Raw genomic sequence first — 144,179 nt, 5'->3', positions numbered from 1 at the left:
TGTTGGCAGACGAAGCTCTGGTATGCCTCCGCATAGCTTATTGTTACCAATGATCGAAAATGCACTTAGATTTGCAAAGACCCCATTTACTGACACCTCGCCCTCCAAATCATTGAATGATAAATTTAAGTTTTGTAAAAACTTTAATGTTCCCAAAAATTTCGGGATAGGACCAGAGATATTGTTGTATGAAATATCTAAATCTTGAAGGCCTTTTAGAGAACTTAGAGAGAATGGTATTGATCCTTGAAGTAAGTTACCTTTCATATAAAGGTGTTCCAGGGTTATACAATCACCAAGGGTACTAGGGATTTCTCCAGATAAATTGTTTTCAGAAACATCTAAGACTTCAAGATTAATCTGTTGACCTACTTCTGAAGGTAGAGAACCAACAAAAGAATTTCTGCTCAAGCATAGCTCTATTAATGGGAAAATATTGAATATCTCTGTAGGGATGGTGCCATTGAAACTATTACCAAGAAAGCTCAACTTCAACAAATATTTGCAATTTCCAATACTATGAGGTATTTTTCCCTCCAAGTGATTGTCGTGTAATTCAAGATTAACCAATGCTGTCAAGTTTCCAATAGAATCAGAGATTGGCCCTGTGAATCTATTCCCAGATAAATAAAGTCCATTTAGTGCTGATAATCTTCCAATAGAAGTTGGAATACTGCCTCGGAGTAAGTTCCTAGAAAGTTCCAAGGATTGTAAGCTTACGAGGTTCCCAATCTCAACCAGAATATTTCCAGATATCTGATTGTCAGACAGATAGAGAAGTTGTAATTGGGTTGATAAATTTACAATGGACTTGGGGAGAATGCCACCAAACTGGTTTACATAAACCCCATACCTGTTAATCTACTGCAATTAGTTATTGTATCGACAAAAGTCAGGTCATCATCCCTTCCACTTCCCAAATGGTTGTAGTCAAATGAAACAAAACTGAGTTTTGATAGGCTTCCAAAATCAATGGCTACTGGCCCAGTAAGATTATTTTGGTCAAGAAAAAGCATTTCGAGATTTGACATATTGGAGATAGAAATTGGAATCGATCCATGAAATTGGTTTTGATCGATATAAAACTGTTGTAGATTAGGAAGACTGAAGCCTATACTTGATGGAAGACTACCTTGAAGTTGATTCAGTCCAACATCAAGAGAACGGAGTAAGGAGCGATTATATATATTGGGAGGGATCGTACCAAATAACTTAGTGGCACCAAGCCCAAGAAATGTTAATTTAGTTATTTGGCCAAGGGTATCAGGAATATTTCCACTCAATTCATTGTATGCGGCAGAAATGCCTTTGAGTGATGAAAGATTCCCCAAAGAAGCCGGGATCTGTCCTGTCAACATATTCAAATGGAATGAAAGGACTTTAAGCTTTGGCAAGGAACCAAGTTCTATTGGGATATTTCCTACAAGATTATTGTGACCCAACTTGAGCCTAATAAGGTTGGAGCATTTTGATATGTTGGATGGGATTTCCCCTTCAAATGAGTCGTTGAATAGCAATAAGTAACGGAGACCTGACAAAGAGCTTAGTTCATGAGGGATCTCACCTTGAAAGCTATTGTTGTAGAGTGAAATCTCTTGAAGAAAACTGAGGTTTCCTATTTCTGGAGCCATGGATCCCACCAACCCACTTGACTGTAAACGCAAGGCTCTAATCCTGTTTGGATGTCGGCGACCGCTGCATATAATGCCTGGCCATTCGCAATAGGGGATGGAGTCATTCCAAGAGCTAACGACATGAAAAGGATCACTGGTTATGCGAGCCTTGAAAGCCAACAAGGCTAGGTGATCTGTTTCATTTGATCCTTTTGGCTGTGAGAGCACCAAACTCATGCAGTTTGTACACCAGAGAAGGAGAACAAAGAAAACCACCAAGATAAAACCCATTGATCTATTTTACTGACTCAGCTATTTGATGAAATTGTTAAAATCCAGAGATGTAGATGATACAGGAGCTAGGAGAATGAAGTAGAACTTTAGACGAGTTGAGGTTTACGAATTGAGGAGCTAATATCCCAACTGGGTTGTTATTGATTATAATTTATAATAGTAATTGTCTAAGTTGCTATTTAGGCATGAAAAGATTGAGAAGAAGTCTTAAGAACAAGATAAGGGTAGGATCTCTATTCTTTGGTCTTGAGTCTCTTGACTACCATGATCACAACACTCCACTATTCCCATAAAAGACAAAATAACATGAAGCCATGAATATTAAAATACTAGAGAAGAAGGGCATCACCAAATAATCCCATTTCATACGGCCATGACCTTTAACAGCAGACAGTTGAAAAATCGAGGTCAAATAACAATCATCGGATCAGAATGTTTGTTGATATGATAGAATCACACCCCTAGAAAATGCACAAGAATCACAAAATGAAGAAGAAAAATAAATAATCAGGAAGTAGAGGGTTGGATCCACCATTCATCAGTAGAAGGAAAAAGATAAGTATATTTATATATAGTGGAATAAAGAATCAATGCAAAATTAAAGGCTGATTTATACATGGGTAGACTTTAGTGAATGCTCTTTGTCCATGAGACACTCGGTCTTTAATGTGTGTGAGACTGGCAGAGCTTTCAGTAGAAATTTGAAATGATGACTCATTTGACTTTTTTTTTTTTTTTCGTCATTCAAAACTATATTTTATCCACTAATATAATATTGTAATGATATGAAATATTTATACCATTTTGTATTAGATATGATAATGATAGGAGATGTATTAATTTATTCAATTGTGTCAAATTAAAATTTTATTACATCTTTTGATTAGAATTTCACTGGCAAATTCAATTGAGTTGAATTTGTATTGATTGATTCATATCAAAATCGGCTATGTCCAATCTTGATTTCCACTGATATGGCATCATCATGAGAACTATATGGACTAGACCAAAGAAAATTAAAACAACTCACCCCATCTTTGATGATGGGTTCAAAGTTAAAACTGCAGTGTGAGATGGAGTCAACATCATACGTGGACTTCTTTTTATTAGAATCCATTGAGAGTACTTCGTATATTATAGACGCCTTATGCTTCTTATTTTAGATTTACAAAATCTTGGTCTTTGTTGGCTGGTTTTTGAGTTTCATTTTGTGAATTCAGCTCTTATCCGAGTCATTGTTTGTAAATTTCAAAACTCTTTTTTTAGCTGGACTGATTTAATTACTAAATTACTGTTGAATACCAACAAAAGTTAGCTAATTAAAGAAGTGGTTCTTGATGGATAATAACCATGGTTTAACGTATCAATGTCGAGTATTGTATCAATGGAGTGATTTTAACTAATGTATCATACAATATCGAGAACTATATAACACTCACCCTTTATATACAATACAATACATGTCTTTTTAAAAGAAAAAGAGAAAAGCGTACATGTATACATCATATCAACTAGTCTCCTATGGTATAATAATAAGATGTTTTGAACCATGATTAAACCAATAGCACATAAACCATTTTTCAAATGGCAATCAAGAGTTGGAGGCAATTATACGAGTGGTAGAAAGAATCAATGCAGAATTAAAGGTTGATTGGTAGATGGGTAGACTTTAGTGAATGCTTTTTATCCGTGAGACTCAATCTTTAATGTGTGAGATTGGTAGTGCTTTATGGTATAAATTTGAAATGATGACTCATTTGACTTTGTTTTTTTCTATCTTTTTTTTTGTTTTTATGGGCTCGTTTGATGTCATTCAAAAATATATTTTACCCGCTGATGCGTCCAAAATCTGCTCAGCCTTTAACTCCTTAGGGAATGACCTGCAAAACAGTGTTAGACGTCTCGATCACGGGGTCGAGAGGCCACCTTCGAAGGATAAGTCAGTAATGGAACTGATCACAGAGCTCTGATGAATTGCAGAGCTTGAATTGAGTATAATATGTAGGGAAAAAATTCAAATCTCCTTACTGTGCCTAAGTTTCTCGTTTATATAGATTTTACCTTTGATTATCGACCGTTGGATTTGCTTGTGACTTCTTCTGACGGCCATTCGATCTTAAGGTTTTACCCCTCTTTTGTAGATAACGGTAGTTACCATGATTAGCGCGATCACCCACTTTGTATAATAGTAGTTACCATCTTACCGTTTATAACTCGATCACGTATCCCGAATTCCACGGGATTATGCTTATCTCCATAAGCGCAAGGCTCCTTCGTCCTTACGTAATTGTGTGGTTCAAACTTTGGACCGATCTCGATCATGGTTGACCCGTTCCCAACCGGACTCCATGGCTCAACCGTGGATAAACCCGGTTCGGTACTATTTTATCCTCATCACCCGCTAATTAAATATGATATTGTAAGGAAATGACATATCTATACCATTTGGTATTAGATACTATAATGACATGAGATGTATTAATTTATTCAATTATGTAGCAAATTGACACTTTTATATCTTTTAATTGGTAAATTCGATTGAACTGAATTTTTATTGATTGATTCATATCAAAATTGGCTAAATCCAATCTTGATTTCCAGTGTATGATATCATGAAAAGTGAAAACTAAATGCACTGAACCAAAGATGTGGTCTATGGATAATGGATTATCTATAAATGGTCGACAGATTCAATGCAAAGTTAATAATTAATCAGTGGATGGCTAGACTTGTAATGGTTGGTCAAACCATACGGACTGAACCAAAGATGTAGTCAATGGATAATGGATTATCTATAAATGGTCGACAATTTCAATGCAAAATTAATGATTTATCAGTGGATGTCTAGACTTGTAATGGTTGGTCTTTGCCCCTTAGACCCTCTTTCCTTTAGTCTTTACTGTGTGACATGGGTAATGCTTTATGCTAGAAAGTTGAACTTTCCAATACAGACATAGATGTTCGTTTACCCAAAAAAAAAAGACATAGATGGTCAATAGTAGGGTCAACAGCGGAGGACATCCCTGATTAGATCTTCTTTGGTGTTTTGGTCAGTTTGAATCGTTATTGGTTGATTCCGATTAATGATACAGAGAAAATTATACCGAACCCATCAAACATGGTTCATGCTTTATGTCCCCGTTGGACCATGATCAGGACCCATCTTAACCTAATTCCCATGTTCGTATAAGAGGGCGCCACATTATAGTTATAAGCCACGAACGACATCACGAATCTTGCGGGATACGCAGCTCGGTTATAGTAACTACCATTGAGGTGGAGAGGCAATCGTGCCAAAATTGGAAACTAATCACGCCCCCGAATATATAGGGAAGAACCCTATGATCGGACGGTCACCTGAGAAGATTATGAACCTGATGCGTCCAAAATCTGCTCAGCCCTTAGATCTCCTCGTGATGACCTGCAAAACGAAAGCGTCAGATGTGGCCCGACCGCTGGGGTCGGGAGTCCACCTCCGAAGGCTAAGTCAGTTGATTAACTTAATCACAAACGGCTCTGCTAGAAGCACAGAACTAAAGAACGAAGAACTGGGAAAGGTGATCTAGATAGCAGAATGCTGATAGTTTAAGTCTATCAGAATGTATCTGAACCTGAGTCTCAGATTGTCTGTTTTTTATCCCCCCACCTAGTATGGTAGTGAGGTTTATATAGAGTGTACCTTCAAATCTCCTTCGTTGGATGCATTTGAGCCTTCTTCGAGTAGTCGTTGGATCTTAATAGTTAGATCCGTTGAGCAATAGACTTCTACTAGTTTGGACTAGTAAAGGACTCCTGAGATAACCTTTAGGTTATGTGATGATTATCCCTTCGATAATGATTATCTGCAGCCGTCAATTCGAGTCTGCCATCATTAGGGTAATTACCCTAATCCATAAGTAGGATTAGGGGACGCTTGTAGCCGAATAAGCTTTCTTCTTCAGCAAGCCATCTTCCGGATCCGGTTCGCTTGGGAGCGAGTCATTTCCCTCCGTCTCGACCGGGGTAGAGGGTCGGACTAGGTATGAACCCGGTTTGATCATAATTTCTCCGTATCATGAGCCCCCCAGACGAAGTGTTCGGTCGATCCCGAGGGCTTGGTTTTTAACTGGGTTCTTCGTCAGGCGATAATCTCTGCGTGCTTCATCAAATGTCATATCACATTTAATGCGGTGGTCACTTTTCCTCGAGCGTTGTGAGTGTAAGGCCACGTGTCTCCTTGCAGTCGATCTGTCGTGGCTCACGTCATCCAAGCGACGGTTTCCGAACGCTTATTTCGGATTCGTGAGTTCAAACTTTCAAAACGTCTTTCAATCTCGATCGTTGATTTTGAATCAATCTCGATCGTTCAGATTCCCGAACACTCGTGCGGGGGTTTTAAAAGTGGTTCGTTGTCTTCGTAGGTTTCATTCTTCCTGTCTGGAATTTGAACCTTTGTTGTCTGTTTCGCGCCTTCTTGCTCTCAAGCTTCTGCCTCACTGAATCAGTAAGTTTACTGATCTTTTTCTTTTTGTAGTTTACTGAAACAAGTAATGGCGGACGACGGGGCTTCTCTGGTACTCAGTGTTGGTAATAGCAGTGAGGCTTTTGTTTCTCCTGCTCCCGAACAGTCGGATAGTGATAACAAAACCCTAACTGTCCTCTGGCGCGAGTTTGCTGAAGTTTCTCAAAAAGGTTTAGAGAGAAAAACCGAAACTCCTCCTGCCCTCCTCGAGTCTGGATCTTCCAAGATTGCCGAGTCTTCTAGGCAGCCTCAAACTTCCAGGTCCGATGGTGGACCTGGCTGTAAAACCCAGCCCTAACCTTGACCCGGAAACCTTGTTAATTGTAGGTCCAGTGACCCGAAGTAAAGTAAGAAGTCAGCTTTGGGCCATCCCAGTGGAGGACTTGGTGTCTGGCTTTGAATCCATGAGAGTTGATGATGAGGTTCTATTTATGGAAACTGAATCTTGATGAAGATCGGATTAGTTGATGGACTTGGAGTGCTCTCTATTATGGTTTGAAGGCATTTCTACCTATTAGGTAAGTCACTTGATATGTGTGCAAAACCCCTTTAGGATTGGATTTGATTTGGGTCTTCAATTCCCTGTTTAGGAGTTGCTGAACTGATTGGTCAATGGACCAGTCGACCAATCCACTCGACCAATGGGTTCTGTCTTTGGCAATTAGGTCTTGCTTGCTCTATTTAAGTCCAATCTCGAGTCTACTTCGTATTTTCTGCCTCCAAACTCTTTGGAACGAACCAAAGACCTCTGCAAGGCATCTCCCTTGCATCCTTGGTGTTTTTCTTGACGGATCTTCGTCAAAACTCTTCCTTTTGCATCAAAGGTATGTCTACACTCTCTTCTTCTCCTCCATCTCTGTTTTTCTTTCCTTTTTGAGTTGAGACAGTAGAGGAGATGCTGCATTTTCTGTTGCAAACATCTCTGGACTTGTCTCTCATGTTCTTCCTAAGGATTAATGGCTAATGCAATGATCTTAACCATGATCATTGCAAGCTTTTGAAGGAATCATGATCAAATCATGATCTTGTCTTTGTTTATCTTTTGATTTGAATTATGATCTTCTTAGATCTACTATATTGATCATGTTAGTAGTCAATTGCTGTGTTTTCTTTTCATGGTCCATGATCTATCAATCTCTAGTTGTTTCTCTTCTACCATACCATGTTTTCTTCATGAATCATGATAGTTACATATATGGTAGGTTTTGTTTCCTTATTTAGATTTATGCTCTTAGGTCTATTTTCTTGAAGATCTAAGTATGCCTTTCATGATACCTTTATCTGAATCAATGATTCATTCTCCTATTGTTCTTGTCTTTGATTTCTATCTTGAATTCTTCAAGAACCATGATTGATCTAATTATGGTAACTTTTTGTTTCCTAATTTGTATCTTGAAGACTTGATTTGATTAGTGTTTTGAGGTCCCCTATATGTTAGGATACTACTAATGTAGTTTACCCCTTGATTAGTACCCTTTTGAACCACCAAATTCGGATTTTATATCTTAAAACTCTGATTTTATAGGCTACTGTCTTCATTGGTCGACTGATTGGTTGATTGGGCGAAGAGACCAATCCAATCGACCAATGAGTACAAGACAACTCCGAATTGGTCTGTTTTGGATGTTTTGGTATCTTTTCTGTTAGGGATCTTTCCTAATATGTTGTATACACTTGTTTAGGACCTCCTTCTCAAGTTTGTCAAGATCTTACTTGATTTCTTAGGATTCCTTTGCAAGTTATAAAAGATAAGGATGGTTACTTCTTTAACAACATAAATTGCATATCTTAGTTTCTATATTTGAATCTTGTTAATTTATTTCTTTAATTAGATTCTTATAATGTTATACTACTGTGGTACTATCTTGATATCAGTAGCATTACTTATTTATATTGAAATGACTCATGTATGATTTACTTACCAGTTATATACAAGTTGATTGTAATTATTGATTTCTTTCCATATATGAAGTTACCATATATGTGATGTTATGAATTGATGCTTGTGTATGCTTAAGTATGGTTTGGAAAGGAGAGGTGTCCTTTTGACACTTCTGTCCTTGGACTACTACGGGAATATTATGGGATGTTTCCGGAGATGCCCTCTGGACACCTTCCTAAACTGTTGGATGACATATTTAGGACTGTCTAGTAGTGTTTGGCTAGGATGTCCCGTTATGTCAGACCCTAATCGGAGGGGTGTTGAGACCGAACGACCCGTGGTAGCAATGGGGATTCATGGGCGCTCAAGACCGGTAACCAACCCGTGAGAGGACAGGAATCACATTGTGGGGGCCATTTATTGGTAGGGTTGCATATGGATAGACTTGGGCTCACGGGCGCTCAAGACCGGTAACCAACCCGTGAGGGGACGTGAGAGCTTCCCGTTTACCATATGTGGATGACCAATAGGGTTGATGAGTCCGTAGTCAGGGACTATGAGGACTCTAGTGTGAAGGATACCGGAAAGGATCGTCGGGGACGAGGAATGGACGTATCTCGGATCTGACTTGATGTAACTAAGTAGAAGACTTGCATTTGGCTAGGCTTAACCCTGACATGCGCCGGTACTTAGACCAATGGTGATGTGAGAGAGTGGTGACCTATACCCCCAGCCATGGAATGTCCCGAGGGATGCCGGACCCATTACCAACTGATGATGAGTGATTGAGACCTTCCTAAAGAAGTACGGTGCTATGACTTAAAGCATGTCTGCCAATAGAGACCAGCATATGTAGAGTTAGATTCATACATTCATTGTTTGTCTCATACCATATTGCATTTATGTTTGTTCTAAAATCCTGCCATTTATGTTATTATGGATTTAACTGCCTTACTGAGTTTCTTTGAAACTCATTCCTTTATTGTACAATGTTTGTTAGACTATTCTACAGGTTCTGAATATCATGACGGCCCGTATGAAGAAGCGCAAGGAGAAGAGGCATATCTCCAGGAAGGTGATTGCGGTTACGACAATTACACTGAAGATTCCGCGAGTGGTTATGCTCCGTACGATGCTTAGTCCGACCATAGAGTGGAAGCGCCCTTGTGCCGTTTATGAGATTTATACTTATAGGGATATTGTCTACAAGATTGAGAACAATTTAGTTACCTATTATACCTGCTATTGGGATTAGATTCTATCCTGCTTATTCTCTTTTAGAACTACTTTTCCGCTGGTTGTAGAGTGGGATTTCGCCTCACTTTACTTATCTGATTTAGACACTCTGATTATATTTAGTACTCTAATTTATATATGATTCATTCTTTCCTTATTTGGATCTATGGTTTATCTTTCGCACTTTTATTATTATTGTTCATGATTATGTTATTGTTTATGTGGGAGGTTGATTACTCGATACCTGATCTTCGGGCTGTGGATCACACTCTCGGGTATGCCAGATAGGGTACCGGCTGGGAGGATGTGACACTGGCTCTGTTCCCTCCATTTATAATGAGCAAACCCTTCTTTCAGCCATCCAAGATTTTGATTTTCCTTCCTCTTATCAGGTTAGGGCTCCCCACCCTGATGAGAGAGTTGATTCAAACCTCTCGGGTGAATTTTCTCTGTATATAGATGCACTGGAAAGCGGGGTTCGCTTTCCCTTTTTTAATCCTTTGTTCTCCGCAGTTCTGAATCATTGGGACATTTGTCCCGGAATGTTCCTTCCCAATAGCTGGCGTCTCATCGTCGGCTTCTTGGGTTTGTGTTTTGAGCTTGGCATTACGCCATCTCTTTCTCTCTTTGTACATTTTCATGTTTTTTCTATCTTCCATCCTCCCGGATGGGTTTTTCTGTCCAAAAGCAATAAGGCTGAACTTGATTGGAGGGGCAGCATCCTTGTTAAAGGAACTTGCCCTTCTAACCACAAAAGATGGCGCGAACGATACTTTTTCTGTCGAGCGCCTCCATCAGATCTTAACTTCCCAACCGCCTAGAGGAGGTGTACTTCTTCTTCCGAGAATAACTGAGGTCTTCCCTTATCCAGAGAAGACGAGGCGGCCGTCAGGAAAATCAAATCCATTCCATGGTATCAAGAGATACATGGACTTGAAGTGGAGTATAACTCCATTCTTCAGTACTGGGGCTTGGCTCATTGTGAGCTTCTAACCACCATACTTTAATTTTATTGAAGTGATATGTCTTTAATTCTGACTCTTGTCATTCTTCTTTGCAGTGCCTCCAAGAATGAACCCCGAGAACCTGCGAGTGAAGGCCGCTAGGGCCGTTGTGTCAGCCGAGCAACGATCACCCAGAGCCTTGACCGTAGATCAAGAGGCTTCTATTCCCTCTCCCGACCCTCCTATAGGGGTATCAGGAATATCAGGCCCATGGCTGATGCTTCGGGTAAAGGGAAGAAACCGATGGTGGAGAGGTCTAATGTCTCTTCCTCCTCCCGAACCAAAAGGAGGCATGACACAATTGATACTTCCTTCCACAAAAAATCCAAAGCTTCAACGGATTGTGAGGAGGTCTTCACCCCCCAGTGGACCCTGAAGCTGACCGATAGGGTGACTCGGGATCCTGAGAAAGCTGCAGAGTGGAGCTCTCTCCGTCTTGCTCCTTCTGACCGCCAGGAATTTGAAGCCCTGGATGACATTTCCCTTGTTAGTCAATCCACAAGGTACCAGTCTTCTCGGTTACTTATTTTTTTATAATTTCTTATGACTTCTTCTGATATTTTCCGCCTTCCCAGGAATGCTGTGTTGAGCTTTTATCAACACATGGAAGAATTGAGCCGGGTTGGTCGCACCAGCTCCTTGCTGCAAACTTGTGAAGAGAATTTGGCCAAGGCCAATTCCGAAATAGACCGTCGATGACGCAGCATTGCCGAGGAGCTGCAGAAAAAGCATGAGGAAGAAGTGATCTCCCTCAAGGAAGCCCTCGATGCGTCGAAGATTCGTGCCACTGTTGCCGAGCGCGAGGCCAGGAAGCAGAAAGCAGCTGCCACGTTATTTGGTGACAGGCTTGAATTCCGATGTATGGAGAACGAAGAATATCTGAAGTTGGCCATCCCTAGCAAGCCCGAGCATATAAAGCCAGAGCTTCGGAAAGAGTGTGTTCGGAAATACCTGAACAGCGTACCTTTCTCCGAGCTGCTAAGTGCCTACAACATTCAAGCTTATCGCTTGGGGCAGAACGACGTTTGGGAGTGAATTCTCGTGTCAATCCCTTCCTTCGATACTGCTCCCTTTCGTGAGGTGTGCCATAAAGAGGTCTTCGGGAAAGTTGGCATGGATCTCCCAGACTGGGCTCGGGAAGAAGATGATCCTTTTCCAGCTGACCCTCAATATGAGGCATACCTGGCTGACGAGCCGGCGCTTCCAGAGGAGAAACCACAAGCCGAGGCTCAAGATGTTGCTGTAGAGGACTCAGCCGATGCCATTCTTGAGGAAGGCTCTTCTCAAGATCCTGAGAAAAGTCCTCCCAAACAGGGTCCCTCGGGCAACAATGAAGAAGAGGCTTAGGGAGTTATCTTTTATTGTAAAGATTTACCCTCTTATTAATGAATAGACATTTCTTTTTCATGTTGGCCTTTACATTTCCCCGTCTCCTGCCAAAATCTTGCCTTGAATATCAAAGTATAAATGATAAAACTTATCACTTAACTTTACATTCCTCGCTGAATAATAATCTTGTAGAAACATTGTGAAGATGCGTTTCGGAAAGATGCATTAATCTTCCTCACTACTTCATTTATTGCAAAGTCCGCACGTTTCCCTTCTGCGAAGTTCAAACGTTTTCTTGCTTTTGTATACCATTCACTGTTTCCAATGAATCGGAAATACATCTATTATTTTAATGGCGGTGCGACGATTGGAGGTATCTCTGCATCAGGTGCTCGTTTCCACATGTTTCCATGTGGCATTCCTCCGACCGTTGATCTTGCTTTCTGCGGATTTCGAAGCGTCATTTCGATCTGGGTCGTTGGTTGTCCAGCACCTTCAACCGTCGTCTTAATACCTGAGGCTATTTAAAGCCTTCGTGGGTACTCTCCATCTATCCTGCTATCTGCAAGTTAGATTTTCTAAAGTGCTCAAGCGACATTCCGTCCTTCTGCCTGCTCCGACATTCCTCGTACTCCAACAACAGCTCTATCAGCTTCTGAACAAGTGAGTTTTTTTTTTGATTACTCATATCTTTCCCCACTTCCCCCCTTGAGTAAACTGCACAGTAGTAGTACTTGGGGTTTAGTTAATCGGGTTTTTCTGAAGTGATAGAGAACTAGGGTTTTCCCTCTGTTTGTCGTCGTCGTTGGATTTCTGTACTGATACGGCTTTTCTTTTTGCATAGTGGCTCCCAAGATCAACCCGAACTTTATCAGAGCGAAATCTAGCAAGAAAATCGTTCCGTCGGCGGTGGTTGGGGCCAGTGAGGTGGTTTCAGCTAATGAATCCTCCAAGCGTAAGGCGACTGCTGTTGGTGAATCTTCAAGTCAGATTCCCCTAGTTTCTATTGATGCCGTCCCTGCACCTCTTTTGCCCGAAGTGATCGCTCGTCTTTCCCAGGAAGACTTGATCACTCTGTTGTTGATGGCGCTGCCGACACCCCTGCTGGTGAGACTGTTGGTGCACCCCCGAAGGAGACTCTTCGGGCATCTGAGGCAACTATGTTGGCGTCTGATGAAGGTGTGGTCCCAGCAGGCACCGCTCCTATTTCCAATTCTAGTGCTTGTTTGGCATCCTCCTCCTCTCCTTCCGAGTTGGAGGATTTTGCCACCAGGAAGCGCCGTCGGGTGACAAGTGATGCAGCTCATCTTTCTCTTGATGTAGCTCATCCTTCTCATCCTTCGCCTGAATTAGTGTCAAACGAGTTTGACAGAGTGCTGGAATGGTGTACTGCTACTCGAATGACTTCTGAGAGCGCAGTTCTTTCCAAACTTCCAGATGAAGTCTTTACGAAGTCACTGGTGATGTAAGTCTTTCTTCATTATCTTTTGATTCTGAAAAATTATTCTTCTGCTCCTTTTTAACTCGGAAGTTGTTTGCGGGAGTCTTACTGGTAACTTCCACAACCAAGTGGAAGCAGTTTCTTGGCTCAGTAGGTTGAGCAATGAAGTTTCTAGGCTTCGGGAAATCTCTGAAGCTAAAGATGCTGAGATTGCTCGCCTTCGGAAACTAGCTTGGGAGGTGGTAGGAGAAAAGAATTCGATGATCGGTCGTCTTCAGTCGGACTTGGATGATGCCAGGGAGAAGATCCGGCGACTGGAGCGAACAGTTGGAAACTCAGTAGCCAAAGGATTTGAGACATTACCTCCAAGGCAAGCTGTCATTCCTTTGCCCGAATCCCTTCCAACTGATGTTCGCAGAGCCTGCGTCTTCAAGTATTTACACAGTAAGCCCTTTGTTGATATGCTTGAATGCTTATAACTTGCAGGGCGTCGGGATGGTGAGAACGAAGTATGGGAATCAATATTAAGGAAGGATCCTCATTTTGATACAACTCCCTACAGTGCTGTTTGCCATCCTGAATTATTTACCGACCTGGGTATTCCTCCTCCTGACTGGACCAAATATAAGATTGATCCTCCACCTTCCGATCCAGATATTATGCATTATCTGGAAGATTCTCCTGTTTATTCTCCCCTGGAAGAAGTCAATTATGACAAGCTCGTCTTGAATGCAAGTTTGGTCGAGGACCATACTTCTCCTGGACAAGCTGGACAAAGAGTATGAATTGTGGAGGATTTTATGCATACCGAAATATTTTTTGTAATCCTCATTTCTCCTCTTCTTTTCCTTGAATCCACACCAATGGTTGACTCATATGTTTTTTCTAGCAAAGTCGCGTCGATCTTGTAGAACTTCTTAACAGTCACCTATGATGACTTTCTTTTTTGACCGAAGATTGTATCCAGCTTTTGTAATTGCTTTGATACTAGCCTCTTTTGATCTTTTGAAGAAATAAGAAATTAACTTCATCTTGAACTTTGCAAGCCCCTTGAATCGCTGTTGAATTAGGTCTTAGTTGTTTGAAACAATGCCTTTACTTAAAGATTTCCGGAGAAATACAATAAGTCTGAGAAGGAACTCACTCGGGTTTTAAACCGATGCCTTTACTTAAGGATTTTCGGAGAAATACAATAAGTCTGAGAAGGAACTCACTCGGGTTTTAAACTGATGCCTTTACTTAAGGATTTCCGGAGAAATACAATAAGTCTGAGAAGGAACTCACTCGGGTTTTAAACCGATGCCTTTACTTAAGGATTTCCGGAGAAATACAATAAGTGTTGAAGGACCCACACGAATTTTCATCCGATGCCTTATAGTTGGATCTTGTTCTTGAATGTGGTGTATGATGCCCCCCAATCAAAAGATAGTTTGTTGAAAGCCAAAAATTGCATTGATTGAGTTGAAAATGATTACATCGCGAACAAAATTGAAATCATCATCAAGGATAAAACTTTTTGAGATGCCTAGCATTCCACGAACGATCCAACTCTTTCTGGGTGTTGATGTTCTTCAGCCTGTAAGCTCCTGAACCGACCGGTTTCACAACCATATAAGGTCCTTCCTAGGAAGGGTCCAATTTTCTTTGGTGACGTGGGTTGGAAGCTAGGGTGTTTCTCAACACCAAATCTCCAGCTAAGTACCAACGATTTTCACTCGAGTATTATAATGAGACGCTATCCTTCTTTGATAATGTTGAGTTCGTGCTATTGCTTTTGCCCGAACTTCGTCCAACAGATCAAGAATATCAAGCAGTCCTTGTTCATTTGCTTTTTCCTCGAACTCACGATCCCGTAATGTCCCCGCCATTATCTCCAGTGGTGCCAATGCTTCGGATCCATATGCCAACCTGAATGGAGTTTCTCCTGTGGGCGTTCGAACCGTAGTTCTATAAGCCCACAGTACATTATGAAGTTCTTCGACCCAAGAAGCTTTGTCAGCTTCGAGTTTTCTCTTTATTCCTTCCAGTAGCATTCGGTTAGTAACCTCTACCTGTCCATTGCTCTGGGGGTATGCCACTGAGGAGATACGATGCTCGATCATATATGTTCCGCAGAATTGCTCAAATTGCGGACAGTCGAACTGAGTACCATGGTCAGTGACGATAATCTTTGTAGTGATATATGATTGATTCAAGCACGAATTTCTCCACTTTTTTCTCAGTAATTGCTGCCAGTGCGCTGGCTTCAACCCATTTTGTGAAGTAATCAATTGCTACTATCAGATATTCCTGTCCGCCTGACGCCTTGGTGAATTTGCCCATGATATCAATTCCCCACATCGCAAAGGGAATGGGATCTAGAATTGAAGTCATGGTTTCCGCCGGGCGCTTCGATACTGTTGTTGTAACTAATATATCCATTACCGGTTTATACCGGTCAAACCAACCTCAGCCGGGTTGAATTGAGAGATAAAGGCAAGATGATCAAAGACGTCCAAAAAGGAGCGATGATCTGATGGTCATGATTGAAAAAGTATTATAAGCGGGAAAGCCAGTATAAAAGCGAGGGAAGATCCGTAAGAAGGTAAGTCTCTAGAATCAACCAAAACTCTAAGCACACTCTGATTGAACTCCATTACTAGCATTTGAGAAGCTCCAGAGAGCTCTGTAAACACCATCGACACCATACTGACTAGATCGTCTGGGACGAGACGCCGATCAAGATGATCGGCTCCGTTTCTTACTGTGATTCTGTTTCTTTCAGGAGTGAGAGGTTGATTGATCGAAGAGCAAACCAGATCGAATCAGATTTGAGGAGTTCGGTGCGGGAAACTACGGTTCAAGGCGATCAGCAGAAATAGCACTAACATTTGGCGCCGTCTGTGGGAATTCAGTCCAGAGCAGAAGCTATGGCTCAATCACCTGAGTGAGAGGAGGAATTACCGATAGAAATGGCAGAAACAAGTCAGAGGGAGCCAAGGAGAGTAAATCCAAAAAGAAGAACGAGAGAAGTGGTTCCGATGCCCGCAAATTCCAGTGATGTAAACTCGACAGAGGCAGAGAATGCTGGAAGATCATTCTCCACCTCGTCCAACTGATCAGTTTGAAAGGCAAGAGAAACAATTAGCAGATACGTTGGCGACATCTCGTCCAGAGTTAGATCCAAATATGATCGCTGAGCGGTTTGAGAGCATGCAGCATCAAATACTGGAAACACAAAATCTGATGAGGACTTTCATCAAGCAGATCGGAGTACATCCTGAAGAAAGAGTTCCAGTCTTGTCAGCTGGAAGATCTTGAGCTCTTTCCCGAGAAAAAGCGACCTCTGTCCCAAATTCTCAGATTCAAAAGTCAGGAGGAAGCCGAAGGAGATCATTTCTGAAGGAAGGATCAGGAGAAAGTGCGGATCCAAACTATATTCCACTAGAGACTGAAGATCGAGAATCGTCCAGAGATGATCAATTGAGTCATATCTGGAGCAAAAAGAGTAGAAGCGTTGGGGATTGGAGAGATAAGAGAGAAACAGGAAAATCAAGAGATTGCAGATCTGAAGTCTATGGATCGGAAATCAGTAAAAGATTTCGCGTCCTCGATGATCAGATTCAGCGATTGGTGAACAAAGATGGCGGAGAAAAAGCTGAGGAAATAATGAACTAGAATCCATTTGCTAAAGACATTATGTTAGCACCATTGCCGCGCAATTTTAAACTTCCGACATTCACGATGTATGATGGAAGCACAGATCCAATGGAACACCGGCTCGGTTCAACTCTGTTATGATGCTAGCGAGGTAACTACGATATTTTAAAGTGTCGCTCATTTCCATCTTCCTTAAAGGATCTGCAACAACCTGGTTCTTGACTTATTACAGATTCCATTAAGGATTTTAAGGACTTGCGAAAGTATTCTTGTCAAGATTCCAAAGTAGCATGAAAAGCGACAAAACGTTGATAACTTAGCTGCAATCCGTCAAAAATCGGGAGAATCAGTTCGAAATTATATGAAGAGATTCAATCAGGAGTCAATTCAAATTAAAAATTTGAATGAGGCGGTGGCATATGACGCTATGTTCAAAGGCCTAACAGATTAGCATCTTCTGGAATTCCTGATCATGAACAAGCCAGCGAATATAGCAGAATTGACGACTCGCTGTAATCAGTATGCAAATATGAAGGACATTCTCCAAGCAAGAAAAGAAACTGACAGCAGTGGAGTTAAAAGGAAAGATGATGGAGCTGTGAAATCTGATCAGAGAGATTAGAGAGAGCGAGGGAATAGCATGAGCTTTTCAAGAAATATTCCTGATCGTCAATATAGAAGGGACATCCCAAAACCATTCCAAGAAAACTACACTCCTCTCAACGCAAGAAGATCGGAAATTCTGATGCAAATTCAGCATCAGGGATTTATGAAATGGCCATTACCTATGATAGCAAAGGCGGATGAGAGGAATCCGAATAGGTTCTGTAGATATCACAAAGATCATGGTCATGATACTGATGACTGCAGAATTCTGAAAAATGAAATTGAACGACTGATCAGTCAAGGAAGATTGGACCAATATGTTCAAAAGAGATATGGGGGCAACAGAAGAAATGCCGCTGATCAGCCGAGAAGGTGGAACAATCGAACACCAGCTAGAGAAGAACAAGCCAAGAGATATTTTCAGTACAACTCTCCAGAGGAAAATACTAAACAGCAGGAAAATCGGCAGATTCAACAGAAGCAGTCCCCCGTCATGACCATCCTAGGAAGTTTGGACTTAAATTCAATTTCAAGATCTAAGGCGCATGCCAGGTATGTGAATACTGTCGACTCTCATGTTATTCCTAGAAGAATCAAAATGATGAAGGAAATAGTCTTCATGGAGGAAGAAATGGAAGGAATTCAAGAACCACACGATGACGCCATTGTGGTGGTCATCGAGGTGGCAAACGAGAGATATTCATAGAGTTACGGTAGACACAGGATCATCTGTAGACATCATGTCTTACGAAGCTTTTCAGCGATTGAAGTTGGATACGGTCAAGATAAAACCTTGCAGCACAAGGCTATTTGGATTTTCTGGAGAGTCTAGTTCGGTAGAGGGGACTGTGGAGCTAACAATAACACTTGGAACACATCCACAAACGGTAACTACGGTTACTAAATTTTTGTTAATAAAAAGTCTATCGGCATACAATATAATTCTCGGGAGACCAACGTTGAATACTATTGGTGCAATAATTTCGACAAGACATTTGAAGGTCAAGTTCCCAACGAAGGAGGCATTGGAGAATGCAAATCAGATCGAGAAAACTTCAAGGCGAGCTATACAACTTTTTTGAAGGATTCAAAAGCACAAGGTAAGGCACTCGCCTTTCTGTTGAGGTTACGGATAACGGGGATGAGGAAAAAATTCAAAGAGGTGAACCGTTAGAAAAGCTGGAAAAAATTTGTTTTGGTTTGGAGAATCCGAGAAAAAGGGACCATGATAGGAGCTGATCGGAACAATCGGGACAAGGAGCAATTGAAAGAATTTCTTGACAAAACGCGAGATGTCTTTGCACAGTCGGCACAAGACATGCCAGGTTTAAGCGAGAGAAGTGGCGGAGCATTGTCTATGGATAGATAAATCTATCAAACCGGTGAAAGCAGAGACGAAGGAATTTCTCGTCGAGAAAAGCATGATGCAATTAAGGTTGAAGTGGACAAACTTAGGAGATCTGAGTTCATTGAGCAAATCGAGTGTCCAAGGTGGCTAGCAAATGTGGTAATGGTGAAAAAGCATAATGGAAAATGGCGAATGTGTGTAGATTACACTGATTTGAACAAGGCATGTCCCAAGGATTGCTATCCTTTGCCGCGAATTGATCAGCTAATCGATGCTACATCGGAGTCGACAAATGTTGAGTTTTATGGACGCCTATTCTGGTTATAATCAAATTCTTATGAAGAAGGAGGATCAGCCTCATACGGCATTCATGACCAATCGGGAAAGCTATTGTTATAAAGTTATGCCTTTTGGGTTAAAAAATGCTGGTGCAACATACCAAAGGGCAATGAACAAGTTGTTCACTGATCAGATTGGAAGAAATATGGAGGTTTATGTAGATGATCTTCTTGTAAAAAGTCAGTTTAAATCTGATCATCTCGCCGATTTAAGAGAGTGCTTTGATGTATTGAGGAGAAATGGAATGAGACTCAATCTGAGAAGTGTGCATTTGGAGTTTCATCTGGTAAATTCCTAGGTTTCATGGTCACCCGAGAGGGGTATTGAAGCAAATCCGAGAAAAAATCGGGGCTATCTTAAATATGACGGCTCCCAGTGATATGAAAGAAATTCAAAGCTTAACGGGAAGAGTTGCGGCATTAAGTAGATTTATATCCAAATCGGGAGATAAGTGTGCACCATTCTTCAAGGCTTTGAAGAATCTAAATGCACTCAGCGAATTCAAATGGTCGGAGGATCTGCTCGGGAATTCATTTGAAGAGTGAAGAGGAGGTTGACCAATCCACCGGTTTTATCTCGACCAAAGCCCGGAGAGAGCTTGCAGATATATCTATCTTCTTCAAAGGCGGCGGTAAGCGCGGTGTTAATCCGGGAGGAAGGTACTTGTTCAAAATCCTATCTACTTTGTAAGCCATACATTGTTAGATGCGAGAATCTAGATATCCGGAATTTGAGAAACAGGCTTTCGCCTTAATAGTAGCGACCCGGGAAGCTCCGACCCTATTTTCGAGGCTCATCCAATTATTGTTCTTACTAAGCGGCCTTTAAAGAAAATACTGCATAAACCTGATCTGGCGGGGAGAATGGTATCATGGGCGGTAGAGTTAACGAGAACATGATATAGATTATAAACCTAGAAGCTGCGATAAAGGCACAAGTTTTGGCCGATTTTATTCTTTGAAAGTATTTCATCACCGAGAGGAGGAAAAAAGATTCTAGTAAGGTGTCTTACGTGTGGACCTTACATGTAGATGGGTCAAGTCATTCGCGAGGGATCGGGAGCGGGAGTGATTTTACAAAGTCCATTTGGATTTGTAATTCAAAATGCACTACGGTTTAATTTTCATGCTTCGAACAATGAAGCGAGTATGAAGCTCTTATTGCGGGGTTACGACTAGCCGGATCTCTCTGTGTTCAAAGCATCGAAGTAAAAGGTGATTACGAGCTGGTGGTCGGTCAAGTCACGGGAGCGTATGGAGCAAAAGATGATCGAATGGTCAGCTATCTTAAAAAAGTATCACAATGTAAGGAGTGGTTCGCACAATTCTCGATCACAAGGATATCTCGAAATCAAAATAATGAAGCGATTCTCCGGCAAAATTGGCATCCGCAAAGTCTATTTCTATTCCACAAACTGTATATTATGAGGAGCTAGATATTTCGGCATATTCAAAGCCAGAGATAATGGAAATTGACGCAGAGATATCTTGGATGGATCCTATTATACAGTATCTGAAGGATGGTATTCTTCCTGAAGATAGGGAAAAAGGCTGAAGCTGTGAAAAGAAGAGCTGCCAGGTTTATTCTAAAAAATGAGTTATTATATAAAAGAACAGTTTCCGGACCACTTTTGAAATGTTTGGGACCCTCTGATGCTCTTTATGCCTTATCCGAGGTTCACGAAGGAATCTGTGGAAAGCACTTAGGTGGGAAAGCTTTGGCGTATAAAATTTTAAGACAAGGATTTTATTGGCCACGAATGCAATCTGAGGCGATTGAGTATGTAAGAAGGTGTCATCAATGCCAGATTCATGCACCAATTCAGAGCCAGCCAGCAGAGCAGCTAACATTAATTCTTAATCCTCTCCCATTTTCTATGTGGGGTATGGATTTGTTGGGACCTTTTCTGTTGCAAGCTGGAGGGAAAAAGTTTGTAGTGGCTGCAATCGATTATTTCTACGAAATGGGTAGAAGCAAAGCCTTGGCAACAACTACCACGAGTCAAATTGAAAAATTCTTCGAGGAATCATGTCATATTCAGATATGGCCTACCAAAGATTCTCTTGACCGATCACGGACCGCAATTTGACAATGAAAGATTCAAGGAATGTAATGTCGAGACTATCATATTGAGTGCAAACACTCATCGTGGCATATCCTCAATGCAATGGCCAAATTGAGGTAACAAACAGAACACTTTTGCGGGGGATAAAAAGAGGCTGGATGAAGCGCATAGTTTGTGGATTGATGAACTACCTCATGTACTATGGGCGTATAGGACTACGGTCGGGACCCCAACAGGTGAAACACCTTTCGGTGGCGTATGGGTCGGAAGCATTGGCTCCGGTGGAGGTTATGGTGGGATCAAACAGATATGAGGGATTTGATCCAATAACTAATGAAGAAGGAGGACTGGGCAAACCTCGAATTTTTAGATGAGGTCGGAGAAAAGGCCTTATACCGTAATATGGAATATCGAGAGGAGAACAACGGCGTATTATAATGCTCGAATCAAACATAAATCTTTCGAGTAGGAGATTTGGTTTTGAGGAAAAAATCGGCATCAGATCCAAGGAACTGTGGAAAGCTTTTACCAAGCTGGGAAGGGCCATATGTGGTAACAAAAGCGTGAGCAAAAACACATATTGGCTGAAGGATTCTCATGGAAGTTGTTTGAAACGACCGTGGAATGTAATTCACCTTAAGAAATATTATCAGTAGAAAGAATTTTCTAGTATTCTTGGAGAAAGCATTTTATTAAACGTGGTCATCCAAAGTTTCTTCTTCATTATTAATCCAAAGGACATTTATGCGAACCGGTTCTTCGATCAAGCCATTTCAACGCTGATCCGGGGTCATTCTTTACGAGGATGATCCCGACTTTCGAAGTCGGGCCCAAGTGGTCGGCCTTCGAGGCCTGGTCATGCTTTCTGAAGCTGATCACGGATCATTCCATACCGAGGGTGGTCCTGACTCTTCGTGAGTTAGGCTCAAGTAGCAAGCCTTCCGAGGCGTGATTATGCTAGCTGATCCGGATCATTCTTTCCGAGGGTGATCCCGACTCTTCGTGAGTTAGGCTCAAGTAGCCGGCCTTCGAGGCCTGGTCATGCTTTCCGAAGCCGATCACGGATCATTCCGTCCGAGGGTGGTCCCGACTCTTCGTGAGTTAGGCTCAAGTAGCCAGCCTTCCGAGGCCTGGTCATGCTTTCCGAAGCTGATCACGGATCATTCCGTACCGAGGATGATCCCGACTTTACGTAAGTCAGGCTCAGGTAGCCAGGTCATGCTAAGCTAATCACGGATCATTCCTTTCGCGAGGGTGATCCCGGATTGTTCCTTCCGAGGAATGATCCCGACTCTTTCCGAAGTCGGGCTCAAGTAGCCGACCTTCGAGGCCTGGTCATGCTTTCGAAGCTGATCACGGATCATTCCTTTCGCGAGGATGATCCTGGATTGTTCCTTCCGAGGAATGATCCCGACTTTCCAAAGTCAGGCTCCAGTAGCCATCTTTCTAAGGCGGCATTCGGATCGAGTACGACGGAATTAATCGATAAAATAACTCAAGGATCGAGGTTACACCGAGGACTATTAATTGAAGTTCAAAGATCGGATCAGGTATTAAATCAACATCTCAAGGTATCGATCAGGTATTAAAGTTCCTTTCAAATACTTTTTCATCGAAGTATTTCAGCGAGAAGTCAATTTACAAAGTTTGATCAAAGATATATACATCTAATCAATTATGAATTGGTTAGAAGATGATAGTTAACATTACGAAAGATACTATTATGTCGAAACCACTAAAAAAAATATAATATAAAAATAATAACAATAGAAGGAAGGAAGAAAATTTCATTCATATAAAAGTTGGACAAGTTAAAAAACCTCATATGCAAAAGAGGTAGGCAAGAAAGAAAAAGGTAAGTTCATAAAGCAAAAAGAGTGTTTTTCTTCATATTTGTGGTTTTGTAGATGGATCAACATCGTAGCATTACCGGATGGATCAACATCAACGACATCATTAGCGACAATATCTTCATCTCCTTGAGCGGGTAAATTATCATCATCATTGTCATCGAACCCTGGCGAGAATGATCGGGCGAGGCTGGAGGAATCACTCATATCATTGTCGGAATCATCTTCGATGAGCAATCGGAAGCTGGGATACTTCAAATTCCTAAGATCAAAAAAGGTTCTAGAAGGGAGAAATGCGGGGATAACAACTTGAAATCTAAACCAGGATGAGTCTTAAGGATTCTACGAAAAAATTTGGTCGAGCAATCCTTTACCATATTCTTGCAAAACCCTAGGAAAGTTGGATTATCTCCAACTTCCTTCATTGAGGAGGTACTTGAATTTAAAACTATCTGGTTTTCACTTTGTATTCTTCTCTTCTCAATTTCAAACTGTTTCCTCTCTGCCTCTAAGTCTTCATGCGGCAAAGTTTTGAATTTTAAAGTTTCATCCAGGAGAGCATGAAGGTTTTCTTTCTCTTTAGAAACCAAATTAAAGGAAGCATCGAGATTATCCTTTTTTCTTTGTTATCTCATCGAGTCTTAACTCCAAACCATTACTTTTATCCTCCAAAGCGAGACTTCTCAGTGAGAATTGAACTGAAAGCTTTCACATGATATTCTTGAGCCAACTCTAAAGTTGTATTTAGCTTTTCAATCTCATTAAACTTTTCTGGAGTTCATTCTTTTCCTTCTCAATACTTTGTGACCGGACCAAGGCTCCGGTTAGCTTTCCTTTAAAATCTTCTCTTTCACTGTGGCAATTTTGGCCTGTCAAGGGCATCATCCTTTAACATTTTAAGTTGAAAAAGCTCATTCCTATGATTCAAAACGGCTTCTCTCAACATAGAAACTTCTTCTGCAATTCAGCACAATGGTCGAGCAAATTTCATAATCGGTATGCAAATTATCAAGATCATTCATCAAATCTATCTCTCCGAACTCAGCTGCTTGTTAATTTTTTCTCTACGAAGATCCCAATTTTCTTCGAAGATCCTGTACCTCATTAACCAATTCGAAGTTCTTTTTGATCGGTTCATCATTTTCCTGAGACAAAGTTTTTCTCTCTCCAATACTTTAGAAAATGCATTGAAGGCAGCCCCAACCCAAAACATCTGTTGATCAATCTATATATATATATATATATATATATATATATATATATATATATATATATATATATATATATATATATATATATATATATATATATATATATATATATATATATATATATATATATATAATATATATATATATAAAAAACAATATAAATAATCAAATCAATAGTAAATTAATTCTAAATAAAAGAAAGGGAAAAAAGGTCTAATTCTTACCCCCACCCATGAGAATAAAGGTCAGAATCAGACATCCGTGCAATATTCCTCTTGTCACGAGGGATTTTGCCTTTTGTACCATATTCTCTAGCAGCCTCCCAATTACGGCTGGCCGTATGATTTTCTTTTAAAAACCACTCGGGGTGGAAAGGATTCCGGAATCAGCATTGCTCATAGTATCATCAACTTTGGTCGGGGCTGGTTGGAGATCGGCTATCTCAAGAATATTCTCAGGATTAACATTTACAGCAGCATCATTTGAACCAGTCTGCATGATGATATTTTCTTGGTTTTCATGACCATCATGAGAGTCAATTACCATGAGAGCTTCAGGTGGGACAAGATTATTCTCTGGTAGAGCTACTTCATGAATTTCATGGGAAACATTTTGGTTATTTTCCTCCAAAGGAGGAACATCTTGATCACTTTTCTCAGGAGGGGGAACATCAGTATCTGGGGCAGCAACAACATCGATGTCTGGGAAGCAACAACATCAGTATCTGGGACAGCAACATCTAACACAGGGATGGATAAAGTTAAAACAGAAATTTCATTCACACAATCCTCGGCAACAACATCCAAGGGAGAGACGGGAACATCAACATTTTCATCACATAATTGATCAGCTATTTCCTCAATAATATCACCTGCAACATGTTTTAATGTCTTCAACAATTTTCTTCAAATGGTCAGAAGAATAGTCAAATAAATCCTTACCTTGACCTTCGTCCTCAATCATTTTTTCTGGGAAGACGGAAGTATCACGAGGAATTTCTTCACGTGGACTATCTTCAACTGTGGGAACTTCTGTGGGGGCAGTATGGATTTCTTTTCTTCTTTTCTTCTTCTTCTTTGAGCCGAGACGGGCCCCGGTCGAAGCTGGACTGTAGACCTAAGTCTACATCTCAATGTATTGGAGGTTACGGAGGTCCTCATCTTGGGACTAGGGGTTTCACTTGCAACTGTTTTCACAATTTGCACATCAGCATCTTCTCTGATGGCACTTTCTGGAGCCGGGGTGGTTTTCTCTTGATCAGGGGAATCTCTCTTAGCAGTTTTTCTTTTTGAAGGATGACGGGCAATGTGTTTTCTTTTCTTGGAGGGTTTAATAACCCTAGAATCGGATTTCTTTTCCTCTGAAACACTTCTTCGTAGATCAGCAACATTAAGGATGGGACGAGCAATTACTTCTAATGGTAAAAATATATGATAATGAGTAAGGATTACAAAAGAAAGAAACGTATACAACAGTTATTATCTTTACCTGGAAAAAGGCCGTGACTAATGAGACTGCATCTGTCTTCAACTTGGCCGCATCTATGGGAGTTCCAATCGGAATCATACTCCAGGTTATTCGGTCATATTCGGTAAGCACGGGACGTACTTTTAGAGGAGATAAGGATTCCAAGGAATGAAGACACCATCGAGACCGGAAGTTTGGATTTGGAATGGCGCAGAAGAAGTATTTTTTCCACCATTGCTTGTTGTCATAGGTAATGGAAGAATCAATGAAAATTTTGGATTCTCTTCCCAGTTCACCCACAATGCAGGTTCTTCTAGCAAAGTGAAGGTATCCGCGTTTGCGGGATACTTTCAAGGTGTAATAATTTACGAAGAGGTCAACGAGATGGGACACGATTCATCTAGAGAATAAATGCAAAAAAACGATAAACCGGTCTCCAACTATTTGGAGTAAGTGAGAAGGACCAGACATGATAATAGTCCAATAAAGATTGAACTACGGGAATCGGGGGGATTCTAAAACCTGAATCAAGGTGATCAAGGTAGATGGTGATAACACCAGGATCAACTGAGTAAGGACGGTCGGAGGAGTCAGGAACCCATACTCTAGCATCAGAAGGAAAATGGTAACTTTCCAAATAAGAATCCAGGTGGGATTTCTTTATTTTGGTGGGATACCACTCGGGACCAGCATGCTTTGGGTCCATTTTTTCTCTGGACATGTTGACGGGAGTATAAAGAAGGATGGCTTCATCATGAGCATACGGGACGGGTTTCAGTCCCGAAGGATTATCTTTGAGAGGAGGAAGAAGCACCAGACACGTTTTTCATTTGCTCGTTGCTTGGAGGTATATCGGGTTGGGAAGAGTCTACTGGTCTTGAAGGATTGGAAGCAGGATCCATGGCGGAGACAAGAAAGGAAGAAGAAGAAAAGCTGGAAAGGTAAAATCTGAAAAAGAGTGATAAAGGAAATAGCGAGATAGGTATGTTTGATGTTCGCGAAGAAGAACGAGTACGGAAAGGAAAAGGCGACGGTTGATGAGATATATATAAAGAATGAGAGAGGATTTCTTGAAAGGAGGGGGAAATACACGATGGTCCAAAATCAATGATCATTACCTTTCGTAACCGACGCGTGGGAACAATCGGCTAACGTATGAAAACAGCAGTTGAAAAGAATGAAGATGATGTGTGAAAGGGCAAGGGAACAATATGATGGTAATGCATGGGAAAAAGACGAAATCAGTGATCAAGCGGCGGTAACGTTAAGGAAGTTAAAAAGTTATATTTGAAAATTCATAAAAGGTCTGACAAGACAGTGATTTCAGCCGGTTTTAAGATAACTTGGGGGCTGAGTACAGTAATATAATTTCAACCAATACAAAGGACATGATTTCATGAGGGACATGGTTATAAGCAAATTTTCAAGATAATGATGATATGATAATAACTCGTCATCAAGGTTTTGAAGAAATCAAGGATTACTGGGGAAAAGGCGTAATAAGTTGGACAAAGAATACTTGTGTGATTTTGATGAAAAGGATAAAACCTGCTGATCGTAGTCTCATTTAGATTCAACTTTGATCAGCGAGGCTTGGGGGCTTATGTTGTAACTAATATATCCATTACCGGTTTATACCGGTCAAACCAACCTCAGCCGGGTTCAATTGAGAGATAAAGGCAAGATGATCAAAGACGTCCAAAAAGGAGCGATGATCTGATGGTCATGATTGAAAAAGTATTATAAGAGGGAAAGCCAGTATAAAAGCGAGGGAAGATCCGTAAGAAGGTAAGTCTCTAGAATCAACCAAAACTCTAAGCTCACTCTGATTGAACTCCATTACTAGCATTTGAGAAGCTCCAGAGAGCTCTGTAAACACCATCGACACCATCTCGACTAGATCGTCGGAGGCGAGATGCCGATCAAGACGATCGGCTCCGTTTCTTCTTGTGATTCTGTTTCTTTCGGGAGTGAGAGGTTGATTGATCGAAGAGCAAACCGGATTGAATCGGATCCGAGGAGTTCGGTGCGGGAAACTACGGTTAGGGGGAGGGGGGAAAGGGGCCAGCAACAACGGGGGGGGGGGTGAGTGGCCACCCCCCCGCGCAACAAATCCCCAACAGCTCCTGGGCCTCTGGCCCTTTTATAACACAAGCCTGTTGTGTGTGTGGGGGGGGGGGGGGCCCCGCTGCGGGGCGCGCCCGGGCCCTCCTGCCGGGCGGGTCGCCCCCCCCCCGGGGCCGCCCCCCCGGGCCGGGGGGCGGGGGTCCTTGGTCTTTCTCCTCCCCTCCCCGTCCCCTGGGGTCTCTTTTTCTGCTCTCCTTCGTCTTTGGCATTGGCTAGTCGGGATAGCTCATCTCGCCACACTGAATTTTCATTCCTCGAAATCGAGATATCTTCAAATTCAGAAATTGGTTTTGAAATGCCTGCACTATCTCTTGATATTTCTGCAAGTGTGGTTCTTTAATACCATACTCCCCCTGGACTTGGTTGAGATAAGTTGAGAGTCACTATAAATAGTAACATCTGTAATAGACAATGCTTTTGACAACTGAAGTCCAGCTATCAGAGCCTCATATTCTGCTTCATTATTATTTGCTTCAAATGCAAATCTCAAAGCATATCGAATAATAAATCCTGCTGGGCTTTTTAATAGAATTCCAGCTCCTGCTCCATCTTTATTACTCGAACCATCCACATATACCTCCCAAGCGGTTGGTATAATGGGATCCTCAATGGTGGATTCCACCGGTGCAGTAGTTTCTCAATTGGATGAGCCTGAAAATACGACCTTAGCTTCCTGGCGGCCATCATGAGAGCCAGGGCCTGCTTCTCAATCTGTGAATATCTTGTCTCCGCATCTAGCAATACGTGGTTTACATAGTAAATCGGCCACTGTTTTTTATCTTTTTCACAAACATGTACTGCACTGACCGCTGAAAGGGACGTCGATAGATATAGCTGTAATATTTTCCCCTTCTCTGGTCTGGACAAAATCGGTGGTTGTCCAAGTGCTTATTTTAACTCCTCGAAAGCTTTCTGGCACTCTTCAGTCCATTTTGCTTCCTTGCTGCCTTTCATGTCTTTAAGTGCCTTGAAGAAAGGCAAACATTTTTCTCCAGACTTGGAGATGAATCGATTCAAAGCAGCAACTCTCCCTGTTAAACACTGCACATCACGAACAGTTTTGGGAGCCTCCATATCAACCAGAGCTTGTATTTTGGCAGGATTAGCCTCAATTCCCATCTGTGATACCATGAAGCCTAAAAATTTGCCCGAGGAGACTCCAAAGGCACACTTTTCTGGGTTTAGCTTCATTTGATATTTTCGCAGTACTGAGAATACCTCAGTCAAATCCGCAATATGATTTGCTTTTGTAAAGCTTTTCACTAGCATGTCGTCAACATAAGCTTCAACATTCTTTCCTATCAGCTCTTTGAAGATCTTGTTGACGGCCCTCTGATATGTTGCTCTTGCGTTCTTCAGGCCAAAAGGCATGACCTTATAATAATAGCTTTCACGATCAATCATGAAAGTCAGAACTTCTCATCCTCCTTATTCATAAGGATCCGATTATACCTCGAGTAGGCATCCATGAAACTTAAAGTTTCATATCCTGCAGTCGCATCTATCAAGAGGTCAATCCGAGGCAACGGATAGCAATCTTTGGGGCAAGCCTTGTTAAGATCTGTGTAGTCTGTACACATCCTCCACTTCCCATTCGCCTTTTTTACCATTACCACGTTGGCCAACCAAGTTGGGCATTCAATTGGTTCTATGAAACCAGAATTCTTGAGTTTTTCAACTTCGCTACGAACGGCTTCATATTTTTCAATGGAGAAATTTCTTCTTTTTTGTATCACTGGTTTCGCCTTAGGATCTATCCAGAGTTTGTGCTCCACGACGGCCCGATCGATTCCTGGCATGTCCTCAGCAGACCATGCAAATACATCTTTATTCTGTTGAAGAAATAACTTCAACTCATCTTTAAATTCCTCTAGCTGTTCAGACCCGATATAAGTAATCTTTTTCTCATCCTCGGTACACAGCTGGATTTGTTACAGCTTCTCCACTAGTTCGGGTCTTTGCATCTCTGTCTCTTCCCGATCGTCTCGAACTTCTATAGGTAGGGCAGTTACCTTCCTCGGGCCCTCCTTGTCTTTTAAATAGGCAACGTAACACTGCCGAGAAATCTTCTAGTCAGAAGAGACTTAACCAATTCCCATATCAATCGGGAATTTTATCTTCAGGTGCTTTGTCAAAACAATAGCACCTATCTTGGATAAAGATGGTTGCCCGAGGATCATATTATAAGCTGGCAGTTCCCGAACCACCAAAAAATTGATTCGGATGGTTGTTTCCTTAGGAAAACTTCCAATAGATAAGTCCAACTGGACCGACCCTTCCCCCACTGCAGATGACCCTACAAAACCATATAGATGTGTGGATGAAGGTTTCATCAAGTCCTGATCCACCTTCAATTTTTGATACACTTCGTAAGAAATTAGGTCAGCTGCAGCCCTTGTATCAATCAAAAGTCTATGCACTTCCCGACGTGCAATCTCTACCTTGATGACTATGGCATCATCATGAGGTAAACAAACATCTCTTTCGTCTTCCTCGCTAAAGGTGATAGAATCTTCACCATTCAGTTTCTTCCGCTTCAGCGTCTCTCCGGTTCCAACAAATTTGGATTTTGTTTTTAGACTCCGAAGTGATTCGGGCTCTGGTCCCCCGAAGATGGTAAGGATCAGTGACCGAGTAGCTTCAATCACCTCCTTGCCCTTCTTAGACTTCGGGGCCTCCCTTGATCGTTCCGAACTAACCGAACGATCCCTTTTAGGAGCAGCCATACGTGGCTCACGTGGCTCCTCCCTCCTTCTGCTAACAAAACTGGACAGATGTCCCTGAGATATTAATCTCTCAATATCAGCTTTCAAATGACGACAGTCATTAGTATAATGACCATAGTCCTTATGGAATCGGCAATATTTTTCTCGATCTTGCTGCTCTCCGGGTTTCAAAAGAATTTTAGGCGGCCACTTCAAAATATTTTTTCTTTTGAGGATATTTAAAATATCAGCCCGAGAAACATTCAATGGAGTGTACTCACTTTTACCGGGGGACCTTTGGCGCCAAGCCTGAGATATTCCAACCCGATCACGGACATTTTTCTTTGGCTTCTGCTTCTGCTCAGGAGCCTTCTTGTGAAATCCAGCCCAAACCTAGTCAAGTCACCCTATCTGTTTTGGGTAAAGAAGGGTTTGTTTAAATGTTGACTTTGAAATTGGACCGTGATTTCAGTTTTGTTTAATGTTGATTTTGAAGTTTGACCGTGATTTCAGTTTTACTATCTTCGAAAATCTTAGGAAGCCATGTCAGACCTTTCTCTTAGGGTTGATCCAATGTCTCAAAATGAGGGATGATGTCTTCGTGGGCCATCTCAGTAGAAGATATGGTGTTTGACCCAAAACCCATGGATATTGATGATGGTGTTTCCTTATGGAAACCTTAATTGATTTGGTATTGAATTACTCACTAGTGAAGAAGAACTCGGTTGATGGACCTAAAGCTTAGTTGGACCTGGTTTGAAGACATCCCTCCATACTAGGTAAGTAGTATGATGCGTTGAAAGAAGCCCATCCAAAAATATTGAAGTTAGGCCCATTAAATCCCTATTTTTGAACAAGCTGTCTAGGCAGTGGCATTTTGGTAATTTTCTGTTTTGAAGGTTTTTAAAAGCTTTATTTCTTTTAATTTCGTGGTAAAAAATTCCACTAGGTTTCTAACTCTCTATGGAACATGGAAAGGACCTTAGATCTTCCTCTTTGGCAACCAATCAATCAACAGGGTCAGTTTGGTCAGTTTGGTGAAATCCTAGTAATTCTTGGACTCTGTGTGCTATTTAAAGAGGGGGAACTCCATGTTTTTCAATCCCAATCTGTTCTAAACCTTTGGAGAACGTGGGAAGAGCCCTAGATCCTCTCCTTCAAAGCCAAGGAAGACCCTCAAACATCTGTTCAGATTTCTTCATCGGTTTCTCTTCTAAAAGGTTGGTATTCAATTCGTTTCTTCTTTAATTCATTCTTTCTTCTCTACTTCTGATATTCTGATTATGAGAAGGTTATTACACTGCTGTAATAACCTCTTCTCTAATTCTTTTAGCCCTAGAGTGAATTCCCCAATTCACTCTATGTTCTTGAAGCCATATGGCGATGATTCTTGAATTTGATTCCACCAACGATCTTGATGATACTTTCCCTTAATTTTCTACCTATCTTTATGATTGTGGGGAAGGTCTCATACTATTACCATGACCTTCCCTTGTGTCCTCATGATTGAGGAGTTAATCCTTGTTTTTCCTTGGACCAATTGGCAATCCTTCTAGTTTCTATTAATTCATTGGATCCTCCCCAAGACTTTCTTTATTATGATTTCTTTATCTTTATTCCCTAGGGTGAATCTTTATTCTCCCTAGTCTTCCCATGGGATATTAGGATTTCTTTCCTTTGAATTTATTTACATTCTTTTCTCTCATTGGTAGACCCTTCCTAATTCCATTCTTGATTTTGAAATACTAATGAGATGTTCCTTTATCTATCTTGGGTTGTTTTTGTGAGAGTTAATTATGGGTAACTCTCATGGGAGGTAACCAACTCTTTTGAGAGGTAACCATATCTGAGACCCTAATGTTCTTTTATCTGTTGGAAACTTCCCAACACCTTTTCATATTGTGCATTCTTTGTTTCTCTTTTCCTAGGGTGAATCTTGATTACCCCTAGCCTTTCCATGAGAGCCATCAGTTTTGTTCTGAATCTGCGCACCGGAGAGGGGTGAATTATTTGAAATACCTAATGAACTCTTGTGCTCAATCCGAATATATTTCCCGAAACTAGACTTCGTAATGGACTTCCAGGAGAAAACCCCACTCAATTTGACCCCATATAACCTTTAAAATCCCTGTCCGAAGTTGCTGAACTATGTCTGTCAAATCCTGCTTGCGCATCAAAGAGGATGAGCTTATTTGGTGGACCTAATGAACTCCAATTCTTGATCTGAAAGTATTTCTGGAAACTAAACTTCTTGATTGACTCGTAGAAGAAAACCTCAATCAATTTGACCCTGTATAGCCCTCCGAATCCCTGTTTGAACCTTGTTGTTCTGCCTTGGTCGACTGACTGGTCGAGTGGGCCACTCGACCAAGCACTCAACTAAAGGAAGGTGAAATCCGAGAAATTGTAATATTAGGGTTTTTCACTCTTATTTAAACCCTACTTCGAGTTTCTTAGTTACGGCTGCCTCCTAAACACTTTGTGAACGTGAGAAGACCTCTCCGAAACTCTCTCTGGTGATTTCGAAGATTCCTCTGCAGATCTGAAGCCTCTCTTCTCTATTCTTACAATTCAAGGTTAGTATCTCTTCTGAATTATTAATTCTCTTTTCTTGATCTTGTTCTTGATTGAGATCAGGAAGTTGATGCTGCATCCTTGCAACCATCCCTTCGTGATCTCCTTCGTTTCTTTGAGATCTATGATCATCATCATGATCTCAACCCTAGCCGAAGATTTTCTTGAAACCCTAACCCTTGCTTGAGTTCTGGAAACTCTTGTTAACCTCCCATGCGAGGGAAACCTCATGGGTAATATTTCTAGTAACCTAAATTAGTTTTCCTATGATTTTCTTATTGCCTTTGGCCAATTATTTAATTTTCTTTCATTCTGTGATCTCAACCTTTTTATGGGAACCATAAGGTTGAAACCCTAATTTCTTGGGTTAGATCAAGAACCCATATTTTGACCATGACTTGATGATTTTATCTTCCCATATGATTCTAATACATCCTAGGAAGTTCCCCTTCGAATTTCGGATCAATCCGACTTCAAACGAGGAAGTTATGGCCAAAGAAGTCTGTACAATTCCGTACTGACTTGCTTGGTCGACTGTTTGGTCGACTGGGCCAGTCTACCAAGCACTCGACCAAAGGAGTCAGTAGCTTCGTTTTTTGCCCTAATTGATTCGTTTGCTCTCTGATCTTTTAGGCATCTTTCCTAATGTTGTATCTATGATTGTTAGGAGTCTATTAGCTAAGTTTGGAGTTGCTCTCTTTGGTTTTGGATCATATTCTTCGATAATCAGGTAAGGACAGTTGATTCCTTAACTACATAGATTGCTTGTTCTCTGGTTTCTACTTTATGAAACTATGAGATTACCTACTGTTGTTGTATTTTAATTCTGATCTTCTACTGTGAGAACAGTAGCACTTATTTATATTATCTTTTTCATTATTCATGTTATATGAGTTACTTATTACTACTTAATCTGATTTTGCTTTTACATTCTCTTGCATATGATGAACTGTTGGTTGTGTATGTCATGACTGATCTGAGAATGTGTTTGCTTAAGTTTGGTTTGGGAATGGGGAGTGTCCTATTGATGCTTCTGTCCTTAGACATCGGAGGGAATAGTATGGGTTGTTTTCCGAAGATGCCATCGACACTTTCCCGAATCAATGGTTGTCATACCTAGGGGTGTCTAGCAGTGTTTGGCTAGGATATACCCCTGTTATATCAGACCCGAATCGGAAGGGTATTGAGACCGAACGACCCATGGTAGCAATGGAGATTCGTGGGCGCTCAAGACCGGTGAAAAGATCCGTGAGAGGACATGGATCACATTGTGGATACTCGAAAGAGGCCATTTATTGGAGGTTTGCATATGGCTAGACTTGGGCTCATGGGCGCTCAAGACCGGTGAAATGATCTGTGAGGGGACATGAGAGCTTCCCGTTTACCATATGTGGATAACCAATAGGGTTGATGAGTCCGTAGTCAGGGACTATTAGGACTCTAGTGGAAAGAATACCGGAAAGGATCGTCAGGGACGAGGAATGGAAGTATCTGGACCTGAGTTGATGTAATCGAGTAGATGACTTGCATTGGGCTAGGCTTTTCCCCGACATGCGCCAGTACTTATGCCAAATGGTTGTGAGAGAGTGTGTTGACTTAACCCCCTACCATGGTTTGTCCCGAGGGATGCAGGACCCATTACCAACCGACTGCTCAAGACCGGTGAAATGATCCGTGAGAGAATCCAAGATATCTTAAATGGTTGAGGATGTGAGTGGACCTTCCCAAAGAAGTACGGTGCTATGACTTAAAGCATGTCTACCATAGAGACCAGCATACATAGAGTTTAGATGCATACATACATTACTTGTCTCATATTGCATTGCATCTTGTTATGGTTTGCTTCCATGTTATTTATGTTGTTATGGATTAACTTGCCTTACTGAGTTTCTTTCGAAACTCATTCCTTTTTGTACAATCTTTTGTTAGACTTCTCTACAGGTTTGAATACTATGACGATAAGTATGAGAAAGCACAAGGTGAAGAAGATGAAGACTGAAGGAGAAGAAGAGCTGACTGAAGATGTGGATTAGATTCCTTTTGTTCCTTCTAGACTTATCTTTTACTTTACTTGTATTAGCTTAGAGCTTTACTTAGATTTCGATCTACCTTCCGCATGTGTTTGTAGGGTATATTTCCGCTATACTCTACAGTTGTCTTTTGAACTGGTATCTTGTTATTCCGCACTCTGATATTCTATAGTGATCCTTCTGAGATCCTTTCTTGACTTTTATTATAAATTACTTGAACATTATGATTTGTTCTTGCTTTTGATTATGTTATTGTGCGAAATGGATATGATCGTTCCTAAACTTGATCTTTTGGGCTGTGGATCACACTCTCGGGTATGCCAGATAGGGTACTGGCTGGGGGGATGTGACACTTCTGTTCCTTATTGGAGACTTTATCTCCTTGGCGCGCGTCTAGAATCTCCATGACTTCAGCCTGCTTCTGGCATCTCTGTACCAACTCAGCATAAGTCGCAGGCATATCCTGTAGTAATAACTCCAAGAGTTTCCAATTAGTGAGTCCTGTGAATAGAGCAATTTTGGCTACTTGCTCATCCAAATTTTCTATCTCCATCGTTACTTTGTTGAATCTTTTCAGAAACTCTCTGATTGATTCGTTCTTTTCTTGTTTGACAGTAAACAAGGTTTCTTCCGTTTTCTTGACCTATATTCCACTCTGGAATCGCCCTATGAATTGGCACGCCAATTCGTCAAAGTTTACGATCCTTCTAGAGGGGAGGTTTGAAAACCACTTTTGTGCTGCTCCAGTTAGAGATGAACCAAAAACCCTGCATAAAATTTCATCAGAATTACCTGAATTGCCATGGTCTGTTGGTAATAGCCGATGTGAGATGTTGGATCTCCAGAGCCATCGAATGTTGAAAAGGTAGGTAAACGAAAGTTACGAGGAAACTGATATCCCGCAGTTGGCTCGGCAAAGGGAGTTTTCCGAATGACTGAGTAAATATCCTTAGTTATTCTTCCCTTAGCCAACTGCCCTAATTTCTCATTGATGTTGGCCAATTCCTGACCAATCTGGGTCGGGTGATCTTCAGCAATATGATCACGACCTCGATTAACACTATCATGCCGTGCTACTCGATCATCACGAACAGCCCGTCCTTCCCGAGCATTCCGCTCGTCGCGAACTGCTCGATCATCACGAACGGTTCTTCTGACAGTGGGTGAGTTCTTACCCCTGTATCCAACCTTGTATTTGAATCAGTTGTACTCTCTTGCGGTCTGTCGAACCGATCGTCTCGCCTAGGTTGATCATCAATCCTCCTAAGTCCTCGGTCTCCTTCCCGAAAATTCTGACCGATATTCCGGTCTTCAGCCAATCTCTGATCACGTGCCAATGCACATCTCCCTGAATCGCGCTGATCAGGGTCTTGTGGTAAAACCACTCGTCTGGTGAGCAGGCGGAGTGCTTGACTCACCTCCAAGAGTTGAATCTTTACCTGATCCAATTGATCTTGGAGTGTATCAGGAGGAGGATTACGTCCTTCCTGGCCACCATCTACCTCAATAGGATTTTGGCTTCCCTGGGGAATATCTGGATTATTCGCTCCAAGGATCTGAACACCGGTATTTGCGCTGTGCAGCGGCTGCTGCGGCTGCTGATCTAGTCACTATGGCTTTTCAAGTCGTTTCCCACAGACGTCGCCAAATGATGCGTCCAAAATCTGCTCAGCCCTTAGATCTCCTCGTGATGACCTGCAAAACGAAAGCGTCAGATGTGGCCCGACCGCTGGGGTCGGGAGTCCACCTCCGAAGGCTACGTCAGTTGATGAACTTAATCACAAACGGCTCTGCTAGAAGCACAGAGCTAAAGAACGAAGAACTGGGAAAGGTGATCTAGATAGCAGAACGCTGATAGTTTAAGTCTATCAGAATGTATCTGAACCTGAGTCTTAGATTGTGTGTTTTTTATCCCCCCACCTCGTATGGTAGTGAGGTTTATATAGAGTGTACCTTCAAATCTCCTTCGTTGGATGCACTTGAGCCTTCTTCGGGTAGTCGTTGGATCTTAATAGTTAGATCCGTTGAGCAATAGACTTCTACTAGTTTGGACTAGTAGAGGACTCCTGAGATAACCTTTAGGTTATGTGATGATTATCCCTTCGATAATGATTATCCGCAGCCGTCAATTCGAGTCTGCCATCATTAGGGTAATTACCCTAATCCATAAGTAGGATTAGGGCATGCTTGTAGCCGAATAAGCTTTCTTCTTCAGCAAGCCATCTTCCGAATCCGGTTCGCTCGGGAGCGAGTCGATTCCCTCCGTCTCGACCGGGGTCGAGGGTCGGACCAAGTATGAACCCGGTTTGATCATAATTTCTCCGTATCAGAACCCATCTGACGATCGAAAATTGAAGGTAAAATCTATATAAACGAGTGATTTTGTGATCAGTTCCTTAACTGAATCGTATTCAGTTATTCCTAGTATTCATATTCAAATTTACGCTTTGCAACCTACCAGAGCTTTGTGATCAGTTCCTTAACTGACTTAGCATTCAGAGGTGGCCTCCTGACCTCCACGGTCGGGCCACATCTGACGTTTTGCAGGTCATCCATTAGTGATCTAAGGGCTGAGCAAATTTTGGACGCATCAGTCCACATTCAATCTTGATCTCTCACATGTATACTACCCACATGCTGTAACGTGTTATTTTATAATCTTAAACTTAGGATTAATTGATAGTATCAATTAATATATCGAAAACCAGCTCCTCGATTTTCGATGTGGGACTAAAGGAAAAGCACACGTTAAAAATAAAATAAAGGAAGAAAGAACTTTAATTAATCTTAATTAATTCCAAAAATTAGATCCATTATATTAAAGAAAAAAAATTACAACTAGTCACCCCATCTCCGATGAGTTCAAAGTTAAAACTGCCATATACAAAGTCAATGCAGGGTTGGTAGAGTGGTAAGATCCATACTTCTCAGTGGAGAGGTCATGGGTTTGACCCTTGCGGACGACAGCATCCCCCTTGAGGATGTAATCAAGGTGCGTGCAAGCTGGCCCAAATGAACTTCAGATAACAAAAAAATACTGCCATATAAGAAGATGGGGTCAACAGCAGAGGTGGACTTCTTTTTATTTGAACTTATTGATAGTGCATCTTGAGTTCCATTCAAACACCCTATTGCTTCTTATTTATGCTTCGGCCCTTAATGGCCCGCTAGACGACCTAGGAAATACATCGAGGGTGCTTGCAGAGGATTTCTTTACTAGAATTGTGCGATATGCGAATACATTTAGTTTAGGACTGACAGGCAAGCAACTCTTCAAACACAACCTTGCCTTCATTGAATGGAAGTTGGCTAAGGCAAAAAAAAGTCCTACTTAGGGAAGAGCGGAGAGGAAAGATGAGGATGAGTGGGAGTTATGCTTCCTTCGCTAGGAAAGAGAGCCAGCCCCTGTAAAAACCATGGGCTATAAGGTTTTCAAACTCACAAAATCTTTGGTTTTTGGCTGGATTTTTGGGTTTCATTTTGTGAATTCAGTTGCTTTCTGAGTTATATTTTGTAAACTTCATTTTTTTTTTTTTTTTTCAATTTGGACTGATAAAATTACTATATTACTCTTTTTTATTATTGTTGAATACCAACAAAAGTTAGCTAATTAAAGAAGGGGCTCTTGATGGTTTACAACAAGGTTTAAAGTATTGGAATGATTTTAATAGATGTATCATCGCATATGGAGTACTATATTGCATTGAACTATATACATTTTGTTACAATCCAATTCATACATTTTTTAATAAGAAAAAGAGAAAAATGTATCCGTACACATCATATCAATCAATCTCCTATTGTATCATATGATGTTTTATTCGATGACTGCACCAACAATACATTATCCATCAGTCAAAAGGCAATCAAGAGTTGGAGAGAAATAAAGTGAAGGAATTATATATACATGGACAAAATGTAAGATTTGTTCAATGTATAATGGATTTTCTTTGAGTGCTAGAAATAATCATGAAAAATTAAAGGTTGATTGGTAGATGGGTAGACTTCAGTGACAGGTCTTTGCATGTGTGGAACTCGATTTTTAGTGTGTGAGATTGGTAATGTTTTTTGATAGAACTTTGAAATGAGGACTCCTATAAACTTCTTTTTTCTTTTTTTTTTTTTTTTTTTTTTTTTTTTTTTGGGAGTGGGGGGGTAACATGTTACATGAACTCATTTGACGCATTAAAAACAATATTTTACCTAATAAATATGATATGGTAATAATATGACATATTTATACCATATGGTATTTGATATAATACTGATATAAGATGTATTAATTTATTTAGTTCTGCACGAAATTTACACCTTTATATCTTTTTATAAGAATTTGATTGGGATTCAACTGAGTTGAATTGGTACTAATTGATTCAATCGAAATAGGCAAAGCCCAATCTTGATTTCTGCCGATATAATATCATGAGAACTGAATGGACTAAAGATGTATTCTATTGATAATGGATTATTTATACGTGGGGGATAGATTCAATGCAAAATTAATGGTTGAATAGTAAAAGCAAATTGCACCAGTACCCCAAAATGGAGGCTGTAAAGCACTAACACCCCACTTTATATTTGAAAAATACAGACACCACAAAATTGGATTTTCATGGACATATTAGTCCAATTTATCACTAAAAACCATTAAATCACTGTTTATTTTCTTTCAATTTCAGAAATATCCCTATCAAAATATGAAGGGGAAAAAAGAAATAAAATAATTTAATGGTTTTCAGTGACAAATTGGACTAATGTGTCGAATGAAAATCTAATTTTGGAGGTCTGTGTTTTTCAAACATAAAGTGGGGGGTGTCAGTTGTAACAACCCCATATTTATAACCCGGAATCTGTATTACAAGTCTAATAACCAGAAAGTCAAGCCGGAATAAGTTGTGGAGTATCCAAATTTAAGTCCATGATCCATATCTTTAGTCCATGGATCTGGATTCTCTTGATGAAAAACTTGCTTTGTTGGGAAAGTAGATTTCCAGTCAGAGTCAAAAGGTGTTTAAAGATGTCCGGATTGAAGATAAGACCTCCCACACATGTTGTTTAGGGTTAGGTTTGAGTTGGGGATCAACCCCTTGAGCAAAGCACCCAAGTACTGAAAAGTATTAGGGGAAGGTTGCTTAAGGCGGTTGATTGAGCGACCGCCATGGTTTGCTTGCGGGATTTTTCCCTAATTTGCCCCATGTTCTCTATAAATAACAAACCCCGACCTTTTCACTCATTATTATATTCGAAATTGCTGCTGTGAACAGCTAGGAGGCAAAAAACACATGCTAGAAGATGAAAGAAGCATGGATTGTGAAGTGAAACCATTCCCCCGTCTATTTTGTGAATCTTGAAGAGTTAAGTGATCTCCATTCACTTCATTTTCTTCCCTCAGCTTTTGGAATGGTGTAGATCCATCTCCTTTTATGTTACTAGTAACCAAATTGTGTTGGTTCTATTCTTTATCTATGATTTTGAGGAGATCTTGTTCGAAAACGAATCCTTGCATTCGAATAAAGGATGGATCTAATTGAGGGTGATAAATTGAATTGTGAATTTTTATAATATTAAGTTGCTTGATTCGCACCTTTGTTATAGACTTAAGAATGAAATTCGGAATAAAATCATCCCGAAATTGGATTGAAATTGGAAGATTGAAAGTCATAATTTCGGACTTTACAAATTGTCTGTAACATGGGCGGTCGCTTATGGTGGTCGCTTGACCCAAGAGACCGGTTGGGTCACAAAAGTCATGTGAGGTTTTTCTTTGCTTTGATTTGACTCATGTCTTTAATGTATTCTTGTAACTCTATGTTTATGTGAAATCCAGCCCTAACCTAACCCTGACCTTGACCCGGTGACCAGGTTGTTTTTAGGTCCGAAGACCCAGAGTAAAGGAAGAAGCCAACTATGGGCCATCTCAGTAGAAGACATGATGTTTGACTCTGAACCCATGGATGTTGATGATGGAGTTCCATACTTGGAAGTCTGTGCAGATTTGGAAAGAAAGCTGCACCTGTCTAAAGATGAGATTAGTTGAAGGACTTGGGGTGTTATCTGACTTGGTTTGAAGGTATTTCTACACACTAGATATGTCACTTGATATGTGTGCAAAAGCTAAAGGTTTAGAGCCCATTTGATCATTCAATTCCCTAATTATTCCTTACTGTCTGCCTTGGTCGATTGATTGGTCGACTGGGCCAATTGACCAAGCACTCGACCAAAGGTTTGTCAAATCTGAGAAAATGCAATTTTAGGTTTTTTCACTTATATTTAAACCCTACTTCGGGTTTCTTAGTTATGGCAGCCTCCTAAACACTTTTTGAACCTGAGAAGACCTCTCCGTAACTCTCTCTAGTGATTTCAAAGATTCCTCTGCAGATTTGGAGCCTCTCATCTCTGATCTGACAATTCAAGGTTAGTATCTCTTCTGAATTTTTAATTTTTCTTTCTTCGATCTTGTTCTTGACTGAGATCAGGAAGAAGATGCTGCAATCTTGCAATCATCTATTCCATGATCTACTTCTATTCGTTGAGATCTATGATCATCGTCATGATCTTAACCCTAGCCTGATTAATTTCTTGAAACCCTGACCTTGTATGATCTTTCTGGAAACCTTTGGTAATCTCCCATGCGAGGGAAACCTCATGGGCAATGTTTCTATTAATTTAAACTTGATTTTCTATGATTGCAATCATTCCCTTTCATTCCGTGATCATAACCTTTTTATGGGAGCCATAAAGGTTGAAACCTAGTTTCTTGTGTCAAATCAAGAACCCATATTTTGATCATGACTTGATGATTTTACCTTCCCATATTGTTCTAATATATCCTAGGAAGTTCCCCTTCAAATTTCGGATCAATCCGACTTCAAACGAAGAAATATGACCAAATCAGTTTCAACAATTCCATACTGACTCGGTTGGTCGACTGCTTGGTCGACTGGGTCAGTAAACCAAGCACTCGACCAATGATGTCAGTAGCTTCGTTTTTCACCCGATTTGATTTGTTTGCTCTCTGATCTTTTAGGTATCTTTCCTAATGTTGTATCTATGATTGTTAGGAGTTTATTTGCTAAGTTTGGAGTTGCTCTCTTTGATCTTTGGATTATCTTTGGCGATAATCAAGGTAAGGACAGTTATTTCATAATAACATAGATCGCATACTCTCTGGTTTCTACTTTAAGAAACTATGAGTTTGTTTACTATTCTTGTATCTTATACTTCTGATATGCTACTGTAAGTACAGTAGTACTTGTTTATATATTCTTTTCCATTATTCAAGTATATGAAATGTTTATTACTGCTTGATCGGATTATGCTTTACATTCTCTTTTATATGATGAATTGTTGGTTGTGTATGTCATGACTGATCTGAGAATGTTTTTGATTAAGTATGGTTTGGGATTGGGAAGTGTCATTTTGATGCTTCTGTCCTTGACATCGGAGGGAATAGTATGGGATGTTCTCCGAAGATGCCCATTGACGCTTTCCCAATCATTGGTTGTCATACCTAGGGCTGTCTATCAGTGTTTGGCTAGGATGTTCCCGTTATATCAAACCCGAATCGGAAGGGTATTGAGACCGAACGACCCGTGGTAGCAATGTGATTCACGGGCGCTCAAGACTGGTAACCAACCCGTGAGAGGACATGAGAGCTTCCCATTTACCATATGTGGATAACCAATAGGGTTGATGAGTCCGTAGTTAGGGACTATTAGGACTCTAGGGCGAAGGATACTAGAAAGGATCATCAGGGACGAGGAATGGACGTATCTGGAACTGAGTTGATGTGACTGAGTAGATGACTTGCATTGGGCTAGGCTTAACCCTGACATACGCCAGTACTTAGACCAATGGTGATGTGAGAGAGTGGTGACCAAATCCCCTACCATGGTTTGAGAGGACTTTACCCAATTACCTCGGCAGACCCAAGATGCCAGGATGGCTGAGGGGGAGTGACTGAAGACCCAAAGAAGTACGGTGCTATGACTTAAAGCATGTCTACTAATAGAGACTAGCATATATAGAGTTTAGAGCATACATACATTATCTGTTTCATACTGCATTGCATCTTGTTATGATTTTCTGCATGTTATTTATGTTGTTATGAGTTAACTTGCCTTACTGAGTTTCTTTCGAAACTCATACCTTTTTGTACAATCTTTTGTTAAACTATTCTACAGGTACTGACTACTATGACAAACAGTACGATGAAGTGCAAACCGATGAAGCGTACTACACGCTTGGCGACAATCAAGATTACACTGATGATCCCTCGAGCGATCAAGTTGTGTACTACGATTAGAGACAATGTGGAGTTGGAGCATCTCTGTTGGACTGACGACGTCCACTATTTTGAAGATGTCATCTATAGGATAGAAAACTCTTGAGTTTAGTTTGTCCTTATTTTCATTTGTTTCAGTTTTAATTCCTTTTAGACTTACATACTACGTTCCGCTATAGTTGTGGAGTGAGTTTCCGCCTCTCTCTACTTCTTTTGATATCTTCGGATATCTGGTATCATTTTCCGCACTCTGATTATATTCTTTATTCATTTCTTGATTTGGATCTTTTGTTATAATATTTAAACCTTGATTATTTCCTGTTTATGATTATGTTATTGTATATATGGGAGGATGATTTCCTCGATACTTGATCTTCGGGGCTGTGGATCACACTCCCGGGCATGCCAGTTAGGGTACCGGCTAGGGGGATGTGATAGTTTAGGTGTTCTCTGAGTTTGCTGGAACTGTTGTGATTGAGGTTTAATAACATTTTAGTAAGCTTTTACGTATTTATAGATAAGGACATACTTTCTTATATATATGTAATGACATGCTACATGACAAATGGAATATTTCTTACATTCTCTATTGATCATATGACTTGCTGTAGATGTACAAGTCATTGAATTAATGTTGAATATATGTTGTATATGATGTTTCTATATACTTTATCACTTTATGATATTGAATGAATGGTTATGATATAATGTTGGATGATGTGATGTAGTTGTGATGAAAGGGAATCCAATTGGGTATCCATTGCTTGAGATATCAGAGGGCTGTGGTATGGGAGACATGCTCACTGATGCCTCTAGCACTATCATGATTGCTGGATGACATACCTAGAAAGTCTAGAATGCATGGCTAGAAACCCTTACATGCCACTACCCTTTCGGTAGGGGAATTGAAACTGAATGACCCATGATAATGGTGATGTGACTTTGTTTCATCCTACAGCGGTAATCAGTCCGCGCGGAGACTCAGTGGTCCACTGTTGATCATACAATGGTAGGGTTGCAAATGTTAGGCTTAGGGCTCATGGACATCAAAGGAGTTGCTAGGGAGTCGTGAGGGGTCATAAGAGCATCCGCCCCGACAATATGTGGATGATCATAGGGTTAGGGAATGGAATCGAACAGCAGTAGCCAGTCCATGAGGGTTCTCAATCCTATGTTGAGAAGGATACGAAACCGAGTTGGTTGGTGCCATAGGGGAAGTATCTGGACTTTATGTAGTATGTTACTGTATGACCTTGCATTTGATTAGAAACCCCGACATGCGCCAGTACTCATGCCAATGGTCGTGGTAAGGAGTGTTGACTTAAACCCCAGCCATGGATGATTGATGAGGACTTAACCCCTTTGCCTGGGATCCCAATAGAGGTAACCAGTTCATGACGAATCATAGTGACTAGACCTACCCAGAGGAGGGCTGGTGTTATTGTCACATCCCGCCCTAAATCCACCAAGGGGGTACCCTATCTGGATTACTCGGGAGTGATCCACAGCCCAACAGATCCAGTTTAGGAACGATCATATCCACTTAGCACAATAATATAATCAAAAGCAAGAACAAATTATGGTATTCAAGTAATCTAATAATGAAAGTTAAGAAATGATCACAGAAGGATCACAAAGAACATCAGAGTGCGGAATAACAAGTACCAAATCAAAAGACAACTAAAGAGTATAGCGAAAATATACTCTACAAACGTGTGCAAAATGTAGATCGAGATAAGGTAAAGATTACAATCAGATCTCCAAAGAAGGGAAATAAAAAGGTAAGCAACTAAGTTACAGTTTCTTCTAACTTATACAATGTCTCCTCAATAACATAATTATAAGAAACTAAGCTAGGCCGGATCTACTCCTGACAAATATGAGTCTTGAACTGATAGCCTTCACATATGTAGTCACCGTAGCCAAAGTGGTATGAGTCACCACCTTAGTCCTCAAGTATTGACCATCATAGTCAACAGTAGTAGTACCTGCAGAAAAGTCTAACAAAATATATTGCAAACAAGAGTGAGTTCAAAAGAACTCAGCAATGAAAGTCATTCCATAATAACATAAATCATATGATGCACAACATAGCATGATGCAATATGATATGAGACAATGATGATATATGATTCTAACCCTAAGTATGCTAGTCATTTATGGTAGACATGCTTTAAGTTGTAGCACCATACTTCTTTAGGTAGTCTCAATCACTCATCACCGGGGGAATTGGGTTCCTGCATCCCTCTCGGACAAATCCATGGTTGGGGGTTTCAGTCACCACTCTCTCACATCACCATTTGGTCTAAGTATTGGTGCATGTCAAGGTAAAGCCTAGCCCAATGCAAGTCATCTACTTAGTCATATCATGTCAGTTCCAGATACGTCCATTCCTCCCCTCTCGGGATCCTTTCCGGTATCCTTCACACTAGAGTCAAGAATATTACCCACCGGACTCATCAACCCTATTGGTCATCCACAAATAGTAGACGGGAAGCTCTCACGTCCCCTCACGGATCATTTCCCCAGTCTTGAGCGCCCGTGAGCCCAAGTCTAGCCATTTGCAACCCTACCAATAAATGGCCCCTTTCGGGTATCCGCAATGCGATTTATGTCCTCTCACGGGATGGTTACCGGTCTTGAGCGCCCACAAATCCACACTACTACCACGGGTCGTTCGGTCTCAATGCCCTTCCGATTCGGGTCTGATAGGACAGGGACATCCTAGCCATACATCTAGACAAGTCCTATGTATGTCATCCAATGATCCAGGAAAGCGTCGATGGGCATCTTCGGAGAACATCCCATACTATTCCCTCCGATGTCCAAGGACAGAAGTACCAGTAGGGCACTCCCCAATCCCAAATCATACTTAAGCAATCACATGCTTATTTCCATCCATTACATATCAACAATACATTATCATATTGAAAACATGTCATAACATCTCATAATATAGTGTATAAATAAATTACAAGAATAAGTAAACATGATAAACCAAGTAATTAAGTATGGTGTTATTGTCATAAGGTAACTACAGTAATCATATGATGTCTAAAATCAATTAATAAGTTAAGTCTACTAAGTTACCAACAACAGTGTAAAAGTCATACAGTCTATGTTATATGGCAATAACCGTCCTTACCTCAAATTGTTAAGAAGATGATCCAAAGTCACAAGAGAATGGTCCAATTATAGTCTTAAAGCCCTAAACAAACATACATGAAGGATTAGAGAAGAAATCAAAACAATCGAAGATCGAATGGATCAAAACTGGGCAAAAGTTGCTGACAGCAACCTTGTTGGTATATACCTTGGGTCAATGGTATCGACCCACTGTATCAACCCAAAGGGTCTCGGACAGCAAGTTGGATTTTTGGCTTAAAGTTGATCTTTCGGGTCTCGGATCGATACGAAACTTGGGGAACAGTTCAAACACAATATAGAGACACTAATTATCAAAGAATTAACATAATCCAATGGTCCATTTAGAAATCCCCAAATTGGCATATCAAGTTCAAGAGTTGGAAATCATGGCATTGGTTATTACTTAATGCAAATTAGGGGAAAACATAGTGAATTAGGTAGGGAATAGATTAGGAGCATTATTGTAATCATAGGCAAGGTAGAAATTAAGCTAATCATAGGCTACCTTTTAGTTTTGGTTAATAAAGCAAGTTGGTGAGCAACAAATCATGGAAATGCATAGTTAATGATCAAGGGGTAAGTAAATCATAGAAAGATTGCGGAAAACATTAATGTATTAGGTAAAGTAGACTCATGGCAAGGTGTTTGCAAGGTTGCAGCACCTTGGCGATGGTCCCAACAGTAAAAATGAGAATAAAGATGAGTGAGAAAGAGAATAGGAGAGAGAGTCAGACCTTGTAGAAGAGATTAGAGAAGAGAGACAAAGGATTCTTGAAGAAGATCAACACCCAAGCCAAAGAGGAGGCTTAGAGGAGCTTTCCCACGTTCTCAGATGTTGAAATGAGTGAAATAATGTTTTAGGTTCAAGGTTTCACTTTAAAGGAGGAAGGAATATCCAAAAAGCACCTTTTTATTCGAATCTGGGCTTGTTGGGTCGATACCTTGGGCTGATGGTATCGACCAACAGTAGTTTCAACCGAATTTTCAGTAATAGTTCAGCAACTTCGGATGTGGATTCGGAGGGCTATACAAGGTCAAATTGAGTGAGGTTTTCTTCTACAAGTCAATAAAGAAGTCTAGTTTCCAGAAATACCTTTGTATCAAGTATGGGAGTACATTAGGTCTACCAACGAATCTCACCTTCTTCGATGCGCAAGCAGGATTTGCCAGACATAGTTCAGCAACTTCGGACAAGGATTTGGAGAGCTATATGGGGTCAAATTGAGTGGGGTTTTCTCCTACAAGTCCATCAAGAAGTCTAGTTTCAGGAAATACTTTCAGATTGAGCATAGGAGTTCATTAAGTATTTCAACTAATTCACCCTTCTCGGTGCGTAGATTCAAAACTAACACTGACAATGCTCTAAAGTGAGGGGCATCATCGTCAATGTCCAAGGGCTTGGGTTATTGGATCTACAACCATAGTAGATTCCGGGCCGGGTCAAGGTTAGGATAAGGCTGGATATTACAGATCTATCCTCAGGGAAAGGTCTGGCATGACTTACTAAGGCTTTCAAAGATAATAACACTGAAATCAAGGTCCAACTTTACGGTCTAACATCAAATGAGTCTTTCTTTATTCAAAAACAAATAGGGTGTCTTGGTTAGGTTTGAGCTGGATTTTACATTCTCCCCCCCCCTTAAAATAATTTTGTCCTCGAAATTGGGAGAGTACTAGGCTTCTAAAGAGATGGAGGACAATGCTTTTATCTTGACTTTTCTTCTCCCAAAATCTTCGGAAAACAAATAACAATGAGTCTTTTGTAAGAAAACAAGGAATAAATCTAACATGCTTTGTAATCAAATCTAAAGTATGATCATGGCTTCATGAAGACTTCACAAGGATCATGACGAAGATCAATATGAAGATCATAAAACCTTAAGAATGACAGGAGATTGTAGAAGAGATGGTTGCAAGGATGCAGCATCTTCTTCTAAATCTCAATCACAAAGAATAAAACATAGTAAGAGTAGATCAATACAACACAAGAGAGATTACTAACCTTTGATTGAGGAATAGGAGATGAAAAGCTTGAAGTCTTGAAACAATTAGAAGGAATAACAAATCATGAAGATCACACTTGATTTCTCTTCGAAATCATCATGTGGAGAATTCACAAGGTTATGGAGTGTATGGAGATCCACTCTAGAACAGCAGGGATAGAAGGATCAGTCATGGGAATGACTTAAGATCACCCTCCTATCAAAGGGAATAGAAGGCACAAGAAGAAATAAAAGGGAGAAAAGATCAGCTTCGAGGTAACTTCTACCAAACAAAACTAGGCAACTCATACGACAGTTGACAGAGAATAAATCGAACAATGTATATGATAGGTATGCATTCGGCACAGCAGCAAGGTTAGGATTAGGTGGGATTTTACAGTTATATCTTAAAGCATGTCAACTATCTAGAGACTTGCATAGTTAGATTTTAGAAGCATTCATACTTCTGCATATCATTCATTTCATATATGCATTACTGGATATGTCAACATATGTATGAGAAATGTGTGATTCTTACTGAGTTCGTCAGAACTCATTCATTTCTTTGTATGTTATATTATATTGTATAGATGGTAGCACGTTGGAAACCGGAGATGTACTGTGTGAGTGTAACTGCATATATGAAGAGGATATGGCACAGTCAGTGGGAGACGGAGATGTGGTCCATGAAGCCTCCTGCGGATGCTTGGAGTGCGCTTACAACACCCATTGATGGCCGAAGAAGGTAGATCGTCAGACATTTTGAGAAATCCTTCGAGAAGAATTGGAGAACTCCCTATCTTATTGTTTTAGGAGAGAATACTATAGCTTTAGAAAAGTCTACCGAAAATAAACTAATTTAGTTTATTTTATTGCTTCCGCTGAACTAGTTAATTTTTGAACTTGACTACTTTGATTTGATTCTTTCTCTGATTCATTATTTGGAGTATTTGGACTCCTGTAATTATTTTGATTAATTATTTGAACTTGCTCTTGCTCTTGATTATCTATTACTTGCATTTATTATTATTGATGGGTAAGACCGTGGATCTTGTGACGGATCGTACCCACGGGTTGTCGGGTATAACCGAGACCGGTGGGTGGGGTGTGATAGAGGTGGTATTAGAGTACTGGTTTTACGAAGTCAATAATAGTTAATACAAATCATAGATGAAAATTTGAGTCATAGATCCAGAAGTGACTCAAAATTATTATAAGTGAATAATAGGTGAAATCTTTCACTAGAAAGTGAAACAACAAAGTAAATGAATTTTTGTTTTTGCATAACTTATCGTAAATCAAGCGAAACATACTCTCACATTACGATTATCAAGAAGTGCATAAAAGACAATAATTGAAAATGCAACAAGCATAACTATATTTTATTAATAAGATGAGCCTTTCATAATCTGAAGTGTGATTCACGCTTTACAAGTCAAAATGTGTAGGGAATGAACATGTGGTGAAATAAAAATGACAATAACTATATGAAATCCTAAAGTCAGCTTGTAATGAGTCAAAAAAAGAGCAAATCTAGACTAAGCTACTCCTGTGGTGGTGGTGCTGGCTTCACTGGCAAAGTATATCCAACCACTCTGCCGACTGATCCCTCACTGCTGCCTGATGATGCTCTAGATGCTCCACCTGAGTGATCAGATCTCTAGTCCAAGAAGGTGCTAAAGTCTGTGGCCCCTCTAATGTACCCTGAACCCCAGATGGACCCCCTACCTCCAATTGAGTTGGTGGTGGTGAGTCTCCCTAATCATCATCATCAGACTCTGCATCCATATCCTCTGGCTCTGGATTGGTTGGCATCTCCGGTGAGTTAGGCTTGCCTTATAAGTGCATCTGTGCGATTGGAGACCGATGGTGCCACCAAAGCCGACAGGTAAGACCTCCTCACCCTTGAAGTCGACTCCAAAGTGCTAGAAGATTCAAGTCAACAGTCTCCCATATGCAAGGTTCGCTCCCCCAGGATGTGTCACCCTATATATCACGGCATTCTGAATGATGTATGCCAAATATATCTGATAGTAGGTGTACACTACAAATGTCACCAATGCCTGCATGAGGGATATCTCACTCTGATGACCTGCCTTAGGCAACAGATTCCTAGCAATGATTCTAGAGATAATCCTACAGGAGGGAAGCAGCTCACTCACCAACTCAACCCCGCTGCAGTCATGGTAGCATATGGCAAAATAGATGAAAGCCCTCTCCTCCCAGTGAATGACATCATTAGACTCTGCCCTTGGCTCAAACCATCTCCTCATTGTGGGTATGTGTGGAATCTGAAGAATGTGAGCGAGATTCTAAGTAGAAAGATAGATGTCCCTGTCCTTCACCCTACTCTCTATGATGAGCCTAGTGCCTACCTCCCATGTTGGCTCCTAATAAAAGGTCAAGTTGCTATAGAACAACCTGACAAGCTTGGGATATGCAGTATCATTCAATGTCAACATGTTATCCCATCCCATAGCCATGAATCTCTCTACGATCTGGAACTCCTGTAACTCTTTAGTCACTATGGGGCAACCCAACTCGACCCAGAGATGACTAAAGTGACCAAAATAGAGCTCCTGAGCCTCTAGAGATCTTAAGTAATCTAGATGTACTGGATCATGGGCGCCACCTCGACCACGTCCAAGACCTCGGCCGTTAATAGGAACTCTCCTACCTCCGCGGTCAGCCATCTAGATCTAGATGAAAATCTGATTTTTGGATAAAGAAAGAGAGAATAAGAGAGTTAGAATATGTCTATGAGATACCCATGAGTGTAAAAATGCATAGTGAACAGTAGATCTATACCTAGACATGTTCTATAAAAGAAAAGAAGTGTTTCGCACCAAAGAAAACCTAGAAAAAGTTGTGCATTGGTGAAAGTCTCATTCAAACCATAGAAAAGAGGGTTTTAAGAGAAGATTACTTGTGTAGCGTGAAAGAAAGGCGTGGAAAGTAGTTTCGAAGTCAATGGAGTTTCCAAATAATCTTCCTTCACCTAAGAATGAAATCCCCAGAGCCCTTTTTGTGTTTTGGCAAGTGTGGAATGAAATGGGAAGCCAAAAACCGAATATAAAGATGTTTTTTATCGTGGTACTTGAGGCGGTCGCTTGTATCGGTCGATTGACCATGCGACCTGCCCAGTTGTTGTTGCCCAGTTTAGTGGATTTTGGCCCTGTTTTGGTGGTTTTTGAGTTTTGTGCTAAATATAACTTTTGAATACTATTGTTTGCAATGAATTGAAGTATGTAGGCATGATGAATCTTTTTCTAGACTTAACATTTTAGTGTTGTTAATTTTGGAATTTTGCATAATGGTTCAGTTAAGGAATCACAATGTGTTGAATGGTCAGCAAGAAGAAGCCAGTGGTGTTAATGGCTAGGCTAATGTTGAGACCCCAGCTGGGAATGTGAATGTTGAAGTTTCGAGAACTGAAGTGCCTCCTGCTGGTGGAAACCCTATTCCTCTGAACCCGTATGTGGTAGTCTCTATTCATGATTTGATGAACATTTTGGGAAACATGATGCATCAGCAACAAAATCAATTTATTACTATGATGTGAGGTTTTGCAACTACTCAACAGATCGATCAAGCAGCTCCTAATCCTCTTGGGACTGGTAATGCTGCGGCTAGTGACAATGTTGATGGTTTTGCTCCAGGACCTCATTCAAAGCTGATGGACCATTTCATGCAGCTTCAAGTCCCTGCTTTCACTGGAATCACCAGGGATGTCTTGTTTTCAAACAAGTGGATTAGAGAGTTGGAGAAAGCTTTCCATAAGCTCCACTATAATGATGCTCAGAAGATCTTGTGTGTTGAGCAGAAGCTACAGCATGAGGCTGATGCTTTGTGGAATGCTACTAGGCCGATTCTGGAAGCATTACATCAAAATCTTACTTGGGAAATTTTCAAAGAAGCCTTCTGCAAGAACTATTTTCCTGAGTCTGAATTCATGGCTCTCATTCAAGGATATAGTACAGTCCTTGAGTATCATCAAAAGTTTGAAGAAATTTAAGGGGTGATTGTGAGAAGGCGAAGAAATTCTTCAAGGGTTTGAGACCGTCGCTGAAGACTTATCTTGCTATTTAGCTGATTGAGGGTTATACCTCAGATGGTGCAGAATGCCAAGTAAGTGGAGGATAATGAGAGAGAGCATTATCAACTCCAGAGATCAGTAGCTGATCAGAACAATTTGGTGGACCATAACCGGAGATTCTCTAGGCCTGCTCCATATCCTACACCAACTTTTCAGCCTGGAGGTGCTAGTTCTAGTTTTAGCTCTGGCTCAAGCTCTGGATCTAGCAGTGGACCGATACGTTTTGCGGTGGGAAGTCAAGGTATTGAACTTGTGTATGCAAATCCTCGTCCAGTGGTGAGTAATCAGAGATCTGTAGTTCCTACCTCAGCAGCTCCTGTTGGCATTAGGAATGTGACTTGCTTTAACTGTGGAAAGGCGAGTCATTACTCCCGTAATTGCACTCAGAAACCTAATCCTCAAATGTCAACTATGATTAAGCCTGCTCAGAATGCTTTGTCAGGGAAATTTTTCAGTGTTACTGGTTCTGAATCTGAGACGGATCATGATGTGTTGGCAGGTATTATTCCAGTATCATCTACTTCTGCATTTGTATTATTTGGTACTGGTGCATCTCATTCATTCATTGCATCTTCATTTGTGAGTTGTATCCCTATCACACTTGTGAAATTGGAAAGAGGACTTGTTATTAGTACTCCTACCATATTTGTTGTAAGATTAGATGAAGTGGTTGAGTGTTGTCCTGTAACTATAGCTGGTAGAATTTTGGAAGCTCGGTTAGTAAAGCTTAATATGAAAGACTTTGATGTGATACTCAGAATGGATTGGTTGACAAAAGTATGGAGCAGTCATTCTTTGTTTTGATAGGAAAGAATTGTTTCATCCTAAAGATGCTTATCCGTTCGAATATCAAGGCAAACAAGGAAAGCTGAGTAAGAAGATTGTTGCTGCGACTGTGAAAGTCAGAGAGTGGACTAAGGATGTTGGACTACTTTCGTCTTCTGTAGATGTTTCAGAAGGTGCGAAGCAGTTGTCTGATATTGGAGTAGTCAAGGGATTTACCTGATATTTTCCCTGATGATTTGTCTGGTTTGCCTCCAGAGAGAGAATTAGTGTTTTCTATTGATTTAATTCCATGAGCAGCCGTAGTTTCGAAAGCTCCGTGGTGAATGGCTCCAATTGAGTTGAAAGAACTTCAAACCCAGTTGAATGAATTGTTAGAAAAAGGATGTATTCAACCCAGTGTTTCACCTTGGGGAGCCCCGGTTTTGTTCGTGAAGAAGAAGGACAGTAGTATGCGGATGTGCATAGATTACCGAGAATTGAACAAGTTGACGATCAAGAATAAGTATCATCTTCCTAGGATTGATGACTTGTTTGATCAGTTGAAAGATGCCGCTAATTTGTCGAAGAACGATCTGAGACCTGGATATCATTAGTTGAGAGTAAAGTCTAGCGATGTCTACAGGACAACATTTAGGACCAGATATGGGCACTACGATAGTGGTTCAAATTTACAAGTCTACATCCACTCCTCTCTTGGCCTCGAGAGAGTATTCCACGAATGATTATATTTCAATACATTAGGTAGAGAGTTAAGCCCTTACAATCTATATTCAATAGGGCAAGAGCACCACTTACAGTCTTTGTTCACGGGCAAGAGCACTCTAATCAATTCTAATCAAACCTAAACTAGAATTGCATAGCAAGATACAAGAAATGAAAGGATAATACCTAACAAGGGGTGTGACACTTTACCCCTTATGTGAGTGTGAAGCAATGAGAGTTTATGCTCAAATGGAAATGAATGCACCACCAAAGCCTTCAATCACCTCAAGTTTAGCTTCCACAAGCTTACTTAACACCTTGGAATGTTTTTCAAGGATGAGATAGGATGGAAGGAAATAACAAGTCAATATTGACAAACTTGAGAGCTTGAGAGTAATTGGGGAGAAATAACTCAAGTGGTAAGGTAGAAGCTCTCAAATGGCAGTGGTTGGGCTTATAAAGACGCCATTCAATTGCTTGGCCCAACCACCCAACGCCTAAAAAGTTGAGTGTAATTTTAGTACATATGGATCGTCGTCTGATTTAAAAATAACTGTTAAGTCACTTTTAATTAAACGGATGTCCATCTGGTTAGACAAAAAATTTGCTTGGGTTGTTGTGACCAGACAAAAAATCCGTCTGGGCTTTTGTGAATAGATGGATCGTTGTCTGAACGGATGTCCGTTTACAACATAGAGGCACATAATGGGACTTAAGGGGTATTTGAGGTCTTCTATCCAACCTTAAGTTCTCATACACACTTCTAACATGTCCTAGGTCAATCTAATGACATGATGCACATGGTTTTGATGAAAATGAGTGCAATTACATATAAATGTACACAAAAGTGTCATAGGTCCTAATTTGCTAAATCTTTTTGCTTAAGCTTGAGTTGATATTCTTGAGTCTTTTTGTATTCCATTATTCATGTTCATCTTGACTTAGATTTCATGTCCATCTTGCCGGTCTTGACTTGGACTTGAGCATCCAGTAATGAGTTGGATTAGGTCCCTTGTTTAGATATTAAATAGGACATACACAACTCAGTATAGCCATTAGTACTTTATGTTTGTTATCATCAAAACCAATGGAGGCTAATGTGGCAATGCTGATATGACATTTTTCAACACTTGTGATTGTAAATCATATCTCGAGTATTTGGGTGAGTTCAACACTAGGTGGGTGGGGTGTGACATGCATAGAGTCATGCCTCTCTCTAGTTAGAGTTCAATTTTATTTATTATTATGTTTTTATTGTTAATTTCTTTTTGTTCAGTTATTATTATTGCTTCTGCTTCTTCAATGGATCTTACCTAGAGATGCCTTATAGTCTTGCCTCTCTCTAGTTAGAAAACCCATTTTATTTACCGCTCTTTTTCTATTCCTTTATACTATTGTTCCCATTAACCCCCAGTGGATCCTAATTAGGGTTGTAGTTAGCTAGAGATTCAATTTATTTACTGTTCTTTTTCTATTAGTAATTTCTCTCCATTCAGTGATCCTTTTTGCCCAATGGACACTAACTGGAGATGCTTATAGTTGTGCCTTTCTATAAATTTATTGTATTTATTGACGCTTTTGTTTATTTGTTTTATCTCTTCTTAGATGATAAGTGGCTAGGTTTTTCTTATTCTTATTCCAAATTTCAATTTAGATAAATGTGTTAGGAGTGCCGTTAGTTTAGTTTAATTCATTCCAAAATAAAAATAAAAAAATCCATCTAACGTTTGCATTTCTTAAAGTGACTAAATAAAGTGAAATATCTCCCTAAAATTGGCCAGTTGGCTACACAATACTATAGGCTTTGATTAATTTTAAAATTCGAAAACAACTTACCTTGAAAGAAACTGTGGTGGCTGCAATACGTAGATTCCATTTGTATAATATAGTATTATTAGATATATACTTCCTTACGTAACCTGATTTACAAAAACTGAAAGAATTTTAAAGTAATTAATACTCCCAGAAACCTTCTTTAGAAGTGTTTGACGATTCATTCTTCCTTTACCTATAAAATGATAGATAAAAAGAGTATTAGGTTACAATAAATTTTACAAAACACCAACTAAATAAGGGTAATAGGAAATAGCTAAGACTGGGGAGCTCTGAGATAGACGCGAGTCAAGCTACCCCGGTTGAGTCACTAGGCTCAGAAAAAACGGGGAGCCGGCCGGGTTAGGCTGGCATGACGAAGCAGGCCCTAGTAGCAGTTTGACCAGGTCGTCTTCAGGAGATCGCTAAGGAAATAACCGCCTATTCGGGCATGATATTATTCCCGGTGGGTGATGGCTTGGATTGGAATGGACAACGTACTCATGCTTGAGGCATTCACCGTTGTGTTCTTGGCTGATTTGATAGTTAGAGGCGGCTCCTAGACCTACAATAGGTTGGTCCACCCTGACTCTCTCGTGAGAGCAAGTCAGGACACTTGATTGGGATTGTCATCAGTTTTGGACACAACAAGTACTAGTATACATTTACATGTAAATACCCCTACCCCCCCCCCCCCTACCCCCTTCTTAGTATGCTGATATTCATAAACCTTACTTATTGATGATTATCTCAACATACAATCAGTAGCAGCAGCATAACAAATTTTGTATAATATATTCATCATTAAACATATGCTGTTAACAACATGCACTTCATTCCGTAGGAACTCAGTACTAATTAAGCATTTGTGTGTACACGATCTTTGTTAGAGAGCTATCTTTAAATTTTTACATCTGGTTCCCCAAAATCCAAACTCTCACCTCTTCCTCTTATCTCATGTTTTTTTAACTCCTAAGTTACCCTCAATTTTTTTTTAACCCAACCGGTTGCTTTCTTTCAAGTTCATTCGGTTCATATTAATTGGTTCAAACTTATTACTTGAACCACTGAACTATTCTTGTATATTCTCAAAGACTGAAACACCGCCTACTTCCAACCTAAAAATCCCTACACTAGGAAGCTTCTCAAAAAATAAAAGGTCATACATTTGGTTTGACGGTGAAATTTTCTATCGTCTTTAATAAGATTGGAAGAGAGAAAAAGATGGTAAGGTTTGTTTTTCCTTTTCTTTTTTTATTTCTTTCGGTAGAAAGTAATTGGTATTTCATTGTTTGAAAGGATACAAGGTTAATTCGGTGGTTTAAGTAATTAACTTGAACCAGCCAATGTGAACATGCTCAACTCTAGAGAAAAAACCCAATTGGGTTAAACAAAGGGGTAACTTAGAAATTCAAAAACATTTGGGTAGAAGAAGAGGTGAGGAGTTGAATTTTTTGGGAATCAAATGTGAGTGTTTGAGTAGGGGATCTTTAATAAATAGAACCCAAGTATAGGGGAGTGATAAAATTTGCTCCTTTTTCAATTCTCTTGATTTGTACATCTCACATGGGCGGACCCAGGATTCAATAGTAGGGGGGGCGAAGAATGAAAGCCAGATAACCTTCTCGTTGGGGAAGCACTAATGTTTTTTTACCACACATATTTTGTGCGCCCTTATAAGACCCATTGAGGGTCCCACCTCTAAATTATTTTATTATATTAAGAAATAGGCTCACATATATTTTATAGGGACCACACATATTTGAAAAAATAGTTAAATTATGGAGATGATTTTTTTTCCCAACAAAATATAGGTAAATTAAAGTAACAATACAGAAAATTTATATACACATGACTTCAAGTTTCAATCCTAAAAAGTTAGATGCAAGCCAAAATTTTCTTTGGCAGGATAGTTAGTTACCTTACTAACTATAAACATTTTATTCACAATACAAAATTAAATAACAAAAATTGCATAAAGAAAAAGAGATAAATCAAATAAAAAGAATAACAAAAAAAGGAGAAAGAGAGAAATTGATAAATAAATTGAAAAAAGAGAAAGAGTACCTAATTGTGGAGTATTTTTTTTCTCCAAATTTTATTAACACACGCTTATTGAAAAGGAAGAGAATAAATAGGAAGAAAAGAAGGAGAGAGGAGAGAGGAGATGGGAGAGAATAAATAGGGATTGAGGAGTTAGCTTGTTTTTTTTTCTTTTGGTTGCCAACCCCGGTTCCAAGGCTTTTCCCTGACTAATCGCACACCTGGCTGTGGTGGGTGTCTCCCAGGGATTTTTTGCATCCACAAGGTTTCGATACCGGAACTTTGCTTAAGCGGACCAAGCTGCTTACCACTTGGACCAACCCCCGTTGGTTGAGTTAGCTTTAATTAGTAATGAAATTTTGAATACCTAATAAGATTTTTTTCCAAAAATTTCCTTAACATACGTTTATAGAAAGAGAAATGAATAAATAGAAAGAAAAGATGAGAGAGACTGAGAAGAGAGAATAAATGGGGATTGAGGAGGTAGTTTTTAATTAGGAATGGCATTTATAACCGTTAGTTTACCTTTGAAAAGTGTTCTCAATATTTGGGGGGGGGGGCAAATAGTGACATTTCACATGTGAGAAGAAGAAAAAATGGAAAAAAGAAAAAGAAAAAGAAAATAATATAATTTTTAAAAAATCTGGGGGGATGGCTCCCCGGCCCCTTCATGGGTCCGCCCCTGAACATATTCCTTAGTTGAAAAGACAGTGGATTGAGGTTAATGACACAATCCCCTTTTCCCCAAAAATTATTTCTTTTGGGTACATAAATGGGGTCAAAAAGACCCAAAAATAGGAAAGGAAATAAAGCTAATTCGGACCAACCCCTATATCAACCTATGTGATTATTAAATAATAATAATGTTGTGGGGAACTAAGGTCCCGAGTCCTCCCCCTCGGGAGAGATACACCTCCCTCGGGCTGGTGCATCTCTTCCCTCATAAAGGGTCCCGAGTGCCTCACTCAGGACAGATGCACCCCTTTGGGTTGTCTGATTTCTTCCTTGGAGAAGAGTCCCGAGTGCCTCACTTGGGACAGATGCACCCCTTTGGGTTGTCTGATTTCTTCCTTGAAGAAGGTCCTGAGGACCTCATTCGGGAGAGACACCTCCCATGTGGGATGGCTCACCTCATCCTTGAAGAAGGTCCCGAGGGCCTCATTCAGGAGAGATACCTCCCTCTTGGGCAGTGTCATTTCTTCGTTGGAGAAGTGCCACACTTGGGAAAAATATATATCTATATCCAACTCTAGCATTTCTCAGAGGACTCTCTTGACTAAGTCAATAAGAGTTAGTTACGCATAAACACTCAGTATATCTATTCCGAGAATTGGGGAGGTGAGTCAGCATAACGGCATTATCAGGTGCGACAAAGAAGGAGCCGTTATTCCACTACTCCACTCACTCCTCAACTATCGATCCGGAACTTAAGGAATTGCCGCCTCCAGGTAACCTCTATATAAACCCACCTCCTACATGGAGAAAGGTACGAGAACTTTCATCTGAGTACTTACTCATTACGTTCTTGAGAACTCTCTCAAGAACCATTATTGTTGCCTAGGCTGACTTGAGTGTCGGAGGCGGTTCCCCGGCCAAAACTAGGCCGGACCGTTCTTGCTTTCTTTGTGTGTGCAGGCATCCCAGTTATTCCAACTTGGTTGGAGAGCTCTTAAGGTGGTCATCTCAATATCCGGCTCTCCAAGAAGTTCTAGAAGCAACAAATTGGCGCCGTCTGTGGGAAACGTCACAGAAAGTCATGACAAGACGTACCACACCTCAGGTGATAAGTTCTCAAATTCTCACTCGAGCGAGAGAAAGGGCGACAGAAAAGGGACGTGTTGAAGAACAAACTCTCCCTTCTCTAGATCGACAAATTCCTATTCCAGAGGAAGGTCAAGAAGTAGTTCCGGAGAATCCCCTGTTAACTATTCCAACTCCATTTGGAGAAGGCGGTTCGAGTCAACCTCCAATTCCAGCGACAGTGGCCGATTTGCAAAATATGCAAAGAGAAGTCCAACAACAAATGTTGGAACTCCAAGGAGTTGTTCGAGGCTTAGTCCATCAAATCGGGGTACCATCCGGACCCCCCAGAAATTCCCAAGAGGGACGAAGGCGTGAAGCCGTCCGTCAGACTCGGGATAGGCAACGTCCGGTGAATGAAGAAAGGAGAAATCCCAGAATACCAAGACGACCAGCCAAACGAGTTGGAGAAAGATCTCAAGGAATTCGTATTGAAGAACCAATTCCCCGAGGAGATCGAACGAGGGGAAGTGTTTTCAATCGTTTGGCTGGGCTTAGACAGACTCGGGACTTACCCAGAAGGGAGCGCAGAAATGAAAGAGTTCGGGAACAAGAAGGCGAAAGCACCGGAAGAGGCCATTCCAGATCTAATGACCCGAGAGGATCGGTCAGTCACTATGTATCTTCTCATGGACCAACTTCCCAATATTCTGATCTCGGAAGTGTTCGGTCTCCGCAAGAGCGTCAAGGGGCGCATGGTCTCGGGCGAAGGTTAGATGCCATGGAGAGACGGCTTGATGATCGGGACCTGAATGACAACTATGACGTGGTTGACAGAGAACCCTTCTCAGAAGAAGTTATGAGAGCACCTCTTCCACCGAACTTTATCATGCCGACATTTACTCCCTATGAAGGTAAGTCCAATCCTCGAGAACATATTAGTTATTTTAAATCTGTCATGGCTGTTATTGGCCGAGAAGATGAGCTATTATGCCGAACCTTCCCGGCATCTCTCAAAGGCTTGGCGATAAAATGGTTTTCTAGCCTACCGCCAAGATCCATCCAAAACTTTCGAGAACTCGGGAGAAAATTTATTGCCCGATTCCGAAGTTGCATCGGGAGTAAGAAGACAGCAGATAGCCTTTTTGCCATTAGGCAGAAACCAAATGAGTCCGTTCGGGACTATCTTCTCAGATTCGATAAAGTAGCTATCGAGGTTGAAGAATTGGATGATACAGTGGCGTACAATGCGCTATGGAGTGGAATAACCCAAAGACGTTTGCTCGAGGTATTGCTCCAAGATAAGCCGAGGACTTATGGAGCACTTCTTAAGAAATGCCAAAAACAAGCATCGGTTGCAGAAGTTATCGAAGCCCGAGAAGAGTCTACGAGAGGCGTAAAGGAAAAGAAGAATTATGGAGAAAGAGGTCAGAATTCAAATGCTCGGGCAAGAGATGACAAAAAGGGAGTTTGGAAAGAAAGACTTGCCAATGGAGACTTTACACCTCTTAATACTAAGAGGTCAGAAATTCTATTACAGATTAGAGATAAAGAAAACTTGAAGTGGCCGGGCAAGATAAGAGCCCGACCCGAAGATAGGAATATGACGAAGTATTGCCGTTTCCACAAGGACTACGGCCACCATACGGATGAGTGCAGAAATCTTAAGGTCGAGATCGAGAAGCTCATCCAAGCAGGGCATCTTGAAAAATATCTTCAGAAGAGCCGACAAGACCGAGAGAAGTCCCCACCTAGATCAACGAAAAGACTCAGATCCAAAAGTCCCGAGAGGGCAAACAAGAATCCCTAGAAGAAACCCGACACTCGGGAGTTTTCCCCCATTTACATTGTTTTGGGAAATCCGACGGAAGAATCCATTAAGAAGGCGAAGCAAAAGGCACGGTTCGTTGGATCGATGCAGTTGCCAAGAAAACGAAGAAATGACTTATGCCCAGATCCAATAACCTTCACCGACGAAGATCTCAAGGGCATCACTTCTCCTCACGATGATGCTATTGTTATCAAAGTGAAATTGGCAAATCGAGAAGTTCACCGAGTTCTTGTGGACACGGGATCTTCCGCCGACTTACTATCTTATGAAACATTTAAGAAATTGAAGTTTGAGGACGAGATGATGACTCCATGCGGGACTCACTTATATGGGTTCGCCGGGTCGTCCGCCATATCGGAAGGGACCATCCAATTGGATCTAAGGATCGGGACCTCCCCTCGGGATGCAGTCGTCCAAGCAACATTCATGGTGGTTCGGGACCTTTCAGCTTACAACGTCTTACTCGGGAGGCCAACTCTTAATGCCTTAGGGGCGGTGGTTTCTCCAACACATATGAAGTTGAAGTTTCCAACCACAGCGGGAGTCGGGGAGTGCTCTTCTGATCAACGACTCTCCAGACAATGTTATGTGAATTATCTTAAGAAAGTCAAAAAAGCCGAGAGATCGGGCAATACAATGAGTATTGAAATTCAGGATGACCGGGATGAAGAAGCTATGCAAAGAGCCGAACCTGTTGAGAAACTTGAGCGAATTCAACTTCATCCGGATCTTCCCGAGAGAGGGACAATGATCGGTTTAGAACAACCTACAGAATTCAAGGAAGAACTCACCGAGTTTCTCCAAAACAACCTAGATGTATTCGCGTGGTCGGCCGAAGACATGCCCGGAATAGATCGAAGAGTTGCAGAACATAGCTTATGGATCAGGGACGATGCAATTCCAATGATCCAAAAAAGAAGGAATTTTTCGCTCGAGAAACATGCTGCCATCAGAACCGAAATGGAGAAGCTAGAGCAATAGGGTTTTATAAAACCCATAGAATGCCCAACTTGGTTGGTGAATGTAGTCATGGTGAAGAAAGCCAACGGCAAATGGAGAATGTGTACAGATTATACAGACTTGAATAAAGCATGCCCAAAGGATTGCTATCCACTTCCCCGGATCGACCTTTTGATCGACGCCACAACAGGACATGAAGTATTGAGCTTCATGGACGCTTACTCGGGATACAATCAGATTATGATGAATCCCAAGGACGAGAAGGATACGGCCTTCATGACGAATCGAGAAAGTTACTTTTATAAAGTAATGCCCTTTGGATTGAAGAACGCTGAGGCCACTTATCAGAGAATGGTAAACAAAGTCTTCAAAGACCAAATAGGAAGAAATATGAAAGTATATGTGGATGATATGCTTATAAAGAGTATCGTCCGAAGAAGTCATCTGGAAGATCTTGAAGAAGTCTTTGATACTTTGAGAACATACCAGATGAGGCTAAATCCGGAGAAATGTGCTTTTGGAGTTTCTTCCGAAAAATTCCTTGGGTTTATGGTATCCCAACGAGGAATTGAGGCAAACCCGGAGAAAATCAAAGCCTTGCTCGAGATGGAGTCACCAAGGACGGTTAGAGACATCCAATGCCTAACTGGAAGAGTAGCAGCCTTAAATAGATTTATCTCACGATTGGGTGAGAAATGTTTGCCTTTCTTCAAGGCTCATAAAGAGCTCGGGAAGGCAAAGGATACCTTATGGACCGATGAATGTCAGAAAGCGTTCGAGAAGTTGAAGGAGAAGCTCGGGACTCCACCTCTCTTAGCCCGACAACGGGAGAACAATTATTCACATACTTAGCCATTTCTCCAGCGGCAGTAAGCGCGGTCTTAGTAAAAGAAGAAGGTACTTCACAAAACCCTATCTATTTCATAAGTCATGTTTTAATAGATGCCGAGACACGATATCCGGATGTGGATAAACAAGCCTTAGCACTTGTAATCGCATCTCGGAAACTCAGACCATACTTCCAAGCTCATCCAATTGTAGTCTTGACCAACTTCCCGTTGAAGAAGATACTACAGAAACCAGACTTAGCCGGAAGAATGGTCACATGGGCTATTGAGTTAAGCGAATATCAAATTGAGTACAGAACTCGTCCAGCCATAAAGGGACAAGTTCTGGCCGACTTTATTCTTGAGAATAGCATGCCTAGTTCGGGAGTAGAAAATTCACCCGGTCCAGAGTTATGGACTTTACATGTTGACGGCTCGAGCAACTCTTCGGGGAGTGGAGTAGGGCTAATGCTTATCAGCCCGGAGGGATTCACTATTTATTATGCTTTAAGATTCAACTTCAAAGCCTCTAATAATGAGGCCGAGTATGAAGCCCTACTAGCAGGACTAAGATTTGCCCGAGCCCTAAGAGTCCGAGAATTGGAAGTCCGAAGTGACTCTCAGTTGATCGTGAATCAAGTTCGTGGCGTGTACGAGGCAAAGGAAACAAGAATGGCAAATTACTTAGCCAAAATTGATGATTGTCGCCATTATTTAGATCATCTTGAAATAAAGCAAATTCCAAGAAAGGAAAATGAAGTAGCAGATGAGTTATCCAAGTTGGCTTTATCCAAATATTCGACCTTAGGCTCAGCCATTTATATTGAACAGTTAGAAATTCCTAGCATTCGGGAGGCTGAGGCGATGAATATTGAAGAAGAGCTTAGTTGGATGAGCCCAATTATAGCATATTTGAAGAATGATATCCTCCCAGAAGACGTCAAGGAAACTAAGGCAGTTAAAAATCAAGCAGCGAAGTTCACCATTATTGAAGAACAGCTTTATAAAAGATCAGTCACACAGCCTCTTCTAAAGTGTGTTGGCCCTTCTCAAGCCCAATATGCCTTAGCCGAGGTACACGAAGGAATATGTGGAGCACATATGGGAGGTCGGGCTTTGGCCCATAAAATAATACGCCAAGGCCTTTATTGGCCGAATATTCAAAAAGATGCCGTGGACTATGTCAGAAAATGCAAGCAATGTCAACTTCATGCATCTATTCCGAAGACTCCGGCTGTCCCTCTTACATCTGTCTCCAGTCCGATTCCCTTTGCCATGTGGGGAATGGATCTGGTGGGAAAGCTCCCTAAGGCCACCAACAATAGAGAATTTTTGGTCGTGGCAATCGACTATTTCACTAAGTGGGTGGAAGCCGAACCTCTCTCATCCATTACTGAGAAACAAATGGAGAAGTTCTTTCAAGAAAGGATCATCTACAGATTTGGAATTCCAAAGATCCTTGTGACCGACAATGGAAAGCAATTTATCGGAGCCGGCTTCAAGAATTTTTGTGAAAGATATCACATCGAGCATAGAACTTCATCCGTGGCATATCCACAGAGCAATGGGCAAGTTGAAATAACCAATCGGACGCTTTTAGATGGAATAAAGAAGCGTTTGGAGACAAGTCGAACCAAACGGGTGGAAGAATTACCAAGTGTCCTTTGGTCATATCGCACCACGGCTAGAACTCCTACGGGAGAAACAACTTTTCGGCTAGCCTACGGCACAGAAGCACTTGTCCCGGTGGAGGTATTGGCAGAGTCAAAGAGATATACAGACTTAAATGAAGAAGCAAACGAAGAAGGCTTAAAGAGCAATCTTGATCTAATAGACGAAATGCGGAGCATGTCAGAATACCGAAATCACAGATATCAGAACCGAGTAGCTGGATACTTCAATGCTCGGGTAAAAAATAGAAGACACCGAGCGGGTGACTTAGTGCTCCGCAAAGTTGCGGCATCAGACCCAAGAAACCAAGGCAAGCTCTCACCCACATGGGAAGGGCCATATCTCGTCGAACAAGAGACGAAACCAGGGACCTACAAGCTAAAAAGCTTGGCCACGAGCGAGAAAATAGATCGAACATGGAATTCCATGAACCTTCGGAAATTCAATCAATAGAATTAGTCCAAATATGTAGCATTTGCAAGTAAGTCGAAAGACCATTTGATTTTCAATAAATCCACGTCTTCATTGTTGACATCCTTTTTCGCAAGAAGAAGTTATAGCGAAGAATATACAAATATACAGGCATTTCTTCAAAAGAACCCAAGAGAGTTCTTGACAAGTTCAAGAACCCGACAGCGTTCTTAAGAAGAGCCCAGGGGAGTTCTTAACAAGTCTAGAACCCAGGAGTGCTCTTCAAATCAACAAAAAACTCGAGAGAGTTCAAAGGCGTTACACTCGGAACCTCACTCGGGTAGCCATTCGGGAGTATTTCCCAACCTCTTATGAAACTCCAACGCAGACTTTCATAAGATGGAATTATTCAAAGGCGTTACACTCGGGACCTCACTCGGGTAGCCATTCGGGAGTATTCCCCCACCTCTTATGAAAGTCCAATACAGACTCTCATAAGATGGAATTATTCAAAGGCGTTACACTCGGGACCTCACTTGGGTAGCCATTCGGGAGTATTCCCCCACCTCTTATGAAAGTCCAATACAGACTCTCATAAGATGGAATTATTCAAAGGCGTTACACTCGGGACCTCACTTGGGTAGCCATTCGGGAGTATTTCCCAACCTCTTATGAAAGTCCAACGTAGACTTTCATAAGATGGAATTATTCAAAGGCGTTACACTCGGGACCTCACTCGGGTAGCCATTCGGGAGTATTTCCCCACCTCTTATGAAAGTCCAACGCAGACTTTCATAAGATGGAATTATTCAAAGGCGTGACACTTGGGACCTCACTCGGGTAGCCATTCGGGAGTATTCCCCACCTCTTATGAAAGTCCAATACAGACTCTCATAAGATGGAATTATTCAAAGGCGTTACACTCGGGACCTCACTCGGGTAGCCACTCGGGAGAATTTCCCCACCTCTTATGAAAGTCCAATACAGACTCTCATAAGATGGAATTAATCAAAGGCGTTACACTCGGGACCTCACTCGGGTAGCCATTCGGGAGTATTTCCCCACCTCTTATGAAAGTCAAACGCAGACTTTCATAAGATGGAATTATTCAAAGGCGTTACACTCGGGACCTCACCCGGGTAGCCATTCGGGAGTATTCCCCCTATTCCCCCACCCTTTATGAAAGTCCAATACAGACTCTCATAAGATGGAATTATTCAAAGGCATTACACTCGGGACCTCACTCGGGTAGCCACTCGGGAGATATTTCCCACCTCTTATGAAAGTCCAATACAGACTCTCATAAGATGAATTATTCAAAGGCGTTACACTTGGGACCTCACTCGGGTAGCCATTCGGGAGTATTCCCCCACCTCTTATGAAAGTCCAATACAGACTCTCATAAGATGGAATTATTCAAAGGCGTTACACTCGAGACCTCGCTCGGGTAGCCACTCGGGAGAATTTCTCCATCACTTATGAATTTTTCCGACACGAGATACATTTCTCTCCAAGACCTTTATTCGGGACCATATTTGGGACCATCTGGAATAAAGGCTCAGGAGAAATCAAAATATCACTAACCCTAAGGCATTACGCTAGGGGAGTGACTCGGGAAGACACTCGGGACCAGTCAACAAAGAAGCTTAATGCCTCAGTTTGAAGAAAACAACTACAAGTTACTATTCAAAACATTTGGCCACAAGGACCAATATTACAGAAAGCGCAAAGTTGCGCAAAATTCAACACTGTTTATAAAAATCCCGAAAAGCAAGAGCAAAAGTTCAAATATTCAAAGTCTTCAAAGTTTCTCAGAAACGGAAGCAAGAAAAGGTCGAAGTCTTTCAATTCCCAGAAGGATTCCCAAATTCGGGAAGATTGTCTTCACCAAGCCCGTCGCCACCAGGAGTTTCTTTCTCAAGACTCCCTCCATAGCCCACCGCTTGATCGTCATCAACATAGAGAAAAGGATCGGGAGGGCTGAAAGGTTCTTGGCATTCAACCCCTTCGGGTACGGCTCTTTCAAGAGTCTCATAAACTCTACCGTCTAGCATTCCGCCTAATTCCTTCGGGTTAGGAATATCTACCCGTCGGAGAACAGCAGTAAAAGCATCATTAATCCCGAGGCGGTAGGTAGAAGTAGAAAGAGCCACCTTGTCACATCCTCCCAGCCGGTACCCAATCTGGCATACCCGAGAGTGTGATCCACAACCCGAAGATCAGGTATCGAGTAATCAACCTCCCACATAAACAATAACATAATCATGAACAATAATAATCGATGTGCGAAAGATAAACCATAGATCCAAATAAGGAAAGAATGAATCATATATATAAATCAGAGTACTAAATATAATCAGAGTGTCTAAATTAGATAAGTAAAGTGAGGCGAAATCCCACTCTACAACCAGCGGAAGAGTAGTTCTAAAAGAGAAGAAACAAGATAGAATATAATCCCAATAGCAGGTACAAAAGGTAACTAAAATTTTCTCAATCTTATAGACAATATCCCTATAAGTATAAATCTCATAAATGGCACAAGGGCGCTTCCACTCTATGGTCGGACTAAGCATCGTACGGAGCATAACCACTCGCGGGATCTTCAGTGTAATTGTCGTAACCGCAATCACTTTCCTGGAGATATGCCTCTTCTCCTTGCGCTTCTTCATACGAGCAGTCATGATACTCAGAACCTGTAGAATAGTCTAACAAACATTGTACAAAAAGGAATGAGTTTCAAAGAAACTCGATAAGAAGGATTAAATCCATAATAACATAAATGGCAGGATTACAAAACAAACATAAATGCAATATGGTATGAGACAAACAATGAATGTATGAATCTAACTCTATGTATGCTGGTCTCTATTGGCAGACATGCTTTAAGTCATAGCACCGTACTTCTTTAGGAAAGTCTCATTCACTCATCATCAGTTGGTAATGCGTCCGGCATCCCTCGGGACATTCCATGGCTGGGGGTATAGGTCACCACTCTCTCACATCACCATTGGTCTAAGTACCGGCGCATGTCAGGGTTAAGCCTAGCCAAATGCAAGTCTTCTACTTAGTTACATCAAGTCAGATCTAGATACGTCCATTCCTCATCGCTGACGATCCTTTCCGGTATCCTTCACACTAGAGTCCTCATAGTCCCTGACTACGGACTCATCAACCCTATTGGTTATCCACATATGGTAAACGGGAAGCTCTCACGTCCCCTCACGGGTTGGTTACCGGTCTTGAGAGCCCGTGAGCCCAAGTCTATCCATATGCAACCCTACCAATAAATGGCCCCCACAATGTGATTCCTGTCCTCTCACGGGTTGGTTACCGGTCTTGAGCGCCCATGAATCCCCATTGCTACCACGGGTCGTTCGGTCTCAATACCCCTCCGATTAGGGTCTGACATAACGGGACATCCTAGCCAAACACTACTAGACAGTCCTAAATATGTCATCCAACAGTTTAGGAAGGTGTCCAGAGGGCATCTCCGGAAACATCCCATAATATTCCCGTAGTAGTCCAAGGACAGAAGTGTCAAAAGGACACCTCTCCTTTCCAAACCATACTTAAGCATACACAAGCATCAATTCATAACATCACATATATGGTAACTTCATATATGGAAAGAAATCAATAATTACAATCAACTTGTATATAACTGGTAAGTAAATCATACATGAGTCAATTTAATATAAACAAGTAATGCTACTGATATCAAGACAGTACCACAGTAGTATAACATTATAAGAATCTAGTTAAAGAAATAAATTAACAAGATTCAAATATAGAAACTAAGATATGCAATTTATGTTGTTATAGAAGTAACCATCCTTACCTTTTATAACTTGCAAAGGAATCCTAAGAAATCAAGTAAGATCTTGACAAACTTGAGAAGAAGGTCCTAAACAAGTGTATACAACATATTAGGAAAGATCCCTAATAGAAAAGATATCAAAACATCCAAAACAGACCAAATCTGGAGTTGCTGTACTCATTGGTCGATTTGATTGGTCTACTGTCCCAGTCGACCAATCAGTCGACCAATGGAGACAGTGGCCTACAAAATCAGAGTTTTAAGAATAAAGAACCGAATTTGGTGGTTCAAAAGGGTACTAAACAAGAGGTAAACTACATTGGTAGTATCCTAACATATAGAGGACCTCAAAACACTAATCGAATCAAGTCTTCAAGTTACAAATTAGGAAATAAAAAGTTACCATAATCAGATCAATCATGGTTCTTGAAGAATTCAAGATAGAAATCATAGACAAGAATAATAGGAGAATGAATCATTGATTCAGATAAAGATATCATGGAAGGCATACTTAGATCTTCAAGAAAATAGACCTAAGAGCATAAATCTAAATAAGGAAACAAAACCTACCATAGATGTAACTGTCATGATTCATGAATAAAGCATGGTATGGTAGAAGAGAAACAACTAGAGATTGATAGATCAAGGATCATGTAAAGAAAACACAGCAATTGACTACTAACATGATCAATATAGTAGATCTAAGAAGATCAGAATTTAAATCAACAGATGAACAAAGACAAGATCATGATTTGATCATGATTCCTTCAAAAGCTTGTAATGATCATGGTTAAGATCATTGCATTAGCCATTAATCCTTAGGAAGATCATGAGAGACAAGTCCAGAGATGTTTGCAACAGAGAATGCAGCATCTCCTCTACTGTCTCAACTCAAAAAGGAAAGAAAAACAGAGATGGAGAAGAAGAAGAGAGTGTAGACATACCTTTGATGCAAGAGGAAGAGTTTTGACGAAGATCCGTCAAGATAAACACCAAGGACGCAAGGGAGATGACATGCAGAGGTCTTTGGTTCGTTCCAAAGAGTTTGGAGGCAGAAAATACGAAGTAGACTCGAGATTGGACTTAAATAGAGCAAGCAAGACCTAATTACCAAAGACATAGCTCATTGATCGAGTGGATTGGTCGACTGGTCCAGTCGACCAATCAGTCGACCAATCAGTTCAGCAACTCCTAAACAGGGAATTGAAGGCCCAGATCAAATCCAATCCTAAATGGGTTTTGCACACATATCAAGTGACTTACCTAATAGGTAGAAATGCCTTCAAACCATGATAGAGAGCACTCCAAGTCCATCAACTAATCCGATCTTCATCAAGATTCAGTTTCCATAAATAGAACCTCATCATCAACACTCATGGATTCAAAGCCAGACACCCAGTCCTCCACTGGGATGGCCCAAAGCTGACTTCTTACTTTACTTCAGGTCACTGAACCTACAAATAACAAAGTTTCCGGGTCAAGGTTAGGGCTGGGTTTCAAATTCTCCCTCCCTTAAAGAAATTTCGTCTTCGAAATTGAAAGCGTACCTGTGCTTCCAAAGAGGTGAGGAAACTTCTCCTTCATATCTTCTTCCTTCTCCCAAGAAGCTTCTTCAGGGGTATGGTTCTTCCACCGAATCTTCACCAAAGGGATGGTGCGTTTCCGTAGCTGCTTGTCCTTCTTATCTAAGATTTCGGCCGTCTCTTCATCGTAGGTCAAATCAGCACTAAGTCCTTCAGGTGCTTGCTGCAAAATGTGTTCCAGATTCTCTATGTATTTCCGGAGCATCGAAATATGAAACACATTGTGAACACCAGCAAGAGGCGGAGGTAATGCTAATCGATACGCAACAGGTCCAACCTTTTCCAAAATCTTGAAAGGTCCAATGAAACGAGGCTAAGCTTTCCCTTAACATTGAATCTCATCACACCCTTCATTGGTGAAACCTTCAGGAAAACTTTCTCTCCAACTTGAAATTCCAAATCGGTCCTCCTCTTATCGGCATAAGATTGTCTTGCTTTGACCGGCAGACTTGATCCTTTCTCTTATCATAACTACCATAGCACTCGTAGCTTCAATCATCTCGAGGACCTAAGACTTTTCTTTCACACTGTCTCGATCCAAGACAAAGGTGTCCTACAAGTACTTCCATACAAAGTCTTGAATGGAGCCATGCCTATTGTTGCTTGATAACTGTTGTTATAGGCAAACTCAACCAAAGCTAGGTGTTCATCCCAATTACCACCCATATCCACCACACAAGATCCGAGCATGTCTTCCAATGTCCGAATTGTCCGCTCGGATTGTCCATCGACCTGTGGATGATGAGCTGTACTCAAGTTCAATTGGGTTCCCAAGGCCTTCTGCAAACTATTCCAAAACCTTGAGGTGAACCTAGGATCACGATCAGAAACAATACTCAATTGCACGCCATGCAGGCGAACCACATTATCCACGTAAAGTCTCGCTAGCTTATCCAGAGTATGAGTGATCTTCATAGGAATGAAGTGGGCTGATTTGGTCAACCTATCAACAATCACCCACACGGTGTCATTGCCTTTACTTGTCCGAGGCAAGTTAGTCACAAAGTCCATAGAGATATCCTCCCACTTCCAACTAGGAATAGGAAGGGGTTGAAGTAATCCAGATGGGGGTTGTCGAACGGCTTTCACATGTTGGCAAGTCTCACACTTGGCAACAAAATTATCGACATCAGCCTTCAAACCAATCCACCAAAAATGTTCCTTCAAGTCCTTGTACATCTTGGTGCTTCCTGGGTTTATAGTAAAGACTGACTGGTGTGCTTCCTTCAATATTTCCTTTTTAATTTCTTCGTTTTGCGGGCACGCGCACGTCTTCCTCTAAACAATAAAGCACCATCCATGGATATACCAAAGTCGGGGTCCGACTCGAGATTCGAAGAAATCTTCTCAACTTTGATCAAAAGTTCTTGATCAGAACTCTGCAGAGCAACAATCTTATCTCTAAGGCCAGATCTTGCCGTCATGGCAGAAAGAATAAAATCAGAATTCTCAGGGACAATTTCCAAATCAAATCTCCCAATAGAGGACCACAATGGTAGACTCAAAGCATTCAAATCCAAAGTCTTCTTCAGGTTCTTCCTACTAAGAGCATCAGACAACGTTTGCCTTCCCAGGGTGATACTGAATATCACAATCATAATCAGAGACTAGTTCCAACCATCTCCTTTGTCTCATGTTCAACTCCTTTTGGGTAAAGAAGTATTTCAAACTCTTATGATCCGTGAAAATGGCAATCTTCTCAGTGTAGAGGTAATGCTCCAAATCTTCAAAGCAAAGACAACAGCGGCAAGTTCTAGATCGTGAGTGGGGTAATTCCGCTCATAATCTTTCAATTGCCGAGAAACATAGGCTACGACCTTGCCATGTTGCATCAGTATGCAACCCAATCCAATCTTTGACGCATCGGTAAAAACTGTCATACCACCGGAACTATCAGGTATAGTCAAAACCGGGGCACTTGTCAATCTATCTTTCAACTCTTGGAAATTTTTCTCACAGGCGTCAGACCAAACAAACTTCTCTTCTTTCCTAGTCAACTTAGTCATAGGAGCAGCCAACCGAGAAAAGTTCTCAATAAACCTTCTGTAGTAACCCGCCAATCCAAGAAAACTTCTTATTTCCGTTACCGACTTCGGTCTTTCCCAATCAGCCACAGCTTGGACTTTTTCAGGATCGACATGAATACCTTCATCTGAAACCACATGGCCAAGGAATACTACTCTCTTAAGCCAGAAATCACACTTGCTAAATTTGGCGTACAACTTCTTTTCTCGCAATCTTTGCAAAGTGAAACTTAGATGGCTCGCATGCTCTTCTTCGCTCTTCGAATAGATCAAGATGTCGTCGATAAACACAATCACAAACTTATCAAGCACATCGTGAAATCCTCGGTTCATGAGGTCCATGAACACTGCAGGAGCATTGGTCAATCCGAAAGGCATGACCCTAAACTCGTAGTGGCCATACCGTGTTCGGAAAGCTGTCTTGAAGATATCACTAGACTTCACTTTTAATTGGTGATATCCGGATCTTAAGTCAATCTTTGAGAACACAACTGCACCTTTTAACTGATCGAAGAGATCATCAATTTTGGGCAGCGGGTATCTATTCTTGATAGCCAGCTTATTCAACTCACGGTAGTCGATGCACAGGCGCATACTACCGTCTTTCTTCTTGACAAACAAGACCGGAGCTCCCCAAGGTGATACACTAGGTTGTACGAAACCTCTATCAATGAGCTCATTCAACTGGTTTTGCAACTCTTTCAACTCAGTAGGAGCCATCCTATACGGAGCTTTAGATACCGGAGCGGCACCAGGGACGAGATCAATAGAAAACTCGACATTCCTGTCTGGAGGCACTCCCGATAGATCATCAGGGAAGACATCAACAAAGTCACAGACAACCCTGACTTCATCGACTCTTTTCTCCACTTTACCCTTGCCTTCAGATGAAGTATCATCCACTAGGGCATAGACTTGCATCAGTGCAGACAACACCTTCTTACAAACCCTTCTTTTCTCACCATGAAATTCTAAGACCGGACTTCCACAAATATGGAACTGAATCTTCTTTGAGGAACAAAGGAACACAGCTTTGTGGGCTGTTAACCAATCAATTCCCAAAATAACATCAAAGTCCTTCATATCAAGAAGTACAAAATTGGCTTCCAAGTTCTTCTCACCAATCAACACAGGACATTTAGATAACCCCTTATCTAGTTTCACAACAGGACCAGAGAGGTGTACTAATCAATAAACAACTAGACAACTTCTCGGGATTAGGTCAGTCTTCTTGATGAATGCGAGATGACATGAACGAATGAGATGCACCCGTATCAAATAAGACAAATGCGAAATAGAAGCAACTAACAATGTACCCGTAATCACTTCATGGCTTGGATCCCGCTCAAGACCGGAAATATCGAACACTCTACCGAGAGGGAGGAGTAGGAGCACTCTTCACCACCGGAGCAGGCTGCTGGACGGGCCGCTTCGGACAGCACGAGCGAAATGACCAGCTTGCTTGCAGTAAAAGCAAACAGGATTGCGTTGGGTCCAACTGGGGTAGCTGCAACGGGGGCTTCGAACAAAAGGCCTAGGATTCGCATTCACGGGCCTAGCACTTGCACTCACCGGTGGTCGGTTTCCGCCATACCGTCTAAAGCGGCCGAGCTGCTGAAAACCCGAGTTCGACCTACACTCCTAGGCTGAAAAGTAGGAGTGGGGTAGGGTGTAGGTCTCACAAAACGCCGATCATTACGATACACCAACCCTGGGGTTCCTTGGCTGCCGGGGCCTTTGCATACGCGCATTTTCCTTCTCTCTGTTTCTTCCAACTTCTTCGAGTTCGCACCACTTGAGCATAGCTCACTATAGGCTGGACCGTGAGGTAAGCTTTAATGGCAGGTGGCGCAGTCCTTTGAAGAACTTCTTCGCTTTGGCGAGATCGACCTTCGGAGAATCGGAGCAAAGAAATGAAGCTCCTCAAACTTCTGTTGGTACTCCAACACAGACAAAGATCCTTGTGTGAGAACCATAAACTCAGCTTCCTTCGCATCTTTCACCGCCTCGGGGAAATAATTCAAGCAAAAAGCTTCTTTGAATAACTCCCAAGTTACAACTCCCGCATGCAAACCTTCCAAAAAAGCCGAGTGGAGGTCCACCATGCATCGGCTTCTTGTTGCAACTTCGTTCAGCAAACAGAATCTTCGAGCTTCCGAGCACCGCAGATGTCGGAAAGCCTTCTCCAACTCACGAAGCCACTTGTTAGGAAACAAGGGATCCTTGGTAACTCAAGTGAAAGTGGGTACTTGCATCTTCAGAAAACTCTCCATCAGGCGAGTATGAGGAGTTCCAGCTAAACCTCCCGCATTAAGGACTGCGGCATGAGGATTCACATTAGCACCAGTTCGAGTCTCATTATGTAGAGTCATGAAACCCACCAACATCTGGTTGAACTGAGCTGCTTGCTGCTGCATCATATTGCCCATAATATTGGCAATATCACGAAAGCTTCCAACATTCGGGGCACCGGGTATCTCATGGGTACCCTGATCAACATTAGGTATCTCACCACCTCCATGAGGTATTTCACCACCTCCATGAGGCATTTCACCATCTCCCTGAGGTATTTCACCACCTCCCTGACCACTGGATTCACCACGCCCACTTCTCAGAGTAACCATTCTACAAAAACTGAGAACATCAAAATATTGAATTTCGAAGTTTCATAAACCACAAGTCCAAATGATTTGAAAACTTAAATCATGCTTAAATATATCCATATAGTCATCAAACAATAATCCATAAGGCAAAAATCACATTTTCCAAAAATTCAGCAGAAAATGAGGTCTCTGTGTCTATTGGTCGAGTGATTGGTCGACTGACCCAGTCGACCAATGAGTCGACCAATCAAGACAGAATGCGAAAATTCGCATTATAAGCCTCATTTCCACATTCCAACTTCATTTTATCCTCTTTCAAAGGTGAGAGAGCTCTAGGGAAAGTCTCCAAAGGTTCTTCCAAGTGCTCTTGAGGTGTTTTGGTGCTTCAACAACAACACTTCAACACACAACCATCACAAACAAGGTAAATCTTTCATTCTTTCTTCCATTTTCATCTTCTCATGCTTGCATTTCAACAAAACCATGTTTTGCCTGTATCCAATGCTAGAAATCATGCTTAGGAATACTTAGAAACATATTCCTTAGGTTTCAAACACAATGCCATGCATAGACAACAAGTTCTAACATAATGGTGTTCATCTCGCAAAGTTTTCGTACTGAAATTGTTAACTTTAGAAAATTTTTGATTTCTCACAAACCGCTTGAAATTTCCGCCCGAAATCAAATGCTACATGCTCAAGATGATATTGTAGATAGGTCCATAAAATTTGATTTAACCAATTTCAACTTTTCAAAAATCCAATTTTGACCTAAATTGCAAAATCCCCAAATTTTCCTTCTTGCTGAATTTTTCGCTTTAATTCAAGTTTTCGATCAATTTTCTTCAAACAAACTTCATAGACATGAAATTCCAAGTATTGCGCACATGCTAGTATGTTCAAATCAAATTTTCCCCAAATTTGAAATTTTTCGAAAAAATTACGAAAATACCTTTTTGGCTTAAATCTTAAAGTAGCACTAACTGGAAATGTCTCTTGTCTCTTTCACAGATACACACTATGCAGAGGGGAGGGCGAGGACGAGGTAGAGGTCGTGTTCGTATTGTAGGGGCACTTAGGGGCAGAGGTCGGGTTCCTTCGAGCCTAGACAGGGAGGTTCGGAGACCGGACATGTTCGACACACCTCAGGCCGAGTTTTTGTACGAGACCTACTTCAGTTACTGCAACATCGAGCTGGTACGTCTGCTTCACCTACGCCAGCTCAGAGTCTTTAGGATTCGGCAGAGATTCGACACGTTGCAGTGGACACATCTCTTCACTGAGGATCTGCTGGTATACCCGGAGCTAGTGAAATTGTTCTTCAGCAACCTTACTTACACAGAGGAGGCTCGAGGTCAAGGATATCCACTTAGACTTGTCCTCAGGAGCAGGGTCTTCCAGACTCAGATTCGCTTTTCCACCCGATCACTTGGGACCTCACTCGGGTAGCCATTCGGGAGTATTCCCCCACCTCTTATGAAAGTCCAATACAGACTCTCATAAGATGGAATTATTCAAAGGCGTTACACTCATGACCTCACTCGGGTAGCCACTCGGGAGAATTTCCCCACCTCTTATGAAAGTCCAATACAGACTCTCATAAGATGGAATTATTCAAAGGCGTTACACTCGGGACCTCACTCGGGTAGCCATTCGGGAGTATTTCCCCACCTCTTATGAAAGTCCAACGCAGACTTTCATAAGATGGAATTATTCAAAGGCGTTACACTCGGGACCTCACTCGGGTAGCCATTCGGGAGTATTCCCCCACCTCTTATGAAAGTCCAATACAGACTCTCATAAGATGGAATTATTCAAAGGCGTTACACTCGGGACCTCACTCGGGTAGCCACTCGGGAGAATTTCCCCACCTCTTATGAAAGTCCAATACAGACTCTCATAAGATGAATTATTCAAAGGCGTTACACTTGGGACCTCACTCGGGTAGCCATTCGGGAGCATTCCCCCACCTCTTATGAAAGTCCAATACAGACTCTCATAAGATGGAATTATTCAAAGGCGTTACACTCGGGACCTCGCTCGGGTAGCCACTCGGGAGAATTTCTCCATCACTTATGAACTTTTCCGACACGAGATACATTTCTCTCCAAGACCTTTATTCGGGACCATATTTGGGACCATCTGGAATAAAGGCTCGGGAGAAATCAAAATATCATTAACCCTAAGGCATTACGCTAGGGGAGTGACTCGGGAAGACACTAGGGACCAGTCAACAAAGAAGCTTAATGCCTCAGCTTGAAGAAAACAACTACAAGTTACTATTCAAAACATTTGGCCACAAGGACCAATATTACAGAAAGGGCAAAGTTGCGCAAAATTCAACACTGTTTATAAAAATTCCGAAAAGCAAGAGCAAAAGTTCAAATATTCAAAGTCTTCAAAGTTTCTCAGAAACGGAAGCAAGAAAAGGTCGAAGTCTTTCAATTCTCAGAAGGATTCCCAAATTCGGGAAGATTGTCTTCACCAAGCCCGTCGCCACCAGGAGTTTCTTTCTCAAGACTCCCTCCAGAGCCCACCGCTTGATCGTCATCAACATAGAGAAAAGGATCGGGAGGGCTGAAAGGTTCTTGGCATTCAACCCCTTCGGATACGGCTCTTTCAAGAGTCTCATAAACTCTACCGTCTAGCACTCCACCTAATTCCTTCGGGTTAGGAATATCTACCCGTCGGAGAACAACAGTAAAAGCATCATTAATCCCGAGGCGGTAGGTAGAAGCAGAAAGAGCCACCTTGTCACATCCTCCCAGCCGGTACCCAATCTGGCATACCCGAGAGTGTGATCCACAGCCCGAAGATCAGGTATCGAGTAATCAACCTCCCACATAAACAATAACATAATCATGAACAATAATAATCGATGTGCAAAAGATAAACCATAGATCCAAATAAGGAAAGAATGAATCATATATATAAATCAGAGTACTAAATATAATCAGAGTGTCTAAATCAGGTTAGTAAAGTGAGGCGAAATCCCACTCTACAACCAGCGGAAAAGTAGTTCTAAAAGAGAAGAAACAGGATAGAATCTAATCCCAATAGCAGGTACAAAAGGTAACTAAATTGTTCTCAATCTTATAGACAATATCCCTATAAGTATAAATCTCATAAATGGCACAAGGGCGCTTCCACTCTATGGTCGGACTAAGCATCGTACGGAGCATAACCACTCGCGTGATCTTCAGTGTAATTGTCGTAACCGCAATCACTTTCCTGGAGATATGCCTCTTCTCCTTGCGCTTCTTCATACGAGCAAGTCATGATACTCGGTAACCCGTAGAATAGTCTAACAAACATTGTACAAAAAGAAATGAGTTTCAAAGAAACTCAGTAAGGCAGTTAAATCCATAATAACATAAATGGCAGGATTACAAAACAAACATAAATGCAATATGGTATGAGACAAACAATGAATGTATGAATCTAACTCTATGTATGCTGGTCTCTATTGGCAGACATGCTTTAAGTCATAGCACCGTACTTCTTTAGGAAAGTCTCATTCACTCATCATCAGTTGGTAATGGGTCCGGCGTCCCTCGGTACATTCCATGGCTGGGGGTATAGGTCACCACTCTCTCACATCACCATTGGTCTAAGTACCAGCGCATGTCAGGGTTAAGCCTAGCCAAATGCAAGTCTTCTACTTAGTTACATCAAGTCAGATCCAGATACGTCCATTCCTTGTCCCTGACGATCCTTTCCGGTATCCTTCACACTAGAGTCCTCATAGTCCCTGACTACGGACTCATCAACCCTATTGGTTATCCACATATGGTAAACGGGAAGCTCTCACGTCCCCTCACGGGTTGGTTACCGGTCTTGAGCGCCCGTGAGCCCAAGTCTATCCATATGCACCCTACCAATAAATGGCCCCCACAATGTGATTCCTGTCCTCTCACGGGTTGGTTACCGGTCTTGAGCCCCCATGAATCCCCATTGCTACCACGGGTCGTTCGGTCTCAATACCCCTCCGATTAGGGTCTGACATAACGGGACATCCTAGCCAAACACTACTAGACAGTCCTAAATATGTCATCCAATAGTTTAGGAAGGTGTCCAGAGGGCATCTCCGGAAACATCCCATAATATTCCCGTAGTAGTCCAAGGACAGAAGTGTCAAAAGGACACCTCTCCTTTCCAAACCATACTTAAGCATACACAAGCATCAATTCATAACATCACATATATGGTAACTTCATATATGGAAAGAAATCAATAATTACAATCAACTTGTATATAACTGGTAAGTAAATCATACATGAGTCAATTTAATATAAACAAGTAATGCTACTGATATCAAGACAGTACCACAGTAGTACAACATTATAAGAATCTAATTAAAGAAATAAATTAACAAGATTCAAATATAGAAACTAAGATATGCAATTTATGTTGTTAAAGAAGTAACCATCCTTACCTTTTATAACTTGCAAAGGAATCCTAAGAAATCAAGTAAGATCTTGACAAACTTGAGAAGAAGGTCCTAAACAAGTGTATACAACATATTTGAAAAGATCCCTAACAGAAAAGATATCAAAACATCCAAAACAGACCAAATCTGGAGTTGCTGTACTCATTGGTCGATTGGATTGGTCTCATCGTCCCGAGTCGACCAATCAATCGACCAATGGAGACAATGGCCTACAAAATCAGAGTTTTAAGAATAAAGAACCGAATTTGGTGGTTCAAAAGGGTACTAAACAAGAGGTAAACTACATTGGTAGTATCCTAACATATAGAGGACCTCAAAACACTAATCGAATCAAGTCTTCAAGTTACAAATTAGGAAACAAAAAGTTACCATAATTAGATCAATCATGGTTCTTGAAGAATTCAAGATAGAAATCATAGACAAGAATAATAGGAGAATGAATCATTGATTCAGATAAAGATATCATGGAAGGCATACTTAGATCTTCAAGAAAATAGACCTAAGAGCATAAATCTAAATAAGGAAACAAAACCTACCATAGATGTAACTGTCATGATTCATGAATAAAGCATGGTATGGTAGAAGAGAAACAACTAGAGATTGATAGATCAAGGATCATGTAAAGAAAACACAGCAATTGACTACTAACATGATCAATATAGTAGATCTAAGAAGATCAGAATTTAAATCAACAGATGAACAAAGACAAGATCATGATTTGATCATGATTCCTTCAAAAGCTTGCAATGATCATGGTTAAGATCATTGCATTAGCCATTAATCCTTAGGAAGATCATGAGAGACAAGTCCAGAGATGTTTGCAACAGAGAATGCAGCATCTCCTCTACTGTCTCAACTCAAAAAGGAAAGAAAAACAAAGATGGAGAAGAAGAAGAGAGTGTAGACATACCTTTGATGCAAGAGGAAGAGTTTTGACGAAGATCCGTCAAGATAAACACCAAGGACGCAAGGGAGATGACATGCAGAGGTCTTTGGTTCGTTCCAAAGAGTTTGGAGGCAGAAAATACGAAGTAGACTCGAGATTGGACTTAAATAGAGCAAGCAAGACCTAATTACCAAAGACATAACCCATTGGTCGAGTGGATTGGTCGACTGGTCCAGTCGACCAATCAGTCGACCAATCAGTTCAGCAACTCCTAAACAGGGAATTGAAGGCCCAGATCAAATCCAATCCTAAAGTGGTTTTGCACACATATCAAGTGACTTACCTAATAGGTAGAAATGCCTTCAAACCATGATAGAGAGCACTCCAAGTCCATCAACTAATCCGATCTTCATCAAGATTCAGTTTCCATAAATAGAACCTCATCATCAACACTCATGGATTCATAGCTAGACACCAAGTCCTTCACTGGGATGGCCCAAAGCTGACTTCTTACTTTACTTTGGGTCACTGGACCTACAAATAACAAAGTTTCCGGGTCAAGGTTAGGGCTGGGTTTCACACACCTAGAGTTTCTTGAACTAAGAAGTGCCGAGGTAAGAAGTGATGATCTCTTTCTGGACAACCTCGGGCACCTCATCGGCACTGACGGGAAGTTTACCAGCTCGGACTTCTTCGCGAAGCTGCATGGCAATAGTCTCCATCTCAGCTTTCTCGCGCTTCAACTTCTCCATTTCTTGAAGGGCCTCTTCCAAATTTTCCTTGGCCTCAGAAAGTTCCTCCTTAAGAGGTGCCTTGCTTCTAGACATCTCCTTCAGTTTCAAGCTCCTCTCTTCGTCCCGTTTCTTCAGAGACCCAATAGTCTTGATAGACTCAGAGAGGTCGGCGATGCTTCGTTCCTGATCTGCCTTCAGCTCTCGAAGCTGATCCTTCAAATGCTCGGAACGAATCATGCACTCGCCCATGTAATGCGCCCCTCCAGAGAAGAACCTGGAGAAAATACGGAATACCATGTTACAGAAATCACTTGGAGAACTATAAAGGACTAAGGACGGAGAATTACCTGTAGGCGTTGGCATAGAATTTGTCATCTGGAAGATCCTTCAGATGCTTTCGGTCCGAAGGGATCATCCCCTCAAGAAGCCAAGACCTGTCAGCATTTGAGTCCCCCAACACTGTGTCGGATGAGGTCAGATCCCATCCGGGAACAAAAACAGGGGACTTTTGGGAGTCCTCCTCTGCAGCCATCTCACTCTCCTGAGGCCTCTTCAAAGGCCTGCCCGAGCGGCTGGATGGAGACGTCTGGGGAACACTTATCTCGGGAGGCCCTCCTCCCAGAGAGGAACTCTTCCTAGCAGTCTTCTTGCCTGAAGGCTTGGACGAGTCAGGAGTGCCGAGAGCCTGGACGGCAGGACCAGTTTCTGTAGCACTGCCTTTCTTCACTGGCTTTCAGGCGAAAACCTCTTTGATATTCCCAGTGGTAAGTGCCCGAAGAGCGTCGATGTCCAATTTGCTAGACACTACGACAACAAACGAAGAAAGTTAGAAAGTACGAAGATAAGAAAAATATACAAAATTGAAGAATATCAATGAAGAAGGGGCTCACCCGGAGAAAAGCCCCACAACTGAAGAGCAAACGGATACTAAGATAAATATCTGTGAACTGCGGCTGAATCTCTGCCAGCTTGGATGATCTTTTCTAAAGCTGCTTCTTCGGCGGCGGATAACTCAATGAGATTATTGAGTTCTTTAAGATCAGACTTAGATTTCTTCACAAAAGTAGTTGGGAATGGCGGCGGAACTGGGGGCTGGCAGAAGAAAAAGTGATGTCTCCACCCCTTGGTGGAGGTAGGCATAGACCCTGGCAAAATGATGTTGCCCGACCAATCCACAGCGTCGGTTGCCCGACGAAGAAGAGAGAGCCAACCCCCTTTTGATTGACTCTTAACTTCAAAGAAACGCTGAAGAAGGGGGAATGTTGGTTTGACTCCAACATTATGACAGAAACCAACAAAGCAGGAAACATTTCTCCAACTATTTGGAATAAGGTTGGAGGGAGAAATTCCGTAATGAACTAGAAGGTCTTCAATAATTTTTTGAACTGGAAGACGAAGACCTCCTAAGAAAGCATCATAATAAAGGGAGAAGGCCCCGTTCGGGGGCTCTCCAACCCGACTAGAGGAAGACGGGAGCTGGAAGAGATAATTCTTTGGAATTTCGCAGAAATCCCTTAGACGCTGGAGATGATTTGGGTTGAGATCTCCGGGATAGAATTCGGGACCCAAAAATTTGAGATCATAGTCAATGTGAGAGGGCGTCTTGGGTTTGTTCCTTTCTTCGAGAGCTGCCTCTTCGGAAAGCAACTCAGAAAGAATAAAAGGTGGCCAGCGATTGCGGCAATCCTGAGGACGAGAAAGGGGCGGGCGAGGCGAATAATGTCTCTGACTCACTCGGAATTTACCAGGAGATTGATTAATACTATCAACCTCCTGCTCATCCGAAGAATCCACAGAAAGACCAAGGTTGACTAAGTCCGTTCCTAAATCGGAGCATAGAGGTTCTTGGTCAAGAGGGTCGTCCCTGGCTAAGTCAGCAGTTGCTCTCACAATACGAGAGTCAGAAGAACCTGAGAAAGCATCTTCACTGGAATAATGCATGGATTGGGTTCGGGAAGACAACTCGGGATTGGAGATCTCGGCAGTCGGGACCTCCAGTCGGGAGGGGGCTCGGGCTATTTCCTTGCCTTTTCTTAAATTATCCATAATGCAAAAATGACAAAGGAAAGAAATGAAGAAAAGTTAGAGAAAACTTACTGGTTTGAAGATTGGAATAGCGAGTTGGAGAAAGCAGGCAACGCAGTCAGGGGACTTCAGAGGGAGTTTGCAAGCAAAAAACTGAAAATGAGGATTGAACCTCTATTTATAGTGAGGAGGAGGAAGATGAAGAGACACATCCAACGGCTGTGAATCAAGCAAAGCGACGGTTGAGATCTGGCACATGAAAGGTCGCGATCCAACGACCAACAATGAACAGACACAACGGTCAAGATTGAGGGACTCAAGATCTCAATCAAATGGCCCATGATTGAGTAAATCAACGGCTGAGAAAACATGACCATTTGCATATCAGAAGCAGCAATAAATGTGAATTAGTACAATGGCTGGGAGTTACGAAGGCCTTGGAGAAATAATGGCTATCATTCAAGATGACGTCTTAAAGTCTCTCCAAGAAGAAAGGAAATTTTCTAAGAAGCCTGGGAGTAACATTCCATACGTTCGAGAAGTCAATCGCACGGAATGGGGGGCTCTGTTGTGGGGAACTAAGGTCCCGAGTCCTCCCCCTCGGGAGAGATACACCTCCCTCGGGCTGGTGCATCTCTTCCCTCATAAAGGGTCCCGAGTGCCTCACTCGGGACAGATGCACCCCTTTGGGTTGTCTAATTTCTTCCTTGGAGAAGGGTCCCGAGTGCCTCACTCGGGACAGATGCACCCCTTTGGGTTGTCTGATTTCTTCCTTGAAGAAGGTCCCGAGGGCCTCATTCGGGAGAGACACCTCCCATGTGGGATGGCTCACCTCATCCTTGAAGAAGGTCCCGAGGGCCTCATTCGGGAGAGATACCTCCCCTCTTGGGCGTTTCATTTCTTCGTTGGAGAAGTGCCACACTTGGGAAAAATATATATCTATATCCAACTCTAGCATTTCTCAGAGGACTCTCTTGACTAAGTCAATAAGAATTAGTTACGCATAAACACTCAGCATATCTATTCCGAGAATTGGGGAGGTGAGTCAGCATAACGGCATTATCAGGTGCGACAAAGAAGGAGCCGTTATTCCACTACTCCACTCACTACTCAACTATCAATCCGGAACTTAAGGAATCGCCGCCTCCAGGTAACCTCTATATAAACCCACCTCCTACATGGAGAAAGGTACGAGAACTTTCATCTGAGTACTTACTCATTACGTTCTTGAGAACTCTCTCAAGAACCATTATTGTTGCCTAGGCTGACTTGAGCGTCAGAGGCGGTTCCCCGGCCAAAACTAGGCCGGACCGTTCTTGCTTTCTTTGTGTGTGCAGGCATCCCAGTTATTCCAACTTGGTTGGAGAGCTCTTAAGGTGGTCATCTCAATATCCGGCTCTCCAAGAAGTTCTAGACGCAACAAATAATAATAATAATAAATCCAATGTGAGTACTAAACTTTTGTTTACTATTGTAGTTGGTTACTTGAATCTGTTTTTTCAGATCCATTTAGTTGTATTTGGTTATTTGAATCTCAATACATCTTTCTTACCCGATCACTTGACCATAATAAATGGATCTATACCATATTATCCAAATATCTAAGATAATTATCATAATCAACTCAAGAAAATAAATAAATAAATAAAAGGAAAAGGTTGGTTTGTATCAATAATTATACCAAACTCAAATTTGAAGGAAATAATGGCTTACCAGTAGTATTCATAGCCTTTATTAGTGAGTGTGAACTCTAAGATAAGTGTCTTTGATCAAAAGTAGCTCTTTGAGTACATCTTTTATTTCCATTCAATCCCATGGTGATTCAGCTGAGCAAGTAAGTCCAATTCTGATAACAGAATTGAGGCACACTTGAACTCTATCCTTCACATAACCTTGATTTCCAGTGATATTTACTATGGCTACTGCTGTTTCTGTTTCATCTTCAATGGAAAGAAGTGATTGATGAACGATGGCCATCACCCCATCATGCAAAGCCATCTCAGCCCAAGAATGAAGATTAAAGTTATCTTTGAACATTTCATGAGTAGGCTGCTTTCCTGTGAACATCTCTAACAAGAGAATTCCATAGCTGTAGACATCACCATGCATTGAAACATCAACACCTGTGCCATACTCTGTAACTTCTGCGTCTTAAGTTAGTATTTTGATGCATGGTAGAAAAAATAAAGAGTAAAGTTCATTAAACTTATTTTATATTAATATAAGGCAAATATTAGATTAATTGTAATAAGTGAAGCTTAGTCAAATAACAAAAATATTTTATCTTAGTTCAACAAAAAATGAACATTACCTGGTGGAATGTATCCGACAGAGCCCTTTATTCCAATTGAGCTTGTGTAATTATGAGATCTACTTGAGGCTTTTGAAAGAATTCTTGAAATCCCAAAATCACCCAGATGTGCGACCAAATCACCATCAAGAAGAATATTGCTTGGCTTTATATCACAATGGATAATCTGTACAGGACAATGGTGATGGAGATAATCCAATGCTACTGCAATGTCGATGGCAATATTCAACCTTTGTACAAGGTTTAAGTGCCTTAGCTCATCTTGTATGACATTTGCATGTGGATGTAACCAGCTCTCCAAATTCCCACTTGGCATGAACTCATATACTAAAGCCTTAAAATCGTTTCCTTCATAATCTATGCTTGAGCAACAGGTTAAGATTTTTACAAGATTACGATGCTTGACCTGACTTAGCGATTCACATTCTACCATAAAACTCTTAGTGGCACCACTTTCTTGAATGTTGAATACCTTTACTGCGACTATGGTTTTCCCATCATTGAGAACTCCTTTGTACACTAAACCAAAACTCTCAACTCCAATCAAATTTGAAGAAGAAAATCCATCGGTAGCTTTAAGGAGTTGGGCATAAGAGACATTAAAATAACGACCCTCTACGCAGAATGAAGTGGATTTTTTCGTTTCTTTTCCTCTTCGGTAGATAAAGAAAAAAACGATCATAAAAATTAAACATAGAGAGCCCCCACAACCACCTATGATGGCGATCAACTTGAAAACATGAGCTTGATAATGTCCTTTAGATTTTTCATACTGACATGTTGGCAGATGAAGCTCTGGTATGCCTCCGCATAGCTTATTGTTTCCAGTGATCGAAAATGCACTCTGATTTGCAAAGACCCCATTTACTAACACCCCACCCTCCAAATCATTAAATGATAAATTTAAGTTTTGTAAAAACTTAAATGCTCCCAAATATTTCGGGATAGAACTAGAGATATTGTTGTATGAAAGATCTAAATCTTGAAGGCCTTTTAGAGATCTTAGAGAAAATGGTATTGATCCTTGAAGTAAGTTCCCCTTCATATAAAGGTGTTCTAGGCTTATACAATCACTAAGGGTACTCGGGATTTCTCCAGATAAATTGTTCCCAGAAACATCTAAGATTTCAAGATTAGTCAGTCGACCCACTTCCAAAGGTAGAGCACCAATGAAAGAATTTCTGCTCAAGCCTAGCTCTATTAATGGGAAAATATCGAATATCTCTGTAGGGATGGTGCCATTGAAACTATTTCCAGAAAAGGTACAGTGCAACAAATATTTGCAATTTCCAATTCTATAAGGTATTTTCCCCTCCAAGTGATTGTCATCTAATTTGAGCACCACCAATGCTGTCAAGTTTTCAATAGAATCAGGGATTGACCCTGTGAATCTATTTGCAAATAAATAAAGCCCATTTAGGGATCGTAATCTTCCAATAGAAGTTGGAATACTGCCTCGGAGTAAGTTCCCAGAAAGTGCCAAGGACTGTAAGCTTAGGACGTCCCAATCTCAACCGGAATATTTCCAGATATCTGATTGTCAGATAGATAGAGCCCTTCTAATTGGGTTGATAAATTTGCTATGGACTTGGGGAGAATGCCACCAAACTGGTTATCATTAAACTCCAAATCTGTTAATCTACTGCAATTAGTTATTGTATTGACAAAAGTCAGGTCATCAGCCCTTCCACTTCCCAAATGGTTTTGGTTAAATAAAACCGAACTGAATTTTGATAGGCTTCCAAAATCAATGGCTACTGGCCCAGTAAGATTACTTTGGCTTAGGTCAAGCATATTGAGATTTGACATATTGGAGATAGAAATTGGAATCGATCCATGGAATTGGTTGTCACCGATAAAGAGGATCCGTAGATTAGGAAGACTGAAGCCTATATTTGATGGAAGACTCCCTTGAAGTTGATTGGTTCCAACATCAAAACTATCAAGTAAGGAAAGATTATATATATTGGAGGGGATTGTACCGGAAACTTATTGAAAGCAAGCCCAAGAATTGTAAATCTTGTCATTTTGCCAAGGGTATCAGGAATATTTCCACTCAATCCATTGAATCCAGCAGAAATGATTTGAAGTGATGAAAGATTCACGAAAGAAGCTGGGATCTGTCCTGTCAACATATTCTTATGGAATGCAAGGCCTTGAAGCTTTAGCAAGGAACCAAGCTCTATTGGGATTTTTCCTACAAGATTATTGGAACCCAAACTGAGCTTAATAAGGTTGGAGCATCGTGATATGTTGGATGGGATTTCCCCATCAAATGAGTTGTTGAATAGGATTAAAGAACGGAGACCTGACAAAGAGCTTAGTTCATGAGGGATCTCACCTTGAAAGCTATTGTTGTAGAGTGAAATCTCTTGAAGAAAACTGAGGTTTCCTATTTCTGGAGCCATGGATCCCACCAACCCACTAGACTGTAAACGCAAGGCTCTAATCCTGTTTGGATGTCGGCGACCGCTGCATATAATGCCTGGCCATTCGCAATAGGGGATGGAGTCATTCCAGGAGCTAACAACATGAAAAGGATCACTGGTTATGCGAGCCTTGAAAGCCAACAAGGCTAGGTGATCTGTTTCATTTGATCCTTTTGGCTGTGAGAGCACCAAACTCATGCAGTTGCTACACCAGAGAAGGAGAACAAAGAAAACCACCAAGATAAAACCCATTGATCTACTTTACTGAGTCAGCTATTTGATGAACTTGTTAAAATCCAGAGAGATGTAGATGATGCAGGAGCTAGGAGAATGAAGCAGAACTTTAGACGAGTTGAGGTTCACGAATTGAGGAGCTAATATCCCAACTGGGTTGTTATTGATTGTAATTTATAATAGTAATTGTAGTCTAAGATGCTATTTAGGCATGAAAAGATTGAGAAGAAGTCTTAAGAACAAGATAAGGGTAGAATCTCTATTCTTTGGTCTTGACTCCCATGTCTTATACCATGATCGCGACACTCCACTATTCCCATGAAAGACAAAATAACTTGAAACCATAAACATTAAAATACTCAAGAAGGCCATTACCAAATAATCCCATTTCATACGGTCATGACCATTAATGAAGATTCATTTGTCCCGTCGGCGTTACATCATCTTCATCCTGAGCTTAGACTCTCTTGTTGATCTAATGATTGCAGCAGACTACCAGATGAAAAATCGAGGTCAACTAACAATCATCGGATCAGAATGTTTGTTGATTTGATAGAATCACACCCCTAGAAAATGCACAAGAACTACAAAATCAAGAAAAAAATAATTAGGAAGTAGAGTATTGTCATGGGCTAGTCATTCAAAACTATATTTTACCCACTAATATAATATTGTAATGATATGACATATTTATCCCATTTGGTATTAGATACATGTATTAATTTATTCAATTGTGTATCAAATTAAAATTTTGTTACATCTTTTGATTAAAATTTCGTTGGTAAATTCGATTGAGTTTGAATTTGTATTGATTGATTCATATCAAAATTGGCTATGTCCAATCTTGATTTCCACCAATATGGTATCATCATGAGAACTATATGGACTAAATCAAAGACGTTTTCTATGGATAATGGATTATCTATAAATTAGTTGTCGGTCTTTGCCCCTGAGAGTCTTGTTCCTTTAGTCCTTACAGTGTAAAATGGGTAATGCTTTATGTTATAAAGTTGAACTTTCCAATACCGTGGTCGTTACCCCCAAAAAAGGCATAGATGGTCGGCGTACGGTCAAGAGCGTATGACATCTTTGATTAGATCTCAATTGGAATATAGACTTGTAGTGGTCGGTCTTTGCCCATGAGACTCTTGTTCCTATAGTCTTTACAGTGTAATATGGGTAATGCTTTATGTTATAAAGTTACCCCAAAAAAAGGCATAGATGGTCGGCAGTAGGGTCAAGAGCATACGACATCTTTGATTAGATCTCAATTGGTGTCTCGATTGATTTGAATTGTTAATTGTTGACTTTGATCATTATTGTCAACATTCAATCTTGATCTCTCACATGTACACTGCTCACGTGCCTTAACATGTTATTTCATCTTCTTAGACTTATGATTAATAGATTGTACTTATTAATATACGAAAACTGACTTGGTTTCCAATGTGGAACAAAGTTAAAAACACATATCAAAATATAAAATAAGGAAGAAAACACTTTAGGGCCTGTTTGGTTACATGAGTTTGGAGATTTCAAATATTTAGAGATTTCAAATCTATGGAGTCATAATTTATAAAATTAAATGTTTGGTTGTGGAATGAAATCTGTGGATTCATCCTACAAAACTATTTGATGGACGTGATTTTTGTGAATGTGCAAATGTTTAACTTTTTTGAAATCTCTGGATTTCACCCCTTACCCATAAATCTACAGATTTACGTTTTTAGTGTAAAAAGGTGAATCTCTAGATTTCATGAATCTATAGATTTTTACAACCAAACAGGCATAATTCTCAGATTCATGAATCCAGAGATTTCAAATCTCTGGATTCATGTAACCAAATAGGCCCTAAATCAATCTCTATTATTCCAAAGATTTAGATGCATTATATAAAAAGAAAATTACAACAACTCACCCCATCTTTGATGAGTTCGAAGTTAAAAACTGCCCTGTGAGATGGGGTCAATATCATAGGTGGACTTACTTTTCATTAGAATCTATTGAGAGTGCTTAGTGGATTCTATTTAGACGCACTATTGCTTCTTATTTCTGCTTCCACCATTGCAAAAACCATGGGCTAGGGTTTTGAGATTCACAAAATCTTCGTCTTTTGGTTGGTTTTTGAGTTTCATTTTACCGGCTAAATATGATGTATCTATTCCATTCGGAATTAGATACTATAATGATGTGAAATGTATTAATTTAATCAATTATGTAGCAAATTGACACTTTTACATCTTTCGATTGGTAAATTCGGTTGAATTGAATTTTTATTGATTTGTTCATATCAAAATTGGCTAAATCCAATCTTGTTTTCCACCCTATGATATCATGAACCAAAGATGTAGTCTATGGATAATGGATTATCTATAAATTATCGACAAATTCATCAATACAAAATTAATGATTTATCTAATACAGACATAGATGGTCATGTACCCAAAAAAGACACATAGACGGTCAGCAGTAGGATCATCAGCGGAGGACATCTTTGAATAAATTTTCATTGGTAATTTGAATGGTTTTTGGTTGGTTTTTTGAGTTTGTGAATACGGTTGTTCTTCGAGTTATATTTTGTAAACTTGAAGTTTATTTTTTTAACTAGACAGATATAATTACTATATTACTCTTCTTTATTACGGTTGAATATCAACAAAAGTCAGCTAATTAAAGAAGGGATTCTTTTACGACAAGATTTAAAGTATCTAAATGATTATAACGAATGTATCATCTCATATGGAGTATTATATTGCATATTGTTATATACATTTTGCAAGAATTCAATACATTTTTAATAAAAAAAAAAAAGAAAAGAAAAACGTATTGGTATACATCATATCAATCAATCTCCTATGGTATCATAAATGCTGCTTTAAGAGTTGGAGACAAATAAAGTGGAGGTTTTATATATAAAGTGAATATAAGATTCTTTTATATGCATAATGGATTTTCTTTAAGTGCTAGACATAATCAATGCAAATTAAAGGTTGATCGGTTGATGGAAAGACTTTAGTGTGTGAGACTGGTAATGTTTTGAAAACTTCAACAAATGAGACAAGAAGAGAGATCTATCTAAATTGTTGAATTTGTTACATTCATAACATAAATGTTGGATATCTTTTTCTGGGGACGGGGTAGTTCTTTATATAAGGGAAGTGGGCAATCATTTACATATTACCAAGCTTTGCCTTGACCTCAAAGAATTCATATCATGAGGCTTTGGTTTTTGTCAATTTCTTTTAACGGTTTTAAACTTCAGATCTCCAATGTAACATTTGAACAATGATCAGTGTTGAATAGACTTGTAGTGGTTGTTCTTGCCCGTGAGACACAAGTCTGCTAGGTCTTTAGTCTTTACCGTGTGAAACGGGGTCAACAGTGATGTTAGAATCTACTGAGAGTGCTTCATGGCACCAAAACTAGCCCCATCACCATGCCTCATGGATTCCACTCAGACACCTATTGTTTCTCATCTTTGCTTCCACCCTTTCAAGAACCACGGACTAGGATTTTCATATTCATAAAATCTCTATTTTGGCTGGTTTTTTGGGTTTCACTTTGAGAATTTGGTTGTTATTAGGTTCATCTTTTGTAAATTTCAATATTTTCTTAACTGCGCCGATTTAATTACTATGTTATTCATATTCTTTACAATTGAATACTAACAAAAGTTAGCTAAAGAGCGGATTCTTGATGGATTACACCTAACGTTGAAAGTATCAATGTTGAGTGCCATATCGATTCTCTTTGCAATGTTGAAATTGTGATATTTTTAAAAATTTTGTGGATTTTTGTGCATGTATTTGCCTATTTGATGATAGGATGATGAACGAAATGTTATTTATATGCTTGAGATTTTGGAATTGGAATTTTGATAAGATATTTGAATGGTTGCCTTAGTACTGAATTATCAGGATGGTGAACACAAGGAATCGAAATGCAACGACTAGTTAGAATCTGAATGAGAGTAACCCCAATGGAGTTGTTCCTACTAGTGCTACTGGAACTCAGAATAATCAGAATGGCCAACACAATGGTGCACCTCCAGTTACCCCTCCTGTTGCTCCTCAATTAAGTTGCCCCTCGGTTGTGACTATGTAAGATATTCTTAATATTATGGGAAATATGATAGCACAACAATAGAATGCTCAAATCAACTAGATGATGCAAGGGTTTATGGCCATGCAAAATGAAAATTGTGCTGCCCCAGTAAACCCTAATGGAGTTAGCACCTTTGCTGCTGGAGCCAATGTGTGTGGTTATGCAGTTAGACCACATGTGAAGATGATGGAACACTTTCTGATACTTCAAGTGCCAAGTTTCACCTGTGTGACCAAGGATTTCCTTTTTCATAACAAATGGATCCAAGAGATGGAGAAAGTGTTCAAACATCTATAGTGTTTTGAGGCCTAGAAAAACATTTGTGCGAGCAGAAGCTTCAGTATGAGGTTGATGCTTGGTGGAACGCAACCCTACCAATCCTAGAGGCAGTGTATCATAATAATATCACCTGCATGAGAGACCTTTATGTAATCTTGGGAATGGATTGGCTAACTGCACACAAAGCAGTTATCCTCTACTCCTTGAGGAAAGTGCAGTTTCAGCCTGATGGAACTACATCTTTTGAGTTTCAAAGTGATCGAGGGAGACATAGTAATAAGACTTTGGCTGCTGCAAGAGAAGTAAGGACCTTGTTGGAAGGTGCAGTGCCTAATGTCACATTCACTCAGCCGGTACCCTATCTGGCATACCTGAGTTTGTGATCCACAACCCCAATGATCAGTATCGAGGAAGTCAACCTCCCACATTTACAATAATATAATCAAGAACAAGACTAAATCAAAGTTAAACTATATTAACTGAAAGATGAAGATAAGATTCAAAGAGAAAATACATTATAGTCAAAGTGCGGAAAATGATACCAAAAGAATAAATCAACTGTAGAGCGTAGCGGAAAATCACTCCACAGTAACAGCGGAAAAGTAGATGAAACTAAAAAGAAGATTACAACCGATTCCCAAAATGGTAAGAAAGACGTAAGAAAAATCTAAACTAATGTTTCTTCAAACTTAAAAATAATACTTCTAAACGTAAAAGGTCTCTATATCCAAGTATTGTTGAACTAGCACATGAGTACGACTAATTCGGATACACTCCTCTGTCACCTTGGTAGTCTTCACAGTTGTAGTCATAGTAGCCAACAACTTGGGTGTAGTATGAGTCATCGTGTTCAATCTCATATGCTTGTCCGTCATAGTCATCTGTATCTGCAGATAAGTCTAACAAAATTGTTGCAAAAAGAAGTGAGTTCAAAAGAACTCAGCAAGACAGTTCATTCCACAATAACACAATATAACATGATAGCAAAACATAAAGGATACAAGATGTAACAACCCCCATATTTCTAACCCCGAATCCGTATTGCAGGTCTGAGAACCCGAAGGTCTAGTCAGATTAATTTTGTGAAGTGTCCAGATAGAAGTCCATGATCCATATCCAGAACCCATGGATATGGATTCTCTTGTTGAAGAATCTACCTTACTAGGAAGTTGGATCTCTGGTAGAGGGCAAGTGGTGTTTGGAGATGTCCGGAATGAAGGTAAGACCTCCCCCTTAGGGGAAGTCCACACCAAGTTGGTTGGTGCCATAGGGGAAGTATATGGACTTCATATAGTATTTACCATTATGACTTGCATTGGATTAGAAACCCGACATGCACCAGTACTCATTGCCAATGGTGGTGGTGAGAGAGTGTTGACTTATCCCCAGCTATGGTTTGAGAGACAGGTGTGGACTTACCCGGATCAGAGTGACTAGACCTACCCAGAGGAGGGCTAGTGTATATCTTAAAGCATGTCAGCTATTAGAGACTTGCATAGTTAGATCTTAGTAGCATTCATATTTCTGCATATCATCCATATAATTTCATATATGCATTCGTGGATTGTATTGACATATATATGAGAATTGTTTGTTCCTTACTGAGTTCGTCAGAACTCATTCCTTTCATTGTATATATTATATGTGTTGTACAGATGATGGCACAACATCGGAAGTTGGAGATAATTTGTATGAAAGAACCTTCTCGTATGAAGCTGATGTGGCACAGACAGTGGTACATGAAATTGCAGAGCATGAAGTCTCCTGAAGATGCTTGGTGTGCGCTTTTAGCACCCATTGATGGGCGGAGGAGACAGGTTGCTAGGCAGTTTGCCCTTCATATGGAGAAAGATTGGAGGACCCCTTTACTTGCTAATTTAGAAAACCAATTTTTAGATTTAGAAAAGAAAACCAAAAAGAGGATTATTATTTTATTTATTTTGCTTCCGCTGAACTCGATATTACAATTGATTCTCGATTCTTTCTTGGATATTTATTGAAGTATCTGGACTCCTGTAACCTTTTTATTTAGGTATAATTATTGTTGCCCCCTTGTAGTTTGATTTTATTACTAATAAAACCCTGTTCTTTACGAAATTATTGTTGCCCCCCTTCCTTATAATGGTGTTAAGTAGCCGTTAAGTTTGAATATGTAATGTCTAATTTGCCCTTCATTAAAATTAAGAAATCAAAAGACGATGTTACCCATTTATAAAAAACCAGATTAAATATCAATTTCACCCTAAACTTCATTTATTTTGAATTGAAGAAATGGGCAAATCCAAATCCGATTTGGTTTCCCACCTTCACTGACCTTCATTATTTTGAATTAAAAAAATGACCAAAATCCAAATCCAATTTGGTTTCCCACATTCACTAAACTTCATTTATTTTGAAAATATTTTAGGTGATATTCAGTTTCCATTTTGAGTTGAATTCGATTTTCCTTCCCCTTCGGTTTCTATTTGAGTTTTATTCAATCATTTTTTTTATAAGAATAAAATGGATTATAGTTAATTTTTTCTCCACAATTAATTAAGGGTACTCCTGTAACTTGACAAAAGGGTAAATAAGTAAAGAGATAAGTATAAGGGTATTTTGGGATTTTTAAGAAAATATAAATATGTCACATTATCAATAAACTAACGAAACTTAACGGTAGGGCGACAATAGTAATTGTAAACAAAGTTAAAGGTTGGATTATTAATTTTGAAAAGTACAGGGGATACAGTAGTAATAAAATCAAAGTACAGGGGGCCAATAGTAATTATCCCTTTTATTTATTATTGCACTTTTTCTTGCTCTTGACTGTATGTACTTGTGTTTATTATTATTGATGGGTAAGACCGTGGATCCTGTGACGGTTCACTCCCACGGGTTGTCGGGCGGATAACCGAGACCGGCAGGTGGGGTGTGACACAAGATGATATGAAATAGACATGCATGCATGATTCTAACTCTATATATGCTGGTCTCTATTGGTAGATATGCTTTAAGTCATAGCACCATACTCCTCTGGGTAGGTCTCAAATCACTCTCCCTCAACCATCTCGATATCTTGGGTTCTCCGATGGTAATTAGGTCATGCATCCCTCTTGGACATTCCATGGCTGGGGTTTAGGTCACCGCTCTCACATCACCATTGGTATGAGTATTGGCGCATGTTAGGTTAAACTTAGCCCAATGCAAGTCTTCTACTTAGTTATATCAAGTCAGAGTTAGATACTTCCATTCCTCGCCTCTCGCATCCCTTTTCGGTATCTTTCTCCCTAGAATCAGCATATCCTATGGCTACAACCAACTCGGACTACGGACTAACCAACCCTATTGATCATCCACAAATAGTAAATGGGAAGCTCTCATGCCCTCTCACGGGTTGGTTACCGGTCTTGAGCGCCCATGAGCCCAAGTCTACTACTATGTAATTCATGTCCTCTCATACATTGGTTACCGGTCTTGGGCACCCATGAATCCCCATCGTTGCCATGGGTTATAACAAGGTAATCCTAGCGAAACATTGGTAAACAAGCCCTAGGTATGTCAACCAATAATCAGGAAAAGAGTCAAAGGGCACCATAGGAAAGCGTTCCATACCACTTCCACTGATGTCTAAAGACATAAATGTCAAAAGAACATTCCCCATTCTCCAATTATACTTAAGCAATCACGTTCCCAATCAGTCATTCACAAGCACAACTGATAAACCAATGCATAGGGAAATAACCATTCATACATTATTAAAATAATAATTGAATTACATGAACAAGTCTTACTGTAGTTACAATACTTACAGCAACATTATATTTATAAGAAAATATAAGAAACAGTTGTATGATCATTCAAACTGAATCAAATACAAGTAAACATGCTTATTAGGTTTTTAGGAAACAACCGTCCTTACCTTAATTAACTTTGAAGAATTCCAAAGAAAGAATTAGGATAGGTCCAAGGTGAGCAAATAAACCCTAAACAAGCAAAGTTCAAGCATTAGGAACAAACCCTTGAAGATCAGAAGTCAAATGGATCAAAACAGACCAAGAATTCAGCTACTAATACTATGGTCAGGTTGGCTGGGCAACTTGGCCAATCAACTCAGTGAACAGTACGAACAGAATTTCCAATTTTTTATCCGAAACTCAACTTCTGGGATTTGAAATACTTTGAAATTTGAAGGGAAACTCTAGAATAGTAGTCTAAGACTATCTAGCATAGATTAGACACCAACAATGACCAAAAGGATAGAATTCTAAATTAATCGAAAACTAGGTTTTCAAAGAAAACAATTCGTGAATTCTATGGAGAGGCTAGAGAGAATGAGAATTCACTCTAGAAGAATAATAATAGTAGATGATAGTTAGAAACTAACCTAGGAATGAATCTAACATGCTTTAGAAATCAAAAACATAGAATGATTACACATTCATGAAGATCTCACAAGAACTCATTCTAATATCAAGCTGTGTGGATCATAAAAGCATTGGAGTGAATGGAGATTCACTCAAACCTATAGAGATTGAGGAAGAGGTATTTGCAATGATACAGAACCTTCTTCATAATCACAGAGATGAGAAGAATCAATAATAGAATAGATCAATGAAAGATTAGGAGTGATCACCAACCTTAAAGAGGAAGATTCACCGAAAAACTTGAGGATTCGCAAAGGATCTTCCACAACTCCAAAGAGAAGGCTTGAGAGAGGATTCCCATGTTCTCCAGAGGCTTTAGAAACAAATGGGGCTGAAAACCATGTAGTTCTATTAAGTAGTGCATCAAAAACCTAAAAGTCAGAGATTTTACACTTAAGCCCTCGTCACCATGGGTCGCTTGGCCCAATCGACCCAAGCAGTCGACCCAGCTGACCAGCAAGCCCAAATCAGGGAATTGAAGCTCCAAACCTCAAGATTTTCAATGGGGCTTCTCCCAACTCAACAAGTGACTCACCTAGCATCGAGGGACCTTCCAAAACATATCCAACTAGGCCTCAAGTCCATCAACCAAACTCTTCAACATCAAGGTGCAGCTTCTTCTCCAAATTAGAATAGGTTTCCAAGTATGGAACTCCATCATCAATCTCCGTGGGTTCTAGGTCAAACACCATGTCTTCCATTGAGATGGCCCACGATTTCCTTCTTCCTTCACTTTGAGTCTTCGGACCTACAAACAAATGGGTTTCCAGGTTAGGGTTAGGGCTGGATTTCACACTAATGCCTCATCTGCAAATGAAGGTAAGAAGACTAAAAAAGTTGAAGATGTCATGATAGTGAGAGACTCCATGGATGTTTTCCCCAGAGAATTGTTAGGCTTATCTCGTGAAAGAGAGTTGGAATTTACCATAGAGGTAATTCTAGGAGTGGCTTAAATGTCGAAGGCTCTGTATAAAATGGCACGACTAAGTTGAAGGAACTGCAAAATCAACTGAATGAGCTTCTAGAGAAGGGATTTATCCAACCAAGTGTGTGACCTTGGGGAGCTCCAGTTCTATTTGTGAAGAAGAATAAGTTGACTATTAAGAAGAAGTACCCACTACCAAGAGTCAATGATCTCTTTGGTAAGTTAAAGGGAGCAATAGTATTTTCAAATATAGATTTGAGATCTGGATATCATTAGTTCAGAGTGAAGGCAAATGATATCTACAAGACAACATTAGGACTCGGTATGGACACTATGAATTTAGCGTGATGCCATTTGGCTTGAAGAATGCTCCTGCGGTGCTTATGGATCTAATGAATTGAGTATTCCATGATGTATTGGATAAGTTTGTGATTGTATTCATAAATGACATCCTTATCCACTCAAAGAATGAAGAAGAGCATGTTGAACATCTCTGATTTACTTTACAAAGGCTAAGAGAGAAGAAGCTTTTTGTAAGTTTAGCGGATGCGAATTTTGATTATCCAAGGTAGTTTTCCACGACCATGTGGTTTTAGCGGAAGGAATCTGAGTTGATCCTGATAAGGTTAAAGCAGTTGTAGAGTGGGATAGACCTAACACTGTAACGGAGATTAGAAGTATTCTAGGACTGACAGGATACTAGAGAAGGTTTATAGTGAACTTTCCTAGGTTAGCTGCCCTAATGACTAAGTTTACTAGAAAAGGAGAGAAGATTTTCTGAATAGATGTACTAAAAGCAGGGTCCATTTCTGAATTCGAGGCAATTTTATCAATCTTCTCTTTCAACTAATGATCAGAACTTTGCAAGGCAACAATTCTATCTCTAAGGGAGGATCTTGCAGTCATGGCATAGAGAATACAATCCGAACCCTTAGGGATCACTTCCAAACCAAATCTTTCCATCGAGGACAACAAAGGCCGACTCAAAGCATTTAAATCCAACTCTTTTCCTTGACTCTTTCTACTAAGAGCATCCGCCACTACATTTGCCTTACCCGGGTGGTACTGGATGTCACAATCATAGTCAGAGACCAACTCCAGCCATCTTCTCTGTCTCATATTTAACTCCTTCTGGGTGAAGAAGTATTTCAAACTTGTATGATCCGTGAAGATGGCGATCTTCTCACCGTATAGATAGTGTCTCCAAATTTTCAAAGCAAATACAACAGCTGCAAGCTCTAAGTCATGAGTGGGGTAGTTCCGCTCATAATCCTTTAGTTGTCGAGAGGCATAAGCCACTATCTTTCTGTGTTGCATCAACACGCAGCCCAAACCGATTTTAGAAGCATCAGTGTAGACCGTCAATCCACCGGAACTATCAGGTATAGTCAGAACCGGCGAGCTTGTCAATCTAACTTTCAGCTCTTCGAAGTTCTTCTCACAAGAATCGGTCCAGACAAACTTCTCCTCTTTTCTAGTTAGCTTAGTCATAGGGGCAGCCAACCTAGAAAAGTTTTCAATGAATCTCCGGTAGTATCCTGCTAATCCAAGAAAACTTCTTATCTCGGTCACGGTCTTCGGTCTTTCCCAATCAGTAACAGTTTGGACTTTCTCTGGGTCAACACAAATACCCTCGGCTGAAACAACATGGCCAAGAAACACTACACTTGAGAGCCGAAGTCACACTTGCTAAATTTAGCATAGAGTTTCTTTTCTCTCAACCTTTGCAACGTGCAGTTCAGGTGCTCCGCATGCTCTTCCTCATTCTTTGAGTAAATCAAGATGTCATCAATGAAAACGATTACAAATTTATCGAGTACATCGTGAAATACTCGGTTCATGAGATCCATGAACACGGCAGGGGCATTAGTCAAGCCGAAAGGCATCACTTTAAATTCATAATGTCCGTACCTTGTTCTGAATGCTGTCTTAAGGATGTCACTTGACTTCACCTTCAGCTGGTGATATCCCGATCTCAAATCAATCTTTGAAAAGACAACAGCACCCTTCAATTGATCAAAAAGGTCATCAATCCGAGGCAAAGGATATATGTTCTTGATTGTCAGCTTGTTCAGTTCCCGGTAGTCAATGCACAGACGCATACTACCATCTTTCTTCTTTACAAACAAGACCGGAGCTCCCCAAGGTGACACACTTGGCTGCACGAAACCTCTCTCTAAGAGTTCATTTAATTGAGTTTGCAACTCTTCGAGTTCGGTAGGTGCCATTCTGTAAGGGGCCTTGGATACAGGAGCCGCTCCAGGAATTAAGTCTATAGAAAACTCAACTTCCCTATCAGGAGGCAAACCTGACAAGTCATCCGGAAAAACATCAGGGAATTCACTAACAACTTTGACTTCTTCAAGTCTCTTCTTCTCTCTGACCTTGCTTCCAGACGAAGCATTTCCCAAAAAGGCATGGACTTGCATTAGAGTGGACAAGGTCTTTTTGCTAAATCTTCCCTTCTCTCCTTGAAATTCGAAAACTGAATTCTCTTCTACACGGAACTGAATCTTCTTTGAGGAACATAAGATCACGGCATTGTAGAAGGTCAACCGATCGATTCCCAAGATTACATCAAAATCTCTCATGTCAAATAATACAAGGTTTGCCTTCGATTTCTTCCACAAATCAAAATAGAACAATCTTCTAACACTTTATCTAGTTTAACAGCAGACCCAACAAGGGTACAAATAGATAAATGACTAGATAAACATCGAGGTGTCAAGTTAGTTCTCAAGGCAAAAGTAGATGATATGAATGAATGTGATGCACCCGTATCAAATAATACAAATGCGGGAAGAGAAGCTACTAACAGAGTACCTGTTACAACATCGTGGCAGGGGTCTTGCTCGGTACCAGATATGCTAAACACTCTGCCAGAGGGAGGGGCAGAAGTAGCAGCAGGAGTACTCTTCACTACATGAGCTTGAGATTGCACAGACTTGTTGGGGCAAGAACGAGCATAATGGTCTGCTTGCTTGCAGAGGAAGCAAGTAGTATCTTTCGGTCCAATAGGAGCTGCAGCAGGGGGAGGTCTCTGATAAGCTGGTCTAGGATTCACCATCCCAGGCCTAGGAGGATAAGTAGCTCCCTGAGGTCTGGCTCCATTGGACTGACCATAATATCTCACAGGAAGGGAATTAGGATTCTGACCAACATGTCTCAGCTGAAAGGCGGGTGCAGGATAAGGAGTAGGTCTAGCAAAACGCCGATCAGTGCGGTCCACAAATCCAGAACATCTAGGTTGCCAGGGTTTCTGAACTCGAGCATTTTCCTTTTCATTCTCTTCAAGCTTCTTCGAGTTTTGAACGACCTGAGCATATCCTTCAAGAGGCAAGACAGTGAGGTATGCCTTAATAGAAGGTCGCAAACCCTTGAAAAACTTTTTCGCCTTGGCTTCTTCAGACTTAATAGACTCGGGGGCGAAGAAGAAAAGTTCTTCAAATTTCTGCTGATACTCAAGCACAGACAAAGTACCTTGTACTAAGGCCATGAACTCGGCCTCCTTTGCGTCCTTTACAGCTTCCGGAAAGTAGTTCTTGCAAAAAGCTTCCTTAAACTTCTCCCAGGTAACGACACCACCATTCAAGGTCTCAAGGATAGGCCTAGTGGAAGCCCACCATGCATCAGCTTCTTGCTGAAGCTTCTGCTCAGCAAACAACACCTTCTGAGCATCAGAACATTGCAAATGTCTGAAGGCCTTCTCCAACTCACGAAGCAACTTGTTCGGAAAGAGGGTGTCCTTTGTTACACCAATAAAGGAAGGTACTTGTAACTTTAGGAAACTTTCCATCAAATGGGTGTGGGGTGTCCCGGTGAATCTTTCCATAAGAGGGGCTGCGGCTCCAGAAGTTCCAATTCCGGCACGGTTTTCATTGCGAAGGGTAGCAAAACCAGTCATCATTTGATTAAATTGGGCAGCCTGCTGTTGCATCATGTTGGTCATGACGCTGGCGATATCTCTAAAGCTTCCGATATCGGGGGCACCGGGAATGCCATTCGTGGTGTGGCTATAATCCGTCGTGTCTGCTGATCAGAGCCCCTAGCAGGGGTTTCTTCGTTTCCGTTGCTTCCGGATCCGACGAAACGATTTCTAAGTAAGACCATTCTGCAAGGATCAAGGATAAGGATACCAAAATTTCAAATTTGACAAAGACAACTTGGCCAACGAATAGGATAACCAAATCATGGTTAGAATTATCAATATAACAGTAAAATAAGTCAGCATTGATCAAAATCCAAAGGAAATGAGTCCAAGAATCAAAAACTCCCAAAATAACCCAATGCGAAAAATCAGATTTAAAGGGCCCACTTCTCATTTCATTTTCATTTCTCACTCAACCATTTCGAGTTTAGCTCTGGAGAAAGCGATTTAGGGTTTTCAAGAGTGCTAGGACTTGATTCAAGGCTTCAATCATTCTTGATAATCTCACTTGATCATCTACACAAGTAAGTTCTCTTTCTTTTTCTCTTTTCTTGTAAACTTCATTCACCATTGTTGTGTTCTTCAATAAAACTGAGTAATACTTGTAGCTAATGGTTAGAATCATACATATAAATGATTAGAAACATGTTTTCATAACTTTTCAAATAAGATTAAGTTCCAAACACAAGATTGCATCCATTTTGGTTACCAAAACACTATTCATTTCACAAAAACTCAACTTTACAAGCACTTGTCTCATTTTCAACCCAAAAGGAATTTTGACATGAAACAAATTTCTACAACAATGATCTACTAGGGGTAAAGTGTTCCCACTCTCCATTCGGTCAAATTCCATTTTTTTTTCAAAAATCACAAATGCAAGCCAAAAGAGGGATTTTTCTCTCTCTTACTTGCTGAATTTTCACTTTGAATATGCCAAAAAGATGGATTTTCACCAAATAAAGTATTCTAGCATGCTTGTATAGGTCTTATGCATATGTTAGAATGATCAAATCAAAATTTCACCAAAAATCGAATTTTCTGAAAATTTACGAAAATACCCTTCATCTAACAATCATACACTGAGACTAATCCAAATGAGTTTCTTTCCTTGTTTCAACAGATACACCATGCCTAGAGGAGGGAGACGAGTAGATAGGGGTAGAGGACTTGTTCCCCGGGCTGAGGTCATAGACGAGGAGCATTTCACTACTCCTATGGCGGAGTTTCTATACGAGCACTATTTCCATGATATACCGATCAAGCACGAACAATTGGTGGATGTGGTTGATTTAGAGGTATTTCGCATCCGAGAGAGATTAGAGGCTATGGATTGGCTTCACTTATACACTACGGCACAGCCCGATCTACCGGATCTTATCGGATACTTCTATAGTAATCGACTTACCGTATAGAGGATGATCCGAGGGATGGTTCTAGGATTGTCATAGATTCCATGGTCGGAGGTAGAGAGATCAGTTTCACTACGAGGACACTGGCTCGCATCTTAGATGTACCGATCGTACGAGATTCCCGTTGGTGGATTCCCGCTGGTACAGATATCACAGAGGTGCTTCTTCCTTATGAGGTATACGAGGTGTGCATGACTCTATGGGATGACATTGACTGTTATATGCCCCGGTGTGGTACCGCGATGCGTCCTTCAGCTAGAGTTATCGCTCGCATCGTCGAGCGAAATATCCTTCCGAAGGCAGGGCATCATAGCAAAGTGTCGGCGATGGAGGCAATGATCATTTATAGTATGTATACTGGAGTACAAATCGATTTAGCATACATCATGCAAAATGTCATGATTGATCGGATCGAGTTTCCTGGGGATAGGAACTTGGCTTTCGGTCGACTCTTGACTCGTATCTTTGAGTACTTTGGTGTGGACTTGGAGCATACACCTACGATTTAGGGTCGAGATTTAGGTGAGCCCATTTGTGCATGGTTGATCAGGAAGATGGGGCTCCGAGGATGCGGTCGGATCGGAGGATGAGGATGATATCGATGATGCATCAGGAGATGACGACTCAGAGGATGATAGTACTGATGATGATGATGGTGGTGACGATGATGAGCATAGTGAGGATGATGATCAGGGTCATGATGAGGTTCCGAGGCATGAGAAGGTTCCCGCTCCACGATTTACTAAGGTCAGAGGCCCATCACACACGACTTCTGAGGCTCCAGATGTGGCTTCCCATCAGTCGTCGATTTACTCTATTCTTGAGAGGATCGAGGCTCGGCAGGAGAGGATGTAGTTACACATGTGCACCCTCAGTGAGAGGTTTGCACGACTGGAAGAGGAGTTCAGATCTAGGAGGGATCAGACAGATCGCAGGAGTCGTTCACCTACATAGACATCATTAGGAATTTTCTTTTATGTCATTATGGATGTATGTCTCTTTTTCAGACTTGTAAAAATTTCCCTATGAAATCAATGAAGTTCAGTTGTTTTGTCTATATTATTGTGTCTTATTCATGAGTCAAATTATGTTTCCATATTTTGGTTTCTAGTCCAGGTTATCTATTATTCACTTCTAGGAGCACCTGAATCACTTTCGGATCTGTGACTCGGAATGTTCCATCACCGTTTCTGTGGTCGGGGTTCCACTTGATCTTGGGCTCTAATACCAATGTGTCACATCCACCCAGCCGGTACCCCATTTGGAATACCCAGGATGTGATCCACAGTCCAAGGATCAATGATCTGAGGTCCATGCCTCCCACATACACAGTAACACAATCATGAACAGTAATAATCAATGGTAAAAACAACTAATATCAAGTATCATGAATAAGACAAGATTAACTAAATCAGAGTGCGGAATATAGATAATAAATTAGGTATGATCAAAGTCATAAAGGGTGAGAAGGTATGGTAGTCACCCTCTCAGAGCAGCGGAAAAGTATTAAATCAAGTTAGTTACATATCCAAGTATCACCGGAATAATTCAAGACAAGTTAATTACAAAATCTAAGGTTCCACAAATACACCAGGGGAATGGGGCACTATGCTAGGGTTTCTTCTATACTAATGGTAGTCTCCTCAACAGTACGGATGAAGTAAACCCAGCGCTGCCGCCTCCCGCACAACCGTGGGGCTAACCCCGGTGCGAATAATAATCCTCCTCGGCTCCAATATACGAATCCTCACCGACGCCACTACCCGGAGGGTAGTATGTGGAATCATAGTCCGCATCATAGGAGGTGCCATCGTAATCTTCGGTACCTGGAATGTAATCTAAAACATTTGCACAAAAGGAATGAGTTCGAAGAACTCAGCAAGGAAGTTATTCCATAATTAGAAATCATACACATTCAGAATATATAATAATGCAATGTGATATGGAACATATGATGCGAGATATGAGCCTAACTCTATGAATGCTGGTCTCTAAGGTAGACATGCTTTAAGTCATAGCACCGTACTTCTCTGGGTCGTCAGTCACTCTCCCATTTCCATATCTTGCGAATGCCCGGGGAAGATCGGTAAAGTCATCAAAAACCATGGTAAGGGGAATCGGTCACCGCTCTCTCACATCACCATTTGGTCAAGTACTGGCGCATGTCACAGTAAAGCCTAGCCCAATGCAAGTCATCTACTCAGTCGGTCAAGTCAGATTCAGATACGTCCATTCCTCGCCCCCGGCGATCCTTTCCAGTATCCTTCACACTAGAGTCAGCGAAATCCCGGATTTCGGACTCATCAACCCTATTGGTCATCCACATATAGTAAACGGGAAGCTCTCACGTCCTCTCACGGATTGGTTACCGGTCTTGAGCGCCCGTGAGCCCAAGTCTATCCATATGCAACTCTACCAATAAATGGCCCCTTTCAGGTATCCGTAGCATGGTTTATGTCCCCTACCGGATTGGCTACCGGCCTAGAGCGCCCATCCAACCATACACTACCACGGGTTGTTCGGTCTCAATGCCCTTCCAATTCAGGTCTGACACGACAAGGATGAACCTAGCCACACAACTAGACACTCCTATGTATGTCATCCAATAACTCGGGAGAGTGTCGATAGGCACCATCGGAGAACATCCCATACTATTCCCTTCGATGCCCAAGGACAAAAGTGTCAGTAGGACACCCTCCAATCCCAAGTCATACGTAAGCAATCACACATCAGATTTCATCATTTCTCATGCATCCAATGCATATTCATAATAGTACTCAAATCATGATATTGAAACGAATCATTATAAACATAAGCAAATCAAAATGATAGAGTAACACAAAAAATGTATAAAGATTTAAATGTTACTGTTCTAACACATATGTATCAGTATCATAATGATTGAAAGAATTTAGGGATTTCATTCTTTGAACAAAGCATAGTTCAATATTTGATGAATTATATGTTTATGGATATAACCATCCTTACCTTGGATGAGTTGATGATGAATTGAGAATACCAAGAATAGTCCAATAGAAGTGTTAAGGCCCTAAACAAACATCAATAATAAGTTAGAAAAGAAGTCAGGAAGATCGGATGTCATTTGAGTCAAAACTGACCAAGGTTGCTGTCAGCAACAACTTTGGTCGATGGTTTTGGTCGATGGTATCGACCAAAATGATCGACCAAAATAATCCTCGGGCAGAATAGTGGATTTTGGGGATTTTGGTCCGAAATGAGTCTTTCGGTGTTCGGATCAATCTGAAACTTGGAGGCATACTTAACAACAGTAGTAGGACACTATAAATCAAGGAATTAACCCAATCCAATGGTCTAATTAAAAAGCCCCAATTTGAGCTATCAAGTTCAAGTGATAAACATCATGGCATGAGTTGGAATTGATTGCATTGATGAGGAATAGCATGCAATAGCTAGGGGGACTAATAGAAATTCGATTGGAATCATATGGCAATGTTAAACATGAACATAATATACTCTATAGCTCAGTTTGATATCAAATGGTATGATGTTAATAGGTAAATCATGGAATACATATGCTAGGTATGAGATATAAGCATTAGCATCAATGAATGGCTAAGGGAATCATGGATTGAGCATGAGTAGGCACTTGGAGTGGTGGTTGCAAGGTTGCAGAACCATTCCAAATGTCCCATCAGCAAGATGACAATAGGAAAGAGTAGGAAATGGTAGGATAGAGAGTGGAATGAAGAGTCATACCTTAGTGTAGAAGATGAAGGCAAGAATCAATGATAAACTAAGTGTCTTTGATGAGATACCCTTCACACTAACCAAGGAGCTGCTTTGGGAAGCTCTCCCCACGTTCCCAGGTGAGAAAAATGATTGCAAAAGGCTCAAGGCTCGAGGTCATATTAAATAGAAAAGGAATATTCCATGGAATCATTAACTTGGCAGACTGGGACATTTTGGTCGATGGTATCGACCAAAATGATCGACCAAAATGTTTTCAGCAGAAAACTCAGGTTTAGAACAGCAACTTCAAGTAGGGATTTGAAAGGCTATACAAGGTCAAATTGAGTGAGGTTTTCTTCCACAATTCAATCAAGAAGTCTAGTTTCGGGGATACCTTCGGATTGTGCGGAGGTCATTTGGTACATCAACCATATTAATCTTCTCCGATGCGCAGACTTTCCTTAAACACTGACAATGCATTTAAGCAAGGGGTATCATTGTCAATGTCCATGGGCTCGGTCTCCGAATCATGATTATCAATCAGAATGGTCCATAAATCTCTTCTTCCACCGCTTCGGGTCCTCGGACCTGAATACAATAGTGGATCCGGGTCAGGGTCAAGGTTAGAATAGGGCTGGATATTACAGAATGAGTTCAAAAGAACTCAGCAAGGCAATTATTCCATAATACATAAGTCGTATGATACAAAACGTAACATGATGCGAAATGATATGAGACAGATGATGCAAATATGATTCTAACTCTACATATGCTAGTCTCTATGGTAGACATGTTTTAAGTCATAGCACCATACTTCTTTGGGTAAGTCTCAATCACTCGAGCTGGTGGGAATTGGGTCCTGCATCCCTCAGAACAAATCCATGGTTGGGGTTTAAGTCACCGCTCTCTCACACCTCCATTTGGTCTAAGTATTAGCACATGTCACGATAAAGCCTAGCTCAATGCAAGTCATCTACTCAGTCATATCATGTCAGATCCAGATACGTCCATTCCTCGCCCCCGACAATCCTTTCCGGTATCCTTCACACTAGGGTCAACATAGCCTCGGACTATGGACTCATCAACTCTATTGTTCATCCACAAATAGTAGACGGGAAGCTCTCACGTCTTCTCACAGGTTGGTTACCGGTTTCGAGCCAATCAAGCATTTCGATGCATTAGTGAAGATGAAAAAAGAAAACATTAAACAACAAACTGTTGAACTTTATAGAAAATCCGTCAATGCGCTTGTTTAGAGAGAAGTGGATTGAGAAAATTTAAAGTTTAAATGTGAAAAATAAAGTATTACAGCAAAGAGAATCCTACAAATGGTTTTTAATCACCACGAAGAAGAAAGATAAAGTTGAAAAAAAATCAAATTGGAGACAAACGATGAAAAAAAGGGTTGGAATAGTTGCTTATCTGGGATCCAGTGATTAAGGTGGTTAAGTTACGGGGGTTATGGCTAAGACATGAGATCGTCAAGAAGAAGGATAAAGAATTTGAGATAAAATTGCATTCTTGGGAGTCTTTTGCTTACATTTTAGGTTAGACTTCTAATCTAGCTGAAGAGTATGATGAGTGAACACAATGTATTAGGTCAAAAGTCACATAGTAATAAGAATTATTCACTGTTATTTTGAGTATTCTGAATATTCAATTAGACATTATTAAATATCTCAAATAAAAAATGTTGAAGAAACTAATTTTTTTCGTTTTCTTTCCATTTAAGTGAGAAATTCCAATTGAGGATCAGCATCTATTTACTCCATTCTTTGCACCCATCTTTAATCTTTGGTAATCCTTTATTAGTTTTTTATACTGATACACATCGGCATATTTATTGTTGGATATATACTCAAAATTAAAAATAAAAGCTAACAAGTCACTGATTCAGGATGGAAATCTGCCAACCCCAGTTTCTAAAGATGAAAGAATACAATTTGTTTGATTCTTGAAGAACACTAGAATTTCTTCTTCAGAGTGAACAAGCTCACCTCCTTCAATGGTGCTGTTTTGACTCAGATAAGGAAACAACCCAGAAAGAAAATGGGGGAAAAAAAGAAAAGAGTCGAATCCTTACAAAGAAAATGAAGATGAAGATGAGACAAAGATGAAGACTTGCAGTTGAAGAGTGAAGTCTATTCAAAGAATCTAAATCTATATCATTAAGTATACACTCGGGCGATCCTCAAGGCGCCATGAAGTTGTTAGGTACCTCCATTCTTGATGCATAGTGTCACCAATGTTCCTTGAGAATCGAAATTCTTAATGTTGGTTTCCTCCAATACCCTAAGAATTCTATGACATCACTGTCCAGGTTTTCTTTCCGACTGTCTTTCTACCCCAATTTGAATTCCTTGATTAACTGATTAAGTGATCCTGTGAAACCCATAACCTAATAAAAACCAAAAGATTAAAATATAGATCATAGGTAACATAAGCCAATGCTCACCATCTCTATTTTAATTCGGTAAAATGTTAATTGAGGAGTTCAAAACATACGATCTATGCACTATTTCAAGCAAATTAATATACTATGAGAAAGCTTTTCTACTCACCTGTCTTTAGTTCTACAACCAAAATCCCAGAAACCTCAAAAAGAAAAAAATTGGAAAAAACCCCTTTTCAATAAAGAAAAATGAAACTAGCATTTTAGATGAAAACCCATTTCCACATGATTAATCAATGGACATGAAGGTTACCAAAAAAATCGATGGACATGAACAGTAGATGACATTATTGATGATTTCCTTTGAAACAAATTTATGGCTTCCCTTATCAAAAAAGAAAAGAGAAAGAAAAAGAAAAAGAAAAATATTAATGTCATGGTATGAACCAAACAGAAAATATTTATGGCATGTTTGTTGAGTATGGGTCATGCTTCACGTTGTGTTGTTGACGGACACTGGGTCCCTCTCTTGGGTGAGAAGGCAGGGAGTCCGGGGATGCCACCCCGATGGAGGTGTGGGGACAACACCCCCATAGCCTGTAGAGGGTTCATGTTTCTGTGGGCCTCGGAGTATGATATATATATATATATATATATATATATATATATATATATATATATATATATATATATATATATATATATATATATATACACAAATTGAGGGAGGATGGCTACATTTCACTTCCCAAAACACCCCTACCTTCTAAAACTACTAAACATTTAAGTCATCAAAAGAGAATATCCAAAAACGTAATTTGCCAAATAATTAAACGAGACTTAAATTTCCAAACAATTAACTAAAAGTGCGTTGGCAAAACCCCAAATCGTGATTTATCATTTTTTTATTTTAAAAAAATCAATGATCATGATTAGAAATAACAATATTAATGGCAGAAATTTAAACATATTTAAACATCCAACTAATAAAACTTAAAAATAAAATTACTATTAATAGGAATGGAAACTTTATGAGAAAGCTTAGGGATTCAAAAATAAAATAAAATGATTATGATTAGATATAAGAAAATTGATAGTTGAAATTCTAAACAAGATTTAAATTTCCATTGATAGTTGAAATTCTATAATCGTAAAATTAACATATATCTACGGTTACACTACTCCACTAAACATAGTTAAAACACTCCACTAAAAGCAGTATACATTTCACTTCCCAAAACACCCCTACCTTCTAAAACTACTAAACCTTTAAGTCATCAAAAAAGAATATCCAAAAATGTAATTTGCCAAATAATTAAACGATATTTAAATTTCCAAACAGTTAACTAAATTGTGTGCTGACAAAACCCCAAATTGTGATTTATCATAAATTAGGCATCCGACAATTTTCCTCTTCTTCCTCCTGCTGCCCCATTGGCCGCTCAAATTCTTCCTCTTGAGTTTTTCTGTGGTGCACAAGGATAAGGAGAAAATACATTGTCTGTTCAAATTCTTCCTCCTGAGTTTTTATGTGGAGCACAAGGATAAGGAGAAAATACAGTTGCAGCTCTTAGAGGATATTGCAAAACAACTTCAAGAGATTACACAGCAAACTGAGTCTGGAAAACTTGTTTGGCAGGCTTGTTTACCCCCATTATCTTTTATGTGGTTAAAATTTAAATTTACACATTTTCTAAAACTTAGATTTGTAGATAGATATTGAACCTTCCATTTTTCTATAACTCTTAAAACTGTTATGAACATTGTCAAGTTTAATTACTTCTCATTTGTATTTATTAATGCTATCTGAAAATTCAATATTTGGTCCAGTTCAAATTTTATAATACTACAAACCAACTCCCCTCAGCTATTCTTCTTCTATATTTTCTTCATTGCCCAACCGAATACTTTAGTTGCCCATTTAAAATTTAAAATAATACATACATGTTGATGTTGATGTTGATGTTGGGCCTTAAAATTCTTCAATTATCACGTAGTACTATAATATATGGATATTGAAACGGTCAAAAATAGAACCTTCTTGACAATTGAAGACTAAGTAGCCAAACTCGGCCTTCGGCTAGGGAGGTTCCTTTTTAAGCTTAGATTCCCTTTTTAAGCTTATTAAAAAAGTTGCAGGCCCCCGTTATTTAAGAGAAATAAACAGTATGTTGTGGCTTCAGTTCTATCTAATTCAGAGCTTTCTGCTGTGATGTTTTCATTTGGACTTATTTGCTATCCTGCTTTTGCTTTACCTGTTGAATTCCTGGTTATCCTGAGATTCCAGTTTACTCCAACATTAGGAATTACATATTTTAACATTTGATGTCATATTTTCATCCCTCTTATGTGTAGGCAAATCAATGATTATGATTAGATATAATAATATTAATGACAGAAATTTAAACATCCAACTAATAAAACTTAAAATTGTTCTATCAAAGGAGATTCATGAGAGAATAAATAGGAAAGAAAATATGAGAGAGAATACAGGGAGAAATTCATGGATCGTGAGTTAGTTTTTAATTAGAATTTAACCTTTTTGATATGGGAGAAATCATAATCAAACCGGGGTTCGCCTTTGGTTCGACCCTCGACCCCGGTCAAGAAAAAATGAACCGACTCGCATCCGTGTGGGCCGGGTTTACTTGATAACTTGTTGAGGAAGTAAACTGTCCAGTCAACAAGCACGCTCGAATCCATGATACTCGGAGCCAACGGATCATGAATAGACGGTTAAACGGAATTTATGGGAGCAAAAGATCGTGCTTACTTGGGTAATTGCCACGCTATGATCGTGTAGTTATCCATTATCCTACTGCGAACGGATCTAATCGTTAAGATTGGATGGCCACCCGAAGAAGGTTCGAGTAAATCCAACGAAGGAGATTCGAGGGTAAGCCCTATATAAACACAACCTACTTTCAAGAGAGGTATCTGAATCATATTCTCAATATTTGTATTCATACTTTTGCTTTGTGCTCAAGCAGAGTCTATTGTGATCAGTTCATCAGTTGACTTAGCCTTCGGAGGTGGACTCCCGACCCTAGCAGTCAGGCCACATCTGACAATTGTTTTTGCAGATCATCCATCAGAGATCTAAGGGCTGAGCACATTTTGGACGCATCATTTGGCGCCGTCTGTGAGAAATGCTTCAGAAAGCCATGGTTACCAGATCATTGGCGGCTTAGCGAGAAGCTAACGTACAACTTCCTAGAGGGAGTAATCCAGAGGATATCCCTGAAGGAAGTTGACCCCATGAAGTTCGAGAAGATGGTGGTCAGGGGGGTAATGATCCATTACACCCTCCTAATCCACTCCAATAGCAGTTGGATCAACTGAAGCTCCAACTTCTGGAGATGAACCAAACGCTTCGTACGTTTGCCAGGAAAGTGGTGGCACCGCAGGCTCCTGATCAACTCGAAGCGGTAAGGCGTATGGGAGAAAGGGAGGAAATAATTGCCTCTCTTCCACCAAGACATTCTCCACAAAGGGAAGGAAGGCTTCAAGAGGACAAAAATGTTGGTCAAAATTTTCGGGAAGATGCTTGGAGATAGGACGGAGAACTAAGAAGAATGGGAGAACTCCTTAGAAGAGATGAGTGATTTGAAAGACCGCAAGGAAGCACAACTCATTCAACGACAAGGTCAGGTGCAGGAGTGCGAACTCATTCACCAACTCCTAGGCATGCGGTTCATGACAATGCTCGCATCTCTATTGACAATTTGAGGCATTTTGGCCAAGAGTTGACTAATATTAATCAGAGACTCAGACAACTGTCCAGAGGAAGAATAATCGATGACATTTATTCAGTCATTAGAAAGACCCCATTCGCCGAAGCAATAGCCGGATATCAATTTTCTCATAATTTCCGGTTGCCAAACTTTTCTTCGTTCCGACGGTTCGGGAGATCCTATCGCTCACATTAGCTATTATCAACAAACCATGGTTGTTGCTGGTAATTCAGATGAAATCCTTTGTAGGGTATTTGGTTCATCTCTGACCGGCGCAGCACAAAAGTGGTTCTCAAATCTTCCCTCGGGAAGAATTGTAGACTTTGAGGAGCTGGCACGAAAATTCATTGGTCGATTCCAAAGTGGAATACAGATCAAGAAGACAGAGGAGATCTTGTTTACCATAAGACAAGGAAAAACTGAATCGATAATATCTGAAAAGCTTCAACAGGGTCACAATGGAGATTGAGAATCTAGACGAACAAGTAGCCAAAACTGCTTTGTTCATTGGACTCACCAATCGAAGACTCTTGGAACTATTGCTTTAGGACATGCCTACCACCTATGCTAAACTAGTACAAAGGTGTCAAAAACAGGTGGAGGTAACAGAGATCCTGGAAAAATGCTCCTTTGGGGTATCATCAGGGAAATTCTTAGGTTTCATGGTGTCTCAAAGAGGTATCAAGGCCAATCCGGCCAAAATACAAGCTTTGATTAACATGGAATCTCCCAAAACCGTTCGGGATGTGGAGTGCTTAACGGGACGAGTAGTTGCGTTGAACCGGTTCATTTCACAATCAGGAGAAAAATGCCTTCCCTTTTTCAAGGCACTCATGGATTTGAGGGGCAGCAAGGAGGCGAAGTGGTCAGAAGAATGTCAAAAGGCATTCGAGGATCTGAAGGAAACACTGGGTAAACCACCGCTTTTGTCTCGACCAGAGAAAGGAGAAATTTTGCAAGTTTACCTGGCAGCATCACACTCGGCAGTAAGTGCGGTACTTGTTCGTGAGAAAGATAAAAAACAATGGCCAATTTACTATGTCAGCCATGTGCTCCTCGACGCAGAAACGCGATATTCCCAGATCGAGAAGCAGGCTTTGGCTCTTATGATGGCGGCAAGGAAATTGAGGCCATACTTTCAAGCACATCCGATAGAGGTATTGACTACTTTTCCCCTCAGTAAAAGTCTTCGTACACCTGATTTATCTGAAAGAATGGTACCATGGTCAGTTGAGCTTGGTGAATTCCAAGTTTTAAGCCTCAAACGGCAATAAAGGCCCAGGCATTGGCCGATTTCATGGTAGAAACCACTGCACCGACTGAGGAGGTAGCCGAACCCATTATTCCTACCATGTGGGAGATATATGTGGATGGCTCGAGCAACAAACAAGGGGCCGGGGCTGGGATTCTTTTGAATGGCTCGACAGGTTTCATTATTCGATACGCTTTGAGATTCACATTCAACGCAAGCAACAACGAAGAAGAGTATGAGGCTTTGATAGCTGGACTTCGATTGTCAAAAGCTCTAGCAGTAGCAAAGGTAACTATCTATAGTGACTCACAGCTTATAGTCAATCAAGTGCAAGGGGAGTACGGAGTCAAAGAACCTCTATTACAAAAATATCAAGGAATCATACAAACACTGCAGAAAGAATTTAAGAATCTGAAAGTATGTCAGATTCCAAGAAAAGAAAATGCAATGGCAGATGAACTGTCAAGACTAGCTAAGGCCAAAGAAAAAACTCTAGACCCTTCGTTCTACATTGAGGAATTAGCATTCCCAAGCAGTCAGGAGAAGGAGATATCCTATATTGAAGCAGAACGATGCTGGATGGCCCCAATCGTGGAATATCTTAGAGATGATAAGCTACCGGAAGATCCAAAAGAAGCAAGACTAATTAAGGTACGGGCATCACGATTTATAATGCAAAATGGAAGGCTGTACCGAAGGTCCTACGTTGAACCACTTTTGAGATGTTTAGGTCCTGAAGGATCGGAAATGGCTCTAGCAGAGGTTCACAAGGGAATTTGTGGTGAGTATATGGGCGGAAGAGCTCTGGCCCACAAAATTTTAAGGCTCGGTTTGTATTGGCCGAAGCTCCAACTAGCTGCAGTGGAGTACATTCGTCACTTCAGCAACTGCCAGATCCATTCCACGGTATGGAAGAGGCTAGCTGAAACCCTGACATCAATTCTAGATCCCATCCCTTTTGCGATGTGGGGAATTGACATAATGGGAAAATTTACTAAGGTTGCAAGCAGAAGAGAATATCTCATCGTAGCAATCGATTACTTCACCAAATGGGTAGAAGCTTGTGCTCTAAAGACAATCACCAAAAGGAGAGTGGAGAAGTTTGTATTAGAATCAATCATTTATCGGTTCAGGATGCCAAAAACCATTGTCATCGATCGTGGCACACAATTTGAGCAATTCTACAACACTTACCTGATCCAGCATCGTATGTCATCAATAGCATATCCCCAAAGCAATGGTCAAGTAGAGGTTACGAACCGAACGCTACTTGATGGGATAAAAAAGAGACTTGAAGCTGATAAAGCCTTATGTGTTGAAGAATTGCACAACGTCCTGTGGGCCTATCAAACTACATTTCGAACTCCTTCACAAGAGAAACACCATTTAAATTGGCTTACGGATCGAAGCATTAGCACCCAGTCAAAGTAATGGTTGGAACAATTCAAGAAAGAGAATTCAAGGAAAAAGCCAATGAACAAGGATTGCTGGATATTCTTGAGCTACTAGATGAAGTTCGGACACGAGCGATTGCTCGAACCCAAAATTATCAGCGAAGAATAGCGTCACACTACAATACTCGAGTAAGGCGCCGTCAATTCCGAGCGGGAGATCCAGTTCTAAGGAATTCCTTAGCCTCTGATCCACACCACCAGAGGAAACTAGATCCCTCTTGGGAAGGACCATATATGGTAATCAAACCAATTGGTTCGAGGGCATATAAGCTGAAGAATATGGCAACCGAGAAAGAGCTGGATCATTTATGGAATGATACACATTTGAAGAAATATTATCCATAAGAAGATCATCATTTTCATTTTCATTTTCGATGTAACATCATTCAACTCAATCAATGCAATTCCCAGTTTCAACACAATATCTTTTGATTGGGGGCAACGAACAATATTCAGCGACAAATGGATCAAAATCAAAAGGCATTGGTTTAACACCCGAGTGGGACCTTCTCAGGCTTAATGAATTTCTACTGAAATTTTTAAGTAAAGGCATCAGTTTAACACCTGAGTGGGACCTTCTCAGGCTTAATGAATTTCTATGGAAATCTTTAAGTAAAGGCATCAGTTTAACACCTGAGTGGGACCTTCTCAGGCTTAAAGAATTTCTACGGAAATCTTTAAGTAAAGGCATCGGTTTAACAAGGTTTAACACCCGAGTGGGACCTTCTCAAGCTTAAAGAATTTCTATGGAAATCTTTAAGGAAAGGCATCGGTTTAACACCCGAGTGGGACCTTCTCAGGCTTAAAGAATTTCTACAAAAATCTTTAAGTAAAGGCATCGGTTTAACACCCGAGTGGGACCTTCTCAGGCTTAAAGAATTTCTACGGAAATCTTTAAGTAAAGGCATCATTTTAACACCCGAGTGGGACCTTCTCAGGCTTAATGAATTTCTACCGAAATCCTCAAGTAAAGGCATCGGTATAAAATGACTAAGACCTATTCAAGCGAAGACTTCATTGAATGACAAAGCTCAAAGGATAAAGTTAATTCTTTATTTCTTTAAACGACCAAAAGGGGCCAACCTTTACAACAAAATTCTCAGAAAAAATACATATGAGATAACAAGTGTCGGGATACAATCTCCTATCGGTCAGGAAGAAACGTCATGCTCGGCGATTGCGAAGAACTCCAAATAAGGATCGAAGCAACTTTTCAAGAAGCAACACAGAGTAAAGAAAAATGAGTTGGGAAACGTATGACGACTGCTAGCCGTGGAGGCATAGATCCTCTCATCATTTGATTCTCGGCCTTGGCGATTGTGAAGAATTCCATAAACTCCCACCTACAAAATCCTTCGCAATTCCATACTCTTTATCCAACTTTTTCTGTAGAAGCCTAATCTTTGGTCAGACCTACATTCAAGGCAAGCTCTTCATAGCTGAATCCTCTTAAAGGGGATAAAGGAGGAGGGTCATCAAGATAGTGCATTATATCAGGATCTGGAATGGGCAGGTTCACCACATCCTTGGCCCAAGCAAGAAGAGGAAGTCGTAGCTTTTCAAACACTTCGGGATGACAATTTGCGCGGTGGGAAGCCGTGTTGAAATAAGGATTTCTCCTTAAGATCGATTCCCATACCCCATTCTCGCCGTCCCGATATGCCTGCAAATTATAAGCGTTCAGCATGTTAACAAATGGCTTACTTTGCAAATATTTGAAGATGCAAGCCCTCCGAACATCAGTCAGAAGAGATTCGGGCAAGAGGGTAACAGTTTGCCTTGAAGGCGCAGGAGCCTTAGCTCCAGACGCTTTCAACTCTCCCAAAAGCTTCTCTACTTCCTGCTCCAGCCTTCGGCTTTTTTCCTTAGCACCATCCAAATCCGAATGGAGTTGCACGATTTCAGAATTCTTCACTCGGGCAACTTCCCAAAGCCTCTCCTTAAGACGAGTAATCTTGGCATCTTTGGCTTTGGATTCCTCCCAAAGCTGAGAGAGATTATTACTCAAGGCACTGAGCCTAAAAGCTGATTCCACCTGCTTGTGGAAGTTATCAGAAAGGCTCCTGCAATACTTCAAGAGTTAGTCAAGAGTAAAAATTTTTGAAAAGAAGGCAGGGAAGAGATACTTACATCACAAGAAACTTTACAAAATTCCTGTCCGAGACCGCAGTGAAGGCTTTGCTCTCGGCGAGCATCTGAGTAAAAGTGCACCATTCTAGTGCTTTCTCAAAGTTGCCTATCACCAAGTCAGACCTCTTCAGCGACCAAGAAGGCCTGCACACATCATTATCATCTGACCGAGGACGCTTTCTTTTAGAAGCACACCCTCGGCCTCTACAAAAACCTCCTCCATGAATGGAGGAGGAATTTCCATGCTTGGTGGAGGGTTGGAGGAAGATGCCAAAGAGGCACCAGTAGAGGGTTTCAGAAGTGCTAGTCACGACAGAAGGAATAACGTCTTCCTTAGGAGACCGAATGGTCTCCATCATGGAAGATGGTGCGAGAGAGGCACCAGTAGAGGCTGTGGGAAACTGAACTTTGACTGAAGCATCAACAAAGGCTGTGGGAATCTGAACTTTAGTATGATTGCCAACAACAGTCTCTTCAGACGGAACAACCTTTATTAGTAGAGGAGTAGTCTTCTTGAAAGACTTTCCCCTAACCACATCCAAGTTAACTCTTGGAGGCACTGTGAGAAAAAACAAATACCGTCAGCCCAAGAGGTCAGCCAACGTAAAAAACAAAGGAGGGAAACCCTAGATGTCTAAAGTTGATGTAAAGTTCAAACATCAGAGAATGATATCCAGCAAAGAACTTCCGGAGTGAATAACCCCCAAGTATACTACTTTGGAGGTTACTCAGGGAGAGAAGTTTGTTTTGGAACTGAATAGAGAAAAGAAGAAAAGGAAAACTCACTTGTTCAGGTTCCGATTTGGGTATCGTCAGAAGATAAAAATGCAGAGGCGACAAAGGCAAAAGAGAAATGAAGACAAGAATGAAGCACACTTGAGGGACTTAAATAGCCTCATGAAGCAATGTGACGGTTGAAAACCCACACAGATCAAGGGTCAAAAAATAAGGGACGTTTCGAATTTCGAAACAAATGCAAGATCAACTGTCAGGGAATAGTGACGTTTCAAATTCATAACTCAAAAACTAAGTTCATCTCAAGCCTCCACGTGGAGCATTGCGCACCTAATATGAGGATGCCAGCCAAACATCAACCGTCGCACCAATATTAAATGAAAAGAGTATTCCCAATTTCATGGGAAGGACAACTTGTACGCACATATGAGGAAACGTTTGGGCTTCTTCATAAAGGGGAAGCAACCTGGAAAGAAATGCTCCAAGTATCATAAAAGGTTTGGCCAGGTAGATTCCGATGGTCCCGAAAGTCAATCCCTTTAAGATCCCCAAACGTCAACATCAACGAAGGTACAAGGTTATTTTAGAAAAGGCCAAGTTCAGTTCCCGAACGTGATTCTGAGGGAAATGAAGTAAATTTTCTAAGTACGCTATGAGAAAGTACTGCCAGATTATTGCAATAGCTATTGAAAGAGTTCAAGAAAAAGAAGATAAATATTCATTATCATGGGCCATTGGGGGCCAACCCTTACAAAAAAAAGTTTCCTATTACTCTTGGACAAGTTTTGCGGAAGGATCCACAACTAGAGTAGGACACTGAGGTTCTTCAGGAAGAGGCGGCGAGTCATTAAGAAAATCTTCAATATTCGGATCCGCCGGAATAGGATCCTCTTCTTCCATAGCCCAGTCAGGCAAAGGCAACCCGAGCGTGTCGAAGACTTCTCTGTGGCAAACACTATGAAAAAGAGTTGTATCGAAAGTAGGGTTTGCCTCAAGGATAGCCTTCCAAACATCATTCTGTCCTGCTCGGTAGGCTTGAAGGTTGTACGGAGTCATTAGATCGCTGAAGGGGACACTGTTCAGATACTTCCTAATGCAATCCCTCCGAAGATCTTGAGAAAGATGTTCAGGTTTGCTGGGAACGACCATCTTCTTAAAACGATCATATTTGTGGGACAAAATATCGAGCTTTTCAGTACATTCAAAAGCAAGCATTTTCTATTTCTTTGCTTCACATTCCAAAGCACCAGCATGACTGATGGACAAGTCAAGTTCTTTCTTCAAAGAGTTGACCTTGTCATTCTCCTCTTTTAGTCCCGCAACCTCCTTTTTCAACCGCTCCACTTCAAAATTTGCCATCAACAAATGCTCTTCACGAGTCTGGAGTAGGGAACCACTGTGACCAACTCAATTCAAAGCCTCAATATGTTGGTAGAAGCTCAGCACAACATTCCTAAGAAAACAGACGAATTATGAAAAACATCCTAAGAAGGATTACAAAGAAAGCAACAAGCAATAGGGAGAAGTACCTTGTTGAGAGACGAACGAGGGTATCATCACTCAAAGACTCTAGAGCTTGACGATCGGCTGGCATAAGGCTGAGAGAGCTCCATTCAGCAGCTTTCTCATGGTCCTGCGTGACCCGGTTCGACACACTGAATGTCACATCCCCCCCAAATACACCCAGCCTATACCCTATCTGGGTTACCCTGGGGGAGTGATCCACAACCCAAAAGATCAAGTTTAGCAACGATCATATCCCTTTAGCACAATAACATAATCAAAAGCAAGAACAAATCATTGTATTCTAATAAGTTAACAATAAAAGTCAAGAAAGGATCACAGAAGGATCACTAAAGAATATCAGAGTGCGGAATAACAAGATACCAAATCAAAAGGCAACTGTAGAGTATAGCGGAATTATACCCCACAACATATGCGGAAGGTAGATCGAAATCTAAAGCAAGCTCTAAGCTAATACAAGTAAAATAAAAGTCTAGAAGAAACAAGAGAATCTAATCCACATCTTCAGTCGGCTCTTCTTCTTCTTCAATCTTCATCTTCTTCACTTTAGGGTCATGCTCTTGAAGCTTCAGATCAGCATCTAGCGCACGATCCCATCGGCGAATAAGATGATGCCGGCTGCCATCAATAGGAGTCGTCAGTACAACCCAAATCCGAGTGTTGGCTGCCTCAATGTTCATTACCTTGTCTAAGGACATCCGGAGCTGTACCATGTACGGAAAGGTTCTCCTTGCTGGTGCACGAGTTCTCTTTCGTACCTGCAATGTCATCTAAAAACAAGTCCCCCGAAGGGTAAGCTCAAAAGAACTTAGCTAGTAATCCAAACACAATAAGCATCTTCACATGCATTCACAAACAAACATATATGCAATGATATGAAGCAATATATGCAAATATGCTTCTAACTCTATATATGTATGCTGGTCTCTATTGGCAGACATGCTTTAAGTCGTAGCACCATACTTCTTTGGGTAGGTCTCAATCACACATCATCGGTTGGCAAAGGGTCCTTCATCCATCTTGGACAATCCATGGCTGGGGGTTAAGTCACCGCTCTCTCACATAACCGTTTGGTCTAAGTATTGGCCCATGTCAGGGTAAAGCCTAGCCCAATGCAAGTCTTCTACTTAGTCATATCAACTCAGATCCAGATACGTCCATTCCTCGCCCCTGGCGATCCTTTCCGGTATCCTTCACACTAGAGTCAGCATAGTCCCAGACGACGGACTCATCAACCCTATAGGTCATCCACATATAGTAAACGGGAAGCTCTCATGTCCTCTCACGGGTTGGTTACCAGTCTGGAACGCCCATGAGCCCAAGTCTATCCATATGCAACCCTACCCATAAATGGCCCCCACAATGTGATTCATGTCCCCTCACGGGTTGGTTACCGGTCTTGAGTGCCCATGAATCCCCATTGCTACCACGGGTCGTTCGGTCTTAATAACCTTCCAAATCGGGTCTGATATAACAGGGGTATAACCTAGCCAAACACTGCTAGACAAGTCCTAGGTATGACAACAAATAATCCGGGAAAGTGTTAAAGGGCAACATTGGAAATATCACACACTATCCCCAATGATGTCCAAGCACAAAAATGTCAAAAGGACATTCCCCAATCCCAAATCATACCTAAACAATCACAATCATAATTCAGTCATATCATCCACAACAGATATCTCATCAAATAGAAGAGTATAATAAGACAAGATTAAATGAATAAGAAACATACATGAATAAGTATTCAGTCATGATCAAGTACATAAAGTAAATAAGGAAATAAGATCCTACTATACTTACAGCATTCATATCATAATGGAAACTAACATAACAGTAGCTAAATCATGCATTCATGTCATAATACATAAAGACATGTAAATAGGCATATTGTGAGTTGGAATACTCACCTCGTAATCCAAACTTATAGTCTTCAAATAAGAAACCAGAGAACAGATCCAAAATCACCTAAACAAGCTTGACAAAACATGTATAGGTCATAAGAAGTGATTCCAAAAGATTGGAGTCAAAACGGATGAAAAATAGAGTTGCTGTTCTTGCGGGTTGATTGGCTGGGTTGAGTGCTGCAGTCGACCCAGGCAATCTGCCCAAGAGCAAATCCAGAAATAAAAAGAGAATCTTGATCCGAAACCTATGCTACACAAACCGGAATGCGAGGAAACTTGGATGGATTGTCTAACACAGTAGTCTAAGACTCAAAAGCATAATTTAGACATCAAATACCATTAAAACCATTACTTACTAATTTAGAATCATACTTTCTATTTTGGAAAACAAGACTTTCTAATTTGGAAAACAACATGGTTTTCATTGAAAACAAGCTATGAATGAAAGAGGTGAACTAGAGATGATGAGACCTCATTCTAGTACATTAACACAGTAAATGAAGAGTAAGAATGATCATAGAGATGCATCTAATATGCTAGAAGAAATTTAAATAAGAACATGATCATAGTTTAAGAAGAAATCATGAAAATCATGTAAAGAATGAATATGAAATCATAGCTTATAGAAAGAGAAGAGATTGTAGAAGATATGATTGCAAAGATGCAATATCTTCCTCATAATCTCAGATCAGAGAAGAGAATGATCATAGTAAGAATGAATCAATAGCATAATAGATTGAATACTAACCTTTGATTGAAGAACAAGAGAGAAAAAGCTTGAGAGTTGAATGTAGATCTTCTTCTACACCAAAGGAGGCTTGGAGATGAGTTTCCTTCGTTCTCTAGGTGTTTTGGAGGCTAGGGATACTAAAAACACGAAGTTATGTGGTATATATAGCAATAAGGACCTAAACAGAAGATTCTGCTAGGACTCTGTTTGCTTGGGTCGAGTGGGTGGGTAGCATGGCCCAGTCGACCCAGGCACTCGACCCAGGATGACAGCATAGCCTAAAATAGGGATTTGAGGGCCTTTCTCTTATCAGAATCAAACGAAACTTTTTACACAACAACTATAACTTACCTAGCATAGGAAAATGGCTTTAAATCATATCTAACCATGCTCTAAGGTCATCAACCAATCTTCTCTTCATCAAGGTGCGTTCTCTTTTCTAAATTAATCAAGCTCTTCAAGTAGGGAATTCCATCATCAATTTTCTATGGGTTTTCGAATCTACACTTAGGGAGAGGTCCGACTTGACTTCCTAGGACCTTCTAAACATGTCAACACCATACTCAAGGTCCAACTTCAAGGTCAAACATCAAACAAGTCTTCTTCATCCAAAACAAATAGGGTGTCTAATTTAGGTTTTGGGCTGGATTTCACATTCTCCCCCCCCCCCTAAAATAATTTCGTCCTCGAAATTGGGAGAGTACTAGGCTTCTAAAGAGATGGTGGTACTTTGCTTCTAACTGGACTTCTTTCTCTTAAAATCTACGGGAAAACAAATAATGATAAGACTTTTGTAAGAAAACAGGGGAGTAAATCTAACATGCTTTGAAATCAAATCGAAAGTATGATCATGGCTTCATGAAGATTTCACAAGGATCATGGCGAAGATCAATATGAAGATAATAAAACCTTAAGAATGAAAGGAGATTGTAGAAGAGATGGTTGCAAGGATGCAACATCTTCTTCGTAATCTCAATCACAAAGAATCAATCATAGCAAGAGTAGATCAATACAACACAAGAGAGATTACTAATCTTTGATTGAAGAATAGGAGATGAAAAGTTTGAAGTCTTGAAACAATTAGAAGGAATAAAAATTCATGGAGATCACATTTGATTTTTCTTCGAAATCATCATGTGGAGAATTTACAAGGTTATAGAGTGTATGGAGATCCACTCTAGAATAGCAGGGATAGAAGGATCAGTCATGGGAATGATTTAAGATCACCCTCCTATCAAAGGGAATGGGAGGTACAAAGAGAAATCGTAGAGAGAATAGATCAGCTTCGAGGTAAACGTCTACTAAACGAAACTAGGCAACTCATACGACAAAGAATAAATCGAACAATGTATATGGTATGTATACATTCGGTACAACAGCAAGGTTAGGATTAGGTGGGTTTTCACAATCTCCCCCCCTTAAAAAAATTTCGTCCCCGAAATTGAAAGCATACTTGGGCTTCCAATAAGATGAGGAAACTTCTTCAGGGGTGTGATTCTTCCACCGAAACTTACTAGGGGATGGAAGGTACAATGAAAAATAGATCTAATAGGTAGAAAACACTGGACTCTTGGCCGATTTCTTAAACAGTTAAGAGGAACTCAAAACAATACTCACAGGCACTTCAATCAGGACTAGGCAAACTCATATGGCAAGAATAAATCAAAACAATGCATATAGCTTATATGCAATGCATCAGTAAGGATTAAATCGAGCAACGTATATGATATGTATGCAATGTATAAGCAAAGAATAAATCAAGGCAATGCATGTGGTATTCACAATTCTCGTATTTATACAATGCACAAGCAAAAACTAGATCAACGAAATGCATATGGTATGTATGCAATGAACAATTAAAAAATAAATCAAGGCAGTGCATATGGTATTTATACAATGCATAAGTAAAGAATAGATCAATCGCAGAAGTTAAAGGCTAAGAGCAACGTACCGGTTACGAGATCTTGTTTTGGTTCTAACTTGCTTTCAACGATGCTAGTCACTTCACCGGCAGGAGGGGCTTGAACTAACTTCGCAGCTAAAATAGCTTGTCAACGTAAATTATGAGGGCAGAGACGTGCAATATGTCCTTTTTGACGGCAGTAAAAACAAACAAACTTTCCTTGTCCTAAAGGTCGCACTGACTCTAAAGATCTTTGATCCATTGGCCTTGGGTCTGCAACAATTTGATCGAGGTTTGCATTCCCAACACTTTGTCTCACAGTCCGGGGCTGATACATCGGGGAGGTGGGGTGGGGTGAGGGGGGGGGCCTAGTGAACTTCTTGCCGGTCCTTTTAGCATAACTAGGACTTCTACTGGGTAGAGACTTCTGGTGATCTAACTTCACTTTTCCAACATCTGGCACAGTAGCAAGGTTAGGGTTTGCCTGGGCAGCAGCACGGGTCTCATTGTGCATGGCCATTATCCCAGTCAAGATTCGGTTGAACTGTGCACTCTGCTGTTGCAACATTTCCCCCATAAGATTAATTATTTCTTGGTAGTTGACCACTGGAGGAGCACCGGATAGGTTACCGGTCGCTTGACCTTTCGGAGGGTTCTTGGCTTCAACACTGCCAGAGAACACTCCAGCTTTAGGAACAACTTTCGTTCCATTCCGACTTGAGGAAGCACCACTGTTCCTTCTTCCCGTCATTCTGACAAACCAATCGAAAGTCAAAAATCTAAGAGAAAATGTCCAAATTCAAAATCACACTTCCAACATGTCAAACATACTTAACTCAACTGCACCTACCATTAAAATCCAAACAAGGCATCAAAATCAATATTTTCCCAAAACAGCAAAATCTGCCCTGCTTGAAAAACAACCTTAAAGGGACCACTTTCTCTATTTCAATCCCATTTCAAACACTTCCAACTTCAAGTTTGGTTCAGGGGAAAAGGTTATCTAGGGCTCCTAAGGTTCCAAGATTCTCAAGAGGCTTCAACAACAACTTACAACCTTCATTGATCAACAACACAAGGTAGTCTTCATTCTTACTTCTTTTCTTGCAAATGCCATTTACCAACTTCTTGGTTTTCTTCAAAACTGAGAAATGCTTATTGTTCTTGGTTAAAAACATGTTTAGGGGTGTTTAGAAACATGTTCCAACCATTTTCCACACAATGCCAAGCTTCAACCAAAAGATTTACCACACTTTGCACCAATTTCACTATTAAATTCAACAAAATCCAACATTGCAAACACTTGTCCCACTTTCAAACCAAATAGAATTTTGACCTCAAACCACTTCCTACATGAATGTTTCAATATGAGGAAGCTGCTCACACACTTCGTTTGGTCAAATTCCAACTTTCCAAAAATCACAAAACTTAGCCCAAAAGAGGATTCCTTCTTCCAAAGTTGCTGAATTTTTTACTTCTACACATCAAAATTGATTGGTTTTCACCAAACAAACCATCCCAGCATGTTTATCCAAGTCTTATGAACACACTAGAATGTTTGAATCGAAATTTTGACAAAATCGAATTTTTTTCAAAAAATTACGAAAATGCCCTTCTTGCAGATATTTTTTTTTTTTTTTTTTCTTTCCAAACTCCAGGGGTTTCAATGGATCTTCTCCAAACAAACCTTCTTAGCATGTTAAACCAAATCTTATACACATGCTAACATGTCCAAATCGCAATTTCCATCGAAAACAAACTTTTCCAAGAATTTACCAAAATGCCCCTCTTCACCAAATATTGCATTACTTAACTTCCTTTACGCATGCAATGCAAAACTCAACAAGACTCTTCAAATTCCCTTCAAACCAACACAAAGAAAACACCTAGGGGTTAGGAGAGGTAGAGATGAAGATCAAAGTATTATTCCTATGTCATAAGCGGAGATAATACATGAATAAGGAGGCAACAATCCAAACTCCAAATGAGGTTCAAGATTAGGATGAAGATGATGATGCAGAGGATCAGGAGATTCAGTAAGATGAGGAGGAAATATTCAGCTCAACAGTTTATGAGGATGCATGCACACAAATATTCTATAGAAGATCAATTGACACGACTAGAGGAAAATCTCGAGCTATGATAGATCAGTTCGATTCTTAGGAACAATTTCCTAACATATAGCACTAGGATTGTCATCAAGTCTACGGTTGGAGGAAGAGCGATCAGCTTCACTACTAGGGATATCATAGGGGCTTCGCGAAGCAGCTAGGTCAGAGGATGAGGGTGATAATCAGGGAGATGAGGATTGAAGAGATGATGATCGAGGTCAGGATGAGATTCCTAGACATGAGGAGATTCCTACACCGCAGTTCTTCAAGGTTGGAGGTCCATTACTTACGACTTCTGAGGCTCCAGGTGTGGCTTCTCATCAGTCATCACTCCATTCTATACTGGAGAGGATAAAGGCTCGACAAGAGATGATAGAGTCCTATGTGTATACCTTGGGAGAGAGGTTTGCACGACTGGAGAATGAGTTCAGATTCTAGGAGGGTTCAGACAAATCACCGGAGTCGATCACTTAGATAGATAATGCTAGGAGTTTCCTTTTATGCTTCACAGATGTATTTTCTTTCAAACTTGTAAACCTAAGTGATTAGTGAAATTCAGTTTGTTTCACTTATGTTATTGTACATTATGCATTTTATTTTGTTGCATTAGTAATTGTTAATGTTTAGTTATGACTTATAACTCATGACGACTACTCACGACCATTACTCCCAATGACAACTCCCGACTCAGACTCATACGACAACACATGAAGATGACACAACTCAGACTCATGACAACTTACTCTCGACAACACCTCACAACAAAGACGCACTGACAAGGACGACTCACGACGACAACTTTCAACTCAAGACTCAACACACATACAAAATACTTAAAACTGACAACTTAACTCTAACCATGACAACAACCCAAGTACAAGTCATAAACTTTAATTATTGTGTATTATTCAAACTTGGTATATTATGCTTCATTTGTTCAAGTTTCTAATCCAAGTTTTCTATTATTCACTTCTAAGAAAGTTTGAGTCACTTCTGGATCTATGACTCAAGGATGCTTTGATTACCGTGTTCTATGGTTATGATTGTCCGAAAACTTGGGCTCTGATACCATCTGTCACATCCCGCCCAAATACATCCAGCCTATACCCTATCTGGGTTACCCGGGGGAGTGATCCACAACCCAAAAGATCAAGTTTAGGAACGATCATATCCATTTAGCACAATAACATAATCAAAAGCAAGAACAAATCATTGTATTCTAATAAGTTAACAATAAAAGTCAAGAAAGGATCACAGAAGGATCACTAAAGAATATCAGAGTGCGGAATAACAAGATATCAAATCAAAAGAAAACTGTAGAGTATAGCGGAATTATACCCCACAACATATGTGGAAGGTAGATCGAAATCTAAAGCAAGCTCTAAGCTAATACAAGTAAAATAAAAGTCTAGAAGAAACAAGAGAATCTAATCCACATCTTCAGTCGGCTCTTCTTCTTCTTTAGTCTTCATCTTCTTCACTTTAGGGTCATGCTCTTGAAGCTTCAGATCAGCATCTAGCGCACGATCCCATCGGCGAATAAGATGATGCCAGTTGCCATCAATAGGAGTCGTCAGTACAGCCCAAATCCGAGTGTTGGCTGCCTCACTGTTCATTACCTTGTCCAAGGACATCCGGAGCTGTACCATGTACGGAAAGGTTCTCCGTGCTGGTGCACGGGTTCTCTTTCGTACCCACAATGTCATCTAAAAACAAGTCCCCCGAAGGGTAAGCTCAAAAGAACTTAGCAAGTAATCCAAACACAATAAGCATCTTCACATGCATTCACAAACAAACATATATGCAATGATATGAAACAATATATGCAAATATGCTTCTAACTCTATACATGTATGTTGGTCTCTATTGGCAGACATGCTTTAAGTCGTAGCACCATACTTCTTTGGGTAGGTCTCAATCACACATCATCGGTTGGCAAAGGGTCCTTCATCCATCTTGGACAATCCATGGCTGGGGGTTAAGTCACCGCTCTCTCACATAACTATTTGGTCTAAGTATTGGCCCATGTCAGGGTAAAGCCTAGCCCAATACAAGTCTTCTACTTAGTCATATCAACTCAGATCCAGATACGTCCATTCCTCGCCCCTGGCGATCCTTTCCGGTATCCTTCACATTAAAGTCAGCATAGTCCCAGACTACGGACTCATCAACCCTATAGGTCATCCACATAGTAAATAGGAAGCTCTCATGTCCTCTCACGGGTTGGTTACCGGTCTTGAACGCCCATGAGCCCAAGTCTATCCATATGCAACCCTACCCATAAATGGCCCCCACAATGTGATTCATGTCCCCTCATGGATTGGTTACCGGTCTTGAGTGCCCATGAATCCCCATTGCTACCACGGGTCGTTCGGTCTCAATAACCTTCCGAATCGGGTCTGATATAACAGGGGTATAACCTAGCCAAACACTGCTAGACGAGTCCTAGGTATGACAACAAATAATTTGGGAAAGCATCAAAGGGCAACATTGGAAATATCCCATACTATCCCCAATGATGTCCAAGGACAGAAATGTCAAAAGGACATTCCCCAATCCCAAATCATACCTAAACAATCACAATCATAATTCAGTCATATCATCCACAACAGATATCTTATCAAATAGAAGAGTATAATAAGACAAGATTAAATGAATAGGAAACATACATGAATAAGTATTCATTCATGATCAAGTACATAAAGTAAATAAGGAAATAAGATCCTACTATACTTACAGCATTCATATCATAATGGAAACTAACATAACAGTAGCTAAATCATGCATTCATGTCATAATACATAAAGAAATGTAAATAGGCATATTGTGAGTTGGAATACTCACCTCGTAATCCAAACTTATAGTCTTCAAATAAGAAATCAGAGAACAGATCCAAAATCACCTAAACAAGCTTGACAAAACATGTATAGGTCATAAGAAGTGATTCCAAAAGATTGGAGTCGAAATGGATGAAAAATAGAGTTGCTGTTCTTGCGGGTTGATTGGCTGGGTTGAGTGCTCTAGTCAACCCAGGCAATCTGCCCAAGAGCAAATCCGGAAATAAAAAGAGAATTTTGATCCGAAACCTATGCTACACAAACCGGAATGCGACGAAACTTGGAGGGATTGTCTAACACAGTAGTCTAAGACTAAAAAGCATAATTTAGACATCAAACACCATTAAAACCATTACTTACTAATTTAGAATCATACTTTCTATTTTGGAAAACAAGACTTTCTAATTTGGAAAACAACATGGTTTTCATTGAAAACAAGCTATGAATGAAAGAGGTGAACTAGAGATGATGAGACCTCATTCTAGTACATTAACACAGTAAATCAAGAGTAAGAATGATCATAGAGATGCATCTAATATGCTAGAAGAAATTTAAATAAGAACATGATCATAGTTTAAGAAGAAATCATGAAAATCATGTAAAGAATGAATATGAAATCATAGCTTATAGAAAGAGAAGAGATTGTAGAAGATATGATTGCAGAGATGCAATATCTTCCTCATAATCTCAGACCAGAGAAGAGAATGATCATAGTAAGAATGAATCAATAGCATAATAGATTGAATACTAACCTTTGATTGAAGAACAAGAGAGAGAAACTTGAGAGTTGAATGTAGAACTTCTTCTACACCAACGGAGGCTTGGAGATGAGTTTCCTTCGTTCTCTAGGTGTTTTGGAGGATAGGGATACTAAAAACACGAAGTTATGAGGTATATTTAGCAATAAGGACCTAAACAGAAGATTCTGCTCGGATTCTGTTTGCTTGGGTCGAGTGGGTGGGTAGCATGGCCCAGTCAACCCAGGCACTCGACCCAAGTGACCAGCATAGCCTAAAATAGGGATTTGAGGGCCTTTCTCTTATCGGAATCAAACGAAACTTTCTACACAACAATTATAACTTTCCTAGCATTGGAAAATGGCTTTAAATCATATCTAACCATGCTCTAAGGTCATCAACCAATCTTCTCTTCATCAAGGTGCATTCTCTTTTCTAAATTAACCAAGCTCTTCAAGTAGGGAATTCCATCATCAATTTTCTATGGGTTTTCGAATCTACACTTAGGGAGAGGTCCGACTTGACTTCCTAGGACCTTCTAAACATGTCAACACCATACTCAAGGTCCAACTTCAAGGTCAAACATCAAACAAGTCTTCTTCATCCAAAACAAATAGGGTGTCTAATTTAGGTTTTGGGCTTGATTTCACACTGAACGTCCACTGTGGAACAAAAGTCTCCTTGGAGTCTTTGCTCTTCTGGGATTTCTTCAGAACAAAGGCCTCGGTCGAGTCGTGTTTCCTCTTGGTTTGGGCTGAGGAAGGAACTTCAGCCTCTTCCATGATTGGCCTTTTTCCTTTGCCCAAGAGTTCGACTATTGGCTTCAAATTTCTAATACCCTTGTAAGAAGGGTCCGGAGGGGGTAGAGCAGCTATCTCTTTTGCCGTCAGTGTATGGGGGGACCGTTGTTCTGCAGCTACAACGACCTTGGTAGCTTTGACTCGAAGGTTCTCTAGGTTAACTTTAGGAGGCACTGCAAGGAACAACAAAAGTCAAAAAATCGAATCAAGCTACAATACTCTCAAAAAAGGCAAGCACAACGGTTAGAAAGCTCACAGCGAGCCAGTTCCCAATACTGGAGAATCGGGGTGTATTCCATCTCATAACCATGTATTTCTTGATACCATGGAATGAACTTGATCTTCCTGGCAGCCACTCTTTCGGTTTTGGATAGCTAAAGGACCCGATTACATTTGGAATATGAAGTAAGCAGCTTCCAGGTAATCAAGAAATTGAGGTCTGACTGAGGCGCTCGGCAGAAAAAACACCGTTTGCTCCATCCTCTCTGATTGGAAGGATAGGTTCCCCTAGCAAGGATACTGCCTGAACATCCAAGCTCAACCTTATTGCGTTTGGAGAGAAAAACCCAACCCGAAGGATTAGAAAGAGAAAGAACACGAAAATGTACAAAAAGAGGGAGAGAAGGTGTGATACCAAGTTCAAAGCATAAACCCAAAAAGCCGACGATGAGACGCCAGCTATTGGGGAGGAGCATTCAGGGACAAATGTCCCAATGATTTAAAATAACGGAAAACAAAGTATTGAAGAATGGAAAACGAACTCCACTTTTGAGTGTATCTATATACAAGGAAATTCATCGGGAGGATTTGAATTGACCCTCTCGTCAGGATTGGGAGCTCTAAGATAGTACGAAGGAGGAAAATCAAAATGTTCGATGGCTGACGGGAGATCAATTTCAATATAGGGGGAAGCAACACTAAGTTCGTCCTTAGACCTACTAGGCTGCTTAGACTGCCCAGAAGCCTCGACAATCACTTTGGGAGTTCTGGATTGTCTAGACTCAGGAAGCACGGAAGGAACTTCAACGTCTAAAGCTGCTCTTTTCTGCTGGCTGACTTCTTCGAAGTCACGCCAAAGGGCAGTTAAAGTTTTCTTATCACTATCAGATTGGTCAAGGGGGACAGAAACGGAAGCCTCACAACCAGAATTTCCCTTACCGGCATTATATTCAGAAGAAACCCTACCACCTTCCAATTCAAACGGGTCCAATTATGCTGAACCCTCATTCGACAAACGGGTCCAATTCAAACCAAGCCCTTAGAATTGCCCGAATGCTTGGTCTAGGGGGCTCGTGATATGGGAGAAATCATAATTGAACCGGGTCCGCCTTTGGTTAGACCCTCGACCCCGGTCAGGAAGAAATGAACCGACTCGCATCCGTGTGGGCCGAGTTTACTTGATAAGTTGCTAAGGAAGTAAACTGCTCAGTCGACAAGCACGCCCGAATCCGTGATACTCGGAGCCAACGGATCATGAACAGACGGTTAAACGGCATTTATGGGAGCAAAAGATCTTGCTTACTTGGGTAGCTGCCATGCTATGATCATGTAGTTATCCATGATCCTACTGCGAACGGATCTATTAGTAACGGATCTAATCGTTAAGATTGAACGGCCACCCGAAGAAGGTTCGAGTAAATCCAACAAAGGAGATTCGAGGGTAAGCCCTATATAAACACAACCTACTTTCAAGAGAGGGATCTGAATCGTATTCTCAATATTCGTATTCATACTTTTGCTCTGTGCTCAAGCAGAATCTATTGTGATCAGTTCATCAGCTGACTTAGCCTTCGGAGGTGGACTCCCGACCCCAGCAATCAGGCCACATATGATGATTGCTTTTGCAGGTCATCCATTAGAGATCTAAGGGCTGAGCAGATTTTGGACACATCATTTTTATTCCTTAAAACTAGGGGTTTAATGATAACCATTAGATTATGATTAAGAATGACATTTGTACCCATAATCTATATCTTAAATTTTTATTTGGGATAATTACTATTGGCCCCCTATACTTTGATTTTTTTACTACTTGTATCCCCGTACTTTTCAAAATTACTAATCCAACCTTTAACTTTGTCTACAATTACTATTGCCCCCCTACCGTTAAGTTCCGTTAGTATATTGATGATGTGGCACCTTTATATTTTCTCAACAACCCCAAAATACCTTTATACTTATCTCTTTACTTATTTACCCTTTTGTCAAGTTACAGTAGTACCCTTAATTCTATGGAGAAAAAAGTATCTATAATCCATTTTATTCTAAGAAAAAACCACCAAATAAAGAAAGAATGATTGAATAAAACTCAAATAGAAACCGAAGAGGAAGGAAAATCGAATTCAACTCAAATTGGAAACTGAATATCACCTAAACTATTTTCAAAATATATGAAGTTTAGTGAAGGAGGGAAACCAAATCGGATGTGGATTTTGCCCATTTCTTTAATTCAAAATAACTAAAGCTTATTGAAGGCAGGAAAACAAATCAGATGTGGATTTTACCCATTTCCTTAATTCAAAATAAATGAAGTTTAATGAAGGTGGGAAATCAAATCGGATTTGAATTTTGTCTATTTCATTAATTCAAAATAAATGAAGTTTCGAGTAAATTTGACATTTAATCTTGTTTTTATAAATGGGTAGCATTATCTTTTGATTCTTAATTTTAATGAAGGGCAAATTAGACATTACATATTCAAATTTAACGGCTACTTAACACCGTTATTAGGAAGAGGGCAACAGGTATTTCATAAAGAACATGGTTTTATTAATAATAAAATCAAACTACAGGGGGGCAACAGTAATTATCCCTTTTTAATTTTAATTTTTAGTGGGGGCCAAATAGTGATATTTCATACGTAAAGTGAGAAAAATTAGGCAAATATGTAAGGATTTTTAAAATTCCAGAAATCCGGGGGATAAACACTCAATTTATCATAAATTAATTAAAAAAAAATCAATGATTATGATTAGAAATAATAATATTAATGATAGAAATTTAAACATCTAACTAATAAGACTTAAACTTAAAATTGCTATTAATAGGAATGGAAACTTTATGAGAAAGTTTAGGGATTCAAAAATAAAATAAAATAAAATGATTATGATTAGATATAATAAAATTGATAGCTGAAATTCTAAATGAGATTTAAATTTCTATTAATAGGAATGAAATTGTAGGAAAAAAGTTGAAGGACTAAAAAAGAAAAAAATCATTGACTATGATTAGATTTGATAAAATCAATGGTTGAATTCTAATGAGATTTAAATTGCTATTAGTATAGTCAAATTTTAGGAGAAAGAAAGAACAATTAAATAAAAATAAAATAAAATTATGCTTTATGAAAATAATAGTAGAAAAATCGTGTTAGAGAGAGAGAGAGAGAGAGAGAGAGAGAGAGAGAGAGAGAGAGAGAGAGAGAGAGAGGAATAATTTGAGAAAGAGAGTGAATACTGATAAGTGTGGAGAAGATTTCAAAAAATTCCAATGTCTGCCAAGTACTCCAATATTTTGTGAGACGTGTGAGAGAAAAAAAAAAAAAAAAAAAAGGAATAAAAAAGGAGATTCATAAGAGAGTAAATTGGAATGAAAATATGAGAAAAAAATATAGGGAGAAATTCATGGACCCGTGAGTTAGTTTTAAATTAGAATTTAACCTTTTATTCCTTAAAACTAGGGGTTTAATGATAACCATTAGATTATGATTAAGAATGACATTTGCATCCATAATCTATATCTTAAATTTTTATTTTTAATTTTGGAGGGGGCAAAATAGTGGTATTCACACATTTTCAACACAAAATTAGAAAATCAGTTATATATATTACCACATAACCTTACAAATGTAATGAAACTTATATCCTTTACAGGCTATTCTTGGTTTCAACATTTCACTTCTGACTTCACATAAGTTCTTTCATTTACTAACGAATGCTTAATCTACATGAACATGTGTGTCATTACTAGTGTATCTATACATATATATATATATATATATATATATATATATATATATATATATATATATATATATATATATATATATATATATATCAAACATTGTATGTAGTTGCTTTCAAGAAGAATATAATGAAAAACTTAATGTTGGACACAGCCACACATTGAGGTGAACCAAGGTAAATCCCGTGTTTCCTTTTTTCTTGTTTTCTATTCGATTGTGTGTGATTGATTGCTCTAATAATCCTAATAATATTGAATATCGGGTTGATTGAGTTCACTCGGTTTTCAAAAACACCGTCCAAGATCTGATCTAATTAAAATTTTCTATAAAGGACACCCCAAAGATTATTATTATTATTATTTTTAAGTTTAAGTAAAGATTTTATTAAAAGAAGAAATCTTGAGAGAAAGGCCTTCCCCTAATTACAGAAGGATTAACAATAAAACATGGTGTAAAACTTATTAGACTTTTGAGTGCTTATATGTCACATCCCCCCAGCCGGTACCCTAACTGGCATACCCGGGAGTGTGATTCACAGCACCGAAGATCAAGTATCGAGGAAATCATCCTCCCACATATACAATAACATAATCGTAAACAGGAATAATCAAGGTTTAAATATTATAAACAAAAGATTAAAGTCAAGACTTGAATAGTCAATATAATCAGAGTGCAGAAAATGATATCAGATATCCGAAGATATCAAAAGAAGTAGAGAGAGGCAGAAACTCACTCCACAGATACAGTGGAATGTAGCATAAGTCTAAAAGGAATAACAATTGAAACAAAATAAATAAGAAAGACAAACTAAACTTAAGAGTCTTCAATCCTATAGATGACATCTTCAAAATAGTGGACTTCATCAATCCAACAGAGATGCTCCAACTCCACGTTACGTCTAATCATAGTACGCAACTTGATCGCTTGAGGGATCATCAGAGTAATCTTGATTGTCGCCAACACCTTGCGTGTAGTACGCTTCATCGGCTTGCGCTTCATTGTACTGTCAGTCATAGTAATCAATACCTGTAGAATAGTCTAACAAAAGATTGTACAAAAGGAATGAGTTTCGAAGAAACTCAGTAAGGTAGTTAATCCATAACAACATAAATAACATGTGGCAGAACATAACAAGATGCAATGCAGTATGAAACAGATAATGTATATATGCATCTAAACTCTATGTATGTTGGTCTCTATTGGCAGACATGCTTTAAGTCATAGCACCATACTTCTTCGGGTAGGTCACGCGTACGGCTCCTGTTGGTAGTGGGTCCTTCATCCCTTGGGACAATCCATTGATGGGGGTTAAGTCACCTCTCTCTCACATCACCATTTGGTCTAAGTACTGGCGCATGTCAAGGTAAAAGCCTAGCCCAATGCAAGTCATCTACTCAGTCACATCAACTCAGGTCCAGATACATCCATTCCTCGCCCCAGGCGATCCTTTTCCGGTATCCTTTCCACTAGAGTCCTAATAGTCCCGGACTACGGACTCATCAACCCTATTGGTTATCCACATATGGTAAACGGGAAGCTCTCATGTCCCCTCACGAATCATTTCACCGGTCTTGAGCGCCCATGATCCCAAGTTTAGCCATATGCAACCCTCCAATAAATGGCCCCCACAATATGATTCCCGTCCTGTCACGGGTTGGTTACCGGTCTTGAGCGCCCATGAATCACACTGCTACCACGGGTCGTTCGGTCTCAATACCCTTCCAATTTGGGTTTGATATAACGGGGACATCCTAGCCAAACACTGCTAGACAACCCTAGGTATGACAACCAATGATTCGGAAAAGTGTCGATGGGCATCTTCGGAAAACATCCCATACTATTCCCTCTGGTGTCCAAGTACAGAAGCATCAAAATGACACTTCCCAATCCCAAACCATACCTAGTCAAACACATTTTCAAATCAGTCATGACATACACAACCAACAATTCATCATATAAAAGAGAATGTAAAGCATAATCCGATCAAGCAGTAATAAACATCACATATAAGCTTGAATGATGAAAAAGAATACATAAACATGTACTACCAGTAGTATATCGAAATATAAATAACCAGGAACAGTAAACAACTCATAGTTTCAATTAGTAGAAACCAGAGAGTATGCGATCTATGTAATCAAGGATATCACTGTCCTTACCTTATAACTCGCAAAGGAATCTTAAAGAATCAAGTAAGACCTTGACTAAACTTGAGAAGAAAGTCCTAAACAAGTGTATACAACATATTAGGAAAGTTACCTAGAATGAAAGATATCAAAACAATCAAAACAAACCAACAATGAGGTTACTGTACGTACTCATTGGTCGATTGGATTGGTCTACTGCCCCAGTCGACCAATGAGTCGACCAACCGAGACAGTGGCCTTTAAGAATCCGAATTTTGGGAAAATAGAACCGAATTTGGTGGTTCAAAAGGGTACAAAATAAGGGGGAAACTATAATGGCAGCATACTAGTATATTGAGGACATCAAGACACTAATCGAATCAAGTTTTCAAGTTACAGATTAGGAACCTAAAAGTTACCCTAATTAGGTAAATCCTGGATTATGAAGAAAACATTGGTATGATCAAGGGTAAAGAACTAGAGGTTGATAGGTTACAAATCTTGTAAAGAAAACACATTGATTGGCTATTAACAAGATCAAAACATGGGTTCATGATTTGACCCAAGAAACTAGGGTTTCAACCTTTATGGCACCCATGGAAAGGTTGAGATCACAGGATGAAAGGGAATAATTTGTTTGGTCAAAAACAACAAGAAAATCATTCAATGATCAAGTTTAGATTAACATAAATATTATCCATGATGTTTCCCTTGCATGGGAGGTTACCAAAGGTTTCCAGAAAATTCATACCAGGGTTAGGGTTTCAAGAAAATCTTCGGCTAGGGTTAAGACCATGATGATGATCATTGATCTCAAAGAGTAGAATGAGATCATGTAATAGATGGTTGCAAGAATGCAGCATCTCCTTCCTGATCTCAATCAAGAACAATACAAAAGAAATTCAAAGATGGAGAAGAAAAGAGAATGTAGACATACCTTTGATGCAGGTGGAAGGAGATTACTTGAGTTCTTGCGAGATATCAACCAAGGATGCAAGGAATTTGATTATAATGGAGTTCTAACTCATTCCAGAGGCTTAGGAGGTAGAGGAGGCGGAGTCATTCTGAGATTAGACTTAAATAGAGTAGCCACGACCTAATTAGCAAAAACAGAACCAATTGGTCAATTGGATTGGTCGACTGGTTCAGTCGACCAATGAGTCGACCCATCAGGACAGCAAGACCAAAACAGGGAATTGAAGGCTCAGATCAAGTCCAAACATAATGGGGTTTTGCACACACCTAAAGTGACTTACCTAGTAGGTAGAAATGCCTTCGAACCAACACAGAGAGCACTCCAAGTCCATCAACTAATCCGATCTTCATCAGGATGCAGTTTCCATAATTGGAACACTGACATCAACACTCATGGAATTCAATCCAGCCACCAAGTCTTCCACTGGGATGGCCCATACCTGACTTCTTGCTTTACTTCAGGTTGTTGGACCTACAAACAATAGGGTTTTCGGGTCAAGTTTAGGGCTGGGTTTCACATTCTCCCCCCCTTAACGAAATTTCGTCCCTGAAATTGAAAGCATACCTGAGATTCCAAAGAGGTGTGGAAACTTCTCCTTCATGTCTTCTTCCTTCTCCTAAGAAGCTTCTTCAGGGGTATGGTTCTTCCACCGAATCTTCACCAAAGGGATGGTGCGATTCCGTAGCTGCTTGTCCTTCTTATCCAAGATTTCAGCTGGTTTTTCATCATAGGTAAGATCAGCACTAAGTCCTTCAGGTGCTTGCTTTAAAATGTGTTCCGGATTCTCTATATATTTCCGGAGCATCGAAACATGAAACACATTGTGCACAACAGCAATAGATGGAGGTAATGCCAATCGATAAGCAACAGGTCCAACCTTTTCCAAAATCTCAAAAGGTCCAATGTACCGAGGGCTAAGCTTTCCCTTAACATTGAATCTCATCACACCCTTCATTGGTGAAACCTTCAAGAAAACTTTCTCTCCAACTTGAAATTCCAAATCGGTCCTTCTCTTATTAGCATAAGATTTCTGTCTTGACTGGGTAGACTTAATCCTTTCTCTTATCATATCGACCATAGCGCTTGTAGCTTCAATCATCTCAGGACCTAAGACCTTTCTTTCACCCGTCTCAGTCCAATACAATGGTGTCCTATAAGTATTACCATACAAAGCCTTAAACGGAGCCATGCCTATTGTTGCTTGATAACTGTTGTTATAGGCAAACTCAACCAAAGCTAAGTGTTCATCCCAATTTCCACCCATATCCACCACACAAGATCTGAGCATGTCTTCCAAGGTCTGAATTGTTCGCTCAGATTGTCCATCCGACTGTGGGTGATGAGCTGTACTTAAATTCAATTGGGTTCCCAAGGCTTTCTGCAAACTGTTCCAAAACCTTGAGGTAAACCTAGGATCACGATCGGAAACAATACTCATTGGCACTCCGTGTAGACGAACTACATTGTCCACATAAAGCCTAGCTAGCTTATCCAGAGTATGAGTGATCTTCATTGGAATGAAGTGAGCTGATTTGGTCAACCTATCAACAATCACCCACACAGTGTCATTGCCTTTACTTGTCCGAGGCAAGCTAGTCACGAAGTCCATAGAGATATCCTCCCACTTCCAACTAAGAATAGGAAGGGGTTGAAGTAATCCAGATGGAGGTTGATGAACGGCTTTCACACGTTGGCAAGTCTCACACTTGGCAACAAAATTGTCAACATCAGCCTTCAAACCAATCCACCAAAAATGTTCCTTCAAGTCTTTGTACATCTTGGTACTTCCAAGGTGTACTGTAAAGATCAACTGGTGTGCTTCCTTCAATATTTCCTTCTTAATTTCTTCATTTGCCAGCACGCACAGTCTACCTCTAAACAATAAAGCACCATCCATGGATATACCAGAGTCGGGGTCCGACTAAGGATTCGAAGAAATCTTCTCAATTTTATCCTTAAGTTCTTGATCCGAACTCTGCAGGGCAACAATCCTATCTCTGAGACTAGATCTTGTCGTCATGGCAGAAAAGAACAAAATCAGAATTCTCAGGGACAATTTCCAAATCAAAACTCTCAATAGAAAACAACAAGGGTAGGCTCAAAGTATTAAAATCCAAAGTCTTCTTTTGAATCTTCCTACTAAGAGCATCAGCAACAACATTTGCCCTACCAGGGTGATACTGAATATCACAATCATAATCAGAGACTAGTTCCAACCATCTTCTTTGCCTCATGTTCAACTCCTTTTGGGTAAAGAAGTACTTCAAACTCTTATGATCCGTGAAAATGGCAATCTTCTCACCGTAGAGGTAATGTCTCCAAATCTTCAATGCGAAGACAACTGCGGCAAGCTCTAAATCGTGAGTGGGGTAATTCCGCGCATAATCTTTCAATTGCGGAGAAGCATAGGCTACGACCTTACCATGTTGCATCAGTACACAACCTAACCCAATCATTGACGCATCAATAAAGACCGTTAAACCACCGGAACTATCAGGTATAGTCAAAATCGGGGCACTTGTCAATCTATCCTTCAACTCTTGGAAATTCTTCTCACAAGCGTCAGACCAAACAAACTTCTCTTCTTTCCTGGTTAACTTTGTCATAGGAGCAGCCAACTGAGAAAAATTATCAATAAACCTTTTGTAGTAACCTGCCAATCCAAGGAAACTTCTTAATTCCGTAACCGTCTTCGGTCTTTCCCAATCAGCCACTGCTTGGACTTTTTCAGGATCAACACGAATACCTTCAGCTGAAACCACATGGCCGAGGAATACTATACTCTTGAGCCAAAAATCACACTTGCTAAACTTAGCATAAAGCTTCTTTTCTCTTAGTCTTTGCAAAGTGAAATCTAGATGCCTTGCATGCTCTTCTTCATTCTTCGAATAAATCAGGATATCGTCAATGAAGACGATCACAAACTTATCGAGAATATCGTGAAAGACTTGGTTCATGAGGTCCATGAACACTACAGGAGCATTAGTCAATCCGAAAGGCATAACTCGAAACTCAAAATGACCATACCTTGTTCTAAAAGCCGTCTTGAAAAATATCACTTGACTTCACTTTCAACTGGTGATATCCAGATCTCAAGTCAATCTTCGAGAACATAGTTGCAACCTTCAACTGATCGAAGAGATCATCAATTCTGGGCAGCGGGTATCTATTTTTGATGGTCAGCTTATTCAACTCACGGTAGTCGATGCACAGACGCATACTACCATCTTTCTTCTTGACGAACAAAACCGGAGCTCCCCAAGGTGACACACTAGGTTGTACGAAACCTCTATCGATGAGCTCATTCAAATGGTTTTGCAACTCTTTCAACTCAGTAGGAGCCATCCTATACGGAGCCTTAGATACCGGAGCAGCACCACGGATGAGATCAATAGCAAACTCAACATCCCTATCCGGAGGCACTCCCGATAGATCATCAGGGAAGACATCAACAAAGTCACAGACAATCCTGGCTTCGTCAATTCTTTCCTCCACTTTACTCTTGCCTTCAGATGAAGCATCATCTATTAGGGCATAAACTTGCATCAGTGCAGACAATATCTTCCTACAAACCCTTCTTTTCTCACCTTGAAATTCAAAGACCGGACTTCCACAAATATGGAACTGAATCTTCCTTGAGGAATAGAGAAACACAACTTTGTAGGCTGTCAACCAGTCAATTCCCAAAATAACATCAAAGTCCTTCATCTCAAGAAGTACAAAATTGGCTTCCAAGTTCTTCTCACCAATCAACACAGGACATTTAACTAACCCTTTATCTAGATTCACAATAGGACCAGTAGCTGTACTAATCAATAAACAACTAGACAATTTCTCAGGGATTAGGTCAGTCTTCTTGGTGAATGCAGATGATATGAACGAATGAGATGCACCCGTATCAAATAAAACAAATGCAGGAATAGAAGCGACTAACAATGTACCTGTAATCACATCATGGCTTGCATCTTGCTCAGTATTGGAGATACTGAACACTCTACCAGAGGGAGGAGCAGGGGCATTCTTCACCACAGGGGCAGACTTCAGGGCAGGCTTCTTCGGACAGTCATGAGCAAAATGACCAGGCTGCTTACAGTAGAAGCAACCAGGATTGCTAAGTCCTACTGAAGTACCTGCAACAGGGGGCTTCTGAACCAATGGCCTAGGATTCGTATTCACAGGCCTAGCACTAGCATTCACTGGTTGTCGATTCCCGCCATACTGTCTAAACTGGCCGGGCTGCTGAAAACCAGGGCTCTAACCTACACTCCTAGGCTGAAAAGTAGGAGTGGGGTAGGGTGTAGGTCTCACAAAGCGCTGATCATTACGATCCACCAATCCAGGGTTCCTTGGCTACCAGGGCCTTTGCACACGTGCACATTCCTTCTAAGTTTCATCCAACTTCTTCGAGTTCTGCACCACTTGGGCATAGCTCACTATAGGCTGGACAGTGAGGTAAGCTTTAATGGCAGGGCGCAGTCCTTTAAAGAATTTCTTTGCTTTGGCGAGATCAAGCTTCAGAGAATCAGGAGCAAAGAAATGAAGCTCCTCGAATTTCTGTTGGTACTCCAACACAGAAAAAGATCCTTGTGTGAGAACCATAAACTCAGCTTCCTTCGCATCTTTCACCTCCTTAGGAAAATAATTCATGCAGAAAGCTTCCTTGAACAACTCCCAAGTTACAACACCCGCATGCAAACCTTCCAAAACAAGCCGAGTGGAGGTCCACCAAGCGTCAGCTTCATGTTGCAACTTCTATTCAGCAAACAGAATCTTTTGAGCTTCCATACATTGCAAATGATGAAAAGCCTTCTCTAACTCACGAAGCCACTTGTTAGGGAACAAGGGGTCCTTGGTAACTCCAGTGAAAGTGGGCACTTGCATCTTCAGGAAACTCTCCATTAGGCGAGTATGAGGAGTTCCAGCCAAACCTCCTGCATTCAGGACTGTGGCATGAGGATTCACATTAGCACCAGCACGAGTCTCATTATGAAGAGTCATGAAACCCGTCAGCATCTGATTAAACTGGGCTGCTTGTTGCTGCATCATATTGCCCATGATATTGGCAATATCACGAAAGCTTCCAACATTCGGGGCATTGGGTACATTAGGGGTACCTTGGTCACCAGTGTTAGTTTGCTGATCATGACCACCAATTGGTATCTCGTCACTTCCGTGACCACTAGATTCACCACGCCCACTTCTTAACGTAACCATATTACAAAAACCAAAATGTCAAAAACACCGGATTTCGAAGTGTCGACATAATTCACAAGTCCAAATGATTTGAAAATTTAAATCATGCTTAAATACATCCATATAGTCATCCAACAATAATCCATAGGACAAGAATCAAATTTTCCACAAATTCAACAGAAAATGAGAGGTCACTGGGTCCATTGGTCGATTGATTGGTCAACTGGTCCAGTCAACCAATGAGTCGACCAATGCTCACAG

At 40.5% G+C, this 144,179-nt stretch overlaps 2 protein-coding genes and 1 pseudogene across 3 annotated transcripts in view; 1 reads left to right on the top strand and 2 right to left on the bottom strand.

The window, feature by feature from the left end:
• The window catches only part of LOC149000429 (uncharacterized), a 3,260-nt gene extending 1,356 nt beyond the window's left edge, over positions 1–1,904 (bottom strand). The window contains 2 exon segments of the mRNA XM_089140845.1: positions 1–848; positions 851–1,904. The exon segment at positions 1–848 is cut by the window's left edge and continues 778 nt beyond it. Coding sequence (XP_088996971.1) covers positions 1–848; positions 851–1,904 — 1,902 coding nt within the window.
• Positions 1,905–68,225: 66,321 nt separating this feature from the next.
• On the bottom strand, positions 68,226–88,763 carry LOC149000428 (uncharacterized; annotated as a pseudogene). The gene is made up of 3 exons (XR_016170743.1): positions 85,986–88,763; positions 85,388–85,809; positions 68,226–68,258 (listed from the first exon to the last, which is right to left on the bottom strand). The product of XR_016170743.1 is annotated as an uncharacterized LOC149000428 (transcript).
• Positions 88,764–114,836: 26,073 nt separating this feature from the next.
• LOC149000427 (uncharacterized) lies at positions 114,837–116,590 on the top strand. The gene is made up of 2 exons (XM_089139162.1): positions 114,837–115,998; positions 116,241–116,590. The coding sequence occupies exons 1-2, from the start codon at positions 114,837–114,839 to the stop codon at positions 116,588–116,590; spliced, it is 1,512 nt and encodes a 503-aa protein (XP_088995288.1).
• The last annotated feature ends 27,589 nt before the right edge of the window (positions 116,591–144,179 follow it).

The sequence above is a fragment of the Hakea prostrata genome, chromosome 11 (genome assembly GCF_041222555.1).
Source record: "Hakea prostrata isolate BN-2017 chromosome 11, UWA_Hpros_2, whole genome shotgun sequence".
Lineage (NCBI taxonomy): Eukaryota > Viridiplantae > Streptophyta > Magnoliopsida > Proteales > Proteaceae > Hakea > Hakea prostrata.
The sequence above is the reverse complement of the archived record's forward strand: the minus strand, read 5'-3'. Positions and strand labels throughout refer to the sequence as shown.

Coding starts and splice junctions, on each gene's coding strand:
- LOC149000427 (XM_089139162.1), top strand. CDS start 114,837: ATGGTAGAAACCACTGCACCGACTGAGGAGGTAGCCGAACCCATTATT. Junction 115,999..116,240: donor CACTTACCTGATCCAGCATC/GTATGTCATCAA, acceptor GAACAATTCAAG/AAAGAGAATTCAAGGAAAAA.